Source organism: Coffea arabica, chromosome 2e (assembly GCF_036785885.1).
Source record: "Coffea arabica cultivar ET-39 chromosome 2e, Coffea Arabica ET-39 HiFi, whole genome shotgun sequence".
Classification (NCBI taxonomy): Eukaryota; Viridiplantae; Streptophyta; class Magnoliopsida; order Gentianales; family Rubiaceae; genus Coffea; species Coffea arabica.
In genome coordinates this window covers 35073736-35205567 of record NC_092313.1, presented here as the reverse complement: position 1 = coordinate 35205567, position 131832 = coordinate 35073736, and the positions used below count along the sequence as shown (strand labels likewise).

The 131832-nt window shown below is 34.4% G+C and overlaps 6 protein-coding genes and 1 long non-coding RNA gene across 7 annotated transcripts; 3 read left to right on the top strand and 4 right to left on the bottom strand.

Annotated features, from left to right (window-relative positions):
• Window positions 1-3332: 3332 nt before the first annotated feature.
• LOC140037005 (uncharacterized) lies at window positions 3333-3731 on the bottom strand. The gene is made up of 2 exons (XR_011840782.1): window positions 3597-3731; window positions 3333-3423 (listed from the first exon to the last, which is right to left on the bottom strand). It is a non-coding gene; the product is annotated as an uncharacterized lncRNA (long non-coding RNA).
• A 109-nt stretch (window positions 3732-3840) lies between these two features.
• Window positions 3841-5784, bottom strand: LOC140036253 (cytochrome P450 87A3-like). The gene is made up of 6 exons (XM_072077593.1): window positions 5377-5784; window positions 5119-5268; window positions 4679-4936; window positions 4394-4483; window positions 4219-4297; window positions 3841-3956 (listed from the first exon to the last, which is right to left on the bottom strand). The coding sequence occupies exons 1-6, from the start codon at window positions 5782-5784 to the stop codon at window positions 3841-3843; spliced, it is 1101 nt and encodes a 366-aa protein (XP_071933694.1).
• Window positions 5785-34887: 29103 nt separating this feature from the next.
• LOC140037003 (cytochrome P450 87A3-like) lies at window positions 34888-38213 on the bottom strand. The gene is made up of 9 exons (XM_072080460.1): window positions 37996-38213; window positions 37369-37693; window positions 37111-37260; window positions 36671-36928; window positions 36386-36475; window positions 36211-36289; window positions 35621-35727; window positions 35370-35497; window positions 34888-35196 (listed from the first exon to the last, which is right to left on the bottom strand). The coding sequence occupies exons 1-9, from the start codon at window positions 38190-38192 to the stop codon at window positions 35103-35105; spliced, it is 1428 nt and encodes a 475-aa protein (XP_071936561.1). The 5' UTR covers window positions 38193-38213; the 3' UTR covers window positions 34888-35102.
• Window positions 38214-58328: 20115 nt separating this feature from the next.
• LOC140036252 (cytochrome P450 87A3-like) lies at window positions 58329-60938 on the bottom strand. The gene is made up of 8 exons (XM_072077592.1): window positions 60531-60938; window positions 60273-60422; window positions 59833-60090; window positions 59548-59637; window positions 59373-59451; window positions 59004-59110; window positions 58751-58878; window positions 58329-58577 (listed from the first exon to the last, which is right to left on the bottom strand). The coding sequence occupies exons 1-8, from the start codon at window positions 60936-60938 to the stop codon at window positions 58484-58486; spliced, it is 1314 nt and encodes a 437-aa protein (XP_071933693.1). The 3' UTR covers window positions 58329-58483.
• Window positions 60939-71511: 10573 nt separating this feature from the next.
• On the top strand, window positions 71512-74121 carry LOC140036251 (cytochrome P450 87A3-like). Its single transcript, XM_072077591.1, has 8 exons — window positions 71512-71919; window positions 72028-72177; window positions 72360-72617; window positions 72813-72902; window positions 72999-73077; window positions 73340-73446; window positions 73572-73699; window positions 73873-74121. Exons 1-8 carry the CDS (start codon window positions 71512-71514, stop codon window positions 73964-73966), a joined length of 1314 nt encoding a protein of 437 aa, XP_071933692.1. The 3' UTR covers window positions 73967-74121.
• A 20116-nt stretch (window positions 74122-94237) lies between these two features.
• On the top strand, window positions 94238-97562 carry LOC140037004 (cytochrome P450 87A3-like). Its single transcript, XM_072080461.1, has 9 exons — window positions 94238-94454; window positions 94757-95081; window positions 95190-95339; window positions 95522-95779; window positions 95975-96064; window positions 96161-96239; window positions 96723-96829; window positions 96953-97080; window positions 97254-97562. Exons 1-9 carry the CDS (start codon window positions 94258-94260, stop codon window positions 97345-97347), a joined length of 1428 nt encoding a protein of 475 aa, XP_071936562.1. The 5' UTR covers window positions 94238-94257; the 3' UTR covers window positions 97348-97562.
• Window positions 97563-126661: 29099 nt separating this feature from the next.
• On the top strand, window positions 126662-129271 carry LOC140036250 (cytochrome P450 87A3-like). The gene is made up of 8 exons (XM_072077590.1): window positions 126662-127069; window positions 127178-127327; window positions 127510-127767; window positions 127963-128052; window positions 128149-128227; window positions 128490-128596; window positions 128722-128849; window positions 129023-129271. Exons 1-8 carry the CDS (start codon window positions 126662-126664, stop codon window positions 129114-129116), a joined length of 1314 nt encoding a protein of 437 aa, XP_071933691.1. The 3' UTR covers window positions 129117-129271.
• Window positions 129272-131832: the final 2561 nt, after the last annotated feature.

The following is a 131832-nucleotide window of genomic DNA, read 5'->3' as shown; positions in this document are numbered from 1 at the left end:
AGAGGGGGATAAAAATACAGCTTTTTTCCATGCACGGGTAAAAACTAGGAGGCAAAGGAATAGACTTTCATGTCTGCAAAAGGAAGATGGGAAATGGTGTGAGACGGAACAGGAGATAGAGGAGGAAATATGTAATTTTTATAAGGCAGTTTACACATCCTCTCAACCGCATGCCTTTGAAGCAGTCACTGAAGGTGTCCCTTGTACAGTCACATTGGAGATGAATGCAAAACTGATTAAACCAGTGGATGAAAAGGAAGTGAAGGCTGCTTTATTTTCTATGCACCCGGATAAAGCCCCAGGTCCGGATGGTATGTCCCCTTTGTTCTTTCAAAGATACTGGAATACTTGTAAAAATGATATTGTGATGGCTATTCAAAGTTTTCTTGCTAGGGGACATCTTTTAAAAGCTTTGAATGAAACAATAGTGACCTTGATTCCAAAGGTAGAAGCTCCCATTAACCTGTCCCAGTATAGACCTATATCTTTGTGTAATGTTGTCTATAGAGTTATTGCAAAGGTGTTAGCAAACAGGCTAAAAAGAGTCATTCCAAACTGCATTAGTCCTGCCCAATCTGCTTTTGTCCCGGGTAGGCACATCCTTGATAATGTCATCCTTGCACATGAACTGATGCATTTTTTGAAAAATAAGAGAACAGGCAGAAATGGTTTCATGACCCTTAAACTTGATCTATCAAAGGCCTATGATAGAATAGAGTGGCAGTTTCTTGGGAGAATGATGATGAAGATGGGTTTTTGTCCCACTTGGGTAAGATGGATCCTTAACTGTGTCACCACTGCAGTCTATTCTTTTAATGTAAATGGCAAAAAAGTGGGATATGTGAAACCTTCCAGGGGAATTAGGCAAGGAGATCCCCTCTCCCCGTATTTGTTTCTTATTTGTGCTGAGGGGTTATCAAACTTGATGAATCAGAGACTCAACAATGCAGTCGTAACAGGGGTCAAGGTGGGAAAGGACTGCCCAAAATTGTCTCATCTTTTGTTTGCTGATGACTCTCTTTTTTGTTGTAAAGCTAACGTACAGGAAGCAAAACAAATGAAAGAGATGTTTGCAGTCTATGAACAAGCTTCAGGACAGGCCATTAACTATGAAAAGTCAGCAGTTTTCTTTAGTGCCAACACAAAACATGAGCTAAGGAAGGAAATCTGTGCGGAACTTGGAAATATGAAGGAGGCGGCCAATGGAAGATATCTAGGACTACCTATGCTAGTAGGGAGATCAAAGCAACAAGTGTTCAGCTATATTAGGCACAAGGTGAAAGATAAGCTACAAGGATGGAAGAGGAATTTGCTTAGCCATGCAGGAAAGGAGATTTTGATTAAGTCTGTGGCAATGGCACTGCCCACGTACACCATGTCATGTTTCAAACTCCCAAAAGTGCTATGTAAGGATATCAATAAGATGATAGCAAATTTCTGGTGGGGAGGTGGAGAAAATGAGAGGAAAATACATTGGACTAGTTGGGAAAAAATGTCGCAGGTGAAGGGAAAGGGGGGGCTGGGTTTTAGGGACTTGGAAAAGTTCAATGAAGCACTCTTAGCAAAGCAACTGTGGAGAATACTGTCCTGTCCAGATTTGCTTGTAAGCAAGATTATGAGGGCAAAGTACCTAGCACAACCACAGAACTGGGAGAAAGACATTCCTGGAGCAGCTTCGTGGACATGGAAAAGTATTTTTGGAACAAGACAACTGCTGACAAAAGGACTAGGAAAGATAATAGGTGATGGGAGAACTGTTGATATTTGGCAGGATAACTGGTTGCAAGGGAGTGAGGAGGGGAGGATTAAGACTAGAAGGGAACCACAGTGTACACTAAGAAAAGTGGATGAGCTGATAGTGGATGGAGCTTGGGACCAGCAAACACTGAACCGGTGGTTCATAGCAGAGGATATCCAAAAGATCAAAGCTATTCCACTCAGTTTCACAGGCTGCCAGGATCGTTTGTATTGGAGATACACCAAATCAGGTGCGTTCACGGTAAAATCTGCATATGATGTATCAATGGAAATAAGGAAGCACAAACAAAAGGAAAGAAGGCAAGGAGATAGAGGAAGTACAAGTTATGCTCAACAGAACTCCAAAGTTTGGAAGAATGTATGGGCATTACAACTGAAACACAAACTGAAGCACTTCATATGGAGGTGCCTGCATCATAGCCTGCCAGTGAATGAGCAACTACATAAGCGAACAGGCAAAGGCAGTCCAATATGTAGTAGCTGTGGGGAAGAGGTGGAAACGTTAGAACACATGTTGTTCTTTTGTAACATGGCTGAAACGACCTGGAAACTTGCACCCATACAATGGGATGGGTTGAGGGATATGAGAGGAAATTTTGTAAGATGGTGGGAAGGGATATTAGGAGCAAAAACTAGGGAGCAAGGACACGACCACATAGCGCTGACTGTGAATATCCTTTGGCAAATATGGAAGGCAAGGAACAGGACAGCTTTTGATGTTTATGAGACAGACCCAAGGGAAACAATGCAGAAAGCTGTGGGTGAATGGAATGAGTATATAGAAGCCCAACAAGATATAACAGGAGAGTTCATTCAACAAACAACAATCTCAAGCAGAATTAAGACATGGAGGCCACCATCACGGGGTACGATAAAACTAAATACTGATGCTGCATTCTCACAAAATTTAGAGAGAACAGGTATAGGTGTTGTGGCCAGAAATGCTGAAGGGGAGCTGATGAAAGTCTGGGCAAGAGCTGAAGTAAAATGTAGTGAGCCACGGGTGGAGGAAGCAGCAGCAATTAGGATGGGAATGCAAATGGCCTGGAAAGCAAACTGGAGGGCAGTTGAGCTTCAATCAGACTGCAAAGACGTGGTGGATATGCTAAACAAGAAACAAAAGCAGCAAAACAGCATCGGGGTCATCCTTGAGGATATAGCAAATATGAGAGGTTTGTTTGAACAATGTACTTTCTCTTTTGTGCATAGAGATGGGAATAGATGTGCACATAGTGTAGCAAAATTTGCTGTCAAGCTAACAACAAATGTTGAATGGGATGTATGTTTTCCCATGTGGCTCCAAGAGGAAGCCCAAAGTGACCTCAGAGGAAGCGAATCTGCTGTATCTAAATCTTGTAATATCAAGTTTACAAAATGAAATGAAGTTATGATGTATTCGACAAAAAAAAAAAGAAAGACACCACTTAAAATGTTGTTTATTAGGACACTTGCAATTTTACAATGTAGTGAAACTCAGCTGGAAGGTAAAATTACAATATGACAGTAAATTACTGCATCATAAATACGCTGCTGAAAGTACAAGCTTTATTCGTGCATGCCCGGTTTAAAATCTATTTGTTCTCTGAAATCTCAATATTCAATCCCTTGGGGAAACGAATACCAGTAGGTGTCCGGATTCTCTCTGCTCCGTTGGTAACTCTCCAGCTGAAAATTCAAATTAGACAAGTTTTTTGATCAGTTATCACTTTCTTCTTGCAATCATGCATATTAAAAAACCGAAGAAGTTAAGTGGACATCAATTTATACTATATAGGAATTAGCTTCTTCTATATGTATTTAAGCGAAGATGGTGAGAATTGTGATTTGGAAATCCTTACGTGTATTTTGTGACCAAGTAATGCAGAAAAATTGACATCTGCACCTTTGCATAGTCAGCACCAACGCAAAGCCTCGTACCACCAGCAAATGCCATGAAATTTTTTGATCCCGCGTGTAATTCTTTGCCCTTTTGATTGAAAAAACAGCAGAAAAACCCTGAATCATTTTTACTTCATTTTGTTTAACTTTTGTTTTCTAAGTTTATCTTTCTTGTGTGCATATATTACTCAAATCTGTCGATGATCAAATTACCTCCCATCGCCATGGGTTAAATTCATGGGGGTTTTTATATACATTAGGATCCAAATGAACAGATGATGGACAAACCATTACGGTCCAGCCAGCAGGAATTGTATACCCTGCAAATCATTCGCACTTATTAGTCAAAACTGGAAGTTATAATGGAGGAAAAGAAGAACAAAGGAAACAAATCATTTATTTTCTATATTATTACTCCCATGAAAAAATGCCCGACCCAAGTAGTTACTAAAGAGAGTTTTTCTTTCTTTCTTTTCTTTTTTTTTTCCTTTTTTCTGCAGGAGAAAGGTATCACTGGTCCAAAATAAAGAAAGTGTGACAAATGATTTTCAAGAAGATGCCAAATGACATATTGAAGCATACCTTTTACTTCAACTTCCTTGACAACTTTGCGCAAAATCCCAGGAGTAATATTTGCAAGCCTAAGTGTTTCATTTATAACCTACAGTAGACAACAAAACTTAAGATGTAAATGGTCTAGCTCACTATATGATTCAAATGATAGATACAATGAAATGTCTGGTTAATTGAAACGTACCATGTGCGTGAAAGTCATAGACTTGTACTCTTTCCATGAAATAGCAGAACCTTCTGTTTCTCGCATTTTAAGAATATTTTCATGTTCTCTCTACAAAAATGATTGACTGTTTAAGTATGAAGTAATCTTACATATTTTGTTAGTGTAAACATCTAATCATAACAATATATACCGTCAGTAAATATAAAATATTAATCATTTAAGTATTGAACTTGCACAAGAATTGGAGAATTAAAGGGTAAATACAGATGACAGCGGGCCAAATAGTTTCGGAAAGTCACGGACCTTTAGTTCAGCCATAACACGTGGATGGCCATCTAGATACCTCAAGGCCACAGTCAAAGCTGTTGAAGTCGTTTCATGGGCAGCAAATAGAAACAAAAATACCAGGTCCCTCGCAATTTCTTCATTCAAAAAAGTGTCTTCTTTCTTTATTTGCTCAAGTAAATGGTCCGCAAAGTCATAGTCATTCGTAGCTCCATCATTGCCTGAGCGCTTCTTCTCAAAGATGTCGTGGATGACCTTCATTGCTTTCTTACGTCCCTGGAAAATGAAAATCATAAAAATCATATCGTTCGTTCAATCTGATACAGCATATATGAAAGCATATATATTTTACTTAGTCATATATTTATAATGAATATCTTTTTTTTGAGGTATAATGAACATCGATCTTTCAATATAAAAAGAATTCCAAATGACGAACAACAACAACAATTGATTACTTGTAAGCAAGCGTGGAATGGTGTTCCAGGGATGTTGAGAGGAAATGAGATCAAGCCATCCATGAATGCCTTATAACTGTCTCTCAATTTTTGCTGATCCTTGCTTTCTTCATAGCCAAGCATCTTCTTGGCAGCATATTTAAATACCAACTGGAGAAAATGAGATTGTTAATTACTACTTTTCAGCAATGCTCTGTACGTATAGTCCGAATTCGTCCTGATTAATATAATCAAATAGTAGGATGCTAATGAATTTACCTCTGCAGTTCCATCTTTACCATCTAATTTTCCAAGTTTACTCCAAGATCTTAGAGATTCTTGAGTGCTCTCATCCATTTCATATATTAGCTTCTCTCTTAAGGCTTCGGGGCTAACAAACTTGAACGTTAAGCTCTTGAGGTACTTGTGGAAGCCTCCATGATGGGCAACTACACTTTGTTTCCCAATTATCTGGAAGAGACTCTCAGTATACCAAATTTGGAAAGCATTACCTTCTTGCTGGAAGACGCGGTAGTTGACGTCAGCATCAGTTGATACAACGATTGGCTGCCCAACTATACTCGTGCGAAAAATTGGCCCGTATCTGAAATTGCCCAAAGAGGAAAAAAAAGGAAACAATGAAAAGCTAGTCAAAGATAAAATATTCTTAACTATTACTGCTGTCATATTATTAAAATATATATATATATATATATATATATGTGTGTGTGTGATAGCTGGTTAAGAAGTGGTTAGATAACCACTGGAGTATTGAGTTTTATCCGGAGTCAGTTTTATCCACAGTAGTTGGAAATGAAAAGGGTGTGAAGTAAAATAGGAGGCAAAAAAAAAAAAAAGCGTTAGAAAGGTGGAATATCATCGGATGCATAAGGGGTGAAGTACTCAATTGTTTCTCCTATAATTGGTAATCCCATCGAACCTGGTGGTAATCAATGTTTTTAAACTCGGACCGGCCAGCGAACCGGAGAGGGGTCCGGTTCACGGTCCGACCGGCCGGTTCAACGGTTCAACGTCTTTTTTTTTTTTTTTTTGCAGTTGCAACTTTAATACTGAGTATTTCACAGGTCTTCACTCTATACTCTACACTGAAACTTGACTGCTAATGTACAATTTAACATGATTATTAATAACTTAAGTTCCTAAAATACATTCATCAATATAACTTAAAATTAAATTTAAGTTGAGATAATAATAAATTTTTTAAAAGTTATACATAAAACCTGGAATGATAAATATAACTAAAATATCATAATTCATCGCAAATTTTCATAATTCATTACAAACATAAATAGATATAGTCCAAATGTTCATCAATTATCACAAACAAAAACACAAAAATAAATAAAATAAATGTTGACGTTCTTCCACAATTCAAAAAAAGTTCATAGAAAAGTCCAACTCATAGTCAAGGCAAATAATTTGAATAACAAACTTCCATCATTGGCATGACAAGGCAACAGCACCCATTTCACAATTTCATCAATTTAACCTGAAAAAATTAAAAAGTTTATTATAAAAAATATAAATCTAATTGGTGAAACTAAAGAAAAAGCCAAAAAATTTTGAAAAACAAAGATACAACCAAACAAAAAAAGAATCAACTGCTACTAAACATCACTAATTAACATGTTATATTCCAATCATTATCTTCATCACCATCTTTTACTTGCGTTGCATCCTTTATTTCCTCAAGTATACTCGACTAGAAGAACCAATTTAGACAAATATACATCTCTTACTTTATTTTTATTTATTTCCCTATCAGTTGGTGAAACAAACTATTTTGGATATAATTAAAATGGTTAATCAAAAACATCTTATTGCACATTTCAAATTATTGTCTAGTAAGCATTTCATCGTAGTACGAGAGGAAAGCAAATGAACAATGTAGTACTAGATATTTTCCAATTCCTATTATTCCTGTTCCACTATTCAAACGAAAAATACTTTGCTGTTAGGCATGATCCTTTTGGTTATCTTTAGGCAAGATTTTTTATTTAACTATAAATTAAATCAGGACATATACACAAGTTACGGCAAATATTTATGGACGGAACAAATGTCATGATGTATTGTCACAAAAACTAAATAAGTGCTCTAATCTCTACATAGAAAACAAAAATCAAGAAAAGGCAAAAATCAACTAAACATAATATAGAAAACAAAAATCAAGAAAAGGCAAAAATTAAACTCACAAGATGGAAATGCTCTGGAGTCTTGTCTAAAGATAATAGTGTGATGATCTTGTCATGGGTATTAGGAAGTGGAAGGATTATGAAGAAAAATTAAGAAAAAAAATCAAGAGGAGAACTGGAGATTGGAGAATCTGAGGAGTGGAGGAAGTGAAGCCGAGGCAACTGAAAAGAAATGTGCCGTCTGCACTTTGCTAGGTCTTTTAGGGTTTTTTTTATTTAATCTGATTTTAGTTTTTTAGGTAAGTCAAGTAACATTCTACATATCCTCTGGCTGTGGTTTAGCGGTACGCGCACGTTATTCTGGTCATGGAGACCAAAGTTCGAACCTAATAGCTTTCACTTTTATTGTTTTGAATTTGAGGCATATTTGAAAATTTGAGAACCGCCGGTTTGCGGTTTAGACGGGTTCGTCCGATTCATCCGATTCGTAGCGGTTTTACATTAGGCTCCGGGTTTGATACTGGACCGGACCGGTGACATGGCCGGTTCGCGATCGAACCGGCCGATCCAGTCCGGTTCTGAAAACATTGGTGGTAATACCCCGTTACACTTGGGGTTTCTCCACCTGTATACCCTGTGGCTGAAAAGCACAATAATGAGAGCAATAATAGCACAAGCAAACAACATGGTCCTTGGTTAGTGTACTGGAAATGTAGGGGAAAAATGAGAAGAGAGTAGCTACAATTGATGTTGTTTGCTATGAAGGAATCTTGGTATTTGGAGCTGCTTAAATAGATGGAGAGCTCAAGCTCTGACAAGGACGCGCTGTAAGAATGTTGGCGATAGACATATTACCTTTTCTTTTTTGTTATTGCAACATTAGCGCTTGGTCACGGCGGCTACAGATTCAAAGTCTAAAGACCAATAGCGCTTGATCACGGCGGCTAGAGAGGCCCGAGAAAAAGTCTATCTTGTACAACGTCGGCTACAGATTCAAAGTCTATCTTCCATAAATACCCTTATGCAAAATATTTAATTCGTTGAATGTCAGAATCGGAGGGTAATGCCTATTGGATTTTAAACGGAAATGGCCATGATTTGGCCAAAAATTTTTGTGCGATCCAGATAACTAGTTGTGCATCGATTTTCACATCGTGTGTGAGACTCGCAAAATTTTATATTAAAGTTACACGTTGTGCAAACAAAGTTACGCCGTGTGTAATCAAAGTTACGTGCAATTGAAAATGATCAAAATCGTTGGGCACGATTGTGCCTGCAACCGTCCGTGCCCCTTGTCCATTTTAAACAAACAGCCGTGCCCCGACGTCGTTGTCGGAGTGAAAGAGGAGTTTGACTACAGACTCGCAGAGGAGACCTGCAACTAGATATTTTCTTCCTCTGAAAAGTATTTTTTTGTGTATAATAAATAATTCTTAAAATTCTTCTGTCGCTGACTCATGTTGTTGTTGTTTCTTATTGACTTGTAGACTTGTAGTTGTAACAAAAAGTTGAATTGACATTAAAGTTAGGAACAAAAAGTTGCAGAGGTTTAATTACGAAGTAATTAATCAATTAAGCTGCAAGTGAGGATATATTTGAATGTGGATTAGCTGGAGGGAAAGCTCGCTGCCACTATTTTTGGTAATAATTACGTGTTATACATATGTCTTAGCGACCCTCAAAGCTGAATCTGGATTAGCTGGACGCTTATCAAATTATATTGTCATAGTTCGAGAAGATTAGCAGAAAAAAGAGAGAGAGAGAGAGAGAGAATCAGGAACCTGAATATCTTTTAGTCAAAGGGAATACGTCTATGGTTTTTGGAAGCCAAATTTGACGCTCCTGGTTGAAATAGTGAAAGAATGGACTTCTGATTTGGCCTTTCTCTCTCTTCTTTACTAACAAAAGTCTTTTTTAATTTGTTTATCAATTTTTAGGTAATTTAGTCATTACAATTTGCCGCTTTTTAGTTCACTTAGGTTCCGTTTGATAAAACTGAATCTGAATTCTGAAGTTTGAATTCTGAAATCTGAATACTGAAACAATTAATTTGCTGAATTTTAAGCACTGAAAAAAAATATATGAATGTCTGAATTTTAATGTTAAACCTATTTATACTGTTTGATAAACATTTATAACTGAATGCTTAATAAGTTAAATTTGACAAATTTGCCCTTATATTTTTTCATCCAAAAAAGAAATAGAACCTATGATTTAATTAGCTAAAAATGTTAGGTATGAAAATGATAATATATATTTTAAAATCAAATTAATATAAAAGATGAAATATATTATATGAGGAGTATAGAGAAGATGTGAAAATCATTCAAAAGGGAAAAAAAGAAATAGAAAATCATTAGATAGAGAATATTAGATTGTTTAATTAGATAAGAATTTTGAACATAATTAACAAACAAGGGTAGATTTGGTAGATAAGATAAGGTAATTGAAGTAATTCTAGTAATTCTTATTAGAATTAAACATTCAGTTAGGATTCTTGTTCTGAAAAAAATACACACAAGTTCAGCACTACTTAACAAGTTCAGTAAATGGATTTTCATTTATCAAACACTCAAAACATCTGAATGTCTGAAAAAATTCAAATTCAGCACTTTTTTATGTTATCAAACAAACCCTTAGTTAGATCTTTTGATTATTGTAATATGTTCTTAATTGCTGCTCATATTTTTTTCTTTGAAACAAAAATTTGAAACTAAAACTACAAGGAAAAATAGAAAACACGAATCTCTACTCTCAGGAAAAGTCAAGCGAGGAAGAATGACGAAAAGAAACATATCACCATGCCTGGATGATAGTGCTTCATTTCTTGAAATGGATGATCATTTGTGGTATTAAATAAATAATCAGTCCAAAAGAGTTTTCATAAAGTATATGCTGATCAAGTGGCTGAAGAAAATCTAAGAAATAGACAGGTGAAGCCACAAAAATTGGTGAGAAAATATTCGCAACAAAGAATAGACTTACATGCACGAATAAAATAATTTTGTCAAGGTACCTAAACATACAAGAATAGAATAAACATACAATTTTGCATGGGACGCTCTTCACATTACGTGTCACAAGAATGAAAAATAAACAAAATTATCCTTTTGCTGTTGCATGCTAGAAGCAAATCTCAAAGTGTGTTCAGTTTAAAAGTAGGGGGGTGTGCATCTATAGAGTCAAAGTAAAATATTTATGTATTCAAATAAGATTTCTATTATTACAAATCTCTACCTTGTATATTGTCATATATTTTAATGCTATAATACTTTTTGTGATGTAATATATGTAAGAAAAAAGGTAGTTCAAGAGATAAAAATGTGATTAAAACATATTTATAATGCAACTAAAATTTTTTACAAATAATCCATATCTAAACAAGCCCATTGTGTGCATGGTACCTTCAACTTTATTAGATTTTTTAAGTATTTGAATATGCATTATTGAGTAATTGTCAATATCAACTAAATGAAAGAAGGAAAAATGAGATGTGGAAACAAATAAGGTGGAAAGAAGTCCCATCTTTCGTGTGGATAGTAAACTGTTTGTTAGTTCATCACCTTGCCACATCCTCATCAAATGCAATGGGTTTTTATTGCTTTAAAAATAACTCATTTTATCTACTCCTAAACTATACTATAAATAGACCTAAAAAAGGACATGAACAAATCCAAGATCGACTAAGATAGGAGATAACTAAAGAAAAGAGAAGAAATTAAATCAATCATTCAGTGATTTACCTAATTGGAAAAGCAATTTATGATAAATTACTCACTATACACGTACAATGCATGTGCAGTTTCCTAGTTTGATCACTATAAAGGATAAGGATTTGGCTCATCTCTATTAAATTCTATTTTCATTTCTCATAATACACATCTAGATGCATGACATGCGTTTTTATTTATTAACAAATCTTAAAATTAGTCAAACTTGAAATTATCTTGTCCCCTTTTAATAAATAAAGACACATGTGATTCATTCACATGTGCATTATAGGAAATGGAAAGATAATTTATTAGAGAAGAGCCAGATTATTTGTGAATATTATATTAATAATAAAACACTAGAAAATTTGGTGGTCATTCAAGTTTTCAAGTCTCAAAACTTGAAAAGTAAGATAAGAAGGTAAACTTGCAAATTTGAATATAAAATTGGTAAATTTAGCCAGAAAAATAACACTTAAAAAGTACTTTTATCACATAAAAGTGCTCTTTTACCAAAGGTACGCAACTCCAAATGACACCTAAATATCTAACGAAATTACCTCTTGATTGCAAAAATCGTAATTTTACTACAAAAAAAAAAAAGAAAGTTACCAATTCTTTTTTTCTGAAGGAATAACCATTTCTTTCACTAATTTTACTACCCAAAAAAAGTGTCGGGTACCATCTTAAACCATCTCCTCTTATTCCAAAAGAAAAATGGATAATTTCAAAAACCTCCCGAGATTTTTAACAATTTCACTAGACTCCCTTGAAGTTTGCAAAATTACACAAACCTCCCATGAGGTTAAGGTTTTGTTAACAAAATTAGTTCAATTAGAAATAGTACTATTAAAAAAGTACTTGAAGGAGAGAGATGAAACTTTTATTTTATAAATACCCCTATGCATGTATATAAGTTGTATTAGTAAAAAAATAAAAATAATTAAAAGTTAGAAACAATTAATACACACATTTCACCACTTAAAAGTTCACATTTAATAAATTAGACAATACAAATAAGCAACAAAACTACACTAATAATCATAAGATTCAAAACTACCTTCTTTCGTTTGTGATCATTAGTGTAGTTTTGTTACTTATTTGTGTTGTCTAATTTATTAAATGTGAACTTTTTGAGCGGTGAAATATATATATTGATTGTTTTTAACTTTTAATTTATGGAACAAAAATTTCATCTCTCTACTTAAAGTACTTTTTAATGTTACTTTTTCTAATTGGACTAATTTTGTTATCAAAACCTTAACCTCAAGTAGAGGTGTCAAAATGGGTGACTTGGGCGGGTTTGGGTTGGGTAAAATGGGTAATGGATATAAGCGAGTCAACTCATTTATACCCATTTAATTAGATGGGTATAAATGGGTAAGTCAAAAAATGAATTGGGTAACCCAATTACCCATTTATAACCCATTTATTTTAATTTTTTGTAAATTCATTTAAATTCATTTTTGCAAACTAAGTTATCAATTTATACCGCTCTTTGTACCCATTATTAGTTTTTAATATTTACTTATAATGTTCAATAAGCCTAATTACCAAATTTTTTTCATTTATACTCTATTTCACAAAATTACATATTATTTAATAATTGAATAATAAGAATATAAAAATTTGAACTAAGTACTATAAAAGTTAATATAAAAATTTAATCCAAAAATTTTTAACACCTAACATTTTTTCCATATATAAATTTAAAATTTCATTTTAGAAAGATAAGAAAAGAGGCTCAAATTTATCATAAATTGATAATGCCGACAAATGAGCAAGTTAACAAACTAAGAGAAAACAAAATGATAAAATAAAACCAACAAATAATAATAATAATGAAACAAAAGTAGTTAACATCATGACAAAATGAAAAATTTGAAAAAAAAAATGGGTGGGGGAAAAGAAGAGATTTAGGGGAAGAGAATTTTAAATGGGTTAATTGGGTTTGATGGGTTACCCAATAATACCCATTTAATAAATGGGTATTATTGGGTAACCCATTTATATCCATATACAAAAATTTAAGATACTCATACCCATCTATTCATGGGCGGGTATGGGCAAATTTATTTAAGTGGGTTAATTTGCCACCTCTAACCTCAAGGGAGGTTTGTGTAAGTTTACAAATTTTAGGGGAGGCTAGTGAAATTATCAGAAAGCTCAGGGGAGGTTTCTCAAATTATCCCAAAGAAAAAACAAAAGAAAATCCTCCACGGCTGCTGCAGCCTGCGGCCATCTCCTCAACACTGCTCACCTAAATTGATGATCTTGCTTAATTTTCAATTTGCCTTCAAAGCCCCATCACTCAGAGGGATTCCTTTTGCCCATTTAGGGATTCCATGACTTAGAAAGTTCAACCAATTTCAGTTGAATTTGTAGTACTTTACCTTGATTTCTCTTTTCTCGCTTTCTGTTATGGTACAGAACCAGAGTTGCAGCAATATGAGAATGTTGCAAACTCAAAATATGGATTAATCTCAACAAACAATCAATGGAATAGTGAATTTGGAGATTAAAAGATGAACTCAACTTTCATTAATGAACTTCAATATCAGGTTACAAGAACAGAGAATACGAATTCAGTGAGGAAGGGGAAAGAAATTGAAGGAAAACGAGATTGGTGGCCTAAATCTCTTACAATCAAATCTGGAAAATAATGACAAAAGCTACTCTATACAGCAGACATGCCTGCTTATATCACTATCTATGCTAACAAACTTTCAACTAAACCAATGAGCTTTAAACAGGTGTCCTTTCATAGCTACAAGTTGCAATGGTCCTCAGTTTCGGTTAGAAGCAGATGAAACCCAGCAAAGGCGTGGTTTGTGGGCACGCTTTCAATGACTCACTTAAACAAAACTTCACGCTTTCATCTTCTGACATCACGACTTCTTCATTTCTCCTTCTTAGTTCGTTTCTTCAGTTCCAATCTAACCTTTTAGCTTCATCACAATTTCATGTTTGTTCAGGTTTCGATGGCTCTTTTGAAAATCATGCAGCAGCTTTGATTTTGATCAGCTTTGATTTTCTCCGGGGCACTATTATGATTCACGCTACAACCACAGGCAGCGCAAGTGTGATGGCACATCGACACTCTCGCTGTCTCCATGATTATCATCGGTACTGATCCTAAAGTTACAGTCTTCTTTGTTTTCCTTTTTCCGCCGTCATTTTGTGGCTTTCTTATTATTTTTAATGGGTTTCCATTTTTCAATTTCATCTAGGGTTTAAATTACTGATAAATTTTTTATTATTAAAAGAGTAGGTTGACTGGAATGAATCCATCATCTCATAAATAGTTCCTCTTCAGATTTGGATGCCATACTATATGTAGTTTTCTTCCGGTATCAACCTAAATTTTTTGTTTTTGCTTCTATTTGATCCACGTTTAACTACTTGCTGCTGAGAGTATGAAAATGCAATTTTAATTTAGAGGAATTTATTTTCATTTGGTAATGCAATGATTCTTAGGTATGTGCTATTGGTACATACAATGATGTTAAAGGATCTGATGAAAATCTCTGCACACCTTGTTCCCTTGAGCGCCTTCCTAGTCATGCATTTTTTATCTATGTATGAGGTGATGTAATGCAATGAGCTCTAATTTTCTTTGAAGTCCATTTCTCAATTATCTGCTCCATTATTGGACATGATAGATCTAACTTCATTTTGGGTATGATTTGCTACAGGGGATGTTACCAAATCAGTTTGTCCCTACAAATGTGTATCCAAAAGGTACAGAATGCCCAACTGCTATACCCCTTTTGAAGAGTTGATACATACTCTTGAAGTTCCCTGGCCATTCTCACTTTCATCAGCGTGTCTTGCACTCCTTCTAGCTCTAGTATTGAGCACTTTGAGGATCAAATTGATTGGGTTGGGATGTTCATATATCAATGTGAATTCAACTGAGCTCCAAAATCATCATCATTCTCCTTATCTTCTCACTTTATCTGACGTACGGTCTTCATTAACTTTTTGGTTCTAGGATGCATCTATGTAGTATTGCCAAATTGGCAATTTTTATTTTTACAGTAATTTATTTGCGTAACATCTAGGTCTGTGGTACCAGAGCCGAAGAAACTCAGAGCCATGTCCACATGATGTATTTTTATGGGTCCCAATACTTTTAGATAGTCGTATAATCTTCCCTATTTGCCTCCCAACGCAATTGTTGAGATTGTGTAAACATTCACATGTAATTTGAAGTTTTTGGGCAGTAGGCAAGGGTTTAGAAGAAAAAAACTTGTTCACCTTGGAACCTTATATGTAGGAGTTTAATTTATTAGTTCTTTTGTCATCTTTGATTACGAGACAATTTTGATTGCTGTACATATTTTTCTTTGCCATTTTAAAAGACTCTGCTTAGGTTTATGATTATTTAGTATCTTTTGAGTTTTACACCTGAAAGATATTAGTCTTTCTTCTTATTCATTAATTTTTATTCCACAAAGATACATAAGTTAATCTTTGATCCATTTCACTGAGTCAGAATTTTGACTTCTTTTCCAATGAACTGTACTTGGCTGAGGCTCACTTAGCTTCAACTTCTGGTCTGATACAGCGAGAATATGAGAGATTTTCTAAACAAAATTTTACTTCATTTGCAAAATTTTCAAGGTTACCCATGTGCTAATGGTGATTAACAGCAGGTATGAAGGTGCTTTGAACAGATTTATAGACAAGATCAACTCCGTTGCAGCATATGAACGGTGGGAAGGGTCAGTGCATAGCACATGCTTGCTTAATCTTGTTCCTGGTCCCGGAAACAACGGCGTTGGAGTAATAAAGTTCACCATTGTCAGGAGTATGTTTAGTCTGAGTATGACCATTCTTGTATATGATCCTGCAGATCGCGAGCATTATACCAAGGAATGAAGGTTTGACTTTGTTGCTAAGAGTGAAACTCTTTGGCCCTGTGGAAATCTGATCAAAATTTTGTGGCTCAGGAATTTGCAGCCTAATACTTCTTTTATGCCCTGCAAGACAATGATGCTAGTATGAATTTGGTGTATTTAGTTCAATAGAGTATTTTCTTATGTTGATATGGCCTATTAATTCAGTGTATTGAATTAAAATAGCTTTAAAAAGGTTATTTAAGTAATAAAAGTTGTTTAATTAAGAATTTTATCTGCATATCAGTAGCCAATTGCTTGATTACATATTTGCTATAGTTGTAAATTAACCAATGTCTGGGCATGCTCATGCGTTGCATTAGGTCTCACACAAGTATTCTAGTCCAAAGAACAAAGAATCTGAGATCATCTACAAAGGTGCTGGAATTGGATGAGAAGTTGGCAGAGGAGAATTTGACGATTCTAATATTCAAACAGGGCCAATTCCAACCTTCAAGCCGTAAATTAGCCAACTAAGTCCAGTATCATCTTTCTTTGCCCTTTTTTGATTTCCTTCCTCCTATACTCTGTCTTGCTTAAAGCTGATGTGAAGGAATTGTATGTTTTCAGATGTATTATGCGTTTAGTCATAGATAGTGTTATAAGTTTATACCTAGCAGTGTAATTTCATTTCTTTTTTCTATTCTATTGTTTGCCTTTTTTGGTCACTTTTGCGAACCTTTCCTTGCAAGACACTTGTGTCTGTTAAGCATCTTTGGCACTTTTCTTTTGAGGTATCATGAGCTCTAACAAGTCGCTCTAGCTTTAATCGTAAGACCCTTCTGATCTTTACTCACATGACTGCTGTATAAGCTTGTTTCATGTGTTCACGTGACATGGTGCATATGTCTTTTTGTTTTGTTTTTCTTTTTCAATTATCCTTACAAATTTTTTTTTTTGTCAACACAGAGGTATCTGGTGTCCATGGACTGGTTACCGTACGACCCAACTATTCCTCTGCGGGTCGGGAGACGCTGCCCAACATCACCGACCATTGCACCCAGGATTCGAACCTTTGCGATGATACTCACCTAAACTAGGCTACTACCACCAGCTCTAGCCCTGGGGGGCTCATTATCCTTACTAATGGATGAGTTTTTCTATGTACTCCTCTGTAGAAGATCAAGATGTTTTAGGTTGTCAATTAATCTTTTGTACTTATTCTAATTGCTATGACATCTTTTGTTCAAAGTATGTCGTTACTTTGCCTTATTTGTCCATTTGTGGATTTCCAGCTCTGCAATAGATTGTTTCAAGTTTCTCACTAGATATCTCGCAACATTTTGCGATGAAGATGCATGTGCTATGAATGAAGCAAAGGAAGAAGCAGTCCGTGCTATAGTTGATTTTCTGAAGGCACCTGGCATGTTTCAAGTATCGCTTGTCTGTCTCTTTGAATTGCATATAAAACGGTTGTGAGGAGCCTCAAGGCTTGGTTGAATCTGACTTTATGGAGCATGATTATTCATCTCCAAATGTTACATTAATTTTTTCTTTGCTATAATTTTGAGCTAAAGTGTGACATGTATGCTTTTGTACTTCATTATCAGTATGGTATATTGGAACTTATTTGTGTGATGTGTCATAACGTTGTGGAGTCATTTGTACCTTAGAATGTGAAGAAACCTACAACTCATCAATCAAGTTAGATTTTGTTCTTGGATTGTAGTAGTTGTACTTCTGCTTCCATATTTATTTGAATAGTTGATAGATAGACGAACTTGTGAGATGGTATGTCTTCTTGGAATATAGCTATATGTCGATCTTGTAGGTGGTGAAAAGCTGTATGTATTTTATGAAACCAGGGACCTAATTTACTTTGTGACATCTTGTTTTCAAAGACTGGTACTGGTGCATCTGGAAGTTGCTTATGTTATTATGTTTTTGATAATATTTCACTCTTCCTATATGGATAATGATTCTTTTATGCGTGTTCTTGCTAGTGTGACTACTATGTAAGCCTGCTGTGGCACAGTTAGAGAAGGATGCTAAACATGCATTGGTGTATCGGCTCCTGAAGATCTTCTTGACTCAAGGTTGATGCTTACTTGGATTTCCTTGTTTCATTGCTGCTGAAAAGCCATTGACCACTTAGTTTCCTTGACAAAATTTCTTTCTTTTGTCGTAGTTTATGTCATTTTTTGGGATAGATATTTACAGATGAATCTTAGTAGCGCTAGCTTAATTGATAAAGTACACAAATACAATACTCAATTTTTATTGGGGATACCAGATTGCAATATTTGTTTAGAATTTCTTTACAATGATGCAATGATGCATTGGATTGTAAGTTTTTTTTTCTCTTCTTTTTTTTTTTGGTGTGTTCCTAACTTATCTGGAAAATATCTCAAGTATGAGGGTGTTCCTTATTCTTTTTAGTCCATTTGGTTTTAGATTATTCAAAATTTATAATCAATCTGTCATTATCCTAATATATTTAATCAAATGGCCAAAATAAGAAATTTCAAATATATAGCCTATTTGTTAACGATCTAATCTATTCAATCAAATGGCGAAAACGAGCAATTTGATGTATTCTTGCTCGTTTTTCCATGGCCAAGAATGAAATTGGAAAAAAACTGCCAACTTAGCTGTTAAAAAATGCGATGAATCAATTTGATGAATTCTAAATGGCAAATTTTGATTTGCTAAAGATAAAGGAACTTGATTGCACAGTCGGTTTCCAAGTAATAAGATCTAGATTTAGATCCCTCTAGTTGAAAATGAGAATCAATCAATTTTTGTTACAGCGATGATAAGGTTCATCTTTTAAAGCACTAAGTTCTACTAAAATAAGAAAATATAAAAATAATGTTCTACGACAATAAGCATTGAGACGAATTTAATAACAGTGAAGTTTATGGAATATTAGGTGCAAACAATTGCTAGATGAGTTTCTCTAGCAAATGCATCAACGTGGTTGTTTAGAATAATGACACTAAATTAGTTGAAATAGTTATGAGTTTTTATTGATAGGATATGTTTTCTCTGTAAATGAGGCGCTAACAAGGAGAAATATTTTATTAACGATTTTTTTTTAATTTTTATGTAGTCCTGAATACTATGATAGAGATTAATCTTTCATACAACTACAAGTGCTATTTATGATGATCGGTCTTTTTTTTTTTTTGTGACTTTGAACAAAATTTTCCACATTTTTTTAAAAATTCATGGACATAATATTAAGTTTACTTATAATCAATCATTTATACTGTATATAAAGGGAGAGGACGGAAAGGGTTTGGTATAAATATTTTGTTACCACTTTGTGTACTTTCATTTTTGCCCTTACAAAAAATTTAACTACCCAGATATATATTGTTGAGAACACTACCTATGAGCATCAATTTAATTATTTAAGCATATTTTTTCAACATAACCACTTCTAAGCAATAACTACCAATATAACAATCATTTTGTGAAAACAATTTAAAAATTAGAATTTACTTTAACAATAAAAATTATTATATGAAATTCATTCACAATAAATGTTATGATTTTTTTATTTCATACACATCGTGTGTGCATTTATCACCAGCAGTAAGTATATGTAGATAAATGATAAGTTTTAGTAATAAAACAGATAAAGTTTATTTTATTTCCACACAAAATGATAAATTTTGGATGATCCAAAGTTACTATTTTACTGTACAAAGTTATCGAAAGTTAGAATCAGTAAATTTAATTCAAATAATTGTAAGTTTGGTCCAAAAAAGGTATGTTTCACTAATAAAATGGCAAATTTGGTGAATGGAACAAACTTACTACTTTATTGGACAAACTTATCATTTTACTCAAGAAACTTACCATAGTTGGGATCGGCAAGTTTAATTCAAATTATAGTAAATTTTTGTCGAAAGATGGTAACTTTTACTAATAAAATGATAAATTTGGCAAAGTGTTCAAAGTTGCTGCTCTATTGCACAAACTAACCATTTTACTCGAGAAACTTATCATAGTTGGGATCAGTAAGTTTAATTCAAATTATAATAAGTTTTTGTCAAAAATGGTAACTTCTATTAATAAAATGGTAAATTTGGCGAATTGTTCAAACTTACTACTTTATTAACAAACTTTGTTGCAAGTTTATGTCAAATGATTGTAAGTTTTTGTCAAAAAATAGTAAGTCTTATTAATAAAATAGTAAATTTGGTGAATTGTTCAAACTTACTATACTATTTCACAAACTTACCATTTTACTTAAGAAAGTTACAGCAATTATAATTAGTAAATCTAATTCAAGTAATAATAAGTTTTTGTTTAAAAAAATGGTAAGTTTCGCACATAAAATGGTAAATTTGATGAATGATTTAAGTTACTAGTTTAATGCACAAACTTACCGTTTTAGTTTAAAAACTTAAACATAATTTATAATCATTATTTTAACGAAATCAGAAAAGATGCTAAAGAACCAAAATTGTTGCTAAATGTGGGTAAGTTAGACAACTGCTATAACTATCATTATTTTAGTATTTCGTGAGGTGACCTATCATCCCTGTAGCATGATCCCATATAAAAATGGCCTAGTAGTTGGGAATGTTGTTGGGATTACTTGGTTCATTTCTTGTTAAATGTCCATTATTTTACTTCTTTGATACAGGATTAGTGGATGTCCATCATTTTACTTCATTAAATGTCCATCATCTTAGGAAATAAGTGGATGATGATATTGAAGAATTGACTAATAATAATGAACTAACAATTCATATTAACAAAAGAAAAGGGTCCAACACGCTTCCATACCTTAAATCTGATTTTTGACGGACAAAACTTCGGCTAAAAATTAGTTTTTGGTATTTAAGATTTCCTCTAAGAATACCAAGGGTAGCTTCTTCCCTGTTCTTTATCCGGTTATCAATTATAACAAGAGCTATAGGATTATTTAGTCCCTTTGTTCGGCAGAGATACGACCCCAGCACAAAGAAAATATGAAAGTGAATGGTGGCAAAGAGATGTGAAAAAGGAGCGAAATTTGGGAAACAGGGCTCACAAGTTCCATTTCGCATAAGTTAATGTAAATTAACAATTTATCCTCAACTTACACTAAATGATAATAATCAACTTATACCAAACTATTTTTGATTTATTACAAACAATAACAAATCAACATACACCTAACTACGCCTGATCTACATCTAACTGCACTTGGTTTATATCAAAATCCTACTAATTTAAACTAGAGGTCAACTTGTACAAAATTCTGCGAAACGCAAATTATAATGCCACAGATCACAGAAATTGTTGTATGGATTAGTGTCTTGAAACGTGAAAATAGAGATAGTGACTCAATAATTGAAGGAAATTAAACCAAGTTCTTTTAGTTTAATATTGGCCTTGATAAGTGTATATATTTTACATCTTTTAAGTGTGTTTTATTACTTAGTTTTTAGTGTGTTTTAATCATTATAGGAACTAAATAGCAACGATTCTAGTAGAATTTTGCATTTTGTGGTTAAGTGAGAAAACTTGCATTTCAATGAACTTAAGTGTGAAAATTTCATGTTTTCTTAGGTTTTAATAATTCAATTATCAATTAGAATGACATGAAAAGATATTTGGATGATTGTTGATGATTTGAAGTAGACATCATGTGACATGAAAGGATCAAAAGGTGAAATGCAATCAAGAAACAAGATGAAAAGCATTGGCAGCAATGACACATTTCGGTACTTTGACTATAACTTGAGCTAGAAAGCTTGTATTGAGATGATTCTTGAATTATTTTAAAGATAAGAGAAAGGACTACAATTCTTATGAAGACATCAAAATCTAGTTCTCACGTTTTCATAGTCAAAAGTCCAAATTACTGTAGCACTTGTGCAATGCTCTACTGACCAATTTTCACTTTTTTGAGCATAACTCAGCACCCAGATCTCCAAATGACCCGATTCTTAAGCCATTGGAAATATAACTCAAAGAACTATAACTTTTATGGTTCCATAAGAGCTAATTTTTCTTTCATCATAAAGATATTTTGATATAAATATATGGCCGGATATAAGGCTAGATTGTGGGACGGATTCATGGCAGCATGCAAATTTTTCGAGGAAAAATAAGGGAGCAATCCAACCCATGAACAGAAACCAATCCCTAGCTGAATTCTAGGCTGGATTGTGGTCAGAAATGATGGTTTAACTTGCTCGAATTGCTCAGTTATTTCTGACCTTTTCATGGTACATCAAGGGATAATTTTTCTGCTGAAAAGGAAGCTCTAGAGTGATCTTTTGGAGTCCTTTTTCTCTACAAATACACCATTTTGAGCAAGAATCAAGAAGAGCTTGGAGAGTGTGAAAAATACACCACAAAGATATAGTTCCTACATTTTCTTAATTAAGGTAGTGTAGGATAGTTTAGGTTAGTTTATGGTTTCTTGTGTATTAGCTAGATAAAGATGAAGTTGAAGGATAAAGAAGCCAAGGAGAGAGCTCATGTGACAAGTGTTACTCTATCTTTCCAATTGTTTATCTTTTGTATTGATTCCAAGTTTAGTTATCATACAAGTTTAGATTTTATCTTCAATATGTGTTTCTAAAATTACATGCCTTATATTTTGGTTGAACTATCTATGAGTACTATGTGTTGATTACTTGGCTAATTGATGCTATTATATTGATTGAGTTATTTAGCACTTTCGTTATTATAATTATGATTAATTGGCTGTACTGATCTGGTTCCAGAAAATAGGGAGAAAGGAGAGAATATAGAAAAGAAAGAGGAGTTTGAGAGAGCAGAATCAGAAAATGCAGAGGAAAGAGAAGAGAATCGTATTATTCAGGAAGAGGGAGACTTTTCACAACTCAATTCTTCCCTTCACTATATAGTTCATCCTTTATGTATACAATCAATTGATCCAGCTAGAATCTGATTAACTCGTATTTTAAGTGTCTCTAACTAACTCACTCTTAACTAACTTTTGAGTTGGCAAGTAGTATAACAACTTCTTGATCATCACCCTATTTGCTCAGATGGTTAGCTCCTCCTTGGGTCATAACAATACTCCCCCCTCAAACAATCCTAGTCCATAGGATTGAGCTTCAGCAATTCCATCCTAGCTAACAGCACTTTGCTCCTTGCAACATCCATTTAAAAATAGAGAAACTTGGGAGAGCTGAAGCAGCATGTGCAACGCTTCATCCTTACTTAATACCAATGTTTAATTGTTCTTTTAGATGTATGGTTAACCATGGCTGTAGAAAGAATAGCTGCTACAACCCAATAGTGGCTATAAAGAAAACTTCCAGCTTGAAATTCAGGTGCAACTATTACTGCAATTGCAATCTGTGGTGATACTTGATGTATAATGATATCAATGTTCACTCTCTGTGTTACTTTAATACTGCCAGGGTCCCACGGAAAATATGATTTGCAAGTTTTATAGTGCTGGAATTTTCCAATTGGAATAGTATTAACTGTCCAGATCATTTTCAGCCCATAAACTTCACCCATGTCACCATGCAACTGTTTAGTCAAATACTTGGCAACTCTAAGGCAGAATTATGCAGTGCAATCAGCACTTGAATGACTTGTAAGTTGCTATTTTTCACCCTGAACACAAATATGTGACAACTCAAATCATCCTACAAATTTTGTTCACCCAATCTTCCTCTCAAACTTTTCGAAATCAGCTTTTTAATGGGTGTATCCTATACCATCAAGAAACCACCTACCATGTTCTTGTCTAGCCATGAAACAAATGCATATACTAACTTTTGGTGGATGTCAATTCCTTTATCTCCACTTGAATGATTTTCTTGAAGGCCCTTGATCTCTTGTACCTCCTTCTACAACCCATGGTGACTAAATCTTTCACCCTAACCTTCACCAAATTTAACCCCATAGTTCACGTTCTTGGAGTCAAGAAATTGCTCTTGGAGTTCCTTTTCACAACCATATCTTGCACTGGAATCAATTAATTCAAGAATGAAACTTGTAGCAAATACGTCATCAGAACTATTTTTTCTTCCAGATTTCCCTAAAGGCTTATGAAGAATTACTGTATCCATCTCCCAAATCACAGCTTGGAGAACGTTGCTTGATAAAATTTTGTGTGGGAACTTGCTGTCTTCTTCAACATTAGTGCCACCTTCAAAACCAGATACTATTATGGACCAAGACTTCTTTGCATCTCTGGCTTTCTTGGGGGTAACTTGAATAAACTGTTCTTCGAGTACAACCATATCATTACATGCCATCAAAGAATCAAAGTTAAACACTTGTGGCATAAAATTTCTTCCATGTTTTAATTCAGAGAAGACTTGACTAAACAAATCATCACAGAACATTGTCCCATTTATTTTCCCATGAACCATCTCCAAGGCTTGGAGCCCACCATAGTCACCATTCTCTTATACAGACATTTCATCATTTACCAAAATCTGACTATCAGTTACTTGACAAGCTAGATATGGTTCATCACATTTTCTAGCTTTTCTAGAATTTCCCTTAGAAGACATAACCAAGTCAGTTATGGAAAATTGTTGGAAAGAAATCACACCAACTTGTTCCTCAATCAACCTCTGATTGAAATTATTGATCTCAGTTTCAAGAAGTTGGTTTTTGAATTCTAATTCTCTTTCATTGCTCAACGTTGAACGTTCCAACTCCCCTTGAACTAAAATGGCTGAAGAAGAAAGCTTTGAACTTTTACCAAATAGGTGGTGTTCTTTAATTGCAAAACCATAGTCACCTTCCAAATGTTCTTCCATTTCACCATAAAGGACTTCAAACTTTTCTGTTTCTACCGTTGCCGAATGTACATCAGTCCACTTCTTGATTGGGGTAGATGTTGAAAGATAGAGCTCCTTGGAATTTGATTCCTCCGATTCTTTAAGATTTTGATTCTCGAAAGCCCCTTCAATGCCTATTAGATTCTTCAACTATTTTCCTATCTTGATTGGATGAAGGAGGCTATCCCATTCTTCCAATAATCCTTTGATGCTCTTCTAGTGTGAACCCCTGTTTATGACTGAGTATCCAAAGCATAACGTTGAAAGTACATTTGCATTTGTACATTGACACATCCAATTCGTGATAGCCTTTATTTCCTTCTACATCCAACTGATCTTGGAATCTTTGAGCTTGTAATTCAATTTGTACCTCCAATTCATCCATATTCAGATAACCCTTCTAGATTTGATCTTCCAAGAGTTGACAGATGATGTTATCATCCATTGATAAAATTTGACAAGTCCATAATCTAGAAATCAATTCAATAATATTGGTGGATTAATGGTGTCAGTTGAAGAATTTCACAGAAGGAATCGGAGAAAGAATTAGGAGGATTAGGAGGAAGAATTGAATAGGAGAGAGAAGAAAGAATCAGTAAGGACCAGAGATAGAACAGAGAGAGGGGAAAGGAAGAAAGAAATAGAGATGAAGAAAGATCTTGCAATTGCTGGGTCCCAAAAGCTTCCATCCGAGGATTGGAAGCTGTGATACCAATTTTAATGATTTGGTTCCAGAAAATAGGGAGAAAGGAGAGAATATAGAAAAGAAAGAGGAGTTTCAGAGAATAGAATCAGAAAATGCAGAGGAAAGAGGAGAGAATCGTATTATTTAGGAAGAGGGAGACTTTTCACAACTCAATTCTTCCCTTCACTACATAGGTCATCCTTTATTTATACAATCAATTGATCCAGTTAGAATCTAATTAACTCGTATTTTAAGTGTTTCTAACTAACTCACTCTTAACTAATTTTTGAGTTGACAAGTAGTATAACAACTTATTGATCATCACCCTATTTGCTTAGATGGTCAACTCCTCCTTGGGTCATAACATTAGCCTTTAATTGTGATAATTTTGAGGAGTTATATTTGCAATGAGAATTGAAATTTAACACTAATTTATAAAAGTAATAAACCTAGCGAGTACACTCACAAGAGTAGAAGTGCATTTTTGTAGTTTTGGTGATTTTTTGTTCCATGTAATTTCATAGAACTTCATGAATTTATAAATAGTTTCATAATCATGAGAGTAGGTATGGAATAGTTATACGTATAGTTGATTCACTACGAGAGTAGGTTTTATATGCATTAGGATATTATGGCATGGTTAGCTGAGGTAGTAGTGCCCAATGATCCGAAATTTATACTTGTATGAATAGTTAGGGATATCATAACCTAAAGAGCTTTCATTTGTTATTTTCTTGTGGATTTTAGCGTAGTTTTATTTCTTTCAATTTGTTAATCATCTAAATAATAAAAGAGTTTTAGTAGTACAGTAATTATCTATTTTTCCTTGCAGATTCGAGTCTTAATACCCTATACTCAATTTTGACTCATATACTTGCGAAAAATCACGTGTGAAATATTTAAAATTTTATAAATATAAAACTTGATTGTAGATTGAACGTACGATTGTATGTACACCCCACGCTTGTCAAGTCCAATTAGTATACGGTTGGCTTTTAGTTTATGTCCAAGTCTGTGATTAAAGTTAATTTGGTAGATTCCTTATCCATTATAGGTTTCCAATTAGCAAGTATAGTACTAGTCAAAATTTTTTCATATTTTCCTTCTAATGTTTATTAGCTCTTAGTTTCCCGTAGTGCTCTGGCGATTCCAAAACCGCTCAACCAATCCAAGTCTTAGTCCAAGCATCTACTGGATTATGTATTTAGTTTTGAGATTGTTTTAGCTATTAGGAAACAGACTACTCCATATATACATGTATTAGTCTAGTACACTGTTTCTTAAAGAATTGAGTCGAGTTTTGAAAAATGAGTTGCAAAAAACCTTGAGAGCTTGTTGAGTTGTTGGATAAGTGGAAAAGTCCCTAAGAATTGTACTTAGTGAGTTGTCATAAGTGAGAGGTTATGACTTAATATTGTAATTGTTGAGTTTTGAGATAATAAAATCATTGAGTATTTGTTTGCATGTTTATTTTCCTTCTTTTTCTGCATATTTTTATATATGCTAAAATTGCTTTCGTTGGTGTAATTTCTTGTGTCAACAAGTGGCATCAAAGCTTTGGATTTTGATCTTGGGACTTGTTTACGAAATTAGGACACAAAAATAGAAGATTTGTTGTTGAAAATTAAGACACTAAATTGGTCCTAACTGAGTAGAGATTAAAAAATTTGAAATATGGATTTGTATTATTTATAATATTGTATTGTTTTTAACTTCAATGGTAAAAATGAATTTGAAACTTGGAGTATGATGATGAAGACATTTTCTCAAGCTATTAGAGTTTTGAGATATTGTCCAAATGGGGTTTTCTCAAGAATTGGAGAGAAATATAAAGTTGGATCGCAAAGAATTGTTTCAATACCGAAGTCTACTTGCATGTATTCAAAAAAGTCATACATGTAAAGATGGCAAGGGAGGCTTGAATAGTTTTGGCAAATTCTAATCAGGGTGCACTTGAAGATGAAAAATTTTTGGTTCGAACAGAAATTTCACATGTGATCGAGAAATAAAGTGAATCATTAGTGAAATTACTGATGTGACCAAAGATCCTGATGAGTTAGAAATTTTTAATTGTGTGAGAGTTGATGAATTATTTGAAGAAGAAAATCAAATAGTTGAGTTTGTTAAGAACAATTATGGAGTAGACAATTTAGTTGAAGATTGTGGTTGTACTAAAACTGATGTAGTTGTTAGTATAAACTAAACAGAACAAGATTGTGGTGGTATTAATAACTTTGTTGGTGGAAATTATGATTTTGTGTATACAATTTGAGTTTGAGGAATGCCCCAATCACCCACCTCAAATTGTCTTTCAGTCCAATTTTTGTTAGCAAAGACCTTCATCCTATTTTGAGCCTTAGTTAGATGTTCCTTAATGGTTTGCAACATGAATACTCTGTCTTATACAAATGAATTGGTAACAGGAGTGAATGTGTCAAAGTGAGGTCCCAGAGGCAGAGGTGAAGGCTCATAACCATATAATGCTTCAAAAGGTGACAATTTCAAGCTTGTGTGATAAGAGGAATTGTACCACCATTTTGCTAAATTATGCCACTTACTGATTAGGCATATCTCTTATCATGCACCTTAAAAATGACTCTGAGCATTGATTTAGTCTTTCACTGTGTCTATCCATTTGTGTATGGTAGGATGAACTATAATGCAATTCAATTCCCACTAGTCTAAACATCTCTTGTCAAAACTTACTAGTGAAAACTTTATCTGTTAGTAATAATAGACTCTGGAAGCCCATGTAGTTTGCAAATATTCTCTAGAAACAAGTAAGCCACCTGCAGAGCTGAGAATGGATGGGTTAATGGAATGAAATGGCCAAATTTGGTCAATCTATCAACTACTACTAATACCATGTCAAACCCTTGAGAAATATGAAACCCTTCCACAAAATTCATAATGATGAGAGACAAAGCCTGAGTAGGATTGGGAAGGGGCTGCAATAATCCTGGATGTGGAAGATGCTCAACCTTATTTCTTTGACAAGCATCACAGTGTTGTATAAACTGAATGATATCTTATTTCATTTAAGGCCAGTAAAACAATCCTTTAATCCTTTGCAGACATGCCCTCTGTCCTGAGTGACCTCCAATAGAAGACTCATATAATGCCTTCATCAACCTCTGTCTCACATTATTGCCACTCCTAACATATAGTCTGTTTTTGCATTTAAGTAGGCCTTGCACTAGTTGATACTAATCATCCTGATGTGACGATATTAATGCTAGTTATCTTAGCAATTCTTGGCTTTGTTCATCACCCTCATTACTAGCATGCATTTCCTCTATCCATAATGGTTTCATAGCGGTCGAAGCCATAAGAGATTGAGCATGTTCCTTCCCAACTATCATGCCAGATTCTCTCCCGGATAGCACATCTGCTATAATGTTTTCTGCACCCTTTTTTATACTAGATTTCATAATATAAACCTAGTAGCTTAGTCAACCACTTATATTGGGCAATAGTAGTCAACCTTTGTTCCAACAAATATTTCAAGGGCTGGTGATCAGTCCTGATAATAAAATGACTACCAACCAAATAGTGTCTTCACTTAGTGATTTCTAGAACTAATGCCATCAATTCTTTTTCATACACAAACAGACCCAAGAATTAGGTGGAAACTGCTCTACCAATGAATGCTATTGGATGGCCTTCTTGCAATAACACTGCCCCCATCCCAATTCCCGAAGCATCTGTTTCTACTATGAAAGGAATATTAAAATCTGGTAATCTCAATACTAGAGATTGATTGATTGCCAACTTGAGCAAATCAAATGATTCTCGTGACTCTGTACCCTAAGTAAATGTATCCTTCTGCAATAAGGAAGTCAGTGATTTATATATAGTGCCAGATCCTTTGATAAAACACCGATGATATCTTGTTAATCCCAAAAATTTCCTTAGTTTTTTAGCAGTTTTTGGTGTTCGCCATGTCATTATGCATTCCACTTTACTGCTGTCCATAGTGACCCCTTGATTAGAAATTCCATGCCCTAAATATTCCACTCTCCTTTGTGCAAAAGAGTACTTAGAAAATTTAGCAAACAAGCTGTTTTCTTTAAGAACAATCAATACTTGTCTTAGATGTTCAACATGACCTGGTAGTGTAGGCCTATACACCAAGATATCATAGAAAAATACAAATACAAATTTCCTCCGAAAAGAGCCAAATACCTGGTTCATAAGAGCTTGGAAAGTAGCAGAAGCATTTGTTAGGCCAAAGGGTATGACAAGAAATTCACAGGGTCCTTGGTGTGTTTGAAAAGTAGTTTTGTAAGTATCCACTACTTTGACTCTGATCTGATGACATCTTAATCTCAGATCAATTTTGGTGAAGCACTTTGCTCTATGCAACTCACCCAACAATTTATCAATGTTGGGAATTGGATATCTGTCCTTGAAAGTTATGTCATTTAAGTGTCTATAGTCCACACAAAAGTGCCAAATATTGTCTTTCTTCTTTACCAGTAGCACTGGTGAAGCATATGGGCTACAACTATGTTTAATAAGTTCTGCCTGCAACATTTCAGCTACTTGCTTCTCAATTTCATCCTTATGTGAATGAGGATATCTATAGGGTTTCTTCATCTTAAAATGTTGTGATCCAAGTTTAAGAGGAATTCGGTGATCCAGCTCTTTAGAAGTCGGTAACTATTTGGGATATTCAAAGACTTCATGAAATTGATCCAACATTTCAGTTATTAGCTCTGGTGTCTCCCTTTGCTGTTTAGTTGAGTCATTGAGCTGCAGCAAATTATTATAACATCTCCTCTTGGTTTGTGAAAAACTTCTGAGGTTTTTTTTCCTTACTAGATCCATGTTGGCTTCATTAACTGCACCATGCAAAGTGATAGCTTCACTCTGATGGAATATTGACAGACTGAATTTGACGATTCTACTCTTCAAACGGGGCCAATTCCAACCTTCAAGCAGTAAATTCCATAGACCTACTTGGAACCATTTTTGCTATCTCAATGGAATTTCCATAGAACTTCTTTCTGCAAGAATATGAAATACTTACTTCAAGTGTATTCACATTATATTCACACTTTCGAGTGTATATCCATTTGCACAAATTCAAAGAAAGAATTAAGAAATCCAAAACCATTATACTCAATATCATTTAACATTGCACTTAACTGCAACTTTAAAATTCATGCTCACAAGTTGCAAAAATAACATGGTGCCACATGAAATTCTACACATTCTTTTTTTTCGTTATTCACAATAAAAATCCATATTATTGAGAATCTTCAATAATATATCAGATTCTTTGCATTAATTTTTAGCAAAGGAAAAAAACCCCCACTATTTTAGTGCATTAATGATACACAACTAAACACACATCACATTCAAAGATCAAGTTCTTTGCATATTAGCATAGAAATTACTATGAAACCCCACTATTTGTGACAACTTTATAACATGCAATGGAGTATATATCTATTGCGATTAGAGTAAATGATCCAATTAATCATACCCATTGGAAGTTTACTTTTACTTGTTAAGAAGGCACCTTTAAAAATTTCTTTCAAAGTGCATGGTAGCAACTTGTCTAGTGCAGCAACAAGTTGTAATTGTTCAGCAATTTGAACTCTTTCGGATCTACTTCTCTAGTGCCATATTTTGCTATTAAGCCTTCCAAGACTTTTGGTATTAGGACAAGAAGTTTCATAGAAACTATAAAAGTCATTATAATACTAGTTATGTGTGACAGCCCCACCTTCCCCTAAGGCGAACCAAAGAGGTTAGCGGATTGCCTGCCCAGCTCTCGCCAGGACTAACGGTGCAGTATAGAGCGATCTATTTCGTTCCGGAACTTATAACGCGCGTAAACAAGGCAAAAGGGCAAAATAACCCAAAATAAAAAAAAATGAAATTCGGAGTCGGCCATGAATAGTAACCGACCCGTCCGAACCCAACCAAACATCGAAATACATATACAATATAACATTAAGCATTTACAAGCCAAAATGGCATTTAAAAGTGATACAAAAGTCACTACACATGTGGTTTGCCAAATCAAAAGTGAAAACGGCCCTAATGATACATTTAGGGTCCCATTTCATGTACAATACAAAAGAGACATTCATCTTGTTCATTCGGCAACCATCTATCAAGATATATTCCAAAAAAAGTCATATTCCTGTAAGGAAAACAAAAGGAACGGGGTGAGCTAATTGCCCAGTGAGAATACAACTCAAGCAACCAAGTTCACAGATGCATCAAGCTTAACAGTCCAATTTACCAAAGATAAACAAAGCCACACATCAATAATGAGGATAAAAGGATACGGGTGGCTCTCAGGAGCCCTTTTTCTCGTTTGCATTTCTTGATCAAACGCCATTGACTCTCCGTCAATTTTCAACAATAACCAACCGTAGACTCCACTTTTACCTCCATTCCATTCCACCTAACATTCCCCAACCGGGCCCGCAATCCAAACACATGCATTGTGGTATTACTCGAGTAAACCGGAATCAAGAGTCTATCATACTACAAGATTCCATATAACATTGCCCCAAGGCACATTAATTGGCACGACCAAGCCCTCGCCGGCTCGATTCAATCAATTACCAATGGGGTTGAGTTCATTGATAACATTTGTAGTCGTTGGAGACTCGTCCAAACGACACCAAGCCATGTATTTCATTTCATATAACATTTCATATAACATTCCAATAACTTTCCAATAACATGCGAAACAATAAGTGAGAGTGATAAAGTACACTTTCACTTCAAGCAATTAACATTCAAAGCACCAAGTTCAAGTAGCAAAGCCATATATTAACCCCCAAGTGAGTAGTACACTCACCACGCTAGCAAATGTGGTTTCATGCACTTCCGTCAAAAGAACGTTGTGCACCACCGTCACGCCCTAAAAACATGCAAACAAATACAATGAGACTCGATAACGAGTCATAAACCAAGGCCAAACATGACCCCAATAGGGTTCCATAAACATATACAAACATTAAAGGAAACCAGAATTTTCGGAAATGTAACTAGCTTTGGCCCTGAAAAAAAAACAGTTTTTGTCCTCATTTTGCGGTAATGGCACAAATTTCACTACGTTTATCAGATGAGGGTGTAAGACCCACCATCTCGAAGCTAAAAGACAGGGTTACAACATCACAGAAGGTCACTCAACCCAGTTTTGAGTGAAAACAGGTCAAAAATGCAAGATACTACATCAACAACGTAAAACAGATTCACCAAAACGCATTCTTGCGGAAACATCATAACTCAGGCTCTCTAAGTCCAAATCCAGAAATTCCAAAACCAGCTGAAATCTAAGAAACAGGGATAAATTTAATCAGAAGGCCTCAACAACCAATTCGGAAGCAATTCCAGCCAAAACAACTAATTACAGGCGCAGTTCTCAATTTCGGGTAAAACCAGAACAGCAATAGTAATTTCGACTTATCTCATTCTACACAACTCCGATTGACCTGAAATTTTGTAGGCACCTCTAAAATGTCATTCCCTACAACTTTCATGTTTTGAGATAAGGCCAATTCGGCCTCTATCTAGGACCTAAAAATTCGGACAGAATGCTCCCTTAAGAACCCTAGTTTTTTCAATTTTCTTCCAAACAGAAATTGGTTGCAATTAATCACTTTTCCCACCTCCTTAAGTCATTATAGACCATTTCCAATCATCATAGATAGCCACACAATCATGCTTATATTAAAACAGAAAAATCCCCAAAAATAATAAAATTCCATCATTTCAACCACAAATCAAGAATTAATCAATAATATTGCATCTCTTACTACCACTAAGCATGATTTAAGCATCAATTAAAGGAGGGGGGGTGGTTCTTCACAACTTACCTTTAAAACAAGAGAGAGAGAGCTATGGACCACCTTAACTTGCCAAATAACTTCACACAACAACTCACAAACACTACTTGAAGGTGTTTTATGGAGCAAAATCAAGGTTGGATGGTTGGTTGTGATGATTTGGAACAAGATTGAAGTGTTTTCTTCCTTATGCTTGGAGTAAGAGAGAGAGAAAGAAAGCTTGAGAGGGCCGGCTCTTCTTGAAGATTTTTGGGTCATTTTTGGTTATTTAAGTCAATGGTAAGAAAGTCTTAAGGTAAGCCCAATCACATGGTGACACTTGTCACCTTTTATTAATATTTACCTAACTTTTCTCTCTCATATCAATCCAAATTGCAACCTCTACTTATCTCTTAACACCCGATAAATTAATTCCAGTATTCAAAACTTAACCTAGTTGGCCGAATTTTTCCGAACTTTTCGCACTAGTGGGTCCCACGTCCGGTATACGCTCTTACTTTCTCAAAACCTATTCGATACTAGAAAAAGCATCTAAAACTTATATCTGCTCCTTAAAATGACCTAGAAAATTTTCTAAGCACGAAAATGCAGAAAACAAGCCATGAAAATTCTAAAACCTAGAAAATGAAAATTACGGGTTCTCACATTATGGAATTCAACAACTTCCCTTTTTCTTCATAAGCATTCTTTTATTGTTAACATGTTTCATTAGTTGAGATCTTCTCATTTTTCGTCCATAGGTAGGCTACTCAAGTCAAGTGACTTGTAAGTTGAACTCCATCTTGTTCTGAATCACTTTAAAACTGTTGCTCCGCTAGAACAATTATACAAATGTCAAATAGAAAAATTAACAATGGTTATAATAATAATAATAATAATAACAATAATAAAATTAACTATAATACAATAGTCAAAATAATAATATAATAATGCACAAATGTAATGGGTTGAGGTATGGATATTTCGCTTTCTTTAAGATGATTCAAGCCTCTGCAAAAGAATCAATTTCGGTGTCGTAGAATCTTCTGCTTGTCACTCCCAGGATACAACAGTCTAACCACACATGCTGTTACTCTCAATAGTCTGTACAACTGAGAGAGTATAACTCTACAAACACTTGTTTCTTTTTGCCAATCTATGAGATAGAAAATAACAAAAGAGTAGATATTTTCTCTTATGAATTGTAGCTCAAAAAACATAATTGTTGTAGCTCAAAAAACATATTTTCTCTTATAATACAATAAGTTGTTGTAGCATCTTTTTCTATCTCAACAACGCATATTTATAGATCAAGAAAAATTAGTCAAACATAACCTAAACTAATAATTTGCTAAGTAGATGCTGAAAATTATTGGCTATTCAAGACACATTCTAATTTGAATTGTAGGTTACAAAATTTATTGTAATTGAAAAGCCATAATTTTATATAATAAATCTTTAGTTAAAAATCATTCAAACACCAATAAATTTCAAAAATATTCACCAATTTATTCTCCTTATAACTTACACATCTAATTGAGAATTTAACAATTTTATTAAAATATTCCAACACCTTATGTACATAATCTAGAAAATTTTGTGTTACTTCCATAAAAACATGAAATTATTTCCATAAACTATGGGAGATCTTTTAGCCACAAGCGAGTTATGAATTAACCATATTTTATTTTCAGCTGTAAAGCACATATGTTCAACTTCTAATCGATTACTTAAACTTAACTTCACTTCTATACTTTCACAGATGCTATTCCTATAAAAGACTCTTACACTCATTCAGAGGAGTCCAAAATGCAAGTTGTGAAGCTCAAACTGCAACTATTATAACATCTTCAACAATTACAGTAGTGTCAAGAAAGACACCACTTAAAATGTTGTTTATTAGGACACTTGCAATTTTACAATGTAGTGAAACTCAGCTGGAAGGTAAAATTACAATATGACAGTAAATTACTGCATCATAAATACACTTCTGAAAGTACAAGCTTTATTCGTGCATGCCCGGCTTAAAATCTATTTGTTCTCTGAAATCTCAATATTCAATCCCTTGGGGAAACGAATACCAGTAGGTGTCCGGATTCTCTCTGCTCCGTTGGTAACTCTCCAGCTGAAAATTCAAATTAGACAAGTTTTTTGATCAGTTATCACTTTCTTCTTGCAATCATGCATATTAAAAAACCGAAGAAGTTAAGTGGACATCAATTTATACTATATAGGAATTAGCTTCTTCTATATGCATTTAAGCGAAGATGGTGGGAATTGTGATTTGGAAATCCTTACGTGTATTTTGTGACCAAGTAATGCAGAAAAATTGACATCTGCACCTTTGCATAGTCAGCACCAACACAAAGCCTCGTACCACCAGCAAATGCCATGAAACTTTTTGATCCCGCATGTAATTCTTTGCCCTTTTGATTGGAAAAACAGCAGAAAAAACCTGAATTATTTTTACATGATTTTGTTTAACTTTTGTTCTGTAAGTTTATCTTTCTCGTGCGTAAATTACTCAAATTTGTCGATGATCAAATTACCTCCCATCGCCATGGATTAAATTCAAGGGGGTTTTCATATAGATTAGGATCCAAATGAACAGATGGTGGACAAACCATTATCGTCCAGCCAGCAGGAATTGTATAACCTGCAAATCATTCGCACTTATTAGTCGGAACTGTAAGTTATAATGGAGGAAAAGAAGAACAAAGGAAACATATAATTTATTTTCTGTATATTTACTCCCATGAAAAAATGCCCAACCCATGTAGTTACTAAAGAGATTTTTTCTTTTTTCTTTTTCCTGCAGGAGAAAGGCATCATCGGTCCAAATAAAGAAAGTGTGACAAATGATTTTCAAGAAGATGCCAAGTGACAGATTGAAGTATACCTTTTACTTCAACTTCCTTGACAACTTTGCGCAAAATCCCAGGGGCAATATTTGCAAGCCTAACTGTTATAATTTATTTTCTGTATATTTACTCCCATGAAAAAATGCCCAACCCATGTAGTTACTAAAGAGATTTTTTCTTTTTTCTTTTTCCTGCAGGAGAAAGGCATCATCGGTCCAAATAAAGAAAGTGTGACAAATGATTTTCAAGAAGATGCCAAGTGACAGATTGAAGTATACCTTTTACTTCAACTTCCTTGACAACTTTGCGCAAAATCCCAGGGGCAATATTTGCAAGCCTAACTGTTTCATTTATAACCTACAGTAGACAACAAAACTTAAGATGTAAATGGCCTAGCTCACTATATGATTCAAATGATAGATACAATGAAATGTCTAGTTAATTGAAATGTACCATGTGCGTGAAAGTCATAGACTTGTACTCTTTCCATGAAACAGCAGAACCTTCTGTTTCTCGGATTTTAAGAATATTTTCATGCTCTCTCTACAAAAACGATTGACTGTTTAAGTATGAAGTAATCTTACATATTTTGTTAGTGTAAACATCCAATCATAACAATGTATACTGTCAGTATATATAGAATATTAATCATTTAAGTATTGAACTTGCACAAGAATTGGAGAATTAAAGGGTAAATACAGATGACAACGGGAGAAATTGCTTCGGAAAGTCACGGACCTTTAGTTCAGCCATAGCACGTGGATGGCCATCTAGATACCTCAAGGCCACAGTCAAAGCTGTTGAAGTCGTTTCATGGGCAGCAAATAGAAACAAAAATACCAGGTCCCTCGCAATTTCTTCATTCAAAAAAGTGTCTTCTTTCTTTATTTCCTCGAGTAAATGGTCCGCAAAGTCATAGTCATTCGTAGCGCCATTAATGCCTGAGCGCTTCTTCTCAAAGATGTCGTGGATGACCTTCATTGCTTTCTTACGTCCCTGGAAAATGAAAATCATAAAAATCATATCGTTCGTTCAATCTGATACAGCATATATGAAAGCATATATATTTTACTTAGTCATATATTTATAATGAATATCTTTTTTTTGAGGTATAATGAACATCGATCTTTGAATATAAAAAGAATTCCAAATGACGAACAACAACAACAATTGATTACTTGTAAGCAAGCATGGAATGGTGTTCCAGGGATGTTGAGAGGAAATGAGATCAAGCCATCCATGAATGCCTTATAACTGTCTCTCAATTTTTGCTGATCCTTGCTTTCTTCATAGCCAAGCATCTTCTTGGCAGCATATTTAAATACCAGCTGGAGAAAATGAGATTGTTAATTACTACTTTTCAGCAATGCTCTGTACGTATAGTCCGAATTCGTCCTGATTAATATAATCAAATAGTAGGATGCTAATGAATTTACCTCTGCAGTTCCATCTTTACCATCTAATTTTCCAAGTTTACTCCAAGATCTTAGAGATTCTTGAGTGCTCTCATCCATTTCATATATTAGCTTCTCTCTTAAGGCTTCGGGGCTAACAAACTTGAACGTTAAGCTCTTGAGGTACTTGTGGAAGCCTCCATGATGGGCAACGACACTTTGTTTCCCAATTATCTGGAAGAGACTCTCAGTATACCAAATTTGGAAAGCATTACCTTCTTGCTGGAAGACGCGGTAGTTGACGTCAGCATCAGTTGATACAACGATTGGCTGCCCAACTATACTCGTGCGAAAAATTGGCCCGTACCTGAAATTTCCCAAAGAGAAAAAAAAAAAAAGGAAACAATGAAAAGCTAGTTAAGATAAAATATTCTTAACTATTACTGCTGTCATATTATTAAAATATATATATATGTGTGTGTGTGTTAGCTGGTTAAGAAGTGGTTAGATAACCACTGGAGTATTGAGGTTGGCCTAATGATTAGGAGAGGGTGTTAGACTTTTATCCACAGTCTAGTTTAAGATTCAAATTCTGTATCGGATAGTAGGAAATGAGAAGGGTGCGAAGAGAAATAGGAGGCAAAAAAAAAAAAAAAAGGTTAGACATACCTAGCCGCTCTTTTTTGTACGAAAGGTGGAATATCATCGGATGCATAAGGGGTGAAGTACTCAATTGTTTCTCCTATAATTGGTAATCCCATCGAACCTGGTGGTAATACCCCGTTACACTTGGGGTTTCTCCACCGATATACCCAGTGGCTGAAAAGCACAATAATGAGAGCAATAATAGCACAAGCAAACAACATGGTCCTTGGTTAGTGATGGAAATGTAGGGGAAAAATGAGAAGAGAGGAGCTACAATTGATGTTGTTTGCTATGAAGGAATCTTGGAAGTTGGAGCTGCTTAAATAGGCAAAAGGCAAAATGGGCTCCGGTGGACAGTCAATGTAAAGACCAATAGCGCTTGGTCACGACGGCTAGAGAGGCCCAAGAAAAAGTCTATCTTGTACACCGCCGGCTTGGGGGGGTTTGGGGGGTTTAGTAGTTAAGTGCTGCGGAGCACTTCAAAAGTTGCCGGCTTTTGAAGTGTCTTCGCAGAGTCCATTTATCGAAACACTCATACAAAAAACTGTGAGTTATGAAAGGGTACACCGCCGGCTACAGATTCAAGCCACTTGCGACGAAGAAAGATTGTGATATTAGGAAAGCTCTGCCACTATTTTTGGTAATAACGATTTTAAATCTCACTGAGGATACAGAGTGCCTTAGCGACCCTCAAAGCTCGTCCGGAACTTGACATTGCATCCTCACTTGTAGCCTAATTGAGTCATTACCTTGATAAATAAATCTTATCTACAACTTTTTGTTCGACACTTGTAGTTGTAATTTCTAAAACTTAAGGGAAGTTTTGTGCAATTATTGGAAACCATGCGGGAGGTATGTGGAATTAACCCAATTTTCGAGTTTGCCAAATTGTTCTTTGGGATAATTTCGAAAACCTGCTCTGAGGTTTCTGACAAATTCACTGAGCTCTTATAAGGCTTAAAAAATTACACTTACCTCCTTTGATTTGATAGTTTTAGTAACAAAATCTTAAAATAATATTAATTTGGACAATTTTTTAAATGAATACCCAAAATGTCCTTGTGGAATGAGTCTTAATTTATTTTTCTATATAATTATAAGATTATTTAGTATAATTATAAGGAAAAATGCCAAATTTTTCATGTCTATATCTGCTATTTGATAAACGACTATAATAATAATTTTACTACTATAATATGATATTTTTTATAGTATTTTATTATGAATTTAGATTTATAAGATAGAAAAGAAAATGTTGAAATAATTCATTTAGAATCTATAAATTTTTTGGAGTAGTGGGATTATCATAATTTAGTAGTGCTTTTGGGCCATTTCTTTTTGATTTATTGTTAATTTTAATACTAAAAAAATAGAAAACAAAGATCAGTAAAAACATTGGATTACAAATAAAATTAACTTGTCAAAAAAAATCATTAGTTCGACATTTGGTTATAATTGAAACCTAGATGCAATAGTGGTAGTTCTATAGAAAGAATGAAAAAATAATTTTAAAACTCATTCTAAGTATAAGCATACCAAATAAAAGAATTTTATTAAAATATTTAAGGATAAAATTGCCATTTTAAATGAAAAGGAAGATATGTGTAATTTTTTAAAGTTCAGGAGAACTCAGTAAAATTGTCAGAAATCTCAGGGGAGGATAATGCCGGTTGGATTTTAATAATTTATATATATCTTTTTAATAATTTATTTTTTTTATTTTGACAAAAAATATTTAATTAGTTGAATGTCAGAATCGGGGGGTAATGCCTATTGGATTTTAAACAAACAGCCGTGCCCCGACGTCGTTGTCGGAGTGAAAGAGGAGTTTGACTACAGAGTTGCAGAGGAGACCTGCAGCTAGATATTTTCTTCCTCTGAAAAGTATTTTTTTGTGTATAATAAATACTATTCTTAAAATTCTTCCGTCGCTGACTCTTCCTGTTGTTGTTTCTTATTGACTTGTGGTAGTAACAAAAAGTTGAATTGACATTAAAGTTAGGAACAAGCGGTTGAAATACGTGTCAAGGTACATGCACGAATAAAATAATTTTTTCAAGGTACCTAAACATACAAGAATGGAATAAAACAATTTTGCATGAGACGTTCTTCACATTACGTGTCACAAGAATGAAAAATAAACAAAATTATCCTTTTGCTGTTGCATTCTAGAAGCAAATCTCAAAGTGTGTTCAGTTTAAAAGTAGGGGGGGCGTGTGCATCTATAGAGTCAAAGTAAAATATTTATTTATTCAAATAAGATTTCTATTATTACAAATCTCTACCCTGTATATTGTCATATATTTTAATGCTATAATACTTTTTAATGCCCTGGTGGTCATTGAAGTTTTCAAGTCTCAGAAACTTGAAAAGTAAGAAGGTAAAGTAGTAAATTTGAATATAAAATTGGTAAATTTAGCCACAAAAACAACAATTTAAAGTGCTTTTAGCACCTATGAACTGAGTCAGAATTTTGACTTCTTTTCCAATGAACTGTACTTGGTTGAGCCTCACTTAGCTTCAACTTTCTGGTCTGATGCATCTAGAGTATGAGAGATTTTCTAAACAAAATTTTACTTCATTTGCAAAATTTTCAAATGTTACTCATGTGCTAATGGTGATTAACAGCAGGTATGAAGGTGCTTTGAACAGATTTATAGACGAGATCAACTCCATTGCAGCATACGAACGGTGGGAAGGGTCAGTGCATAGCACATGCTTGCTTAATCTTGTTCCTGGTCCCGGAAACAATGGCGTTGGAGTAATAAAGTTCACCTAAAATTTTGGATAGTGTATTATTTAGAATAATTACTGTAACACTTTTTGTGATGTGATGTATGTGAGATAAAAAGTAGTTGAAAATATAAAAAGATAATTTGGAAATGTGTTTGTGATGCAAGTAAAATATTATTTGAAATAATTTTGGTATCCAAACACTCCCAGTACGTGAACTCATAAAAAGATTCATGCATTGAACTTTTAGGAGTGTCTCAGGAGTAAATGAGTAAATGGAGAAATTAAATAGAAATATATCATCTAATTTATATAAATCACAAATAATTTGCAACAATCCAACAAAGAAAGTATGGCGATATCAATGGGACGGAGCGGATTTTTCTATGGCCTGACCCTCTTTATCATTGAATTGTATATGGTAAGAATGGTATGGGCCTTCCCATCGGAGGAACGTGAATCTGGTGCCATTTTAGCACGACACGTAGCTTCAACGCATGTGCTGCTCCCGAAACTGACATTATTGTTTTTTCTTCTCTCTTTCCCCACAAATTCCAAAGCAATCTCGTGTACGGGATTCCGGCAAGTTGATATCAACAAATAAAAGAATAAAAAAATTCTCTTGGGCCACACCTCATAATTTGATTTTCATGGACACGACGCTGGGGATAGTCATAATTTACCGCACTAAAATTTTGCCGCTTTAGTTGTTCTAATCAAGGCTCACAAATTACGAAAACAACATTTCTTTTAAGTATCGTTTCGTGATTAAGACAATCAATCATATGATATAATATGGCATCGCTTTTGTAATATAATTTATACTCCTTCCGTTCAATCATTTTAAAATATTTCCAAATATTTATCATATTTTAATCTTTCTTTTTAATATAAGTTTTCTCTTTAATCACATACATGTTACTATTCAAACTAGTATGAATACTCGTGCTATGCATGGTGCTGACATTATTGAAAAAAATGAAAATAAAAGGGTGAATAAAAAAAAGTTAAAAAATTGTGCCAATATAATTAAAATATAACATCTATCTAACAATAGTTTGAAATATGATAGAATGTGTATTATTCAAGAACTGCCTTTTTTCAGAAGATGGATCCTGAAAAAATAATAGAAATTTATATTAGAAAATGAATGATATATGAATAAAAATGAATGTAATTGAATGTTGTTAAAATGAAATACTTACAAATATTATGCATTCGATTTGATAATCTTGCATGAAGATGCGAACACTCTTCACACAAATCAACTTTTAGTACGAAAGCCAAAATTGGTGATTTAATTAATTCTGTTGAATTTTGTGGAGTGCGTACTACAAATGAAAATGCACGATCTTTGCATGAATTGATTCGTTGGTTGAACAATCTATCACCATTTTCTTGAGAATTAAGTACGCACGAAATTCAAAATTAACGTATTTTTTTACATAGCATATAAATAGCATTATAAAAAATAAATATATATAAAAAAATTCTACCTTCCTTTGTAATTCTCTGAGATAAGAATCATCACAACCAAATACGAATCGTGCATGTCTGTCTTGTAGATTAAGATACATGTTACCACTGGAATCTCTGATTTGTATGTTAACATTATATCTGTTTCACAAATAAAATGTTATATACAATACAAAAAATATGTTGAAATTAAAGATACACGAAATTAATTACCTAACAACAGTGTCGACCACGTCATTACAATGCATACATACTGTTTTTGAACAATGACCTTCACATAGTTGTCCACAATTTTTGCATAGCCTATAAAACATGTACGTTTCGTTTTCTAAACAAATGTTTTCTCCTTTGTTATCTTGCGAGTTTAAAATTTAGCTGACGTTGAAACGTTTGTAGGCGGGCATGTTCCATAGTGGTATTAGGTTAAAGGCTAAGATGAATACCATAAAAAAGTTGAAGGAGGTAATAAGTTCTTGGGGAAAACGCAAGAAAGATCTCCTAATTGGAGTGAGCACGCAAGAAAGTTGAATGAGGATACTATGTTTTGGAGAACTTTTAATTGGAGTGGAATTCTTAAATTGGAGGACTCTTAATTGGAGTGGAAAAGTGGGGGAAATGTAGAGAAAACGTGAGCATGATTATAGGATTTTTAGAAGCGGTTATAGGATTAGTTAAAAGATAAACATTTTTTAAATTAGAGAACTCTTAACTGGAGTGGGAAACGTGGGGGAAATGTGGAGCATTGCAAGTTACGGCAACGTGCCAGTGGCATCTAGTCCTAATTTTTTTGAATCAAAATCTAGTCCTAATTGGTTCTGCTGTTTCTTGATCATATTGTATGCTTCCGAATTCTACTTAGCGTTTAATAATTGATAATGGCTTATTATATTCTTTCATGGTATTGGACAGGCAAAAACCACACCAGAAGTATGGTAAATTTACTATAAACTCCTAATATTATCTCCCCTAATTTTTGTATACTTTTTAAAAAATTTAAACTTTTGTCAACAATAGGCTGGTCATGCAAATTAAAAAAAAAAGGACTGGTCACACATCTCATTCTTTGCCCTAAAAAACTCAATTCAACAAATTTCTTAGAATAATTGTGAAAAAATCATAACAATGGAGGAACTTGGGTTTGTTTCTTTTTTTTTTTTAGGATCTGAAACAACCCTGTTCATTTTGAAAAAATAAATAAATTGGCCATCTTACGTTCATTAAGAGAGGGAAAATTTTTTGGTCACTGCACATGGATGTCCAGCCATCCTAAAGGGAAAAAAATCAATGGTTCCGTTCTTGCGATTTTTTTTAGGGTTTAATATAGTAAGCCCCTTAACTTTACATTTAGTTGCACTTTACCCCCTCAACTTTGCATTTAGTTGCACATTTGTGAAGTAGATAGTGGGAAAGTTTTAAATTTTAAATTTGACTGGTGATAGAGTTGGTTATAACGTTACATTTAGTTGCACATTTATGATTTTTTTGAAACATGATTGTAATTTGTAAAGCTCATTTGTAGGGATGGTTATAGGATTAGTTTAGTGATAAATATTTCTTAATTATAAAAATATAAAATTGTATTAAAATAGCATACAAATGAGCATTTGTCTTTAATTAAGGAGTAAAAAGGATTTAAAGTATAAATAACAAACTATAAACGGTTTATGAAATAGATAGTGGGAAAGTTTTAAATTTTAAATTTGTCTGGTGATAGGGTTGGTTATAACCCACTACTTTTTATATATTAAAATAAATACAAAAATCTATAAAAAAGAATGAAAAATTTGGAAACGATTGAAAGGGTCTCTCCTAAAAACCCACTCTGCAATATATATTGATATAGATTTAAAATTTTAATTTGTCTATAAACATCACAATTAAACTACTATTTTTAAAATATTGGATTCTCCGAATATGACTAAATAATTGAGATGAATGAAGTATATATATAAATATATAAATAATTTAAAATATAAAAAAATAATTAAAAAACGTATTCATAACGCAAATCAAATAATATTTCAAATAATTTTATATTCAAACACAGCTATCTATTAATTATGATTGCTTTTATAAAGATAAGGAAAATAAAAAAGTAGGCCCGTGCATTCGTAAATCTTATCAAAGCAACTTTGGAGTAAACTGCCAAAGGTACACGCAGCACCACTACGTGATGTTCACATTTGTATTATATGATTTGAAGGAAGACAGCAACATGGCAGGAAGGGATTGGCAGGTTTGTCACACCTTTCCAACGACTAGTCTTAGGCATCTGTTTAGGAAAGCTGACGAAAGAAGACTTTTATATTAAACATTTCTAAATTTGTTGAAAATGATTGCAAGGACGTCTCTAGAAAGTCTGCTTAATCTATATAGAATATATAATATCTAAATATATAAAAGAGAGAGTTGGAGAATGAACAGTAGCTTTTTGGTCAAGCGGTTATGCCGTGATTTTTGTGATTTTGAGGGGCGCTTTGGTCTTTTGGATCTTTTATATGCATCTTTTACTACTGCTACATGTTGTACCAATGAAAATGGCAGTAAGATATCCGGCAAATTACTCAAGTGCTGAGCTCAACATTTTTTGTCAGTATATCCAACTAGATTTTTACTGCAACGGTATCCAAAATTCTTTGTGCAAATAAGCGACGAGTCAGATACACAAATTGCCACTATTATAAACCCCATCTATATAAATTCTATCAACAACTAAATCACTAAATATTATTCACTTATTTTTGCCTACCATACAACATCACCAATCAAAAACTTTTTGATGTACTTTAGTAGAGAAGAAACAGAGCATATGGTAAGATCAATATTTTCAACAAAATATATTGCAAATCAAAATCCACTTTAATTTTTTCTTACTTTTGCTACTAATTTTCAGGTCATACCAGCCAAATTTTTGCCGCATATAGGATGCCATATGCGAAGAACAGCAATACTAAAAAATGGAAACAAATTTTGGTTTATTAGATTACATGAAAGTCCCGCAAATTCTAGCTGGAAAGAATTTCTATGCGATCACCAAATACAAGAAAATTTCATGATCCAATTCTTTCACGTAGGTGTAATGGCCTTTCGAGTGCAGATATTTGCTCCAAATCGTTGCTCAACTTTCTATGAATGGAACATTTTACCAGCCCAAGACTATGGCCAAACGAATACGGTATGGTACAAAATTATTACTCTCTAATTAAACACAATTTATCAACCTAATTGTTATCCAAAAAAACTGCAGGAACATTCTGCCCAATAGAAGGACTACTAACAAAGTTTCAATTCTATGTGACAATACAACCATATGATATAGACTACTTGGTAATTTTCATATTACACAAAATATTTAGCATATCAGTGTATCAATATTCTTACAAAAATTTCACATCTTTTTATGACAGGAATTACATCCAGATGATGCCTTCCATATTCTACCAAATAAAGATAGCATAATTGTGCTCTATTGTCAACAAAAGACTTGGGACATAAAAGTTGAGGAAAATTATTTAACAAATGGATGGAAAAAGTTGACAAATTTTCATTTAATTAAAGTAGATTATACTATCGTATTTACTCACTTAGGATTGAACAAATATGCACTTCAGATATTTGACGATGAACTTTTTCAAGTGTATCCAATATAATCTAAATACAATTAAAATGTTCACAAACTCAACGCAGTTATTTAACATTGTTACTCTAATAAACATAGTCCAATGAAATCCACTGAATAACATTGTTCACAAACTCAACGCAATTATTTAACATTGCTACTCTAATGACATCAATTCCGGATGCACTTTTGTTCCACTATCATGTAACTATCAACCCAACTATGCATGTAATATCTTATGGACTGACTTCCATCCATGTAACTGCACTTCCTGCACTTTGTAACCATCTTTTTGTTCTACTTTCATGTAACTATCAGTCCAACTATGCATGTATGTGAGAATCCGTATTTTTTTTTCCATTTTCTAGGTTTTATTAAATTCAATGGCTTGTTTTCTGCATTTTCGTGATTAGAAAAATTTCTAGATACTTTTAAGGAGCAGATATAGTTTTTAAATGATTTTTCTAGTATCGCATAGTTTTTAAGAAATTAAGAGCGTATACCGGACGTGGGACCCACTAGGACGAAAAGTTCGGAAAAATTCGGCCAGTTAGGTTAAGTTTTGGATACTGGATTTAATTTACCGGGTGTTAAGAGATAATTAGAGGTTGCTATTTGGATTGGTGTGAGAGGAAACAAAAAGATAGAGATGCATTAAATAAAGTGACAAGTGTCACTTGGCTATTGGGTTGACCTTTTGACTACTATTCCATGTTTTACCATTTGACTAAATAAACTAAAAACTTACCAAAATTTGCTTCATTTCCAAGCTCTTGTGGCCGGCCAACCTCAAGGAAAAAAGAAAGAAAACCTCTTCAACTTCTTGATTCCCTCTTGCTCAAATCCACTAACTCAACCATCTATTCTTGTTTTTGTTCCATAGAAAACCTTAAGTGAGTGATTGTGAGGTGTTTAGTGGAGTTGTTTGGAAGGCTAAGGTGATTAATTGCTCTCTCTCTTGTATTGCTAAGGTGAGTAGTGAAGGACCCCTCTCCTTCATCTAACGATGTTTAATTCATGATTGGTGGTGGTATAAGATGCAATTTTATGGATTATATCTTGATTTTTGGTTGAATTGGTGAAGTTTTATAATTATTGGTGATTTTTCTGTTTTCATATGAATATGATTATGTGGTCATGTATGATGATTGGAAATGATATTTAAGGAAGATAGAAGGTGGAAAAAGTGGTTAATTGCAAGCAATTTCTGTTTTGAAAAGAAAATTGGAAAGTTAGGGTTTCATTGTTCTTCATTCTGTCTGGCACTGTAGCTCATAGTTAGAGGCCGAATTGGCTTTGGGTTAAAACATGAAAGTTATAGGGAATGATATTGTAGAGATGCTTGTAAAATTTCAGGTCAATCGGAGTAGTGTACCTTGAGAAAAGATGGAATTACCCTTGCTGCCCTGGTTTTACCCGAATTTGATAGTTGCGTCTGTAATTGGTTATTTTGGTTGAGAATACTTCGGAATTGGTTGTTGAGGTCTTCTGATGAATTGTATCCCTGTTTCTTAGCTTTCGGATGGCTTTGGAATTACTGGATTTGGACTTAGGTAAGCCTGATTTATGATGTTTGCACCAGAATGCGATTTGTGAACCTGTTTTTGCGGTTCTAGTGTAGTATATTGCATTTTTGACCTGGTTACACTCGAAACTGGGCTGAGTGACCTTCTGCAACATTGTAGCCCTATCTCTTAGCTTCGAAACGGTGTATCTTGCACCTTCATCCGAACCTTCATCCGATAATCGTAGTGCCTTTGGTGCCAAAACCGCAAAATGATATCAAAAACTATTTTTTTTGGGTTAGCGCTTAACTCCATTTCCGGATTTTTCTGGTTTCCTCTAATACTTATGTATGCTTATGGAACCCTATTTTGGTAATATTTGGCATTGGTTTATGACTCGTTATCGAGTCTCATTGTACTTGTTTGCATATTTTAGGGCGTGACGGTGGTTCACGACGCTCCTTTGACGGAGGTGCATGAAATATCATTTTCAAGTTTGGTGAGTGTACTACTCACTTGTGTGTTACTCTATGGCTTTGATATTTGAACTGGATGTGTTGAATGTTTACTGCACCTTCGATATTGATTTAAGTGAGGGTGTACTTGATCACTCTCACTTATATGCCTTATATCATTGTTTATCATGTTATTGGAATGTTACATGAAATGAAAGTACTTGACTTGGTATCGTTTGGACGAGTATCCAACGACCATGATTGTTACCATTGAGCTCAACCCCATTGGTAGTTGATTGAATCGAGCCGGCGAGGGCTTGGTCGTGCCAATTAATGAACCTTGGGGACTGTTATATGGAATCTTGTAGTATGAGAGACTCTCGATTCCGGTATACTCGAGTAATACCACATTGCAAGTGTTTGGAGTTCGGGCTCGGTAGGGGTATGTTGGGTGGAAGGAATGGAAGTAAAGTGGAGTCTACGGTTGGTTACTTTGAAACATTGACGGAGAGTCAATGAGGTTCGATCAAGAATGCAAACGAGGAAAAGGGCTCTTGAGAGCCGCCCGTATCCTTTTATCACCACTTTTTATGTGTGACTTTGCTTACTTTTGATGAATTGGAATGAAAAGCTTTATGCTTATGTAAACTTTGCTGCTTGAGTGGTATTATCTCACTGGGCGTAAACTCACCCTATTCCTTTTGTTTTCCTTACAGGAAAAATAAATACTTTTGGACTGGATTTGATAGTTGGTTGCCGAATTGAGCTAGATGGATATATCTTTTGTATAGCTCTTTGATTGAAACCCTAAATGTACTTTTGGGTCCGTTTCTCTTTTGATTTGGCAAACCATACATGTATCCACTTTTGAATACTTTTGTATGCCACTTTGGATTGTAAATGCTAAATGTCAAGATGTGAATGTTTGCTTGATATTTGGTTGGGTTCTGACGGGTCGGTTACTATTCATGGCCGGCTCCGATTTCATTTTTTTTTATTTTGGGATTTTGACTTGTTTACGCGCGTTTGTAAGTTCCGGAACGTATTAGATTGCTCTAAACTGCTCGTTAGTCCTGGCGAGAGCTGGGCAGGCGGTCCGCTAACCTCTTTGGTTCGCCTTAGGGGAAGGTGGGGCTGTCACAATGTAACTATCTTGTGGAGTGAATTCCATAAATGTAACAACACTTCCTTCGCTTTGTAATTTCAACTATACTTTTTCCCACCTTTATAATCACTTAACCCACACCACATAATTTATATTAATCATATAATTCTCTACACTACAACAAATACACAATAACTAAAAATTGTGCAACTTAACACGGGAAATATTAGCTCTCCTGCGCATCGTGCAGGCCATCCCACTAGTAATATAATAAAAGCGGGAGTTGGCAAATGAATAGTGACATTTTGGTCAAGCGGTTATGCTGTTATTTTTGTGACTTCGAGGGGCGTTTTGGTCTTTTGGAATTGGATGGCAATGGCTATGCTGGAAATTGATCTTTGGTCAAGCAGTTATTCGGTAATTATGGACAACTTTGTTGGCTTTTGTATTTGTCCTTCAGGTGTGTGTTTGGTTTCTCCAAGTGAGCCGCACAAAGCTCCTACTTTTCCTCCTAAGTCGCACCTGTTCCCACTTGAAACTCCTAAACGGAGTTGCTTCGGTCTTTTATCTTCTTCAACTGGATTAAGTATACACGGATTCTTTCTTTTAATCTTCTATTTATTTTCTTTATTAGAAAATTTTTAGTGCCCTTATTTTTATTATTATAGTTTTCATTCTATTTATATGTGCGTGCTAAGCCATGAACTTATTTTCTCTTTATAAAAGATAATATCTAACAATATAAAAGGGGAGAGTTGGGTTATGAATAGTACTTTTTGGTCAAGCGATTATGCTGCAATTATTGTTGGATGTGGAGGCTATTTTTGTCAATTGACTATTTTGGTTATTTCCCGTTGGTGGTTTACTTTGTGAGGCGGTAAATAAAAGCTCTGTGTGTGCCTCTCTTTCTATGCAATTTATTACTCATTGCATTGGGTGGAGTAGTTGTCTACCATGTTGACAAGAAACTTCTAATTGCATGATTCCCAAAAATTGAACTGAAAAAAAAATTGAAGTCCAACATTGTCATCACAGGTAACGAAAATTGGCTAACGTGTCAAGATTTGGAATTAAAAATGGTTTATAATCCTTCTACTATTTAAGACGCACAATTATAAAAAAAAAAATATTAGTCTATATATCCAAATTAAATGTATATAATTATTACAAATTTTTTTATGCCCTTATCTTTATTGTTATTTTTCCATTCTATAAACATAAAATTATTTCCGCCCTGTATGTGAGTTAGATGGTTAACTTACTTCCTTTTTAAAAGAATTAATTTCTTATTTTACTAACATATTCGTATTTAATATATATAATTATTATAAACTTTTATAACACATTCATTTTTCCTAATGACTCTAAACTGAAAAGCAATATGGTGTGCTATTTTTTTTTTATTATTTTAGTCAAACATGTAACATTAATTAGATTGTTTCTTACATTAAAAAACTAAAGTACTCTAAATTTAAAAAAAAAATAATATAATTATATATATAATACAAAAGAGAGAGTTGCCCTATGAATGGTATTTTTGGTCAAGTGGTTATCCTGCAATTATCTAACAATATAAAAGGGAGAGTTGCCCTATGAGTAGTGTTTTTTTGTCAAGTGGTTATCCTGCAATTGTTATTGGATGTCGGGGCTGTTTTCATCAAATTGCCTGTTCTATTTGTTTAAAGCAGGTATAGTTTTGGTGCATTTACGAGATCACAAGTATTCTTATTGTCGTATTTTCTAGTGCAGACAAAATAACTCTTTCCTGATATCCCATTGTCAGGAAAGATACCAAAGAGAAATTAAAGAACTCTCTCAAGGATTGGCAAATATGTGTTGACCTGGAAGGTCTCCCCAATATCTTCAGGGATTCAAGCACTAGTTTGTCAACATAAATCAAGGTATGCTTCCGCAATTTTTCTGTTAATTTATTTCTTAATAATCGCCATATAGATTTTGATAGGTGATGGTTTTCACCAAAAGTTAAATATAAACATTCACCCTAACAGTCATGCATTTTTTTTATCTGTGTATGAGGTGATGTAATGCAATGAGCTCTAATTTTCTTAGAAGTCCATTTCTCAATTATCTGCTCCATTATTGGACATGATAGATCTAACTTCATTTTGGGTATGATTTGCTACAGGGGATGTTGCCAAATCAGTTTGTCCCTACAAATGTATATCTAAAAGGTACAGAATGCCCAACTGCCATACCCCTTTTGAAGAGTTGATACATACTCTTGAAGTTCCCTAGCCATTCTCACTCTTATCAGCGTGTCTTGCACTCCTTCTAGCTCTAGTATTGAGCACTTTGAGGATCAAATTGGTTGGGTTGGGATGTTCATATATCAATGTGAATTCAACTGGGCTCCAAAATCATCATCATTCTCCTTATCTTCTCACTTTATCTGACGTACGGTCTTCATTTACTTTTTGGTTCTAGGATGCATCTATGTAGTATTGCCAAATTGGCAATTTTTATTTTTATAGTAATTTATTTGCGTAACATCTAGGTCTGTGGTACCAGAGCCGAAGAAACTCAGAGCCATGTCCACATGATGTACTTTTATGGGTTCCAATACTTTTAGATAACCGTATAATCTCCCTATTTGCCCCCCAATGCAATTGTCGAGATTGTGTAAACATTCACATGTAATCTGAAGTTTTTGGGCAATAGGCAAGGGTTTAGAAGAAAAAACCTTGTTCACCTTATATCTAGGAGTTTAATTTATTAGTTCTTTTGTCATTTTTTATTACGAGAAAATTTTGATTGTTGTACATATTTTTCTTTGCCATTTTAAAAGACTGTGCTTAAGTTTATGATTATTTAGTGTCTTTTGAGTTTTACACCTGAAAGATATTAGTCTTTCTTCTTATTCATTAATCTTTATTCCACAAAGATACATAAGTTAATCTTTACTGAGTCAGAATTTTGACTTCTTTTCCAATGCACTGTACTTGGTTGAGGCTCACTTAGCTTCAACTTTCTGGTCTGATACAGCGAGAATATGAGAGATTTTCTAAACAAAATTTTACTTCATTTGCAAAATTTTCAAATGTTACTCATGTGCTAATGGTGATTAACAGCAGGTATGAAGGTGCTTTGAACAGATTTATAGACGAGATCAACTCCATTGCAGCATACGAACGGTGGGAAGGGTCAGTGCATAGCACATGCTTGCTTAATCTTGTTCCTGGTCGCGGAAACAATGGCGTTGGAGTAATAAAGTTCACCGTTGTTAGGAGTATGTTTAGTCTAAGTATGACCATTCTTGTATATGATCCTGCACATCGCAAGCATTATACAAAGGAATTCGGTGTATTGAATTATAATAGCTTTAAAAAGTTTATTTAAGCAATAAAAGTTATTTAATTGAGAATTTTATCTGCATATCAGTATCCAATTGCTTGATTACATATTTGCTAAAGTTGTAAATTAACCAAAGTCTGGGCATCCTCATGCGTTGCATTAGGGCTCACACAGATATTCTAGTCCAAAGAACAAAGAACCTGAGATCATCTACAAAGGTGTTGGAATTGGAATAGAAGTTGGAAGATGAAAATTTGACGATTCTACTCTTCAAACAGGGCCAATTCCAATCTTCAAGCAGTAAATTCCATAGACCTACTTGGAACCATTTTTGCTATCTCAATGGAATTTCCATAGAACTTCTTCCTGCAAGAATATGAAATACTTACTTCAAGTGTATTCACATTATATTCACACTTTCGAGTGTATATCCATTTGCACAAATTCAAAGAAAGAATTTAGAAATCCAAAACCATTATACTCAATGTCATTTAACATTGCACTTAATTGCAACTTTAAAATTCATACTCACAAGTTGCAAAAATAACATGGTACCACATGAAATTCTACACATTCTTTTTTTTCGTTATTCACAATAAAAATCCATATTATTGAGAATCTTCAATAATATATCAGATTCTTTGCATTAATTTTTAGCAAAGGAAAAAAACCCCCACTATTTTAGTGCATTAATGATACACAACTAAACACACATCACATTCAAAGATCAAGTTCTTTGCATATTAGCATAGAAATTACTATGAAACCCCACTATTTTTCACAACTTTATAACATGCAATGGAGTATATATCTATTGCGATTAGAGTAAATGACCCAATTAATCATACCCATTGGAAGTTTACTTTTACTTGTTAAGAAGGCACCTTTAAAAATTTCTTTCAAAATGCATGGCAGCAACTTGTCTAGTGCAGCAACAAGTTGTAATTGTTCAGCAATTTGAACTCTTTCGGATCTACTTCTCTAGTGCCATATTTTCCTATTAAGCCTTGCAAGACTTTTGGTATTAGGACAAGAAGTTTCATAGAAACTATAAAAGTCATTATAATACTAGTAATGGAATTCAACAACTTCCCTTTTTCTTCATAAGCATTCTTTTATTGTTAACATGTTTCATTAGTTGAGATCTTCTCATTTTTCGTCCATAGGTAGGCTATTCAAGTCAAGTGACTTGTAAGTTGAACTCCATCTTGTTCTGAATCACTTTAAAATTGTTGCTCCGCTGGAACAATTATACAAATGTCAAATAGAAAAATTAACAATGGTTATAATAATAATAATAATAATAATAACAATAATAAAATTAACTATAATAAAATAGTCAAAATAATAATATAATAATGCACAAATGTAATGGGTTGAGGTATGGATATTTCGCTCTCTTTAAAATGATGCAAGCCTCTGCAAAAGAATCAATTTCGGTGTCGTAGAATCTTCGGCTTGTCACTCCCAGGATATAACAGTCTAACCACACATGCTGTTACTCTCATTAGTCTGTACAACTGAGAGAGTATTACTCTACAAACACTTTTTTTTTTCTGCCAGTCTATGAGATAGAAAATAACAAAAGAGTAGATATTTTCTCTTATGAATTGTAGCTCAAAAAACATAAGTTGTTGTAGTATGTAGCAGTTATCAAGTAATTAAGACCACAACAACAATCTAAGATTTGGTAAAACTTTCAAATATCTAAGATTTTCAACAAACCTAGGATTAAACAAATATCATGGCCCCACAATTCTTTACGAGCCAGAAACTACAAATGAAGTTTCAAATTCTATCCACTATTAATAAAAATTGCAATTCTTCAAGTATTGTTTTACCTTATAAGATGGAAGGAGCAATACTTACTGCATAATTATACTTGTATTGTTTCTTGGCTTGATTTTGGTGAAGAAAAACAATTAGTCGAAGCTCAAACTGCAACTATTATAACATCTTCAACAATTACAATAGACATCTTCAACAATTAAGGAGGTAATACACCTTCACTCTCCAGGAGTTTTATTTTTGAGTGAAACAAAAAACCAAAAAAAGTTTATGGAAAAGGTAAAAAAGAGGTTGAATTTTGACGACAGTGCTGTTGTAGATTCGGTAGGGAAGGCTGGAGGTCTGGCTTTATTTTGGAAACACTGGATTAAAATGATAGAAGTGGAGGTCTCTAGTTTTTACATCACTGCTCGCATGATGGATATGGAGGCAAGATGTGAATGGGCCTTTATTGGAGTATATGCTAGTACGGATGATAGACAGAGACGAAGCCAATGGAGGGAGTTAGAAGGAAAAATGAATCAGTGGGGGGAGAGGTGGATCATGGCGGGAGATTTTAATGATATCTTGACAAATGGGGAGAAATGGGGGGGAAGACAAAGACCAGAGTGGAGCTTCACTGATTTTAGGGGGTTAGTGAATCGAAATGATTTAGTGGATATAGGTTATGAAGGAAAGCCTTGGACATGGGTCTCTCATTGGGAGGGAAAGGAGATAAGAGAACGGCTAGATCGTGCATTAGCAAATCAGAACTGGGCTATGCATTTTGAATCAGTAAAGTGTGTTCATATTCAAAATGAGGCCTCTGACCACAGTTTGCTTATGATTGACACTATACCAAAAAAAAGCCAACAAGGGAGAAGGTTCTATTTCGATAAACGCTGGGCTCAAAATCACCAAATCCAGGGAGAAATTGATAGAGCATGGGAAGAACCACAACAAGGCTCCAAGATGTTCAGTCTGACCAGGAAGATAAAGAACTGCAAAAGAAGTCTAGTACAATGGGATAAGAAAAATAAGACAAATTTTGGAAAAAAGATAAAGGAGTTGAAGAAAATGATCCTGGAAGCAAAGGCAGGAAATTATGAGGAGAAGAATGGGCAGATTGCTGAGTTGAAATTGCAGCTGAGTCAGGCGTACAAACAAGAGGAGACATACTGGGCACAAAAGGCAAGGTGCAGGTGGCTGAGAGAGGGGGATAAAAATACAGCTTTTTTCCATGCACGGGTAAAAACTAGGAGGCAAAGGAATAGACTTTCATGTCTGCAAAAGGAAGATGGGAAATGGTGTGAGACGGAACAGGAGATAGAGGAGGAAATATGTAATTTTTATAAGGCAGTTTACACATCCTCTCAACCGCATGCCTTTGAAGCAGTCACTGAAGGTGTCCCTTGTACAGTCACATTGGAGATGAATGCAAAACTGATTAAACCAGTGGATGAAAAGGAAGTGAAGGCTGCTTTATTTTCTATGCACCCGGATAAAGCCCCAGGTCCGGATGGTATGTCCCCTTTGTTCTTTCAAAGATACTGGAATACTTGTAAAAATGATATTGTGATGGCTATTCAAAGTTTTCTTGCTAGGGGACATCTTTTAAAAGCTTTGAATGAAACAATAGTGACCTTGATTCCAAAGGTAGAAGCTCCCATTAACCTGTCCCAGTATAGACCTATATCTTTGTGTAATGTTGTCTATAGAGTTATTGCAAAGGTGTTAGCAAACAGGCTAAAAAGAGTCATTCCAAACTGCATTAGTCCTGCCCAATCTGCTTTTGTCCCGGGTAGGCACATCCTTGATAATGTCATCCTTGCACATGAACTGATGCATTTTTTGAAAAATAAGAGAACAGGCAGAAATGGTTTCATGACCCTTAAACTTGATCTATCAAAGGCCTATGATAGAATAGAGTGGCAGTTTCTTGGGAGAATGATGATGAAGATGGGTTTTTGTCCCACTTGGGTAAGATGGATCCTTAACTGTGTCACCACTGCAGTCTATTCTTTTAATGTAAATGGCAAAAAAGTGGGATATGTGAAACCTTCCAGGGGAATTAGGCAAGGAGATCCCCTCTCCCCGTATTTGTTTCTTATTTGTGCTGAGGGGTTATCAAACTTGATGAATCAGAGACTCAACAATGCAGTCGTAACAGGGGTCAAGGTGGGAAAGGACTGCCCAAAATTGTCTCATCTTTTGTTTGCTGATGACTCTCTTTTTTGTTGTAAAGCTAACGTACAGGAAGCAAAACAAATGAAAGAGATGTTTGCAGTCTATGAACAAGCTTCAGGACAGGCCATTAACTATGAAAAGTCAGCAGTTTTCTTTAGTGCCAACACAAAACATGAGCTAAGGAAGGAAATCTGTGCGGAACTTGGAAATATGAAGGAGGCGGCCAATGGAAGATATCTAGGACTACCTATGCTAGTAGGGAGATCAAAGCAACAAGTGTTCAGCTATATTAGGCACAAGGTGAAAGATAAGCTACAAGGATGGAAGAGGAATTTGCTTAGCCATGCAGGAAAGGAGATTTTGATTAAGTCTGTGGCAATGGCACTGCCCACGTACACCATGTCATGTTTCAAACTCCCAAAAGTGCTATGTAAGGATATCAATAAGATGATAGCAAATTTCTGGTGGGGAGGTGGAGAAAATGAGAGGAAAATACATTGGACTAGTTGGGAAAAAATGTCGCAGGTGAAGGGAAAGGGGGGGCTGGGTTTTAGGGACTTGGAAAAGTTCAATGAAGCACTCTTAGCAAAGCAACTGTGGAGAATACTGTCCTGTCCAGATTTGCTTGTAAGCAAGATTATGAGGGCAAAGTACCTAGCACAACCACAGAACTGGGAGAAAGACATTCCTGGAGCAGCTTCGTGGACATGGAAAAGTATTTTTGGAACAAGACAACTGCTGACAAAAGGACTAGGAAAGATAATAGGTGATGGGAGAACTGTTGATATTTGGCAGGATAACTGGTTGCAAGGGAGTGAGGAGGGGAGGATTAAGACTAGAAGGGAACCACAGTGTACACTAAGAAAAGTGGATGAGCTGATAGTGGATGGAGCTTGGGACCAGCAAACACTGAACCGGTGGTTCATAGCAGAGGATATCCAAAAGATCAAAGCTATTCCACTCAGTTTCACAGGCTGCCAGGATCGTTTGTATTGGAGATACACCAAATCAGGTGCGTTCACGGTAAAATCTGCATATGATGTATCAATGGAAATAAGGAAGCACAAACAAAAGGAAAGAAGGCAAGGAGATAGAGGAAGTACAAGTTATGCTCAACAGAACTCCAAAGTTTGGAAGAATGTATGGGCATTACAACTGAAACACAAACTGAAGCACTTCATATGGAGGTGCCTGCATCATAGCCTGCCAGTGAATGAGCAACTACATAAGCGAACAGGCAAAGGCAGTCCAATATGTAGTAGCTGTGGGGAAGAGGTGGAAACGTTAGAACACATGTTGTTCTTTTGTAACATGGCTGAAACGACCTGGAAACTTGCACCCATACAATGGGATGGGTTGAGGGATATGAGAGGAAATTTTGTAAGATGGTGGGAAGGGATATTAGGAGCAAAAACTAGGGAGCAAGGACACGACCACATAGCGCTGACTGTGAATATCCTTTGGCAAATATGGAAGGCAAGGAACAGGACAGCTTTTGATGTTTATGAGACAGACCCAAGGGAAACAATGCAGAAAGCTGTGGGTGAATGGAATGAGTATATAGAAGCCCAACAAGATATAACAGGAGAGTTCATTCAACAAACAACAATCTCAAGCAGAATTAAGACATGGAGGCCACCATCACGGGGTACGATAAAACTAAATACTGATGCTGCATTCTCACAAAATTTAGAGAGAACAGGTATAGGTGTTGTGGCCAGAAATGCTGAAGGGGAGCTGATGAAAGTCTGGGCAAGAGCTGAAGTAAAATGTAGTGAGCCACGGGTGGAGGAAGCAGCAGCAATTAGGATGGGAATGCAAATGGCCTGGAAAGCAAACTGGAGGGCAGTTGAGCTTCAATCAGACTGCAAAGACGTGGTGGATATGCTAAACAAGAAACAAAAGCAGCAAAACAGCATCGGGGTCATCCTTGAGGATATAGCAAATATGAGAGGTTTGTTTGAACAATGTACTTTCTCTTTTGTGCATAGAGATGGGAATAGATGTGCACATAGTGTAGCAAAATTTGCTGTCAAGCTAACAACAAATGTTGAATGGGATGTATGTTTTCCCATGTGGCTCCAAGAGGAAGCCCAAAGTGACCTCAGAGGAAGCGAATCTGCTGTATCTAAATCTTGTAATATCAAGTTTACAAAATGAAATGAAGTTATGATGTATTCGACAAAAAAAAAAAGAAAGACACCACTTAAAATGTTGTTTATTAGGACACTTGCAATTTTACAATGTAGTGAAACTCAGCTGGAAGGTAAAATTACAATATGACAGTAAATTACTGCATCATAAATACGCTGCTGAAAGTACAAGCTTTATTCGTGCATGCCCGGTTTAAAATCTATTTGTTCTCTGAAATCTCAATATTCAATCCCTTGGGGAAACGAATACCAGTAGGTGTCCGGATTCTCTCTGCTCCGTTGGTAACTCTCCAGCTGAAAATTCAAATTAGACAAGTTTTTTGATCAGTTATCACTTTCTTCTTGCAATCATGCATATTAAAAAACCGAAGAAGTTAAGTGGACATCAATTTATACTATATAGGAATTAGCTTCTTCTATATGTATTTAAGCGAAGATGGTGAGAATTGTGATTTGGAAATCCTTACGTGTATTTTGTGACCAAGTAATGCAGAAAAATTGACATCTGCACCTTTGCATAGTCAGCACCAACGCAAAGCCTCGTACCACCAGCAAATGCCATGAAATTTTTTGATCCCGCGTGTAATTCTTTGCCCTTTTGATTGAAAAAACAGCAGAAAAACCCTGAATCATTTTTACTTCATTTTGTTTAACTTTTGTTTTCTAAGTTTATCTTTCTTGTGTGCATATATTACTCAAATCTGTCGATGATCAAATTACCTCCCATCGCCATGGGTTAAATTCATGGGGGTTTTTATATACATTAGGATCCAAATGAACAGATGATGGACAAACCATTACGGTCCAGCCAGCAGGAATTGTATACCCTGCAAATCATTCGCACTTATTAGTCAAAACTGGAAGTTATAATGGAGGAAAAGAAGAACAAAGGAAACAAATCATTTATTTTCTATATTATTACTCCCATGAAAAAATGCCCGACCCAAGTAGTTACTAAAGAGAGTTTTTCTTTCTTTCTTTTCTTTTTTTTTTCCTTTTTTCTGCAGGAGAAAGGTATCACTGGTCCAAAATAAAGAAAGTGTGACAAATGATTTTCAAGAAGATGCCAAATGACATATTGAAGCATACCTTTTACTTCAACTTCCTTGACAACTTTGCGCAAAATCCCAGGAGTAATATTTGCAAGCCTAAGTGTTTCATTTATAACCTACAGTAGACAACAAAACTTAAGATGTAAATGGTCTAGCTCACTATATGATTCAAATGATAGATACAATGAAATGTCTGGTTAATTGAAACGTACCATGTGCGTGAAAGTCATAGACTTGTACTCTTTCCATGAAATAGCAGAACCTTCTGTTTCTCGCATTTTAAGAATATTTTCATGTTCTCTCTACAAAAATGATTGACTGTTTAAGTATGAAGTAATCTTACATATTTTGTTAGTGTAAACATCTAATCATAACAATATATACCGTCAGTAAATATAAAATATTAATCATTTAAGTATTGAACTTGCACAAGAATTGGAGAATTAAAGGGTAAATACAGATGACAGCGGGCCAAATAGTTTCGGAAAGTCACGGACCTTTAGTTCAGCCATAACACGTGGATGGCCATCTAGATACCTCAAGGCCACAGTCAAAGCTGTTGAAGTCGTTTCATGGGCAGCAAATAGAAACAAAAATACCAGGTCCCTCGCAATTTCTTCATTCAAAAAAGTGTCTTCTTTCTTTATTTGCTCAAGTAAATGGTCCGCAAAGTCATAGTCATTCGTAGCTCCATCATTGCCTGAGCGCTTCTTCTCAAAGATGTCGTGGATGACCTTCATTGCTTTCTTACGTCCCTGGAAAATGAAAATCATAAAAATCATATCGTTCGTTCAATCTGATACAGCATATATGAAAGCATATATATTTTACTTAGTCATATATTTATAATGAATATCTTTTTTTTGAGGTATAATGAACATCGATCTTTCAATATAAAAAGAATTCCAAATGACGAACAACAACAACAATTGATTACTTGTAAGCAAGCGTGGAATGGTGTTCCAGGGATGTTGAGAGGAAATGAGATCAAGCCATCCATGAATGCCTTATAACTGTCTCTCAATTTTTGCTGATCCTTGCTTTCTTCATAGCCAAGCATCTTCTTGGCAGCATATTTAAATACCAACTGGAGAAAATGAGATTGTTAATTACTACTTTTCAGCAATGCTCTGTACGTATAGTCCGAATTCGTCCTGATTAATATAATCAAATAGTAGGATGCTAATGAATTTACCTCTGCAGTTCCATCTTTACCATCTAATTTTCCAAGTTTACTCCAAGATCTTAGAGATTCTTGAGTGCTCTCATCCATTTCATATATTAGCTTCTCTCTTAAGGCTTCGGGGCTAACAAACTTGAACGTTAAGCTCTTGAGGTACTTGTGGAAGCCTCCATGATGGGCAACTACACTTTGTTTCCCAATTATCTGGAAGAGACTCTCAGTATACCAAATTTGGAAAGCATTACCTTCTTGCTGGAAGACGCGGTAGTTGACGTCAGCATCAGTTGATACAACGATTGGCTGCCCAACTATACTCGTGCGAAAAATTGGCCCGTATCTGAAATTGCCCAAAGAGGAAAAAAAAGGAAACAATGAAAAGCTAGTCAAAGATAAAATATTCTTAACTATTACTGCTGTCATATTATTAAAATATATATATATATATATATATATGTGTGTGTGATAGCTGGTTAAGAAGTGGTTAGATAACCACTGGAGTATTGAGTTTTATCCGGAGTCAGTTTTATCCACAGTAGTTGGAAATGAAAAGGGTGTGAAGTAAAATAGGAGGCAAAAAAAAAAAAAAGCGTTAGAAAGGTGGAATATCATCGGATGCATAAGGGGTGAAGTACTCAATTGTTTCTCCTATAATTGGTAATCCCATCGAACCTGGTGGTAATCAATGTTTTTAAACTCGGACCGGCCAGCGAACCGGAGAGGGGTCCGGTTCACGGTCCGACCGGCCGGTTCAACGGTTCAACGTCTTTTTTTTTTTTTTTTTGCAGTTGCAACTTTAATACTGAGTATTTCACAGGTCTTCACTCTATACTCTACACTGAAACTTGACTGCTAATGTACAATTTAACATGATTATTAATAACTTAAGTTCCTAAAATACATTCATCAATATAACTTAAAATTAAATTTAAGTTGAGATAATAATAAATTTTTTAAAAGTTATACATAAAACCTGGAATGATAAATATAACTAAAATATCATAATTCATCGCAAATTTTCATAATTCATTACAAACATAAATAGATATAGTCCAAATGTTCATCAATTATCACAAACAAAAACACAAAAATAAATAAAATAAATGTTGACGTTCTTCCACAATTCAAAAAAAGTTCATAGAAAAGTCCAACTCATAGTCAAGGCAAATAATTTGAATAACAAACTTCCATCATTGGCATGACAAGGCAACAGCACCCATTTCACAATTTCATCAATTTAACCTGAAAAAATTAAAAAGTTTATTATAAAAAATATAAATCTAATTGGTGAAACTAAAGAAAAAGCCAAAAAATTTTGAAAAACAAAGATACAACCAAACAAAAAAAGAATCAACTGCTACTAAACATCACTAATTAACATGTTATATTCCAATCATTATCTTCATCACCATCTTTTACTTGCGTTGCATCCTTTATTTCCTCAAGTATACTCGACTAGAAGAACCAATTTAGACAAATATACATCTCTTACTTTATTTTTATTTATTTCCCTATCAGTTGGTGAAACAAACTATTTTGGATATAATTAAAATGGTTAATCAAAAACATCTTATTGCACATTTCAAATTATTGTCTAGTAAGCATTTCATCGTAGTACGAGAGGAAAGCAAATGAACAATGTAGTACTAGATATTTTCCAATTCCTATTATTCCTGTTCCACTATTCAAACGAAAAATACTTTGCTGTTAGGCATGATCCTTTTGGTTATCTTTAGGCAAGATTTTTTATTTAACTATAAATTAAATCAGGACATATACACAAGTTACGGCAAATATTTATGGACGGAACAAATGTCATGATGTATTGTCACAAAAACTAAATAAGTGCTCTAATCTCTACATAGAAAACAAAAATCAAGAAAAGGCAAAAATCAACTAAACATAATATAGAAAACAAAAATCAAGAAAAGGCAAAAATTAAACTCACAAGATGGAAATGCTCTGGAGTCTTGTCTAAAGATAATAGTGTGATGATCTTGTCATGGGTATTAGGAAGTGGAAGGATTATGAAGAAAAATTAAGAAAAAAAATCAAGAGGAGAACTGGAGATTGGAGAATCTGAGGAGTGGAGGAAGTGAAGCCGAGGCAACTGAAAAGAAATGTGCCGTCTGCACTTTGCTAGGTCTTTTAGGGTTTTTTTTATTTAATCTGATTTTAGTTTTTTAGGTAAGTCAAGTAACATTCTACATATCCTCTGGCTGTGGTTTAGCGGTACGCGCACGTTATTCTGGTCATGGAGACCAAAGTTCGAACCTAATAGCTTTCACTTTTATTGTTTTGAATTTGAGGCATATTTGAAAATTTGAGAACCGCCGGTTTGCGGTTTAGACGGGTTCGTCCGATTCATCCGATTCGTAGCGGTTTTACATTAGGCTCCGGGTTTGATACTGGACCGGACCGGTGACATGGCCGGTTCGCGATCGAACCGGCCGATCCAGTCCGGTTCTGAAAACATTGGTGGTAATACCCCGTTACACTTGGGGTTTCTCCACCTGTATACCCTGTGGCTGAAAAGCACAATAATGAGAGCAATAATAGCACAAGCAAACAACATGGTCCTTGGTTAGTGTACTGGAAATGTAGGGGAAAAATGAGAAGAGAGTAGCTACAATTGATGTTGTTTGCTATGAAGGAATCTTGGTATTTGGAGCTGCTTAAATAGATGGAGAGCTCAAGCTCTGACAAGGACGCGCTGTAAGAATGTTGGCGATAGACATATTACCTTTTCTTTTTTGTTATTGCAACATTAGCGCTTGGTCACGGCGGCTACAGATTCAAAGTCTAAAGACCAATAGCGCTTGATCACGGCGGCTAGAGAGGCCCGAGAAAAAGTCTATCTTGTACAACGTCGGCTACAGATTCAAAGTCTATCTTCCATAAATACCCTTATGCAAAATATTTAATTCGTTGAATGTCAGAATCGGAGGGTAATGCCTATTGGATTTTAAACGGAAATGGCCATGATTTGGCCAAAAATTTTTGTGCGATCCAGATAACTAGTTGTGCATCGATTTTCACATCGTGTGTGAGACTCGCAAAATTTTATATTAAAGTTACACGTTGTGCAAACAAAGTTACGCCGTGTGTAATCAAAGTTACGTGCAATTGAAAATGATCAAAATCGTTGGGCACGATTGTGCCTGCAACCGTCCGTGCCCCTTGTCCATTTTAAACAAACAGCCGTGCCCCGACGTCGTTGTCGGAGTGAAAGAGGAGTTTGACTACAGACTCGCAGAGGAGACCTGCAACTAGATATTTTCTTCCTCTGAAAAGTATTTTTTTGTGTATAATAAATAATTCTTAAAATTCTTCTGTCGCTGACTCATGTTGTTGTTGTTTCTTATTGACTTGTAGACTTGTAGTTGTAACAAAAAGTTGAATTGACATTAAAGTTAGGAACAAAAAGTTGCAGAGGTTTAATTACGAAGTAATTAATCAATTAAGCTGCAAGTGAGGATATATTTGAATGTGGATTAGCTGGAGGGAAAGCTCGCTGCCACTATTTTTGGTAATAATTACGTGTTATACATATGTCTTAGCGACCCTCAAAGCTGAATCTGGATTAGCTGGACGCTTATCAAATTATATTGTCATAGTTCGAGAAGATTAGCAGAAAAAAGAGAGAGAGAGAGAGAGAGAATCAGGAACCTGAATATCTTTTAGTCAAAGGGAATACGTCTATGGTTTTTGGAAGCCAAATTTGACGCTCCTGGTTGAAATAGTGAAAGAATGGACTTCTGATTTGGCCTTTCTCTCTCTTCTTTACTAACAAAAGTCTTTTTTAATTTGTTTATCAATTTTTAGGTAATTTAGTCATTACAATTTGCCGCTTTTTAGTTCACTTAGGTTCCGTTTGATAAAACTGAATCTGAATTCTGAAGTTTGAATTCTGAAATCTGAATACTGAAACAATTAATTTGCTGAATTTTAAGCACTGAAAAAAAATATATGAATGTCTGAATTTTAATGTTAAACCTATTTATACTGTTTGATAAACATTTATAACTGAATGCTTAATAAGTTAAATTTGACAAATTTGCCCTTATATTTTTTCATCCAAAAAAGAAATAGAACCTATGATTTAATTAGCTAAAAATGTTAGGTATGAAAATGATAATATATATTTTAAAATCAAATTAATATAAAAGATGAAATATATTATATGAGGAGTATAGAGAAGATGTGAAAATCATTCAAAAGGGAAAAAAAGAAATAGAAAATCATTAGATAGAGAATATTAGATTGTTTAATTAGATAAGAATTTTGAACATAATTAACAAACAAGGGTAGATTTGGTAGATAAGATAAGGTAATTGAAGTAATTCTAGTAATTCTTATTAGAATTAAACATTCAGTTAGGATTCTTGTTCTGAAAAAAATACACACAAGTTCAGCACTACTTAACAAGTTCAGTAAATGGATTTTCATTTATCAAACACTCAAAACATCTGAATGTCTGAAAAAATTCAAATTCAGCACTTTTTTATGTTATCAAACAAACCCTTAGTTAGATCTTTTGATTATTGTAATATGTTCTTAATTGCTGCTCATATTTTTTTCTTTGAAACAAAAATTTGAAACTAAAACTACAAGGAAAAATAGAAAACACGAATCTCTACTCTCAGGAAAAGTCAAGCGAGGAAGAATGACGAAAAGAAACATATCACCATGCCTGGATGATAGTGCTTCATTTCTTGAAATGGATGATCATTTGTGGTATTAAATAAATAATCAGTCCAAAAGAGTTTTCATAAAGTATATGCTGATCAAGTGGCTGAAGAAAATCTAAGAAATAGACAGGTGAAGCCACAAAAATTGGTGAGAAAATATTCGCAACAAAGAATAGACTTACATGCACGAATAAAATAATTTTGTCAAGGTACCTAAACATACAAGAATAGAATAAACATACAATTTTGCATGGGACGCTCTTCACATTACGTGTCACAAGAATGAAAAATAAACAAAATTATCCTTTTGCTGTTGCATGCTAGAAGCAAATCTCAAAGTGTGTTCAGTTTAAAAGTAGGGGGGTGTGCATCTATAGAGTCAAAGTAAAATATTTATGTATTCAAATAAGATTTCTATTATTACAAATCTCTACCTTGTATATTGTCATATATTTTAATGCTATAATACTTTTTGTGATGTAATATATGTAAGAAAAAAGGTAGTTCAAGAGATAAAAATGTGATTAAAACATATTTATAATGCAACTAAAATTTTTTACAAATAATCCATATCTAAACAAGCCCATTGTGTGCATGGTACCTTCAACTTTATTAGATTTTTTAAGTATTTGAATATGCATTATTGAGTAATTGTCAATATCAACTAAATGAAAGAAGGAAAAATGAGATGTGGAAACAAATAAGGTGGAAAGAAGTCCCATCTTTCGTGTGGATAGTAAACTGTTTGTTAGTTCATCACCTTGCCACATCCTCATCAAATGCAATGGGTTTTTATTGCTTTAAAAATAACTCATTTTATCTACTCCTAAACTATACTATAAATAGACCTAAAAAAGGACATGAACAAATCCAAGATCGACTAAGATAGGAGATAACTAAAGAAAAGAGAAGAAATTAAATCAATCATTCAGTGATTTACCTAATTGGAAAAGCAATTTATGATAAATTACTCACTATACACGTACAATGCATGTGCAGTTTCCTAGTTTGATCACTATAAAGGATAAGGATTTGGCTCATCTCTATTAAATTCTATTTTCATTTCTCATAATACACATCTAGATGCATGACATGCGTTTTTATTTATTAACAAATCTTAAAATTAGTCAAACTTGAAATTATCTTGTCCCCTTTTAATAAATAAAGACACATGTGATTCATTCACATGTGCATTATAGGAAATGGAAAGATAATTTATTAGAGAAGAGCCAGATTATTTGTGAATATTATATTAATAATAAAACACTAGAAAATTTGGTGGTCATTCAAGTTTTCAAGTCTCAAAACTTGAAAAGTAAGATAAGAAGGTAAACTTGCAAATTTGAATATAAAATTGGTAAATTTAGCCAGAAAAATAACACTTAAAAAGTACTTTTATCACATAAAAGTGCTCTTTTACCAAAGGTACGCAACTCCAAATGACACCTAAATATCTAACGAAATTACCTCTTGATTGCAAAAATCGTAATTTTACTACAAAAAAAAAAAAGAAAGTTACCAATTCTTTTTTTCTGAAGGAATAACCATTTCTTTCACTAATTTTACTACCCAAAAAAAGTGTCGGGTACCATCTTAAACCATCTCCTCTTATTCCAAAAGAAAAATGGATAATTTCAAAAACCTCCCGAGATTTTTAACAATTTCACTAGACTCCCTTGAAGTTTGCAAAATTACACAAACCTCCCATGAGGTTAAGGTTTTGTTAACAAAATTAGTTCAATTAGAAATAGTACTATTAAAAAAGTACTTGAAGGAGAGAGATGAAACTTTTATTTTATAAATACCCCTATGCATGTATATAAGTTGTATTAGTAAAAAAATAAAAATAATTAAAAGTTAGAAACAATTAATACACACATTTCACCACTTAAAAGTTCACATTTAATAAATTAGACAATACAAATAAGCAACAAAACTACACTAATAATCATAAGATTCAAAACTACCTTCTTTCGTTTGTGATCATTAGTGTAGTTTTGTTACTTATTTGTGTTGTCTAATTTATTAAATGTGAACTTTTTGAGCGGTGAAATATATATATTGATTGTTTTTAACTTTTAATTTATGGAACAAAAATTTCATCTCTCTACTTAAAGTACTTTTTAATGTTACTTTTTCTAATTGGACTAATTATGAGCAGCAATTAAGAACATATTACAATAATCAAAAGATCTAACTAAGGGTTTGTTTGATAACATAAAAAAGTGCTGAATTTGAATTTTTTCAGACATTCAGATGTTTTGAGTGTTTGATAAATGAAAATCCATTTACTGAACTTGTTAAGTAGTGCTGAACTTGTGTGTATTTTTTTCAGAACAAGAATCCTAACTGAATGTTTAATTCTAATAAGAATTACTAGAATTACTTCAATTACCTTATCTTATCTACCAAATCTACCCTTGTTTGTTAATTATGTTCAAAATTCTTATCTAATTAAACAATCTAATATTCTCTATCTAATGATTTTCTATTTCTTTTTTTCCCTTTTGAATGATTTTCACATCTTCTCTATACTCCTCATATAATATATTTCATCTTTTATATTAATTTGATTTTAAAATATATATTATCATTTTCATACCTAACATTTTTAGCTAATTAAATCATAGGTTCTATTTCTTTTTTGGATGAAAAAATATAAGGGCAAATTTGTCAAATTTAACTTATTAAGCATTCAGTTATAAATGTTTATCAAACAGTATAAATAGGTTTAACATTAAAATTCAGACATTCATATATTTTTTTTCAGTGCTTAAAATTCAGCAAATTAATTGTTTCAGTATTCAGATTTCAGAATTCAAACTTCAGAATTCAGATTCAGTTTTATCAAACGGAACCTAAGTGAACTAAAAAGCGGCAAATTGTAATGACTAAATTACCTAAAAATTGATAAACAAATTAAAAAAGACTTTTGTTAGTAAAGAAGAGAGAGAAAGGCCAAATCAGAAGTCCATTCTTTCACTATTTCAACCAGGAGCGTCAAATTTGGCTTCCAAAAACCATAGACGTATTCCCTTTGACTAAAAGATATTCAGGTTCCTGATTCTCTCTCTCTCTCTCTCTCTTTTTTCTGCTAATCTTCTCGAACTATGACAATATAATTTGATAAGCGTCCAGCTAATCCAGATTCAGCTTTGAGGGTCGCTAAGACATATGTATAACACGTAATTATTACCAAAAATAGTGGCAGCGAGCTTTCCCTCCAGCTAATCCACATTCAAATATATCCTCACTTGCAGCTTAATTGATTAATTACTTCGTAATTAAACCTCTGCAACTTTTTGTTCCTAACTTTAATGTCAATTCAACTTTTTGTTACAACTACAAGTCTACAAGTCAATAAGAAACAACAACAACATGAGTCAGCGACAGAAGAATTTTAAGAATTATTTATTATACACAAAAAAATACTTTTCAGAGGAAGAAAATATCTAGTTGCAGGTCTCCTCTGCGAGTCTGTAGTCAAACTCCTCTTTCACTCCGACAACGACGTCGGGGCACGGCTGTTTGTTTAAAATGGACAAGGGGCACGGACGGTTGCAGGCACAATCGTGCCCAACGATTTTGATCATTTTCAATTGCACGTAACTTTGATTACACACGGCGTAACTTTGTTTGCACAACGTGTAACTTTAATATAAAATTTTGCGAGTCTCACACACGATGTGAAAATCGATGCACAACTAGTTATCTGGATCGCACAAAAATTTTTGGCCAAATCATGGCCATTTCCGTTTAAAATCCAATAGGCATTACCCTCCGATTCTGACATTCAACGAATTAAATATTTTGCATAAGGGTATTTATGGAAGATAGACTTTGAATCTGTAGCCGACGTTGTACAAGATAGACTTTTTCTCGGGCCTCTCTAGCCGCCGTGATCAAGCGCTATTGGTCTTTAGACTTTGAATCTGTAGCCGCCGTGACCAAGCGCTAATGTTGCAATAACAAAAAAGAAAAGGTAATATGTCTATCGCCAACATTCTTACAGCGCGTCCTTGTCAGAGCTTGAGCTCTCCATCTATTTAAGCAGCTCCAAATACCAAGATTCCTTCATAGCAAACAACATCAATTGTAGCTACTCTCTTCTCATTTTTCCCCTACATTTCCAGTACACTAACCAAGGACCATGTTGTTTGCTTGTGCTATTATTGCTCTCATTATTGTGCTTTTCAGCCACAGGGTATACAGGTGGAGAAACCCCAAGTGTAACGGGGTATTACCACCAATGTTTTCAGAACCGGACTGGATCGGCCGGTTCGATCGCGAACCGGCCATGTCACCGGTCCGGTCCAGTATCAAACCCGGAGCCTAATGTAAAACCGCTACGAATCGGATGAATCGGACGAACCCGTCTAAACCGCAAACCGGCGGTTCTCAAATTTTCAAATATGCCTCAAATTCAAAACAATAAAAGTGAAAGCTATTAGGTTCGAACTTTGGTCTCCATGACCAGAATAACGTGCGCGTACCGCTAAACCACAGCCAGAGGATATGTAGAATGTTACTTGACTTACCTAAAAAACTAAAATCAGATTAAATAAAAAAAACCCTAAAAGACCTAGCAAAGTGCAGACGGCACATTTCTTTTCAGTTGCCTCGGCTTCACTTCCTCCACTCCTCAGATTCTCCAATCTCCAGTTCTCCTCTTGATTTTTTTTCTTAATTTTTCTTCATAATCCTTCCACTTCCTAATACCCATGACAAGATCATCACACTATTATCTTTAGACAAGACTCCAGAGCATTTCCATCTTGTGAGTTTAATTTTTGCCTTTTCTTGATTTTTGTTTTCTATATTATGTTTAGTTGATTTTTGCCTTTTCTTGATTTTTGTTTTCTATGTAGAGATTAGAGCACTTATTTAGTTTTTGTGACAATACATCATGACATTTGTTCCGTCCATAAATATTTGCCGTAACTTGTGTATATGTCCTGATTTAATTTATAGTTAAATAAAAAATCTTGCCTAAAGATAACCAAAAGGATCATGCCTAACAGCAAAGTATTTTTCGTTTGAATAGTGGAACAGGAATAATAGGAATTGGAAAATATCTAGTACTACATTGTTCATTTGCTTTCCTCTCGTACTACGATGAAATGCTTACTAGACAATAATTTGAAATGTGCAATAAGATGTTTTTGATTAACCATTTTAATTATATCCAAAATAGTTTGTTTCACCAACTGATAGGGAAATAAATAAAAATAAAGTAAGAGATGTATATTTGTCTAAATTGGTTCTTCTAGTCGAGTATACTTGAGGAAATAAAGGATGCAACGCAAGTAAAAGATGGTGATGAAGATAATGATTGGAATATAACATGTTAATTAGTGATGTTTAGTAGCAGTTGATTCTTTTTTTGTTTGGTTGTATCTTTGTTTTTCAAAATTTTTTGGCTTTTTCTTTAGTTTCACCAATTAGATTTATATTTTTTATAATAAACTTTTTAATTTTTTCAGGTTAAATTGATGAAATTGTGAAATGGGTGCTGTTGCCTTGTCATGCCAATGATGGAAGTTTGTTATTCAAATTATTTGCCTTGACTATGAGTTGGACTTTTCTATGAACTTTTTTTGAATTGTGGAAGAACGTCAACATTTATTTTATTTATTTTTGTGTTTTTGTTTGTGATAATTGATGAACATTTGGACTATATCTATTTATGTTTGTAATGAATTATGAAAATTTGCGATGAATTATGATATTTTAGTTATATTTATCATTCCAGGTTTTATGTATAACTTTTAAAAAATTTATTATTATCTCAACTTAAATTTAATTTTAAGTTATATTGATGAATGTATTTTAGGAACTTAAGTTATTAATAATCATGTTAAATTGTACATTAGCAGTCAAGTTTCAGTGTAGAGTATAGAGTGAAGACCTGTGAAATACTCAGTATTAAAGTTGCAACTGCAAAAAAAAAAAAAAAAAGACGTTGAACCGTTGAACCGGCCGGTCGGACCGTGAACCGGACCCCTCTCCGGTTCGCTGGCCGGTCCGAGTTTAAAAACATTGATTACCACCAGGTTCGATGGGATTACCAATTATAGGAGAAACAATTGAGTACTTCACCCCTTATGCATCCGATGATATTCCACCTTTCTAACGCTTTTTTTTTTTTTTGCCTCCTATTTTACTTCACACCCTTTTCATTTCCAACTACTGTGGATAAAACTGACTCCGGATAAAACTCAATACTCCAGTGGTTATCTAACCACTTCTTAACCAGCTATCACACACACACATATATATATATATATATATATATTTTTAATAATATGACAGCAGTAATAGTTAAGAATATTTTATCTTTGACTAGCTTTTCATTGTTTCCTTTTTTTTCCTCTTTGGGCAATTTCAGATACGGGCCAATTTTTCGCACGAGTATAGTTGGGCAGCCAATCGTTGTATCAACTGATGCTGACGTCAACTACCGCGTCTTCCAGCAAGAAGGTAATGCTTTCCAAATTTGGTATACTGAGAGTCTCTTCCAGATAATTGGGAAACAAAGTGTAGTTGCCCATCATGGAGGCTTCCACAAGTACCTCAAGAGCTTAACGTTCAAGTTTGTTAGCCCCGAAGCCTTAAGAGAGAAGCTAATATATGAAATGGATGAGAGCACTCAAGAATCTCTAAGATCTTGGAGTAAACTTGGAAAATTAGATGGTAAAGATGGAACTGCAGAGGTAAATTCATTAGCATCCTACTATTTGATTATATTAATCAGGACGAATTCGGACTATACGTACAGAGCATTGCTGAAAAGTAGTAATTAACAATCTCATTTTCTCCAGTTGGTATTTAAATATGCTGCCAAGAAGATGCTTGGCTATGAAGAAAGCAAGGATCAGCAAAAATTGAGAGACAGTTATAAGGCATTCATGGATGGCTTGATCTCATTTCCTCTCAACATCCCTGGAACACCATTCCACGCTTGCTTACAAGTAATCAATTGTTGTTGTTGTTCGTCATTTGGAATTCTTTTTATATTGAAAGATCGATGTTCATTATACCTCAAAAAAAAGATATTCATTATAAATATATGACTAAGTAAAATATATATGCTTTCATATATGCTGTATCAGATTGAACGAACGATATGATTTTTATGATTTTCATTTTCCAGGGACGTAAGAAAGCAATGAAGGTCATCCACGACATCTTTGAGAAGAAGCGCTCAGGCAATGATGGAGCTACGAATGACTATGACTTTGCGGACCATTTACTTGAGCAAATAAAGAAAGAAGACACTTTTTTGAATGAAGAAATTGCGAGGGACCTGGTATTTTTGTTTCTATTTGCTGCCCATGAAACGACTTCAACAGCTTTGACTGTGGCCTTGAGGTATCTAGATGGCCATCCACGTGTTATGGCTGAACTAAAGGTCCGTGACTTTCCGAAACTATTTGGCCCGCTGTCATCTGTATTTACCCTTTAATTCTCCAATTCTTGTGCAAGTTCAATACTTAAATGATTAATATTTTATATTTACTGACGGTATATATTGTTATGATTAGATGTTTACACTAACAAAATATGTAAGATTACTTCATACTTAAACAGTCAATCATTTTTGTAGAGAGAACATGAAAATATTCTTAAAATGCGAGAAACAGAAGGTTCTGCTATTTCATGGAAAGAGTACAAGTCTATGACTTTCACGCACATGGTACGTTTCAATTAACCAGACATTTCATTGTATCTATCATTTGAATCATATAGTGAGCTAGACCATTTACATCTTAAGTTTTGTTGTCTACTGTAGGTTATAAATGAAACACTTAGGCTTGCAAATATTACTCCTGGGATTTTGCGCAAAGTTGTCAAGGAAGTTGAAGTAAAAGGTATGCTTCAATATGTCATTTGGCATCTTCTTGAAAATCATTTGTCACACTTTCTTTATTTTGGACCAGTGATACCTTTCTCCTGCAGAAAAAAGGAAAAAAAAAAGAAAAGAAAGAAAGAAAAACTCTCTTTAGTAACTACTTGGGTCGGGCATTTTTTCATGGGAGTAATAATATAGAAAATAAATGATTTGTTTCCTTTGTTCTTCTTTTCCTCCATTATAACTTCCAGTTTTGACTAATAAGTGCGAATGATTTGCAGGGTATACAATTCCTGCTGGCTGGACCGTAATGGTTTGTCCATCATCTGTTCATTTGGATCCTAATGTATATAAAAACCCCCATGAATTTAACCCATGGCGATGGGAGGTAATTTGATCATCGACAGATTTGAGTAATATATGCACACAAGAAAGATAAACTTAGAAAACAAAAGTTAAACAAAATGAAGTAAAAATGATTCAGGGTTTTTCTGCTGTTTTTTCAATCAAAAGGGCAAAGAATTACACGCGGGATCAAAAAATTTCATGGCATTTGCTGGTGGTACGAGGCTTTGCGTTGGTGCTGACTATGCAAAGGTGCAGATGTCAATTTTTCTGCATTACTTGGTCACAAAATACACGTAAGGATTTCCAAATCACAATTCTCACCATCTTCGCTTAAATACATATAGAAGAAGCTAATTCCTATATAGTATAAATTGATGTCCACTTAACTTCTTCGGTTTTTTAATATGCATGATTGCAAGAAGAAAGTGATAACTGATCAAAAAACTTGTCTAATTTGAATTTTCAGCTGGAGAGTTACCAACGGAGCAGAGAGAATCCGGACACCTACTGGTATTCGTTTCCCCAAGGGATTGAATATTGAGATTTCAGAGAACAAATAGATTTTAAACCGGGCATGCACGAATAAAGCTTGTACTTTCAGCAGCGTATTTATGATGCAGTAATTTACTGTCATATTGTAATTTTACCTTCCAGCTGAGTTTCACTACATTGTAAAATTGCAAGTGTCCTAATAAACAACATTTTAAGTGGTGTCTTTCTTTTTTTTTTTGTCGAATACATCATAACTTCATTTCATTTTGTAAACTTGATATTACAAGATTTAGATACAGCAGATTCGCTTCCTCTGAGGTCACTTTGGGCTTCCTCTTGGAGCCACATGGGAAAACATACATCCCATTCAACATTTGTTGTTAGCTTGACAGCAAATTTTGCTACACTATGTGCACATCTATTCCCATCTCTATGCACAAAAGAGAAAGTACATTGTTCAAACAAACCTCTCATATTTGCTATATCCTCAAGGATGACCCCGATGCTGTTTTGCTGCTTTTGTTTCTTGTTTAGCATATCCACCACGTCTTTGCAGTCTGATTGAAGCTCAACTGCCCTCCAGTTTGCTTTCCAGGCCATTTGCATTCCCATCCTAATTGCTGCTGCTTCCTCCACCCGTGGCTCACTACATTTTACTTCAGCTCTTGCCCAGACTTTCATCAGCTCCCCTTCAGCATTTCTGGCCACAACACCTATACCTGTTCTCTCTAAATTTTGTGAGAATGCAGCATCAGTATTTAGTTTTATCGTACCCCGTGATGGTGGCCTCCATGTCTTAATTCTGCTTGAGATTGTTGTTTGTTGAATGAACTCTCCTGTTATATCTTGTTGGGCTTCTATATACTCATTCCATTCACCCACAGCTTTCTGCATTGTTTCCCTTGGGTCTGTCTCATAAACATCAAAAGCTGTCCTGTTCCTTGCCTTCCATATTTGCCAAAGGATATTCACAGTCAGCGCTATGTGGTCGTGTCCTTGCTCCCTAGTTTTTGCTCCTAATATCCCTTCCCACCATCTTACAAAATTTCCTCTCATATCCCTCAACCCATCCCATTGTATGGGTGCAAGTTTCCAGGTCGTTTCAGCCATGTTACAAAAGAACAACATGTGTTCTAACGTTTCCACCTCTTCCCCACAGCTACTACATATTGGACTGCCTTTGCCTGTTCGCTTATGTAGTTGCTCATTCACTGGCAGGCTATGATGCAGGCACCTCCATATGAAGTGCTTCAGTTTGTGTTTCAGTTGTAATGCCCATACATTCTTCCAAACTTTGGAGTTCTGTTGAGCATAACTTGTACTTCCTCTATCTCCTTGCCTTCTTTCCTTTTGTTTGTGCTTCCTTATTTCCATTGATACATCATATGCAGATTTTACCGTGAACGCACCTGATTTGGTGTATCTCCAATACAAACGATCCTGGCAGCCTGTGAAACTGAGTGGAATAGCTTTGATCTTTTGGATATCCTCTGCTATGAACCACCGGTTCAGTGTTTGCTGGTCCCAAGCTCCATCCACTATCAGCTCATCCACTTTTCTTAGTGTACACTGTGGTTCCCTTCTAGTCTTAATCCTCCCCTCCTCACTCCCTTGCAACCAGTTATCCTGCCAAATATCAACAGTTCTCCCATCACCTATTATCTTTCCTAGTCCTTTTGTCAGCAGTTGTCTTGTTCCAAAAATACTTTTCCATGTCCACGAAGCTGCTCCAGGAATGTCTTTCTCCCAGTTCTGTGGTTGTGCTAGGTACTTTGCCCTCATAATCTTGCTTACAAGCAAATCTGGACAGGACAGTATTCTCCACAGTTGCTTTGCTAAGAGTGCTTCATTGAACTTTTCCAAGTCCCTAAAACCCAGCCCCCCCTTTCCCTTCACCTGCGACATTTTTTCCCAACTAGTCCAATGTATTTTCCTCTCATTTTCTCCACCTCCCCACCAGAAATTTGCTATCATCTTATTGATATCCTTACATAGCACTTTTGGGAGTTTGAAACATGACATGGTGTACGTGGGCAGTGCCATTGCCACAGACTTAATCAAAATCTCCTTTCCTGCATGGCTAAGCAAATTCCTCTTCCATCCTTGTAGCTTATCTTTCACCTTGTGCCTAATATAGCTGAACACTTGTTGCTTTGATCTCCCTACTAGCATAGGTAGTCCTAGATATCTTCCATTGGCCGCCTCCTTCATATTTCCAAGTTCCGCACAGATTTCCTTCCTTAGCTCATGTTTTGTGTTGGCACTAAAGAAAACTGCTGACTTTTCATAGTTAATGGCCTGTCCTGAAGCTTGTTCATAGACTGCAAACATCTCTTTCATTTGTTTTGCTTCCTGTACGTTAGCTTTACAACAAAAAAGAGAGTCATCAGCAAACAAAAGATGAGACAATTTTGGGCAGTCCTTTCCCACCTTGACCCCTGTTACGACTGCATTGTTGAGTCTCTGATTCATCAAGTTTGATAACCCCTCAGCACAAATAAGAAACAAATACGGGGAGAGGGGATCTCCTTGCCTAATTCCCCTGGAAGGTTTCACATATCCCACTTTTTTGCCATTTACATTAAAAGAATAGACTGCAGTGGTGACACAGTTAAGGATCCATCTTACCCAAGTGGGACAAAAACCCATCTTCATCATCATTCTCCCAAGAAACTGCCACTCTATTCTATCATAGGCCTTTGATAGATCAAGTTTAAGGGTCATGAAACCATTTCTGCCTGTTCTCTTATTTTTCAAAAAATGCATCAGTTCATGTGCAAGGATGACATTATCAAGGATGTGCCTACCCGGGACAAAAGCAGATTGGGCAGGACTAATGCAGTTTGGAATGACTCTTTTTAGCCTGTTTGCTAACACCTTTGCAATAACTCTATAGACAACATTACACAAAGATATAGGTCTATACTGGGACAGGTTAATGGGAGCTTCTACCTTTGGAATCAAGGTCACTATTGTTTCATTCAAAGCTTTTAAAAGATGTCCCCTAGCAAGAAAACTTTGAATAGCCATCACAATATCATTTTTACAAGTATTCCAGTATCTTTGAAAGAACAAAGGGGACATACCATCCGGACCTGGGGCTTTATCCGGGTGCATAGAAAATAAAGCAGCCTTCACTTCCTTTTCATCCACTGGTTTAATCAGTTTTGCATTCATCTCCAATGTGACTGTACAAGGGACACCTTCAGTGACTGCTTCAAAGGCATGCGGTTGAGAGGATGTGTAAACTGCCTTATAAAAATTACATATTTCCTCCTCTATCTCCTGTTCCGTCTCACACCATTTCCCATCTTCCTTTTGCAGACATGAAAGTCTATTCCTTTGCCTCCTAGTTTTTACCCGTGCATGGAAAAAAGCTGTATTTTTATCCCCCTCTCTCAGCCACCTGCACCTTGCCTTTTGTGCCCAGTATGTCTCCTCTTGTTTGTACGCCTGACTCAGCTGCAATTTCAACTCAGCAATCTGCCCATTCTTCTCCTCATAATTTCCTGCCTTTGCTTCCAGGATCATTTTCTTCAACTCCTTTATCTTTTTTCCAAAATTTGTCTTATTTTTCTTATCCCATTGTACTAGACTTCTTTTGCAGTTCTTTATCTTCCTGGTCAGACTGAACATCTTGGAGCCTTGTTGTGGTTCTTCCCATGCTCTATCAATTTCTCCCTGGATTTGGTGATTTTGAGCCCAGCGTTTATCGAAATAGAACCTTCTCCCTTGTTGGCTTTTTTTTGGTATAGTGTCAATCATAAGCAAACTGTGGTCAGAGGCCTCATTTTGAATATGAACACACTTTACTGATTCAAAATGCATAGCCCAGTTCTGATTTGCTAATGCACGATCTAGCCGTTCTCTTATCTCCTTTCCCTCCCAATGAGAGACCCATGTCCAAGGCTTTCCTTCATAACCTATATCCACTAAATCATTTCGATTCACTAACCCCCTAAAATCAGTGAAGCTCCACTCTGGTCTTTGTCTTCCCCCCCATTTCTCCCCATTTGTCAAGATATCATTAAAATCTCCCGCCATGATCCACCTCTCCCCCCACTGATTCATTTTTCCTTCTAACTCCCTCCATTGGCTTCGTCTCTGTCTATCATCCGTACTAGCATATACTCCAATAAAGGCCCATTCACATCTTGCCTCCATATCCATCATGCGAGCAGTGATGTAAAAACTAGAGACCTCCACTTCTATCATTTTAATCCAGTGTTTCCAAAATAAAGCCAGACCTCCAGCCTTCCCTACCGAATCTACAACAGCACTGTCGTCAAAATTCAACCTCTTTTTTACCTTTTCCATAAACTTTTTTTGGTTTTTTGTTTCACTCAAAAATAAAACTCCTGGAGAGTGAAGGTGTATTACCTCCTTAATTGTTGAAGATGTCTATTGTAATTGTTGAAGATGTTATAATAGTTGCAGTTTGAGCTTCGACTAATTGTTTTTCTTCACCAAAATCAAGCCAAGAAACAATACAAGTATAATTATGCAGTAAGTATTGCTCCTTCCATCTTATAAGGTAAAACAATACTTGAAGAATTGCAATTTTTATTAATAGTGGATAGAATTTGAAACTTCATTTGTAGTTTCTGGCTCGTAAAGAATTGTGGGGCCATGATATTTGTTTAATCCTAGGTTTGTTGAAAATCTTAGATATTTGAAAGTTTTACCAAATCTTAGATTGTTGTTGTGGTCTTAATTACTTGATAACTGCTACATACTACAACAACTTATGTTTTTTGAGCTACAATTCATAAGAGAAAATATCTACTCTTTTGTTATTTTCTATCTCATAGACTGGCAGAAAAAAAAAAGTGTTTGTAGAGTAATACTCTCTCAGTTGTACAGACTAATGAGAGTAACAGCATGTGTGGTTAGACTGTTATATCCTGGGAGTGACAAGCCGAAGATTCTACGACACCGAAATTGATTCTTTTGCAGAGGCTTGCATCATTTTAAAGAGAGCGAAATATCCATACCTCAACCCATTACATTTGTGCATTATTATATTATTATTTTGACTATTTTATTATAGTTAATTTTATTATTGTTATTATTATTATTATTATTATTATAACCATTGTTAATTTTTCTATTTGACATTTGTATAATTGTTCCAGCGGAGCAACAATTTTAAAGTGATTCAGAACAAGATGGAGTTCAACTTACAAGTCACTTGACTTGAATAGCCTACCTATGGACGAAAAATGAGAAGATCTCAACTAATGAAACATGTTAACAATAAAAGAATGCTTATGAAGAAAAAGGGAAGTTGTTGAATTCCATTACTAGTATTATAATGACTTTTATAGTTTCTATGAAACTTCTTGTCCTAATACCAAAAGTCTTGCAAGGCTTAATAGGAAAATATGGCACTAGAGAAGTAGATCCGAAAGAGTTCAAATTGCTGAACAATTACAACTTGTTGCTGCACTAGACAAGTTGCTGCCATGCATTTTGAAAGAAATTTTTAAAGGTGCCTTCTTAACAAGTAAAAGTAAACTTCCAATGGGTATGATTAATTGGGTCATTTACTCTAATCGCAATAGATATATACTCCATTGCATGTTATAAAGTTGTGAAAAATAGTGGGGTTTCATAGTAATTTCTATGCTAATATGCAAAGAACTTGATCTTTGAATGTGATGTGTGTTTAGTTGTGTATCATTAATGCACTAAAATAGTGGGGGTTTTTTTCCTTTGCTAAAAATTAATGCAAAGAATCTGATATATTATTGAAGATTCTCAATAATATGGATTTTTATTGTGAATAACGAAAAAAAAGAATGTGTAGAATTTCATGTGGTACCATGTTATTTTTGCAACTTGTGAGTATGAATTTTAAAGTTGCAATTAAGTGCAATGTTAAATGACATTGAGTATAATGGTTTTGGATTTCTAAATTCTTTCTTTGAATTTGTGCAAATGGATATACACTCGAAAGTGTGAATATAATGTGAATACACTTGAAGTAAGTATTTCATATTCTTGCAGGAAGAAGTTCTATGGAAATTCCATTGAGATAGCAAAAATGGTTCCAAGTAGGTCTATGGAATTTACTGCTTGAAGATTGGAATTGGCCCTGTTTGAAGAGTAGAATCGTCAAATTTTCATCTTCCAACTTCTATTCCAATTCCAACACCTTTGTAGATGATCTCAGGTTCTTTGTTCTTTGGACTAGAATATCTGTGTGAGCCCTAATGCAACGCATGAGGATGCCCAGACTTTGGTTAATTTACAACTTTAGCAAATATGTAATCAAGCAATTGGATACTGATATGCAGATAAAATTCTCAATTAAATAACTTTTATTGCTTAAATAAACTTTTTAAAGCTATTATAATTCAATACACCGAATTCCTTTGTATAATGCTTGCGATGTGCAGGATCATATACAAGAATGGTCATACTTAGACTAAACATACTCCTAACAACGGTGAACTTTATTACTCCAACGCCATTGTTTCCGCGACCAGGAACAAGATTAAGCAAGCATGTGCTATGCACTGACCCTTCCCACCGTTCGTATGCTGCAATGGAGTTGATCTCGTCTATAAATCTGTTCAAAGCACCTTCATACCTGCTGTTAATCACCATTAGCACATGAGTAACATTTGAAAATTTTGCAAATGAAGTAAAATTTTGTTTAGAAAATCTCTCATATTCTCGCTGTATCAGACCAGAAAGTTGAAGCTAAGTGAGCCTCAACCAAGTACAGTGCATTGGAAAAGAAGTCAAAATTCTGACTCAGTAAAGATTAACTTATGTATCTTTGTGGAATAAAGATTAATGAATAAGAAGAAAGACTAATATCTTTCAGGTGTAAAACTCAAAAGACACTAAATAATCATAAACTTAAGCACAGTCTTTTAAAATGGCAAAGAAAAATATGTACAACAATCAAAATTTTCTCGTAATAAAAAATGACAAAAGAACTAATAAATTAAACTCCTAGATATAAGGTGAACAAGGTTTTTTCTTCTAAACCCTTGCCTATTGCCCAAAAACTTCAGATTACATGTGAATGTTTACACAATCTCGACAATTGCATTGGGGGGCAAATAGGGAGATTATACGGTTATCTAAAAGTATTGGAACCCATAAAAGTACATCATGTGGACATGGCTCTGAGTTTCTTCGGCTCTGGTACCACAGACCTAGATGTTACGCAAATAAATTACTATAAAAATAAAAATTGCCAATTTGGCAATACTACATAGATGCATCCTAGAACCAAAAAGTAAATGAAGACCGTACGTCAGATAAAGTGAGAAGATAAGGAGAATGATGATGATTTTGGAGCCCAGTTGAATTCACATTGATATATGAACATCCCAACCCAACCAATTTGATCCTCAAAGTGCTCAATACTAGAGCTAGAAGGAGTGCAAGACACGCTGATAAGAGTGAGAATGGCTAGGGAACTTCAAGAGTATGTATCAACTCTTCAAAAGGGGTATGGCAGTTGGGCATTCTGTACCTTTTAGATATACATTTGTAGGGACAAACTGATTTGGCAACATCCCCTGTAGCAAATCATACCCAAAATGAAGTTAGATCTATCATGTCCAATAATGGAGCAGATAATTGAGAAATGGACTTCTAAGAAAATTAGAGCTCATTGCATTACATCACCTCATACACAGATAAAAAAAATGCATGACTGTTAGGGTGAATGTTTATATTTAACTTTTGGTGAAAACCATCACCTATCAAAATCTATATGGCGATTATTAAGAAATAAATTAACAGAAAAATTGCGGAAGCATACCTTGATTTATGTTGACAAACTAGTGCTTGAATCCCTGAAGATATTGGGGAGACCTTCCAGGTCAACACATATTTGCCAATCCTTGAGAGAGTTCTTTAATTTCTCTTTGGTATCTTTCCTGACAATGGGATATCAGGAAAGAGTTATTTTGTCTGCACTAGAAAATACGACAATAAGAATACTTGTGATCTCGTAAATGCACCAAAACTATACCTGCTTTAAACAAATAGAACAGGCAATTTGATGAAAACAGCCCCGACATCCAATAACAATTGCAGGATAACCACTTGACAAAAAAACACTACTCATAGGGCAACTCTCCCTTTTATATTGTTAGATAATTGCAGGATAACCACTTGACCAAAAATACCATTCATAGGGCAACTCTCTCTTTTGTATTATATATATAATTATATTATTTTTTTTTTAAATTTAGAGTACTTTAGTTTTTTAATGTAAGAAACAATCTAATTAATGTTACATGTTTGACTAAAATAATAAAAAAAAAATAGCACACCATATTGCTTTTCAGTTTAGAGTCATTAGGAAAAATGAATGTGTTATAAAAGTTTATAATAATTATATATATTAAATACGAATATGTTAGTAAAATAAGAAATTAATTCTTTTAAAAAGGAAGTAAGTTAACCATCTAACTCACATACAGGGCGGAAATAATTTTATGTTTATAGAATGGAAAAATAACAATAAAGATAAGGGCATAAAAAAATTTGTAATAATTATATACATTTAATTTGGATATATAGACTAATATTTTTTTTTTTATAATTGTGCGTCTTAAATAGTAGAAGGATTATAAACCATTTTTAATTCCAAATCTTGACACGTTAGCCAATTTTCGTTACCTGTGATGACAATGTTGGACTTCAATTTTTTTTTCAGTTCAATTTTTGGGAATCATGCAATTAGAAGTTTCTTGTCAACATGGTAGACAACTACTCCACCCAATGCAATGAGTAATAAATTGCATAGAAAGAGAGGCACACACAGAGCTTTTATTTACCGCCTCACAAAGTAAACCACCAACGGGAAATAACCAAAATAGTCAATTGACAAAAATAGCCTCCACATCCAACAATAATTGCAGCATAATCGCTTGACCAAAAAGTACTATTCATAACCCAACTCTCCCCTTTTATATTGTTAGATATTATCTTTTATAAAGAGAAAATAAGTTCATGGCTTAGCACGCACATATAAATAGAATGAAAACTATAATAATAAAAATAAGGGCACTAAAAATTTTCTAATAAAGAAAATAAATAGAAGATTAAAAGAAAGAATCCGTGTATACTTAATCCAGTTGAAGAAGATAAAAGACCGAAGCAACTCCGTTTAGGAGTTTCAAGTGGGAACAGGTGCGACTTAGGAGGAAAAGTAGGAGCTTTGTGCGGCTCACTTGGAGAAACCAAACACACACCTGAAGGACAAATACAAAAGCCAACAAAGTTGTCCATAATTACCGAATAACTGCTTGACCAAAGATCAATTTCCAGCATAGCCATTGCCATCCAATTCCAAAAGACCAAAACGCCCCTCGAAGTCACAAAAATAACAGCATAACCGCTTGACCAAAATGTCACTATTCATTTGCCAACTCCCGCTTTTATTATATTACTAGTGGGATGGCCTGCACGATGCGCAGGAGAGCTAATATTTCCCGTGTTAAGTTGCACAATTTTTAGTTATTGTGTATTTGTTGTAGTGTAGAGAATTATATGATTAATATAAATTATGTGGTGTGGGTTAAGTGATTATAAAGGTGGGAAAAAGTATAGTTGAAATTACAAAGCGAAGGAAGTGTTGTTACATTTATGGAATTCACTCCACAAGATAGTTACATTGTGACAGCCCCACCTTCCCCTAAGGCGAACCAAAGAGGTTAGCGGACCGCCTGCCCAGCTCTCGCCAGGACTAACGAGCAGTTTAGAGCAATCTAATACGTTCCGGAACTTACAAACGCGCGTAAACAAGTCAAAATCCCAAAATAAAAAAAAATGAAATCGGAGCCGGCCATGAATAGTAACCGACCCGTCAGAACCCAACCAAATATCAAGCAAACATTCACATCTTGACATTTAGCATTTACAATCCAAAGTGGCATACAAAAGTATTCAAAAGTGGATACATGTATGGTTTGCCAAATCAAAAGAGAAACGGACCCAAAAGTACATTTAGGGTTTCAATCAAAGAGCTATACAAAAGATATATCCATCTAGCTCAATTCGGCAACCAACTATCAAATCCAGTCCAAAAGTATTTATTTTTCCTGTAAGGAAAACAAAAGGAATAGGGTGAGTTTACGCCCAGTGAGATAATACCACTCAAGCAGCAAAGTTTACATAAGCATAAAGCTTTTCATTCCAATTCATCAAAAGTAAGCAAAGTCACACATAAAAAGTGGTGATAAAAGGATACGGGCGGCTCTCAAGAGCCCTTTTCCTCGTTTGCATTCTTGATCGAACCTCATTGACTCTCCGTCAATGTTTCAAAGTAACCAACCGTAGACTCCACTTTACTTCCATTCCTTCCACCCAACATACCCCTACCGAGCCCGAACTCCAAACACTTGCAATGTGGTATTACTCGAGTATACCGGAATCGAGAGTCTCTCATACTACAAGATTCCATATAACAGTCCCCAAGGTTCATTAATTGGCACGACCAAGCCCTCGCCGGCTCGATTCAATCAACTACCAATGGGGTTGAGCTCAATGGTAACAATCATGGTCGTTGGATACTCGTCCAAACGATACCAAGTCAAGTACTTTCATTTCATGTAACATTCCAATAACATGATAAACAATGATATAAGGCATATAAGTGAGAGTGATCAAGTACACCCTCACTTAAATCAATATCGAAGGTGCAGTAAACATTCAACACATCCAGTTCAAATATCAAAGCCATAGAGTAACACACAAGTGAGTAGTACACTCACCAAACTTGAAAATGATATTTCATGCACCTCCGTCAAAGGAGCGTCGTGAACCACCGTCACGCCCTAAAATATGCAAACAAGTACAATGAGACTCGATAACGAGTCATAAACCAATGCCAAATATTACCAAAATAGGGTTCCATAAGCATACATAAGTATTAGAGGAAACCAGAAAAATCCGGAAATGGAGTTAAGCGCTAACCCAAAAAAAATAGTTTTTGATATCATTTTGCGGTTTTGGCACCAAAGGCACTACGATTATCGGATGAAGGTTCGGATGAAGGTGCAAGATACACCGTTTCGAAGCTAAGAGATAGGGCTACAATGTTGCAGAAGGTCACTCAGCCCAGTTTCGAGTGTAACCAGGTCAAAAATGCAATATACTACACTAGAACCGCAAAAACAGGTTCACAAATCGCATTCTGGTGCAAACATCATAAATCAGGCTTACCTAAGTCCAAATCCAGTAATTCCAAAGCCATCCGAAAGCTAAGAAACAGGGATACAATTCATCAGAAGACCTCAACAACCAATTCCGAAGTATTCTCAACCAAAATAACCAATTACAGACGCAACTATCAAATTCGGGTAAAACCAGGGCAGCAAGGGTAATTCCATCTTTTCTCAAGGTACACTACTCCGATTGACCTGAAATTTTACAAGCATCTCTACAATATCATTCCCTATAACTTTCATGTTTTAACCCAAAGCCAATTCGGCCTCTAACTATGAGCTACAGTGCCAGACAGAATGAAGAACAATGAAACCCTAACTTTCCAATTTTCTTTTCAAAACAGAAATTGCTTGCAATTAACCACTTTTTCCACCTTCTATCTTCCTTAAATATCATTTCCAATCATCATACATGACCACATAATCATATTCATATGAAAACAGAAAAATCACCAATAATTATAAAACTTCACCAATTCAACCAAAAATCAAGATATAATCCATAAAATTGCATCTTATACCACCACCAATCATGAATTAAACATCGTTAGATGAAGGAGAGGGGTCCTTCACTACTCACCTTAGCAATACAAGAGAGAGAGCAATTAATCACCTTAGCCTTCCAAACAACTCCACTAAACACCTCACAATCACTCACTTAAGGTTTTCTATGGAACAAAAACAAGAATAGATGGTTGAGTTAGTGGATTTGAGCAAGAGGGAATCAAGAAGTTGAAGAGGTTTTCTTTCTTTTTTCCTTGAGGTTGGCCGGCCACAAGAGCTTGGAAATGAAGCAAATTTTGGTAAGTTTTTAGTTTATTTAGTCAAATGGTAAAACATGGAATAGTAGTCAAAAGGTCAACCCAATAGCCAAGTGACACTTGTCACTTTATTTAATGCATCTCTATCTTTTTGTTTCCTCTCACACCAATCCAAATAGCAACCTCTAATTATCTCTTAACACCCGGTAAATTAAATCCAGTATCCAAAACTTAACCTAACTGGCCGAATTTTTCCGAACTTTTCGTCCTAGTGGGTCCCACGTCCGGTATACGCTCTTAATTTCTTAAAAACTATGCGATACTAGAAAAATCATTTAAAAACTATATCTGCTCCTTAAAAGTATCTAGAAATTTTTCTAATCACGAAAATGCAGAAAACAAGCCATTGAATTTAATAAAACCTAGAAAATGGAAAAAAAAATACGGATTCTCACATACATGCATAGTTGGACTGATAGTTACATGAAAGTAGAACAAAAAGATGGTTACAAAGTGCAGGAAGTGCAGTTACATGGATGGAAGTCAGTCCATAAGATATTACATGCATAGTTGGGTTGATAGTTACATGATAGTGGAACAAAAGTGCATCCGGAATTGATGTCATTAGAGTAGCAATGTTAAATAATTGCGTTGAGTTTGTGAACAATGTTATTCAGTGGATTTCATTGGACTATGTTTATTAGAGTAACAATGTTAAATAACTGCGTTGAGTTTGTGAACATTTTAATTGTATTTAGATTATATTGGATACACTTGAAAAAGTTCATCGTCAAATATCTGAAGTGCATATTTGTTCAATCCTAAGTGAGTAAATACGATAGTATAATCTACTTTAATTAAATGAAAATTTGTCAACTTTTTCCATCCATTTGTTAAATAATTTTCCTCAACTTTTATGTCCCAAGTCTTTTGTTGACAATAGAGCACAATTATGCTATCTTTATTTGGTAGAATATGGAAGGCATCATCTGGATGTAATTCCTGTCATAAAAAGATGTGAAATTTTTGTAAGAATATTGATACACTGATATGCTAAATATTTTGTGTAATATGAAAATTACCAAGTAGTCTATATCATATGGTTGTATTGTCACATAGAATTGAAACTTTGTTAGTAGTCCTTCTATTGGGCAGAATGTTCCTGCAGTTTTTTTGGATAACAATTAGGTTGATAAATTGTGTTTAATTAGAGAGTAATAATTTTGTACCATACCGTATTCGTTTGGCCATAGTCTTGGGCTGGTAAAATGTTCCATTCATAGAAAGTTGAGCAACGATTTGGAGCAAATATCTGCACTCGAAAGGCCATTACACCTACGTGAAAGAATTGGATCATGAAATTTTCTTGTATTTGGTGATCGCATAGAAATTCTTTCCAGCTAGAATTTGCGGGACTTTCATGTAATCTAATAAACCAAAATTTGTTTCCATTTTTTAGTATTGCTGTTCTTCGCATATGGCATCCTATATGCGGCAAAAATTTGGCTGGTATGACCTGAAAATTAGTAGCAAAAGTAAGAAAAAATTAAAGTGGATTTTGATTTGCAATATATTTTGTTGAAAATATTGATCTTACCATATGCTCTGTTTCTTCTCTACTAAAGTACATCAAAAAGTTTTTGATTGGTGATGTTGTATGGTAGGCAAAAATAAGTGAATAATATTTAGTGATTTAGTTGTTGATAGAATTTATATAGATGGGGTTTATAATAGTGGCAATTTGTGTATCTGACTCGTCGCTTATTTGCACAAAGAATTTTGGATACCGTTGCAGTAAAAATCTAGTTGGATATACTGACAAAAAATGTTGAGCTCAGCACTTGAGTAATTTGCCGGATATCTTACTGCCATTTTCATTGGTACAACATGTAGCAGTAGTAAAAGATGCATATAAAAGATCCAAAAGACCAAAGCGCCCCTCAAAATCACAAAAATCACGGCATAACCGCTTGACCAAAAAGCTACTGTTCATTCTCCAACTCTCTCTTTTATATATTTAGATATTATATATTCTATATAGATTAAGCAGACTTTCTAGAGACGTCCTTGCAATCATTTTCAACAAATTTAGAAATGTTTAATATAAAAGTCTTCTTTCGTCAGCTTTCCTAAACAGATGCCTAAGACTAGTCGTTGGAAAGGTGTGACAAACCTGCCAATCCCTTCCTGCCATGTTGCTGTCTTCCTTCAAATCATATAATACAAATGTGAACATCACGTAGTGGTGCTGCGTGTACCTTTGGCAGTTTACTCCAAAGTTGCTTTGATAAGATTTACGAATGCACGGGCCTACTTTTTTATTTTCCTTATCTTTATAAAAGCAATCATAATTAATAGATAGCTGTGTTTGAATATAAAATTATTTGAAATATTATTTGATTTGCGTTATGAATACGTTTTTTAATTATTTTTTTATATTTTAAATTATTTATATATTTATATATATACTTCATTCATCTCAATTATTTAGTCATATTCGGAGAATCCAATATTTTAAAAATAGTAGTTTAATTGTGATGTTTATAGACAAATTAAAATTTTAAATCTATATCAATATATATTGCAGAGTGGGTTTTTAGGAGAGACCCTTTCAATCGTTTCCAAATTTTTCATTCTTTTTTATAGATTTTTGTATTTATTTTAATATATAAAAAGTAGTGGGTTATAACCAACCCTATCACCAGACAAATTTAAAATTTAAAACTTTCCCACTATCTATTTCATAAACCGTTTATAGTTTGTTATTTATACTTTAAATCCTTTTTACTCCTTAATTAAAGACAAATGCTCATTTGTATGCTATTTTAATACAATTTTATATTTTTATAATTAAGAAATATTTATCACTAAACTAATCCTATAACCATCCCTACAAATGAGCTTTACAAATTACAATCATGTTTCAAAAAAATCATAAATGTGCAACTAAATGTAACGTTATAACCAACTCTATCACCAGTCAAATTTAAAATTTAAAACTTTCCCACTATCTACTTCACAAATGTGCAACTAAATGCAAAGTTGAGGGGGTAAAGTGCAACTAAATGTAAAGTTAAGGGGCTTACTATATTAAACCCTAAAAAAAATCGCAAGAACGGAACCATTGATTTTTTTCCCTTTAGGATGGCTGGACATCCATGTGCAGTGACCAAAAAATTTTCCCTCTCTTAATGAACGTAAGATGGCCAATTTATTTATTTTTTCAAAATGAACAGGGTTGTTTCAGATCCTAAAAAAAAAAAAGAAACAAACCCAAGTTCCTCCATTGTTATGATTTTTTCACAATTATTCTAAGAAATTTGTTGAATTGAGTTTTTTAGGGCAAAGAATGAGATGTGTGACCAGTCCTTTTTTTTTTAATTTGCATGACCAGCCTATTGTTGACAAAAGTTTAAATTTTTTAAAAAGTATACAAAAATTAGGGGAGATAATATTAGGAGTTTATAGTAAATTTACCATACTTCTGGTGTGGTTTTTGCCTGTCCAATACCATGAAAGAATATAATAAGCCATTATCAATTATTAAACGCTAAGTAGAATTCGGAAGCATACAATATGATCAAGAAACAGCAGAACCAATTAGGACTAGATTTTGATTCAAAAAAATTAGGACTAGATGCCACTGGCACGTTGCCGTAACTTGCAATGCTCCACATTTCCCCCACGTTTCCCACTCCAGTTAAGAGTTCTCTAATTTAAAAAATGTTTATCTTTTAACTAATCCTATAACCGCTTCTAAAAATCCTATAATCATGCTCACGTTTTCTCTACATTTCCCCCACTTTTCCACTCCAATTAAGAGTCCTCCAATTTAAGAATTCCACTCCAATTAAAAGTTCTCCAAAACATAGTATCCTCATTCAACTTTCTTGCGTGCTCACTCCAATTAGGAGATCTTTCTTGCGTTTTCCCCAAGAACTTATTACCTCCTTCAACTTTTTTATGGTATTCATCTTAGCCTTTAACCTAATACCACTATGGAACATGCCCGCCTACAAACGTTTCAACGTCAGCTAAATTTTAAACTCGCAAGATAACAAAGGAGAAAACATTTGTTTAGAAAACGAAACGTACATGTTTTATAGGCTATGCAAAAATTGTGGACAACTATGTGAAGGTCATTGTTCAAAAACAGTATGTATGCATTGTAATGACGTGGTCGACACTGTTGTTAGGTAATTAATTTCGTGTATCTTTAATTTCAACATATTTTTTGTATTGTATATAACATTTTATTTGTGAAACAGATATAATGTTAACATACAAATCAGAGATTCCAGTGGTAACATGTATCTTAATCTACAAGACAGACATGCACGATTCGTATTTGGTTGTGATGATTCTTATCTCAGAGAATTACAAAGGAAGGTAGAATTTTTTTATATATATTTATTTTTTATAATGCTATTTATATGCTATGTAAAAAAATACGTTAATTTTGAATTTCGTGCGTACTTAATTCTCAAGAAAATGGTGATAGATTGTTCAACCAACGAATCAATTCATGCAAAGATCGTGCATTTTCATTTGTAGTACGCACTCCACAAAATTCAACAGAATTAATTAAATCACCAATTTTGGCTTTCGTACTAAAAGTTGATTTGTGTGAAGAGTGTTCGCATCTTCATGCAAGATTATCAAATCGAATGCATAATATTTGTAAGTATTTCATTTTAACAACATTCAATTACATTCATTTTTATTCATATATCATTCATTTTCTAATATAAATTTCTATTATTTTTTCAGGATCCATCTTCTGAAAAAAGGCAGTTCTTGAATAATACACATTCTATCATATTTCAAACTATTGTTAGATAGATGTTATATTTTAATTATATTGGCACAATTTTTTAACTTTTTTTTATTCACCCTTTTATTTTCATTTTTTTCAATAATGTCAGCACCATGCATAGCACGAGTATTCATACTAGTTTGAATAGTAACATGTATGTGATTAAAGAGAAAACTTATATTAAAAAGAAAGATTAAAATATGATAAATATTTGGAAATATTTTAAAATGATTGAACGGAAGGAGTATAAATTATATTACAAAAGCGATGCCATATTATATCATATGATTGATTGTCTTAATCACGAAACGATACTTAAAAGAAATGTTGTTTTCGTAATTTGTGAGCCTTGATTAGAACAACTAAAGCGGCAAAATTTTAGTGCGGTAAATTATGACTATCCCCAGCGTCGTGTCCATGAAAATCAAATTATGAGGTGTGGCCCAAGAGAATTTTTTTATTCTTTTATTTGTTGATATCAACTTGCCGGAATCCCGTACACGAGATTGCTTTGGAATTTGTGGGGAAAGAGAGAAGAAAAAACAATAATGTCAGTTTCGGGAGCAGCACATGCGTTGAAGCTACGTGTCGTGCTAAAATGGCACCAGATTCACGTTCCTCCGATGGGAAGGCCCATACCATTCTTACCATATACAATTCAATGATAAAGAGGGTCAGGCCATAGAAAAATCCGCTCCGTCCCATTGATATCGCCATACTTTCTTTGTTGGATTGTTGCAAATTATTTGTGATTTATATAAATTAGATGATATATTTCTATTTAATTTCTCCATTTACTCATTTACTCCTGAGACACTCCTAAAAGTTCAATGCATGAATCTTTTTATGAGTTCACGTACTGGGAGTGTTTGGATACCAAAATTATTTCAAATAATATTTTACTTGCATCACAAACACATTTCCAAATTATCTTTTTATATTTTCAACTACTTTTTATCTCACATACATCACATCACAAAAAGTGTTACAGTAATTATTCTAAATAATACACTATCCAAAATTTTAGGTGAACTTTATTACTCCAACGCCATTGTTTCCGGGACCAGGAACAAGATTAAGCAAGCATGTGCTATGCACTGACCCTTCCCACCGTTCGTATGCTGCAATGGAGTTGATCTCGTCTATAAATCTGTTCAAAGCACCTTCATACCTGCTGTTAATCACCATTAGCACATGAGTAACATTTGAAAATTTTGCAAATGAAGTAAAATTTTGTTTAGAAAATCTCTCATACTCTAGATGCATCAGACCAGAAAGTTGAAGCTAAGTGAGGCTCAACCAAGTACAGTTCATTGGAAAAGAAGTCAAAATTCTGACTCAGTTCATAGGTGCTAAAAGCACTTTAAATTGTTGTTTTTGTGGCTAAATTTACCAATTTTATATTCAAATTTACTACTTTACCTTCTTACTTTTCAAGTTTCTGAGACTTGAAAACTTCAATGACCACCAGGGCATTAAAAAGTATTATAGCATTAAAATATATGACAATATACAGGGTAGAGATTTGTAATAATAGAAATCTTATTTGAATAAATAAATATTTTACTTTGACTCTATAGATGCACACGCCCCCCCTACTTTTAAACTGAACACACTTTGAGATTTGCTTCTAGAATGCAACAGCAAAAGGATAATTTTGTTTATTTTTCATTCTTGTGACACGTAATGTGAAGAACGTCTCATGCAAAATTGTTTTATTCCATTCTTGTATGTTTAGGTACCTTGAAAAAATTATTTTATTCGTGCATGTACCTTGACACGTATTTCAACCGCTTGTTCCTAACTTTAATGTCAATTCAACTTTTTGTTACTACCACAAGTCAATAAGAAACAACAACAGGAAGAGTCAGCGACGGAAGAATTTTAAGAATAGTATTTATTATACACAAAAAAATACTTTTCAGAGGAAGAAAATATCTAGCTGCAGGTCTCCTCTGCAACTCTGTAGTCAAACTCCTCTTTCACTCCGACAACGACGTCGGGGCACGGCTGTTTGTTTAAAATCCAATAGGCATTACCCCCCGATTCTGACATTCAACTAATTAAATATTTTTTGTCAAAATAAAAAAAATAAATTATTAAAAAGATATATATAAATTATTAAAATCCAACCGGCATTATCCTCCCCTGAGATTTCTGACAATTTTACTGAGTTCTCCTGAACTTTAAAAAATTACACATATCTTCCTTTTCATTTAAAATGGCAATTTTATCCTTAAATATTTTAATAAAATTCTTTTATTTGGTATGCTTATACTTAGAATGAGTTTTAAAATTATTTTTTCATTCTTTCTATAGAACTACCACTATTGCATCTAGGTTTCAATTATAACCAAATGTCGAACTAATGATTTTTTTTGACAAGTTAATTTTATTTGTAATCCAATGTTTTTACTGATCTTTGTTTTCTATTTTTTTAGTATTAAAATTAACAATAAATCAAAAAGAAATGGCCCAAAAGCACTACTAAATTATGATAATCCCACTACTCCAAAAAATTTATAGATTCTAAATGAATTATTTCAACATTTTCTTTTCTATCTTATAAATCTAAATTCATAATAAAATACTATAAAAAATATCATATTATAGTAGTAAAATTATTATTATAGTCGTTTATCAAATAGCAGATATAGACATGAAAAATTTGGCATTTTTCCTTATAATTATACTAAATAATCTTATAATTATATAGAAAAATAAATTAAGACTCATTCCACAAGGACATTTTGGGTATTCATTTAAAAAATTGTCCAAATTAATATTATTTTAAGATTTTGTTACTAAAACTATCAAATCAAAGGAGGTAAGTGTAATTTTTTAAGCCTTATAAGAGCTCAGTGAATTTGTCAGAAACCTCAGAGCAGGTTTTCGAAATTATCCCAAAGAACAATTTGGCAAACTCGAAAATTGGGTTAATTCCACATACCTCCCGCATGGTTTCCAATAATTGCACAAAACTTCCCTTAAGTTTTAGAAATTACAACTACAAGTGTCGAACAAAAAGTTGTAGATAAGATTTATTTATCAAGGTAATGACTCAATTAGGCTACAAGTGAGGATGCAATGTCAAGTTCCGGACGAGCTTTGAGGGTCGCTAAGGCACTCTGTATCCTCAGTGAGATTTAAAATCGTTATTACCAAAAATAGTGGCAGAGCTTTCCTAATATCACAATCTTTCTTCGTCGCAAGTGGCTTGAATCTGTAGCCGGCGGTGTACCCTTTCATAACTCACAGTTTTTTGTATGAGTGTTTCGATAAATGGACTCTGCGAAGACACTTCAAAAGCCGGCAACTTTTGAAGTGCTCCGCAGCACTTAACTACTAAACCCCCCAAACCCCCCCAAGCCGGCGGTGTACAAGATAGACTTTTTCTTGGGCCTCTCTAGCCGTCGTGACCAAGCGCTATTGGTCTTTACATTGACTGTCCACCGGAGCCCATTTTGCCTTTTGCCTATTTAAGCAGCTCCAACTTCCAAGATTCCTTCATAGCAAACAACATCAATTGTAGCTCCTCTCTTCTCATTTTTCCCCTACATTTCCATCACTAACCAAGGACCATGTTGTTTGCTTGTGCTATTATTGCTCTCATTATTGTGCTTTTCAGCCACTGGGTATATCGGTGGAGAAACCCCAAGTGTAACGGGGTATTACCACCAGGTTCGATGGGATTACCAATTATAGGAGAAACAATTGAGTACTTCACCCCTTATGCATCCGATGATATTCCACCTTTCGTACAAAAAAGAGCGGCTAGGTATGTCTAACCTTTTTTTTTTTTTTTTGCCTCCTATTTCTCTTCGCACCCTTCTCATTTCCTACTATCCGATACAGAATTTGAATCTTAAACTAGACTGTGGATAAAAGTCTAACACCCTCTCCTAATCATTAGGCCAACCTCAATACTCCAGTGGTTATCTAACCACTTCTTAACCAGCTAACACACACACACATATATATATATTTTAATAATATGACAGCAGTAATAGTTAAGAATATTTTATCTTAACTAGCTTTTCATTGTTTCCTTTTTTTTTTTTTCTCTTTGGGAAATTTCAGGTACGGGCCAATTTTTCGCACGAGTATAGTTGGGCAGCCAATCGTTGTATCAACTGATGCTGACGTCAACTACCGCGTCTTCCAGCAAGAAGGTAATGCTTTCCAAATTTGGTATACTGAGAGTCTCTTCCAGATAATTGGGAAACAAAGTGTCGTTGCCCATCATGGAGGCTTCCACAAGTACCTCAAGAGCTTAACGTTCAAGTTTGTTAGCCCCGAAGCCTTAAGAGAGAAGCTAATATATGAAATGGATGAGAGCACTCAAGAATCTCTAAGATCTTGGAGTAAACTTGGAAAATTAGATGGTAAAGATGGAACTGCAGAGGTAAATTCATTAGCATCCTACTATTTGATTATATTAATCAGGACGAATTCGGACTATACGTACAGAGCATTGCTGAAAAGTAGTAATTAACAATCTCATTTTCTCCAGCTGGTATTTAAATATGCTGCCAAGAAGATGCTTGGCTATGAAGAAAGCAAGGATCAGCAAAAATTGAGAGACAGTTATAAGGCATTCATGGATGGCTTGATCTCATTTCCTCTCAACATCCCTGGAACACCATTCCATGCTTGCTTACAAGTAATCAATTGTTGTTGTTGTTCGTCATTTGGAATTCTTTTTATATTCAAAGATCGATGTTCATTATACCTCAAAAAAAAGATATTCATTATAAATATATGACTAAGTAAAATATATATGCTTTCATATATGCTGTATCAGATTGAACGAACGATATGATTTTTATGATTTTCATTTTCCAGGGACGTAAGAAAGCAATGAAGGTCATCCACGACATCTTTGAGAAGAAGCGCTCAGGCATTAATGGCGCTACGAATGACTATGACTTTGCGGACCATTTACTCGAGGAAATAAAGAAAGAAGACACTTTTTTGAATGAAGAAATTGCGAGGGACCTGGTATTTTTGTTTCTATTTGCTGCCCATGAAACGACTTCAACAGCTTTGACTGTGGCCTTGAGGTATCTAGATGGCCATCCACGTGCTATGGCTGAACTAAAGGTCCGTGACTTTCCGAAGCAATTTCTCCCGTTGTCATCTGTATTTACCCTTTAATTCTCCAATTCTTGTGCAAGTTCAATACTTAAATGATTAATATTCTATATATACTGACAGTATACATTGTTATGATTGGATGTTTACACTAACAAAATATGTAAGATTACTTCATACTTAAACAGTCAATCGTTTTTGTAGAGAGAGCATGAAAATATTCTTAAAATCCGAGAAACAGAAGGTTCTGCTGTTTCATGGAAAGAGTACAAGTCTATGACTTTCACGCACATGGTACATTTCAATTAACTAGACATTTCATTGTATCTATCATTTGAATCATATAGTGAGCTAGGCCATTTACATCTTAAGTTTTGTTGTCTACTGTAGGTTATAAATGAAACAGTTAGGCTTGCAAATATTGCCCCTGGGATTTTGCGCAAAGTTGTCAAGGAAGTTGAAGTAAAAGGTATACTTCAATCTGTCACTTGGCATCTTCTTGAAAATCATTTGTCACACTTTCTTTATTTGGACCGATGATGCCTTTCTCCTGCAGGAAAAAGAAAAAAGAAAAAATCTCTTTAGTAACTACATGGGTTGGGCATTTTTTCATGGGAGTAAATATACAGAAAATAAATTATAACAGTTAGGCTTGCAAATATTGCCCCTGGGATTTTGCGCAAAGTTGTCAAGGAAGTTGAAGTAAAAGGTATACTTCAATCTGTCACTTGGCATCTTCTTGAAAATCATTTGTCACACTTTCTTTATTTGGACCGATGATGCCTTTCTCCTGCAGGAAAAAGAAAAAAGAAAAAATCTCTTTAGTAACTACATGGGTTGGGCATTTTTTCATGGGAGTAAATATACAGAAAATAAATTATATGTTTCCTTTGTTCTTCTTTTCCTCCATTATAACTTACAGTTCCGACTAATAAGTGCGAATGATTTGCAGGTTATACAATTCCTGCTGGCTGGACGATAATGGTTTGTCCACCATCTGTTCATTTGGATCCTAATCTATATGAAAACCCCCTTGAATTTAATCCATGGCGATGGGAGGTAATTTGATCATCGACAAATTTGAGTAATTTACGCACGAGAAAGATAAACTTACAGAACAAAAGTTAAACAAAATCATGTAAAAATAATTCAGGTTTTTTCTGCTGTTTTTCCAATCAAAAGGGCAAAGAATTACATGCGGGATCAAAAAGTTTCATGGCATTTGCTGGTGGTACGAGGCTTTGTGTTGGTGCTGACTATGCAAAGGTGCAGATGTCAATTTTTCTGCATTACTTGGTCACAAAATACACGTAAGGATTTCCAAATCACAATTCCCACCATCTTCGCTTAAATGCATATAGAAGAAGCTAATTCCTATATAGTATAAATTGATGTCCACTTAACTTCTTCGGTTTTTTAATATGCATGATTGCAAGAAGAAAGTGATAACTGATCAAAAAACTTGTCTAATTTGAATTTTCAGCTGGAGAGTTACCAACGGAGCAGAGAGAATCCGGACACCTACTGGTATTCGTTTCCCCAAGGGATTGAATATTGAGATTTCAGAGAACAAATAGATTTTAAGCCGGGCATGCACGAATAAAGCTTGTACTTTCAGAAGTGTATTTATGATGCAGTAATTTACTGTCATATTGTAATTTTACCTTCCAGCTGAGTTTCACTACATTGTAAAATTGCAAGTGTCCTAATAAACAACATTTTAAGTGGTGTCTTTCTTGACACTACTGTAATTGTTGAAGATGTTATAATAGTTGCAGTTTGAGCTTCACAACTTGCATTTTGGACTCCTCTGAATGAGTGTAAGAGTCTTTTATAGGAATAGCATCTGTGAAAGTATAGAAGTGAAGTTAAGTTTAAGTAATCGATTAGAAGTTGAACATATGTGCTTTACAGCTGAAAATAAAATATGGTTAATTCATAACTCGCTTGTGGCTAAAAGATCTCCCATAGTTTATGGAAATAATTTCATGTTTTTATGGAAGTAACACAAAATTTTCTAGATTATGTACATAAGGTGTTGGAATATTTTAATAAAATTGTTAAATTCTCAATTAGATGTGTAAGTTATAAGGAGAATAAATTGGTGAATATTTTTGAAATTTATTGGTGTTTGAATGATTTTTAACTAAAGATTTATTATATAAAATTATGGCTTTTCAATTACAATAAATTTTGTAACCTACAATTCAAATTAGAATGTGTCTTGAATAGCCAATAATTTTCAGCATCTACTTAGCAAATTATTAGTTTAGGTTATGTTTGACTAATTTTTCTTGATCTATAAATATGCGTTGTTGAGATAGAAAAAGATGCTACAACAACTTATTGTATTATAAGAGAAAATATGTTTTTTGAGCTACAACAATTATGTTTTTTGAGCTACAATTCATAAGAGAAAATATCTACTCTTTTGTTATTTTCTATCTCATAGATTGGCAAAAAGAAACAAGTGTTTGTAGAGTTATACTCTCTCAGTTGTACAGACTATTGAGAGTAACAGCATGTGTGGTTAGACTGTTGTATCCTGGGAGTGACAAGCAGAAGATTCTACGACACCGAAATTGATTCTTTTGCAGAGGCTTGAATCATCTTAAAGAAAGCGAAATATCCATACCTCAACCCATTACATTTGTGCATTATTATATTATTATTTTGACTATTGTATTATAGTTAATTTTATTATTGTTATTATTATTATTATTATTATAACCATTGTTAATTTTTCTATTTGACATTTGTATAATTGTTCTAGCGGAGCAACAGTTTTAAAGTGATTCAGAACAAGATGGAGTTCAACTTACAAGTCACTTGACTTGAGTAGCCTACCTATGGACGAAAAATGAGAAGATCTCAACTAATGAAACATGTTAACAATAAAAGAATGCTTATGAAGAAAAAGGGAAGTTGTTGAATTCCATAATGTGAGAACCCGTAATTTTCATTTTCTAGGTTTTAGAATTTTCATGGCTTGTTTTCTGCATTTTCGTGCTTAGAAAATTTTCTAGGTCATTTTAAGGAGCAGATATAAGTTTTAGATGCTTTTTCTAGTATCGAATAGGTTTTGAGAAAGTAAGAGCGTATACCGGACGTGGGACCCACTAGTGCGAAAAGTTCGGAAAAATTCGGCCAACTAGGTTAAGTTTTGAATACTGGAATTAATTTATCGGGTGTTAAGAGATAAGTAGAGGTTGCAATTTGGATTGATATGAGAGAGAAAAGTTAGGTAAATATTAATAAAAGGTGACAAGTGTCACCATGTGATTGGGCTTACCTTAAGACTTTCTTACCATTGACTTAAATAACCAAAAATGACCCAAAAATCTTCAAGAAGAGCCGGCCCTCTCAAGCTTTCTTTCTCTCTCTCTTACTCCAAGCATAAGGAAGAAAACACTTCAATCTTGTTCCAAATCATCACAACCAACCATCCAACCTTGATTTTGCTCCATAAAACACCTTCAAGTAGTGTTTGTGAGTTGTTGTGTGAAGTTATTTGGCAAGTTAAGGTGGTCCATAGCTCTCTCTCTCTTGTTTTAAAGGTAAGTTGTGAAGAACCACCCCCCCTCCTTTAATTGATGCTTAAATCATGCTTAGTGGTAGTAAGAGATGCAATATTATTGATTAATTCTTGATTTGTGGTTGAAATGATGGAATTTTATTATTTTTGGGGATTTTTCTGTTTTAATATAAGCATGATTGTGTGGCTATCTATGATGATTGGAAATGGTCTATAATGACTTAAGGAGGTGGGAAAAGTGATTAATTGCAACCAATTTCTGTTTGGAAGAAAATTGAAAAAACTAGGGTTCTTAAGGGAGCATTCTGTCCGAATTTTTAGGTCCTAGATAGAGGCCGAATTGGCCTTATCTCAAAACATGAAAGTTGTAGGGAATGACATTTTAGAGGTGCCTACAAAATTTCAGGTCAATCGGAGTTGTGTAGAATGAGATAAGTCGAAATTACTATTGCTGTTCTGGTTTTACCCGAAATTGAGAACTGCGCCTGTAATTAGTTGTTTTGGCTGGAATTGCTTCCGAATTGGTTGTTGAGGCCTTCTGATTAAATTTATCCCTGTTTCTTAGATTTCAGCTGGTTTTGGAATTTCTGGATTTGGACTTAGAGAGCCTGAGTTATGATGTTTCCGCAAGAATGCGTTTTGGTGAATCTGTTTTACGTTGTTGATGTAGTATCTTGCATTTTTGACCTGTTTTCACTCAAAACTGGGTTGAGTGACCTTCTGTGATGTTGTAACCCTGTCTTTTAGCTTCGAGATGGTGGGTCTTACACCCTCATCTGATAAACGTAGTGAAATTTGTGCCATTACCGCAAAATGAGGACAAAAACTGTTTTTTTTTCAGGGCCAAAGCTAGTTACATTTCCGAAAATTCTGGTTTCCTTTAATGTTTGTATATGTTTATGGAACCCTATTGGGGTCATGTTTGGCCTTGGTTTATGACTCGTTATCGAGTCTCATTGTATTTGTTTGCATGTTTTTAGGGCGTGACGGTGGTGCACAACGTTCTTTTGACGGAAGTGCATGAAACCACATTTGCTAGCGTGGTGAGTGTACTACTCACTTGGGGGTTAATATATGGCTTTGCTACTTGAACTTGGTGCTTTGAATGTTAATTGCTTGAAGTGAAAGTGTACTTTATCACTCTCACTTATTGTTTCGCATGTTATTGGAAAGTTATTGGAATGTTATATGAAATGTTATATGAAATGAAATACATGGCTTGGTGTCGTTTGGACGAGTCTCCAACGACTACAAATGTTATCAATGAACTCAACCCCATTGGTAATTGATTGAATCGAGCCGGCGAGGGCTTGGTCGTGCCAATTAATGTGCCTTGGGGCAATGTTATATGGAATCTTGTAGTATGATAGACTCTTGATTCCGGTTTACTCGAGTAATACCACAATGCATGTGTTTGGATTGCGGGCCCGGTTGGGGAATGTTAGGTGGAATGGAATGGAGGTAAAAGTGGAGTCTACGGTTGGTTATTGTTGAAAATTGACGGAGAGTCAATGGCGTTTGATCAAGAAATGCAAACGAGAAAAAGGGCTCCTGAGAGCCACCCGTATCCTTTTATCCTCATTATTGATGTGTGGCTTTGTTTATCTTTGGTAAATTGGACTGTTAAGCTTGATGCATCTGTGAACTTGGTTGCTTGAGTTGTATTCTCACTGGGCAATTAGCTCACCCCGTTCCTTTTGTTTTCCTTACAGGAATATGACTTTTTTTGGAATATATCTTGATAGATGGTTGCCGAATGAACAAGATGAATGTCTCTTTTGTATTGTACATGAAATGGGACCCTAAATGTATCATTAGGGCCGTTTTCACTTTTGATTTGGCAAACCACATGTGTAGTGACTTTTGTATCACTTTTAAATGCCATTTTGGCTTGTAAATGCTTAATGTTATATTGTATATGTATTTCGATGTTTGGTTGGGTTCGGACGGGTCGGTTACTATTCATGGCCGACTCCGAATTTCATTTTTTTTTATTTTGGGTTATTTTGCCCTTTTGCCTTGTTTACGCGCGTTATAAGTTCCGGAACGAAATAGATCGCTCTATACTGCACCGTTAGTCCTGGCGAGAGCTGGGCAGGCAATCCGCTAACCTCTTTGGTTCGCCTTAGGGGAAGGTGGGGCTGTCACACATAACTAGTATTATAATGACTTTTATAGTTTCTATGAAACTTCTTGTCCTAATACCAAAAGTCTTGGAAGGCTTAATAGCAAAATATGGCACTAGAGAAGTAGATCCGAAAGAGTTCAAATTGCTGAACAATTACAACTTGTTGCTGCACTAGACAAGTTGCTACCATGCACTTTGAAAGAAATTTTTAAAGGTGCCTTCTTAACAAGTAAAAGTAAACTTCCAATGGGTATGATTAATTGGATCATTTACTCTAATCGCAATAGATATATACTCCATTGCATGTTATAAAGTTGTCACAAATAGTGGGGTTTCATAGTAATTTCTATGCTAATATGCAAAGAACTTGATCTTTGAATGTGATGTGTGTTTAGTTGTGTATCATTAATGCACTAAAATAGTGGGGGTTTTTTTCCTTTGCTAAAAATTAATGCAAAGAATCTGATATATTATTGAAGATTCTCAATAATATGGATTTTTATTGTGAATAACGAAAAAAAAGAATGTGTAGAATTTCATGTGGCACCATGTTATTTTTGCAACTTGTGAGCATGAATTTTAAAGTTGCAGTTAAGTGCAATGTTAAATGATATTGAGTATAATGGTTTTGGATTTCTTAATTCTTTCTTTGAATTTGTGCAAATGGATATACACTCGAAAGTGTGAATATAATGTGAATACACTTGAAGTAAGTATTTCATATTCTTGCAGAAAGAAGTTCTATGGAAATTCCATTGAGATAGCAAAAATGGTTCCAAGTAGGTCTATGGAATTTACTGCTTGAAGGTTGGAATTGGCCCCGTTTGAAGAGTAGAATCGTCAAATTCAGTCTGTCAATATTCCATCAGAGTGAAGCTATCACTTTGCATGGTGCAGTTAATGAAGCCAACATGGATCTAGTAAGGAAAAAAAACCTCAGAAGTTTTTCACAAACCAAGAGGAGATGTTATAATAATTTGCTGCAGCTCAATGACTCAACTAAACAGCAAAGGGAGACACCAGAGCTAATAACTGAAATGTTGGATCAATTTCATGAAGTCTTTGAATATCCCAAATAGTTACCGACTTCTAAAGAGCTGGATCACCGAATTCCTCTTAAACTTGGATCACAACATTTTAAGATGAAGAAACCCTATAGATATCCTCATTCACATAAGGATGAAATTGAGAAGCAAGTAGCTGAAATGTTGCAGGCAGAACTTATTAAACATAGTTGTAGCCCATATGCTTCACCAGTGCTACTGGTAAAGAAGAAAGACAATATTTGGCACTTTTGTGTGGACTATAGACACTTAAATGACATAACTTTCAAGGACAGATATCCAATTCCCAACATTGATAAATTGTTGGGTGAGTTGCATAGAGCAAAGTGCTTCACCAAAATTGATCTGAGATTAAGATGTCATCAGATCAGAGTCAAAGTAGTGGATACTTACAAAACTACTTTTCAAACACACCAAGGACCCTGTGAATTTCTTGTCATACCCTTTGGCCTAACAAATGCTTCTGCTACTTTCCAAGCTCTTATGAACCAGGTATTTGGCTCTTTTCGGAGGAAATTTGTATTTGTATTTTTCTATGATATCTTGGTGTATAGGCCTACACTACCAGGTCATGTTGAACATCTAAGACAAGTATTGATTGTTCTTAAAGAAAACAGCTTGTTTGCTAAATTTTCTAAGTACTCTTTTGCACAAAGGAGAGTGGAATATTTAGGGCATGGAATTTCTAATCAAGGGGTCACTATGGACAGCAGTAAAGTGGAATGCATAATGACATGGCGAACACCAAAAACTGCTAAAAAACTAAGGAAATTTTTGGGATTAACAAGATATCATCGGTGTTTTATCAAAGGATCTGGCACTATATATAAATCACTGACTTCCTTATTGCAGAAGGATACATTTACTTAGGGTACAGAGTCACGAGAATCATTTGATTTGCTCAAGTTGGCAATCAATCAATCTCTAGTATTGAGATTACCAGATTTTAATATTCCTTTCATAGTAGAAACAGATGCTTCGGGAATTGGGATGGGGGCAGTGTTATTGCAAGAAGGCCATCCAATAGCATTCATTGGTAGAGCAGTTTCCACCTAATTCTTGGGTCTGTTTGTGTATGAAAAAGAATTGATGGCATTAGTTCTAGAAATCACTAAGTGAAGACACTATTTGGTTGGTAGTCATTTTATTATCAGGACTGATCACCAGCCCTTGAAATATTTGTTGGAACAAAGGTTGACTACTATTGCCCAATATAAGTGGTTGACTAAGCTACTAGGTTTATATTATGAAATCTAGTATAAAAAAGGGTGCAGAAAACATTATAGCAGATGTGCTATCCGGGAGAGAATCTGGCATGATAGTTGGGAAGGAACATGCTCAATCTCTTATGGCTTCGACCGCTATGAAACCATTATGGATAGAGGAAATGCATGCTAGTAATGAGGGTGATGAACAAAGCCAAGAATTGCTAAGATAACTAGCATTAATATCGTCACATCAGGATGATTAGTATCAACTAGTGCAAGGCCTACTTAAATGCAAAAACAGACTATATGTTAGGAGTGGCAATAATGTGAGACAGAGGTTGATGAAGGCATTATATGAGTCTTCTATTGGAGGTCACTCAGGACAGAGGGCATGTCTGCAAAGGATTAAAGGATTGTTTTACTGGCCTTAAATGAAATAAGATATCATTCAGTTTATACAACACTGTGATGCTTGTCAAAGAAATAAGGTTGAGCATCTTCCACATCCAGGATTATTGCAGCCCCTTCCCAATCCTACTCAGGCTTTGTCTCTCATCATTATGAATTTTGTGGAAGGGTTTCATATTTCTCAAGGGTTTGACATGGTATTAGTAGTAGTTGATAGATTGACCAAATTTGGCCATTTCATTCCATTAACCCATCCATTCTCAGCTCTGCAGGTGGCTTACTTGTTTCTAGAGAATATTTGCAAACTACATGGGCTTCCAGAGTCTATTATTACTAACAGATAAAGTTTTCACTAGTAAGTTTTGACAAGAGATGTTTAGACTAGTGGGAATTGAATTGCATTATAGTTCATCCTACCATACACAAATGGATAGACACAGTGAAAGACTAAATCAATGCTCAGAGTCATTTTTAAGGTGCATGATAAGAGATATGCCTAATCAGTAAGTGGCATAATTTAGCAAAATGGTGGTACAATTCCTCTTATCACACAAGCTTGAAATTGTCACCTTTTGAAGCATTATATGGTTATGAGCCTTCACCTCTGCCTCTGGGACCTCACTTTGACACATTCACTCCTGTTACCAATTCATTTGTATAAGACAGAGTATTCATGTTGCAAACCATTAAGGAACATCTAACTAAGGCTCAAAATAGGATGAAGGTCTTTGCTAACAAAAATTGGACTGAAAGACAATTTGAGGTGGGTGATTGGGGCATTCCTCAAACTCAAATTGTATACACAAAATCATAATTTCCACCAACAAAGTTATTAATACCACCACAATCTTGTTCTGTTTAGTTTATACTAACAACTACATCAGTTTTAGTACAACCACAATCTTCAACTAAATTGTCTACTCCATAATTGTTCTTAACAAACTCAACTATTTGATTTTCTTCTTCAAATAATTCATCAACTCTCACACAATTAAAAATTTCTAACTCATCAGGATCTTTGGTCACATCAGTAATTTCACTAATGATTCACTTTATTTCTCGATCACATGTGAAATTTCTGTTCGAACCAAAAATTTTTCATCTTCAAGTGCACCCTGATTAGAATTTGCCAAAACTATTCAAGCCTCCCTTGCCATCTTTACATGTATGACTTTTTTGAATACATGCAAGTAGACTTCGGTATTGAAACAATTCTTTGCGATCCAACTTTATATTTCTCTCCAATTCTTGAGAAAACCCCATTTGGACAATATCTCAAAACTCTAATAGCTTGAGAAAATGTCTTCATCATCATACTCCAAGTTTCAAATTCATTTTTACCATTGAAGTTAAAAACAATACAATATTATAAATAATACAAATCCATATTTCAAATTTTTTAATCTCTACTCAGTTAGGACCAATTTAGTGTCTTAATTTTCAACAACAAATCTTCTATTTTTGTGTCCTAATTTCGTAAACAAGTCCCAAGATCAAAATCCAAAGCTTTGATGCCACTTGTTGACACAAGAAATTACACCAACGAAAGCAATTTTAGCATATATAAAAATATGCAGAAAAAGAAGGAAAATAAACATGCAAACAAATACTCAATGATTTTATTATCTCAAAACTCAACAATTACAATATTAAGTCATAACCTCTCACTTATGACAACTCACTAAGTACAATTCTTAGGGACTTTTCCACTTATCCAACAACTCAACAAGCTCTCAAGGTTTTTTGCAACTCATTTTTCAAAACTCGACTCAATTCTTTAAGAAACAGTGTACTAGACTAATACATGTATATATGGAGTAGTCTGTTTCCTAATAGCTAAAACAATCTCAAAACTAAATACATAATCCAGTAGATGCTTGGACTAAGACTTGGATTGGTTGAGCGGTTTTGGAATCGCCAGAGCACTACGGGAAACTAAGAGCTAATAAACATTAGAAGGAAAATATGAAAAAATTTTGACTAGTACTATACTTGCTAATTGGAAACCTATAATGGATAAGGAATCTACCAAATTAACTTTAATCACAGACTTGGACATAAACTAAAAGCCAACCGTATACTAATTGGACTTGACAAGCGTGGGGTGTACATACAATCGTACGTTCAATCTACAATCAAGTTTTATATTTATAAAATTTTAAATATTTCACACGTGATTTTTCGCAAGTATATGAGTCAAAATTGAGTATAGGGTATTAAGACTCGAATCTGCAAGGAAAAATAGATAATTACTGTACTACTAAAACTCTTTTATTATTTAGATGATTAACAAATTGAAAGAAATAAAACTACGCTAAAATCCACAAGAAAATAACAAATGAAAGCTCTTTAGGTTATGATATCCCTAACTATTCATACAAGTATAAATTTCGGATCATTGGGCACTACTACCTCAGCTAACCATGCCATAATATCCTAATGCATATAAAACCTACTCTCGTAGTGAATCAACTATACGTATAACTATTCCATACCTACTCTCATGATTATGAAACTATTTATAAATTCATGAAGTTCTATGAAATTACATGGAACAAAAAATCACCAAAACTACAAAAATGCACTTCTACTCTTGTGAGTGTACTCGCTAGGTTTATTACTTTTATAAATTAGTGTTAAATTTCAATTCTCATTGCAAATATAACTCCTCAAAATTATCACAATTAAAGGCTAATGTTATGACCCAAGGAGGAGTTGACCATCTAAGCAAATAGGGTGATGATCAATAAGTTGTTATACTACTTGTCAACTCAAAAATTAGTTAAGAGTGAGTTAGTTAGAAACACTTAAAATACGAGTTAATTAGATTCTAACTGGATCAATTGATTGTATAAATAAAGGATGACCTATGTAGTGAAGGGAAGAATTGAGTTGTGAAAAGTCTCCCTCTTCCTAAATAATACGATTCTCTCCTCTTTCCTCTGCATTTTCTGATTCTATTCTCTGAAACTCCTCTTTCTTTTCTATATTCTCTCCTTTCTCCCTATTTTCTGGAACCAAATCATTAAAATTGGTATCACAGCTTCCAATCCTCGGATGGAAGCTTTTGGGACCCAGCAATTGCAAGATCTTTCTTCATCTCTATTTCTTTCTTCCTTTCCCCTCTCTCTGTTCTATCTCTGGTCCTTACTGATTCTTTCTTCTCTCTCCTATTCAATTCTTCCTCCTAATCCTCCTAATTCTTTCTCCGATTCCTTCTGTGAAATTCTTCAACTGACACCATTAATCCACCAATATTATTGAATTGATTTCTAGATTATGGACTTGTCAAATTTTATCAATGGATGATAACATCATCTGTCAACTCTTGGAAGATCAAATCTAGAAGGGTTATCTGAATATGGATGAATTGGAGGTACAAATTGAATTACAAGCTCAAAGATTCCAAGATCAGTTGGATGTAGAAGGAAATAAAGGCTATCACGAATTGGATGTGTCAATGTACAAATGCAAATGTACTTTCAACGTTATGCTTTGGATACTCAGTCATAAACAGGGGTTCACACTAGAAGAGCATCAAAGGATTATTGGAAGAATGGGATAGCCTCCTTCATCCAATCAAGATAGGAAAATAGTTGAAGAATCTAATAGGCATTGAAGGGGCTTTCGAGAATCAAAATCTTAAAGAATCGGAGGAATCAAATTCCAAGGAGCTCTATCTTTCAACATCTACCCCAATCAAGAAGTGGACTGATGTACATTCGGCAACGGTAGAAACAGAAAAGTTTGAAGTCCTTTATGGTGAAATGGAAGAACATTTGGAAGGTGACTATGGTTTTGCAATTAAAGAACACCACCTATTTGGTAAAAGTTCAAAGCTTTCTTCTTCAGCCATTTTAGTTCAAGGGGAGTTGGAACGTTCAACGTTGAGCAATGAAAGAGAATTAGAATTCAAAAACCAACTTCTTGAAACTGAGATCAATAATTTCAATCAGAGGTTGATTGAGGAACAAGTTGGTGTGATTTCTTTCCAACAATTTTCCATAACTGACTTGGTTATGTCTTCTAAGGGAAATTCTAGAAAAGCTAGAAAATGTGATGAACCATATCTAGCTTGTCAAGTAACTGATAGTCAGATTTTGGTAAATGATGAAATGTCTGTATAAGAGAATGGTGACTATGGTGGGCTCCAAGCCTTGGAGATGGTTCATGGGAAAATAAATGGGACAATGTTCTGTGATGATTTGTTTAGTCAAGTCTTCTCTGAATTAAAACATGGAAGAAATTTTATGCCACAAGTGTTTAACTTTGATTCTTTGATGGCATGTAATGATATGGTTGTACTCGAAGAACAGTTTATTCAAGTTACCCCCAAGAAAGCCAGAGATGCAAAGAAGTCTTGGTCCATAATAGTATCTGGTTTTGAAGGTGGCACTAATGTTGAAGAAGACAGCAAGTTCCCACACAAAATTTTATCAAGCAACGTTCTCCAAGCTGTGATTTGGGAGATGGATACAGTAATTCTTCATAAGCCTTTAGGGAAATCTGGAAGAAAAAATAGTTCTGATGACGTATTTGCTACAAGTTTCATTCTTGAATTAATTGATTCCAGTGCAAGATATGGTTGTGAAAAGGAACTCCAAGAGCAATTTCTTGACTCCAAGAACGTGAACTATGGGGTTAAATTTGGTGAAGGTTAGGGTGAAAGATTTAGTCACCATGGGTTGTAGAAGGAGGTACAAGAGATCAAGGGCCTTCAAGAAAATCATTCAAGTGGAGATAAAGGAATTGACATCCACCAAAAGTTAGTATATGCATTTGTTTCATGGCTAGACAAGAACATGGTAGGTGGTTTCTTGATGGTATAGGATACACCCATTAAAAAGCTGATTTCGAAAAGTTTGAGAGGAAGATTGGGTGAACAAAATTTGTAGGATGATTTGAGTTGTCACATATTTGTGTTCAGGGTGAAAAATAGCAACTTACAAGTCATTCAAGTGCTGATTGCACTGCATAATTCTGCCTTAGAGTTGCCAAGTATTTGACTAAACAGTTGCATGGTGACATGGGTGAAGTTTATGGGCTGAAAATGATCTGGACAGTTAATACTATTCCAATTGGAAAATTCCAGCACTATAAAACTTGCAAATCATATTTTCCGTGGGACCCTGGCAGTATTAAAGTAACACAGAGAGTGAACATTGATATCATTATACATCAAGTATCACCACAGATTGCAATTGCAGTAATAGTTGCACCTGAATTTCAAGCTGGAAGTTTTCTTTATAGCCACTATTGGGTTGTAGCAGCTATTCTTTCTACAGCCATGGTTAACCATACATCTAAAAGAACAATTAAACATTGGTATTAAGTAAGGATGAAGCGTTGCACATGCTGCTTCAGCTCTCCCAAGTTTCTCTATTTTTAAATGGATGTTGCAAGGAGCAAAGTGCTGTTAGCTAGGATGGAATTGCTGAAGCTCAATCCTATGGACTAGGATTGTTTGAGGGGGGAGTATTGTTATGACCCAAGGAGGAGCTAACCATCTGAGCAAATAGGGTGATGATCAAGAAGTTGTTATACTACTTGCCAACTCAAAAGTTAGTTAAGAGTGAGTTAGTTAGAGACACTTAAAATACGAGTTAATCAGATTCTAGCTGGATCAATTGATTGTATACATAAAGGATGAACTATATAGTGAAGGGAAGAATTGAGTTGTGAAAAGTCTCCCTCTTCCTGAATAATACGATTCTCTTCTCTTTCCTCTGCATTTTCTGATTCTGCTCTCTCAAACTCCTCTTTCTTTTCTATATTCTCTCCTTTCTCCCTATTTTCTGGAACCAGATCAGTACAGCCAATTAATCATAATTATAATAACGAAAGTGCTAAATAACTCAATCAATATAATAGCATCAATTAGCCAAGTAATCAACACATAGTACTCATAGATAGTTCAACCAAAATATAAGGCATGTAATTTTAGAAACACATATTGAAGATAAAATCTAAACTTGTATGATAACTAAACTTGGAATCAATACAAAAGATAAACAATTGGAAAGATAGAGTAACACTTGTCACATGAGCTCTCTCCTTGGCTTCTTTATCCTTCAACTTCATCTTTATCTAGCTAATACACAAGAAACCATAAACTAACCTAAACTATCCTACACTACCTTAATTAAGAAAATGTAGGAACTATATCTTTGTGGTGTATTTTTCACACTCTCCAAGCTCTTCTTGATTCTTGCTCAAAATGGTGTATTTGTAGAGAAAAAGGACTCCAAAAGATCACTCTAGAGCTTCCTTTTCAGCAGAAAAATTATCCCTTGATGTACCATGAAAAGGTCAGAAATAACTGAGCAATTCGAGCAAGTTAAACCATCATTTCTGACCACAATCCAGCCTAGAATTCAGCTAGGGATTGGTTTCTGTTCATGGGTTGGATTGCTCCCTTATTTTTCCTCGAAAAATTTGCATGCTGCCATGAATCCGTCCCACAATCTAGCCTTATATCCGGCCATATATTTATATCAAAATATCTTTATGATGAAAGAAAAATTAGCTCTTATGGAACCATAAAAGTTATAGTTCTTTGAGTTATATTTCCAATGGCTTAAGAATCGGGTCATTTGGAGATCTGGGTGCTGAGTTATGCTCAAAAAAGTGAAAATTGGTCAGTAGAGCATTGCACAAGTGCTACAGTAATTTGGACTTTTGACTATGAAAACGTGAGAACTAGATTTTGATGTCTTCATAAGAATTGTAGTCCTTTCTCTTATCTTTAAAATAATTCAAGAATCATCTCAATACAAGCTTTCTAGCTCAAGTTATAGTCAAAGTACCGAAATGTGTCATTGCTGCCAATGCTTTTCATCTTGTTTCTTGATTGCATTTCACCTTTTGATCCTTTCATGTCACATGATGTCTACTTCAAATCATCAACAATCATCCAAATATCTTTTCATGTCATTCTAATTGATAATTGAATTATTAAAACCTAAGAAAACATGAAATTTTCACACTTAAGTTCATTGAAATGCAAGTTTTCTCACTTAACCACAAAATGCAAAATTCTACTAGAATCGTTGCTATTTAGTTCCTATAATGATTAAAACACACTAAAAACTAAGTAATAAAACACACTTAAAAGATGTAAAATATATACACTTATCAAGGCCAATATTAAACTAAAAGAACTTGGTTTAATTTCCTTCAATTATTGAGTCACTATCTCTATTTTCACGTTTCAAGACACTAATCCATACAACAATTTCTGTGATCTGTGGCATTATAATTTGCGTTTCGCAGAATTTTGTACAAGTTGACCTCTAGTTTAAATTAGTAGGATTTTGATATAAACCAAGTGCAGTTAGATGTAGATCAGGCGTAGTTAGGTGTATGTTGATTTGTTATTGTTTGTAATAAATCAAAAATAGTTTGGTATAAGTTGATTATTATCATTTAGTGTAAGTTGAGGATAAATTGTTAATTTACATTAACTTATGCGAAATGGAACTTGTGAGCCCTGTTTCCCAAATTTCGCTCCTTTTTCACATCTCTTTGCCACCATTCACTTTCATATTTTCTTTGTGCTGGGGTCGTATCTCTGCCGAACAAAGGGACTAAATAATCCTATAGCTCTTGTTATAATTGATAACCGGATAAAGAACAGGGAAGAAGCTACCCTTGGTATTCTTAGAGGAAATCTTAAATACCAAAAACTAATTTTTAGCCGAAGTTTTGTCCGTCAAAAATCAGATTTAAGGTATGGAAGCGTGTTGGACCCTTTTCTTTTGTTAATATGAATTGTTAGTTCATTATTATTAGTCAATTCTTCAATATCATCATCCACTTATTTCCTAAGATGATGGACATTTAATGAAGTAAAATGATGGACATCCACTAATCCTGTATCAAAGAAGTAAAATAATGGACATTTAACAAGAAATGAACCAAGTAATCCCAACAACATTCCCAACTACTAGGCCATTTTTATATGGGATCATGCTACAGGGATGATAGGTCACCTCACGAAATACTAAAATAATGATAGTTATAGCAGTTGTCTAACTTACCCACATTTAGCAACAATTTTGGTTCTTTAGCATCTTTTCTGATTTCGTTAAAATAATGATTATAAATTATGTTTAAGTTTTTAAACTAAAACGGTAAGTTTGTGCATTAAACTAGTAACTTAAATCATTCATCAAATTTACCATTTTATGTGCGAAACTTACCATTTTTTTAAACAAAAACTTATTATTACTTGAATTAGATTTACTAATTATAATTGCTGTAACTTTCTTAAGTAAAATGGTAAGTTTGTGAAATAGTATAGTAAGTTTGAACAATTCACCAAATTTACTATTTTATTAATAAGACTTACTATTTTTTGACAAAAACTTACAATCATTTGACATAAACTTGCAACAAAGTTTGTTAATAAAGTAGTAAGTTTGAACAATTCGCCAAATTTACCATTTTATTAATAGAAGTTACCATTTTTGACAAAAACTTATTATAATTTGAATTAAACTTACTGATCCCAACTATGATAAGTTTCTCGAGTAAAATGGTTAGTTTGTGCAATAGAGCAGCAACTTTGAACACTTTGCCAAATTTATCATTTTATTAGTAAAAGTTACCATCTTTCGACAAAAATTTACTATAATTTGAATTAAACTTGCCGATCCCAACTATGGTAAGTTTCTTGAGTAAAATGATAAGTTTGTCCAATAAAGTAGTAAGTTTGTTCCATTCACCAAATTTGCCATTTTATTAGTGAAACATACCTTTTTTGGACCAAACTTACAATTATTTGAATTAAATTTACTGATTCTAACTTTCGATAACTTTGTACAGTAAAATAGTAACTTTGGATCATCCAAAATTTATCATTTTGTGTGGAAATAAAATAAACTTTATCTGTTTTATTACTAAAACTTATCATTTATCTACATATACTTACTGCTGGTGATAAATGCACACACGATGTGTATGAAATAAAAAAATCATAACATTTATTGTGAATGAATTTCATATAATAATTTTTATTGTTAAAGTAAATTCTAATTTTTAAATTGTTTTCACAAAATGATTGTTATATTGGTAGTTATTGCTTAGAAGTGGTTATGTTGAAAAAATATGCTTAAATAATTAAATTGATGCTCATAGGTAGTGTTCTCAACAATATATATCTGGGTAGTTAAATTTTTTGTAAGGGCAAAAATGAAAGTACACAAAGTGGTAACAAAATATTTATACCAAACCCTTTCCGTCCTCTCCCTTTATATACAGTATAAATGATTGATTATAAGTAAACTTAATATTATGTCCATGAATTTTTAAAAAAATGTGGAAAATTTTGTTCAAAGTCACAAAAAAAAAAAAAGACCGATCATCATAAATAGCACTTGTAGTTGTATGAAAGATTAATCTCTATCATAGTATTCAGGACTACATAAAAATTAAAAAAAAATCGTTAATAAAATATTTCTCCTTGTTAGCGCCTCATTTACAGAGAAAACATATCCTATCAATAAAAACTCATAACTATTTCAACTAATTTAGTGTCATTATTCTAAACAACCACGTTGATGCATTTGCTAGAGAAACTCATCTAGCAATTGTTTGCACCTAATATTCCATAAACTTCACTGTTATTAAATTCGTCTCAATGCTTATTGTCGTAGAACATTATTTTTATATTTTCTTATTTTAGTAGAACTTAGTGCTTTAAAAGATGAACCTTATCATCGCTGTAACAAAAATTGATTGATTCTCATTTTCAACTAGAGGGATCTAAATCTAGATCTTATTACTTGGAAACCGACTGTGCAATCAAGTTCCTTTATCTTTAGCAAATCAAAATTTGCCATTTAGAATTCATCAAATTGATTCATCGCATTTTTTAACAGCTAAGTTGGCAGTTTTTTTCCAATTTCATTCTTGGCCATGGAAAAACGAGCAAGAATACATCAAATTGCTCGTTTTCGCCATTTGATTGAATAGATTAGATCGTTAACAAATAGGCTATATATTTGAAATTTCTTATTTTGGCCATTTGATTAAATATATTAGGATAATGACAGATTGATTATAAATTTTGAATAATCTAAAACCAAATGGACTAAAAAGAATAAGGAACACCCTCATACTTGAGATATTTTCCAGATAAGTTAGGAACACACCAAAAAAAAAAAGAAGAGAAAAAAAAACTTACAATCCAATGCATCATTGCATCATTGTAAAGAAATTCTAAACAAATATTGCAATCTGGTATCCCCAATAAAAATTGAGTATTGTATTTGTGTACTTTATCAATTAAGCTAGCGCTACTAAGATTCATCTGTAAATATCTATCCCAAAAAATGACATAAACTACGACAAAAGAAAGAAATTTTGTCAAGGAAACTAAGTGGTCAATGGCTTTTCAGCAGCAATGAAACAAGGAAATCCAAGTAAGCATCAACCTTGAGTCAAGAAGATCTTCAGGAGCCGATACACCAATGCATGTTTAGCATCCTTCTCTAACTGTGCCACAGCAGGCTTACATAGTAGTCACACTAGCAAGAACACGCATAAAAGAATCATTATCCATATAGGAAGAGTGAAATATTATCAAAAACATAATAACATAAGCAACTTCCAGATGCACCAGTACCAGTCTTTGAAAACAAGATGTCACAAAGTAAATTAGGTCCCTGGTTTCATAAAATACATACAGCTTTTCACCACCTACAAGATCGACATATAGCTATATTCCAAGAAGACATACCATCTCACAAGTTCGTCTATCTATCAACTATTCAAATAAATATGGAAGCAGAAGTACAACTACTACAATCCAAGAACAAAATCTAACTTGATTGATGAGTTGTAGGTTTCTTCACATTCTAAGGTACAAATGACTCCACAACGTTATGACACATCACACAAATAAGTTCCAATATACCATACTGATAATGAAGTACAAAAGCATACATGTCACACTTTAGCTCAAAATTATAGCAAAGAAAAAATTAATGTAACATTTGGAGATGAATAATCATGCTCCATAAAGTCAGATTCAACCAAGCCTTGAGGCTCCTCACAACCGTTTTATATGCAATTCAAAGAGACAGACAAGCGATACTTGAAACATGCCAGGTGCCTTCAGAAAATCAACTATAGCACGGACTGCTTCTTCCTTTGCTTCATTCATAGCACATGCATCTTCATCGCAAAATGTTGCGAGATATCTAGTGAGAAACTTGAAACAATCTATTGCAGAGCTGGAAATCCACAAATGGACAAATAAGGCAAAGTAACGACATACTTTGAACAAAAGATGTCATAGCAATTAGAATAAGTACAAAAGATTAATTGACAACCTAAAACATCTTGATCTTCTACAGAGGAGTACATAGAAAAACTCATCCATTAGTAAGGATAATGAGCCCCCCAGGGCTAGAGCTGGTGGTAGTAGCCTAGTTTAGGTGAGTATCATCGCAAAGGTTCGAATCCTGGGTGCAATGGTCGGTGATGTTGGGCAGCGTCTCCCGACCCGCAGAGGAATAGTTGGGTCGTACGGTAACCAGTCCATGGACACCAGATACCTCTGTGTTGACAAAAAAAAAAATTTGTAAGGATAATTGAAAAAGAAAAACAAAACAAAAAGACATATGCACCATGTCACGTGAACACATGAAACAAGCTTATACAGCAGTCATGTGAGTAAAGATCAGAAGGGTCTTACGATTAAAGCTAGAGCGACTTGTTAGAGCTCATGATACCTCAAAAGAAAAGTGCCAAAGATGCTTAACAGACACAAGTGTCTTGCAAGGAAAGGTTCGCAAAAGTGACCAAAAAAGGCAAACAATAGAATAGAAAAAAGAAATGAAATTACACTGCTAGGTATAAACTTATAACACTATCTATGACTAAACGCATAATACATCTGAAAACATACAATTCCTTCACATCAGCTTTAAGCAAGACAGAGTATAGGAGGAAGGAAATCAAAAAAGGGCAAAGAAAGATGATACTGGACTTAGTTGGCTAATTTACGGCTTGAAGGTTGGAATTGGCCCTGTTTGAATATTAGAATCGTCAAATTCTCCTCTGCCAACTTCTCATCCAATTCCAGCACCTTTGTAGATGATCTCAGATTCTTTGTTCTTTGGACTAGAATACTTGTGTGAGACCTAATGCAACGCATGAGCATGCCCAGACATTGGTTAATTTACAACTATAGCAAATATGTAATCAAGCAATTGGCTACTGATATGCAGATAAAATTCTTAATTAAACAACTTTTATTACTTAAATAACCTTTTTAAAGCTATTTTAATTCAATACACTGAATTAATAGGCCATATCAACATAAGAAAATACTCTATTGAACTAAATACACCAAATTCATACTAGCATCATTGTCTTGCAGGGCATAAAAGAAGTATTAGGCTGCAAATTCCTGAGCCACAAAATTTTGATCAGATTTCCACAGGGCCAAAGAGTTTCACTCTTAGCAACAAAGTCAAACCTTCATTCCTTGGTATAATGCTCGCGATCTGCAGGATCATATACAAGAATGGTCATACTCAGACTAAACATACTCCTGACAATGGTGAACTTTATTACTCCAACGCCGTTGTTTCCGGGACCAGGAACAAGATTAAGCAAGCATGTGCTATGCACTGACCCTTCCCACCGTTCATATGCTGCAACGGAGTTGATCTTGTCTATAAATCTGTTCAAAGCACCTTCATACCTGCTGTTAATCACCATTAGCACATGGGTAACCTTGAAAATTTTGCAAATGAAGTAAAATTTTGTTTAGAAAATCTCTCATATTCTCGCTGTATCAGACCAGAAGTTGAAGCTAAGTGAGCCTCAGCCAAGTACAGTTCATTGGAAAAGAAGTCAAAATTCTGACTCAGTGAAATGGATCAAAGATTAACTTATGTATCTTTGTGGAATAAAAATTAATGAATAAGAAGAAAGACTAATATCTTTCAGGTGTAAAACTCAAAAGATACTAAATAATCATAAACCTAAGCAGAGTCTTTTAAAATGGCAAAGAAAAATATGTACAGCAATCAAAATTGTCTCGTAATCAAAGATGACAAAAGAACTAATAAATTAAACTCCTACATATAAGGTTCCAAGGTGAACAAGTTTTTTTCTTCTAAACCCTTGCCTACTGCCCAAAAACTTCAAATTACATGTGAATGTTTACACAATCTCAACAATTGCGTTGGGAGGCAAATAGGGAAGATTATACGACTATCTAAAAGTATTGGGACCCATAAAAATACATCATGTGGACATGGCTCTGAGTTTCTTCGGCTCTGGTACCACAGACCTAGATGTTACGCAAATAAATTACTGTAAAAATAAAAATTGCCAATTTGGCAATACTACATAGATGCATCCTAGAACCAAAAAGTTAATGAAGACCGTACGTCAGATAAAGTGAGAAGATAAGGAGAATGATGATGATTTTGGAGCTCAGTTGAATTCACATTGATATATGAACATCCCAACCCAATCAATTTGATCCTCAAAGTGCTCAATACTAGAGCTAGAAGGAGTGCAAGACACGCTGATGAAAGTGAGAATGGCCAGGGAACTTCAAGAGTATGTATCAACTCTTCAAAAGGGGTATAGCAGTTGGGCATTCTGTACCTTTTGGATACACATTTGTAGGGACAAACTGATTTGGTAACATCCCCTGTAGCAAATCATACCCAAAATGAAGTTAGATCTATCATGTCCAATAATGGAGCAGATAATTGAGAAATGGACTTCAAAGAAAATTAGAGCTCATTGCATTACATCACCTCATACATAGATAAAAAATGCATGACTAGGAAGGCGCTCAAGGGAACAAGGTGTGCAGAGATTTTCATCAGATCCTTTAACATCATTGTATGTACCAATAGCACATACCTAAGAATCATTGCATTACCAAATGAAAATAAATTCCTCTAAATTAAAATTGCATTTTCATACTCTCAGCAGCAAGTAGTTAAACGTGGATCAAATAGAAGCAAAAACAAAAAATTTAGGTTGATACCGGAAGAAAACTACATATAGTATGGCATCCAAATCTGAAGAGGAACTATTTATGAGATGATGGATTCATTCCAGTCAACCTACTCTTTTAATAATAAAAAATTTATCAGTAATTTAAACCCTAGATGAAATTGAAAAATGGAAACCCATTAAAAATAATAAGAAAGCCACAAAATGACGGCGGAAAAAGGAAAACAAAGAAGACTGTAACTTTAGGATCAGTACCGATGATAATCATGGAGACAGCGAGAGTGTCGATGTGCCATCACACTTGCGCTGCCTGTGGTTGTAGCGTGAATCATAATAGTGCCCCGGAGAAAATCAAAGCTGATCAAAATCAAAGCTGCTGCATGATTTTCAAAAGAGCCATCGAAACCTGAACAAACATGAAATTGTGATGAAGCTAAAAGGTTAGATTGGAACTGAAGAAACGAACTAAGAAGGAGAAATGAAGAAGTCGTGATGTCAGAAGATGAAAGCGTGAAGTTTTGTTTAAGTGAGTCATTGAAAGCGTGCCCACAAACCACGCCTTTGCTGGGTTTCATCTGCTTCTAACCGAAACTGAGGACCATTGCAACTTGTAGCTATGAAAGGACACCTGTTTAAAGCTCATTGGTTTAGTTGAAAGTTTGTTAGCATAGATAGTGATATAAGCAGGCATGTCTGCTGTATAGAGTAGCTTTTGTCATTATTTTCCAGATTTGATTGTAAGAGATTTAGGCCACCAATCTCGTTTTCCTTCAATTTCTTTCCCCTTCCTCACTGAATTCGTATTCTCTGTTCTTGTAACCTGATATTGAAGTTCATTAATGAAAGTTGAGTTCATCTTTTAATCTCCAAATTCACTATTCCATTGATTGTTTGTTGAGATTAATCCATATTTTGAGTTTGCAACATTCTCATATTGCTGCAACTCTGGTTCTGTACCATAACAGAAAGCGAGAAAAGAGAAATCAAGGTAAAGTACTACAAATTCAACTGAAATTGGTTGAACTTTCTAAGTCATGGAATCCCTAAATGGGCAAAAGGAATCCCTCTGAGTGATGGGGCTTTGAAGGCAAATTGAAAATTAAGCAAGATCATCAATTTAGGTGAGCAGTGTTGAGGAGATGGCCGCAGGCTGCAGCAGCCGTGGAGGATTTTCTTTTGTTTTTTCTTTGGGATAATTTGAGAAACCTCCCCTGAGCTTTCTGATAATTTCACTAGCCTCCCCTAAAATTTGTAAACTTACACAAACCTCCCTTGAGGTTAGAGGTGGCAAATTAACCCACTTAAATAAATTTGCCCATACCCGCCCATGAATAGATGGGTATGAGTATCTTAAATTTTTGTATATGGATATAAATGGGTTACCCAATAATACCCATTTATTAAATGGGTATTATTGGGTAACCCATCAAACCCAATTAACCCATTTAAAATTCTCTTCCCCTAAATCTCTTCTTTTCCCCCACCCATTTTTTTTTTCAAATTTTTCATTTTGTCATGATGTTAACTACTTTTGTTTCATTATTATTATTATTTGTTGGTTTTATTTTATCATTTTGTTTTCTCTTAGTTTGTTAACTTGCTCATTTGTCGGCATTATCAATTTATGATAAATTTGAGCCTCTTTTCTTATCTTTCTAAAATGAAATTTTAAATTTATATATGGAAAAAATGTTAGGTGTTAAAAATTTTTGGATTAAATTTTTATATTAACTTTTATAGTACTTAGTTCAAATTTTTATATTCTTATTATTCAATTATTAAATAATATGTAATTTTGTGAAATAGAGTATAAATGAAAAAAATTTGGTAATTAGGCTTATTGAACATTATAAGTAAATATTAAAAACTAATAATGGGTACAAAGAGCGGTATAAATTGATAACTTAGTTTGCAAAAATGAATTTAAATGAATTTACAAAAAATTAAAATAAATGGGTTATAAATGGGTAATTGGGTTACCCAATTCATTTTTTGACTTACCCATTTATACCCATCTAATTAAATGGGTATAAATGAGTTGACTCGCTTATATCCATTACCCATTTTACCCAACCCAAACCCGCCCAAGTCACCCATTTTGACACCTCTACTTGAGGTTAAGGTTTTGATAACAAAATTAGTCCAATTAGAAAAAGTAACATTAAAAAGTACTTTAAGTAGAGAGATGAAATTTTTGTTCCATAAATTAAAAGTTAAAAACAATCAATATATATATTTCACCGCTCAAAAAGTTCACATTTAATAAATTAGACAACACAAATAAGTAACAAAACTACACTAATGATCACAAACGAAAGAAGGTAGTTTTGAATCTTATGATTATTAGTGTAGTTTTGTTGCTTATTTGTATTGTCTAATTTATTAAATGTGAACTTTTAAGTGGTGAAATGTGTGTATTAATTGTTTCTAACTTTTAATTATTTTTATTTTTTTACTAATACAACTTATATACATGCATAGGGGTATTTATAAAATAAAAGTTTCATCTCTCTCCTTCAAGTACTTTTTTAATAGTACTATTTCTAATTGAACTAATTTTGTTAACAAAACCTTAACCTCATGGGAGGTTTGTGTAATTTTGCAAACTTCAAGGGAGTCTAGTGAAATTGTTAAAAATCTCGGGAGGTTTTTGAAATTATCCATTTTTCTTTTGGAATAAGAGGAGATGGTTTAAGATGGTACCCGACACTTTTTTTGGGTAGTAAAATTAGTGAAAGAAATGGTTATTCCTTCAGAAAAAAAGAATTGGTAACTTTCTTTTTTTTTTTTGTAGTAAAATTACGATTTTTGCAATCAAGAGGTAATTTCGTTAGATATTTAGGTGTCATTTGGAGTTGCGTACCTTTGGTAAAAGAGCACTTTTATGTGATAAAAGTACTTTTTAAGTGTTATTTTTCTGGCTAAATTTACCAATTTTATATTCAAATTTGCAAGTTTACCTTCTTATCTTACTTTTCAAGTTTTGAGACTTGAAAACTTGAATGACCACCAAATTTTCTAGTGTTTTATTATTAATATAATATTCACAAATAATCTGGCTCTTCTCTAATAAATTATCTTTCCATTTCCTATAATGCACATGTGAATGAATCACATGTGTCTTTATTTATTAAAAGGGGACAAGATAATTTCAAGTTTGACTAATTTTAAGATTTGTTAATAAATAAAAACGCATGTCATGCATCTAGATGTGTATTATGAGAAATGAAAATAGAATTTAATAGAGATGAGCCAAATCCTTATCCTTTATAGTGATCAAACTAGGAAACTGCACATGCATTGTACGTGTATAGTGAGTAATTTATCATAAATTGCTTTTCCAATTAGGTAAATCACTGAATGATTGATTTAATTTCTTCTCTTTTCTTTAGTTATCTCCTATCTTAGTCGATCTTGGATTTGTTCATGTCCTTTTTTAGGTCTATTTATAGTATAGTTTAGGAGTAGATAAAATGAGTTATTTTTAAAGCAATAAAAACCCATTGCATTTGATGAGGATGTGGCAAGGTGATGAACTAACAAACAGTTTACTATCCACACGAAAGATGGGACTTCTTTCCACCTTATTTGTTTCCACATCTCATTTTTCCTTCTTTCATTTAGTTGATATTGACAATTACTCAATAATGCATATTCAAATACTTAAAAAATCTAATAAAGTTGAAGGTACCATGCACACAATGGGCTTGTTTAGATATGGATTATTTGTAAAAAATTTTAGTTGCATTATAAATATGTTTTAATCACATTTTTATCTCTTGAACTACCTTTTTTCTTACATATATTACATCACAAAAAGTATTATAGCATTAAAATATATGACAATATACAAGGTAGAGATTTGTAATAATAGAAATCTTATTTGAATACATAAATATTTTACTTTGACTCTATAGATGCACACCCCCCTACTTTTAAACTGAACACACTTTGAGATTTGCTTCTAGCATGCAACAGCAAAAGGATAATTTTGTTTATTTTTCATTCTTGTGACACGTAATGTGAAGAGCGTCCCATGCAAAATTGTATGTTTATTCTATTCTTGTATGTTTAGGTACCTTGACAAAATTATTTTATTCGTGCATGTAAGTCTATTCTTTGTTGCGAATATTTTCTCACCAATTTTTGTGGCTTCACCTGTCTATTTCTTAGATTTTCTTCAGCCACTTGATCAGCATATACTTTATGAAAACTCTTTTGGACTGATTATTTATTTAATACCACAAATGATCATCCATTTCAAGAAATGAAGCACTATCATCCAGGCATGGTGATATGTTTCTTTTCGTCATTCTTCCTCGCTTGACTTTTCCTGAGAGTAGAGATTCGTGTTTTCTATTTTTCCTTGTAGTTTTAGTTTCAAATTTTTGTTTCAAAGAAAAAAATATGAGCAGCAATTAAGAACATATTACAATAATCAAAAGATCTAACTAAGGGTTTGTTTGATAACATAAAAAAGTGCTGAATTTGAATTTTTTCAGACATTCAGATGTTTTGAGTGTTTGATAAATGAAAATCCATTTACTGAACTTGTTAAGTAGTGCTGAACTTGTGTGTATTTTTTTCAGAACAAGAATCCTAACTGAATGTTTAATTCTAATAAGAATTACTAGAATTACTTCAATTACCTTATCTTATCTACCAAATCTACCCTTGTTTGTTAATTATGTTCAAAATTCTTATCTAATTAAACAATCTAATATTCTCTATCTAATGATTTTCTATTTCTTTTTTTCCCTTTTGAATGATTTTCACATCTTCTCTATACTCCTCATATAATATATTTCATCTTTTATATTAATTTGATTTTAAAATATATATTATCATTTTCATACCTAACATTTTTAGCTAATTAAATCATAGGTTCTATTTCTTTTTTGGATGAAAAAATATAAGGGCAAATTTGTCAAATTTAACTTATTAAGCATTCAGTTATAAATGTTTATCAAACAGTATAAATAGGTTTAACATTAAAATTCAGACATTCATATATTTTTTTTCAGTGCTTAAAATTCAGCAAATTAATTGTTTCAGTATTCAGATTTCAGAATTCAAACTTCAGAATTCAGATTCAGTTTTATCAAACGGAACCTAAGTGAACTAAAAAGCGGCAAATTGTAATGACTAAATTACCTAAAAATTGATAAACAAATTAAAAAAGACTTTTGTTAGTAAAGAAGAGAGAGAAAGGCCAAATCAGAAGTCCATTCTTTCACTATTTCAACCAGGAGCGTCAAATTTGGCTTCCAAAAACCATAGACGTATTCCCTTTGACTAAAAGATATTCAGGTTCCTGATTCTCTCTCTCTCTCTCTCTCTTTTTTCTGCTAATCTTCTCGAACTATGACAATATAATTTGATAAGCGTCCAGCTAATCCAGATTCAGCTTTGAGGGTCGCTAAGACATATGTATAACACGTAATTATTACCAAAAATAGTGGCAGCGAGCTTTCCCTCCAGCTAATCCACATTCAAATATATCCTCACTTGCAGCTTAATTGATTAATTACTTCGTAATTAAACCTCTGCAACTTTTTGTTCCTAACTTTAATGTCAATTCAACTTTTTGTTACAACTACAAGTCTACAAGTCAATAAGAAACAACAACAACATGAGTCAGCGACAGAAGAATTTTAAGAATTATTTATTATACACAAAAAAATACTTTTCAGAGGAAGAAAATATCTAGTTGCAGGTCTCCTCTGCGAGTCTGTAGTCAAACTCCTCTTTCACTCCGACAACGACGTCGGGGCACGGCTGTTTGTTTAAAATGGACAAGGGGCACGGACGGTTGCAGGCACAATCGTGCCCAACGATTTTGATCATTTTCAATTGCACGTAACTTTGATTACACACGGCGTAACTTTGTTTGCACAACGTGTAACTTTAATATAAAATTTTGCGAGTCTCACACACGATGTGAAAATCGATGCACAACTAGTTATCTGGATCGCACAAAAATTTTTGGCCAAATCATGGCCATTTCCGTTTAAAATCCAATAGGCATTACCCTCCGATTCTGACATTCAACGAATTAAATATTTTGCATAAGGGTATTTATGGAAGATAGACTTTGAATCTGTAGCCGACGTTGTACAAGATAGACTTTTTCTCGGGCCTCTCTAGCCGCCGTGATCAAGCGCTATTGGTCTTTAGACTTTGAATCTGTAGCCGCCGTGACCAAGCGCTAATGTTGCAATAACAAAAAAGAAAAGGTAATATGTCTATCGCCAACATTCTTACAGCGCGTCCTTGTCAGAGCTTGAGCTCTCCATCTATTTAAGCAGCTCCAAATACCAAGATTCCTTCATAGCAAACAACATCAATTGTAGCTACTCTCTTCTCATTTTTCCCCTACATTTCCAGTACACTAACCAAGGACCATGTTGTTTGCTTGTGCTATTATTGCTCTCATTATTGTGCTTTTCAGCCACAGGGTATACAGGTGGAGAAACCCCAAGTGTAACGGGGTATTACCACCAATGTTTTCAGAACCGGACTGGATCGGCCGGTTCGATCGCGAACCGGCCATGTCACCGGTCCGGTCCAGTATCAAACCCGGAGCCTAATGTAAAACCGCTACGAATCGGATGAATCGGACGAACCCGTCTAAACCGCAAACCGGCGGTTCTCAAATTTTCAAATATGCCTCAAATTCAAAACAATAAAAGTGAAAGCTATTAGGTTCGAACTTTGGTCTCCATGACCAGAATAACGTGCGCGTACCGCTAAACCACAGCCAGAGGATATGTAGAATGTTACTTGACTTACCTAAAAAACTAAAATCAGATTAAATAAAAAAAACCCTAAAAGACCTAGCAAAGTGCAGACGGCACATTTCTTTTCAGTTGCCTCGGCTTCACTTCCTCCACTCCTCAGATTCTCCAATCTCCAGTTCTCCTCTTGATTTTTTTTCTTAATTTTTCTTCATAATCCTTCCACTTCCTAATACCCATGACAAGATCATCACACTATTATCTTTAGACAAGACTCCAGAGCATTTCCATCTTGTGAGTTTAATTTTTGCCTTTTCTTGATTTTTGTTTTCTATATTATGTTTAGTTGATTTTTGCCTTTTCTTGATTTTTGTTTTCTATGTAGAGATTAGAGCACTTATTTAGTTTTTGTGACAATACATCATGACATTTGTTCCGTCCATAAATATTTGCCGTAACTTGTGTATATGTCCTGATTTAATTTATAGTTAAATAAAAAATCTTGCCTAAAGATAACCAAAAGGATCATGCCTAACAGCAAAGTATTTTTCGTTTGAATAGTGGAACAGGAATAATAGGAATTGGAAAATATCTAGTACTACATTGTTCATTTGCTTTCCTCTCGTACTACGATGAAATGCTTACTAGACAATAATTTGAAATGTGCAATAAGATGTTTTTGATTAACCATTTTAATTATATCCAAAATAGTTTGTTTCACCAACTGATAGGGAAATAAATAAAAATAAAGTAAGAGATGTATATTTGTCTAAATTGGTTCTTCTAGTCGAGTATACTTGAGGAAATAAAGGATGCAACGCAAGTAAAAGATGGTGATGAAGATAATGATTGGAATATAACATGTTAATTAGTGATGTTTAGTAGCAGTTGATTCTTTTTTTGTTTGGTTGTATCTTTGTTTTTCAAAATTTTTTGGCTTTTTCTTTAGTTTCACCAATTAGATTTATATTTTTTATAATAAACTTTTTAATTTTTTCAGGTTAAATTGATGAAATTGTGAAATGGGTGCTGTTGCCTTGTCATGCCAATGATGGAAGTTTGTTATTCAAATTATTTGCCTTGACTATGAGTTGGACTTTTCTATGAACTTTTTTTGAATTGTGGAAGAACGTCAACATTTATTTTATTTATTTTTGTGTTTTTGTTTGTGATAATTGATGAACATTTGGACTATATCTATTTATGTTTGTAATGAATTATGAAAATTTGCGATGAATTATGATATTTTAGTTATATTTATCATTCCAGGTTTTATGTATAACTTTTAAAAAATTTATTATTATCTCAACTTAAATTTAATTTTAAGTTATATTGATGAATGTATTTTAGGAACTTAAGTTATTAATAATCATGTTAAATTGTACATTAGCAGTCAAGTTTCAGTGTAGAGTATAGAGTGAAGACCTGTGAAATACTCAGTATTAAAGTTGCAACTGCAAAAAAAAAAAAAAAAAGACGTTGAACCGTTGAACCGGCCGGTCGGACCGTGAACCGGACCCCTCTCCGGTTCGCTGGCCGGTCCGAGTTTAAAAACATTGATTACCACCAGGTTCGATGGGATTACCAATTATAGGAGAAACAATTGAGTACTTCACCCCTTATGCATCCGATGATATTCCACCTTTCTAACGCTTTTTTTTTTTTTTGCCTCCTATTTTACTTCACACCCTTTTCATTTCCAACTACTGTGGATAAAACTGACTCCGGATAAAACTCAATACTCCAGTGGTTATCTAACCACTTCTTAACCAGCTATCACACACACATATATATATATATATATATATATTTTAATAATATGACAGCAGTAATAGTTAAGAATATTTTATCTTTGACTAGCTTTTCATTGTTTCCTTTTTTTTCCTCTTTGGGCAATTTCAGATACGGGCCAATTTTTCGCACGAGTATAGTTGGGCAGCCAATCGTTGTATCAACTGATGCTGACGTCAACTACCGCGTCTTCCAGCAAGAAGGTAATGCTTTCCAAATTTGGTATACTGAGAGTCTCTTCCAGATAATTGGGAAACAAAGTGTAGTTGCCCATCATGGAGGCTTCCACAAGTACCTCAAGAGCTTAACGTTCAAGTTTGTTAGCCCCGAAGCCTTAAGAGAGAAGCTAATATATGAAATGGATGAGAGCACTCAAGAATCTCTAAGATCTTGGAGTAAACTTGGAAAATTAGATGGTAAAGATGGAACTGCAGAGGTAAATTCATTAGCATCCTACTATTTGATTATATTAATCAGGACGAATTCGGACTATACGTACAGAGCATTGCTGAAAAGTAGTAATTAACAATCTCATTTTCTCCAGTTGGTATTTAAATATGCTGCCAAGAAGATGCTTGGCTATGAAGAAAGCAAGGATCAGCAAAAATTGAGAGACAGTTATAAGGCATTCATGGATGGCTTGATCTCATTTCCTCTCAACATCCCTGGAACACCATTCCACGCTTGCTTACAAGTAATCAATTGTTGTTGTTGTTCGTCATTTGGAATTCTTTTTATATTGAAAGATCGATGTTCATTATACCTCAAAAAAAAGATATTCATTATAAATATATGACTAAGTAAAATATATATGCTTTCATATATGCTGTATCAGATTGAACGAACGATATGATTTTTATGATTTTCATTTTCCAGGGACGTAAGAAAGCAATGAAGGTCATCCACGACATCTTTGAGAAGAAGCGCTCAGGCAATGATGGAGCTACGAATGACTATGACTTTGCGGACCATTTACTTGAGCAAATAAAGAAAGAAGACACTTTTTTGAATGAAGAAATTGCGAGGGACCTGGTATTTTTGTTTCTATTTGCTGCCCATGAAACGACTTCAACAGCTTTGACTGTGGCCTTGAGGTATCTAGATGGCCATCCACGTGTTATGGCTGAACTAAAGGTCCGTGACTTTCCGAAACTATTTGGCCCGCTGTCATCTGTATTTACCCTTTAATTCTCCAATTCTTGTGCAAGTTCAATACTTAAATGATTAATATTTTATATTTACTGACGGTATATATTGTTATGATTAGATGTTTACACTAACAAAATATGTAAGATTACTTCATACTTAAACAGTCAATCATTTTTGTAGAGAGAACATGAAAATATTCTTAAAATGCGAGAAACAGAAGGTTCTGCTATTTCATGGAAAGAGTACAAGTCTATGACTTTCACGCACATGGTACGTTTCAATTAACCAGACATTTCATTGTATCTATCATTTGAATCATATAGTGAGCTAGACCATTTACATCTTAAGTTTTGTTGTCTACTGTAGGTTATAAATGAAACACTTAGGCTTGCAAATATTACTCCTGGGATTTTGCGCAAAGTTGTCAAGGAAGTTGAAGTAAAAGGTATGCTTCAATATGTCATTTGGCATCTTCTTGAAAATCATTTGTCACACTTTCTTTATTTTGGACCAGTGATACCTTTCTCCTGCAGAAAAAAGGAAAAAAAAAAGAAAAGAAAGAAAGAAAAACTCTCTTTAGTAACTACTTGGGTCGGGCATTTTTTCATGGGAGTAATAATATAGAAAATAAATGATTTGTTTCCTTTGTTCTTCTTTTCCTCCATTATAACTTCCAGTTTTGACTAATAAGTGCGAATGATTTGCAGGGTATACAATTCCTGCTGGCTGGACCGTAATGGTTTGTCCATCATCTGTTCATTTGGATCCTAATGTATATAAAAACCCCCATGAATTTAACCCATGGCGATGGGAGGTAATTTGATCATCGACAGATTTGAGTAATATATGCACACAAGAAAGATAAACTTAGAAAACAAAAGTTAAACAAAATGAAGTAAAAATGATTCAGGGTTTTTCTGCTGTTTTTTCAATCAAAAGGGCAAAGAATTACACGCGGGATCAAAAAATTTCATGGCATTTGCTGGTGGTACGAGGCTTTGCGTTGGTGCTGACTATGCAAAGGTGCAGATGTCAATTTTTCTGCATTACTTGGTCACAAAATACACGTAAGGATTTCCAAATCACAATTCTCACCATCTTCGCTTAAATACATATAGAAGAAGCTAATTCCTATATAGTATAAATTGATGTCCACTTAACTTCTTCGGTTTTTTAATATGCATGATTGCAAGAAGAAAGTGATAACTGATCAAAAAACTTGTCTAATTTGAATTTTCAGCTGGAGAGTTACCAACGGAGCAGAGAGAATCCGGACACCTACTGGTATTCGTTTCCCCAAGGGATTGAATATTGAGATTTCAGAGAACAAATAGATTTTAAACCGGGCATGCACGAATAAAGCTTGTACTTTCAGCAGCGTATTTATGATGCAGTAATTTACTGTCATATTGTAATTTTACCTTCCAGCTGAGTTTCACTACATTGTAAAATTGCAAGTGTCCTAATAAACAACATTTTAAGTGGTGTCTTTCTTTTTTTTTTTGTCGAATACATCATAACTTCATTTCATTTTGTAAACTTGATATTACAAGATTTAGATACAGCAGATTCGCTTCCTCTGAGGTCACTTTGGGCTTCCTCTTGGAGCCACATGGGAAAACATACATCCCATTCAACATTTGTTGTTAGCTTGACAGCAAATTTTGCTACACTATGTGCACATCTATTCCCATCTCTATGCACAAAAGAGAAAGTACATTGTTCAAACAAACCTCTCATATTTGCTATATCCTCAAGGATGACCCCGATGCTGTTTTGCTGCTTTTGTTTCTTGTTTAGCATATCCACCACGTCTTTGCAGTCTGATTGAAGCTCAACTGCCCTCCAGTTTGCTTTCCAGGCCATTTGCATTCCCATCCTAATTGCTGCTGCTTCCTCCACCCGTGGCTCACTACATTTTACTTCAGCTCTTGCCCAGACTTTCATCAGCTCCCCTTCAGCATTTCTGGCCACAACACCTATACCTGTTCTCTCTAAATTTTGTGAGAATGCAGCATCAGTATTTAGTTTTATCGTACCCCGTGATGGTGGCCTCCATGTCTTAATTCTGCTTGAGATTGTTGTTTGTTGAATGAACTCTCCTGTTATATCTTGTTGGGCTTCTATATACTCATTCCATTCACCCACAGCTTTCTGCATTGTTTCCCTTGGGTCTGTCTCATAAACATCAAAAGCTGTCCTGTTCCTTGCCTTCCATATTTGCCAAAGGATATTCACAGTCAGCGCTATGTGGTCGTGTCCTTGCTCCCTAGTTTTTGCTCCTAATATCCCTTCCCACCATCTTACAAAATTTCCTCTCATATCCCTCAACCCATCCCATTGTATGGGTGCAAGTTTCCAGGTCGTTTCAGCCATGTTACAAAAGAACAACATGTGTTCTAACGTTTCCACCTCTTCCCCACAGCTACTACATATTGGACTGCCTTTGCCTGTTCGCTTATGTAGTTGCTCATTCACTGGCAGGCTATGATGCAGGCACCTCCATATGAAGTGCTTCAGTTTGTGTTTCAGTTGTAATGCCCATACATTCTTCCAAACTTTGGAGTTCTGTTGAGCATAACTTGTACTTCCTCTATCTCCTTGCCTTCTTTCCTTTTGTTTGTGCTTCCTTATTTCCATTGATACATCATATGCAGATTTTACCGTGAACGCACCTGATTTGGTGTATCTCCAATACAAACGATCCTGGCAGCCTGTGAAACTGAGTGGAATAGCTTTGATCTTTTGGATATCCTCTGCTATGAACCACCGGTTCAGTGTTTGCTGGTCCCAAGCTCCATCCACTATCAGCTCATCCACTTTTCTTAGTGTACACTGTGGTTCCCTTCTAGTCTTAATCCTCCCCTCCTCACTCCCTTGCAACCAGTTATCCTGCCAAATATCAACAGTTCTCCCATCACCTATTATCTTTCCTAGTCCTTTTGTCAGCAGTTGTCTTGTTCCAAAAATACTTTTCCATGTCCACGAAGCTGCTCCAGGAATGTCTTTCTCCCAGTTCTGTGGTTGTGCTAGGTACTTTGCCCTCATAATCTTGCTTACAAGCAAATCTGGACAGGACAGTATTCTCCACAGTTGCTTTGCTAAGAGTGCTTCATTGAACTTTTCCAAGTCCCTAAAACCCAGCCCCCCCTTTCCCTTCACCTGCGACATTTTTTCCCAACTAGTCCAATGTATTTTCCTCTCATTTTCTCCACCTCCCCACCAGAAATTTGCTATCATCTTATTGATATCCTTACATAGCACTTTTGGGAGTTTGAAACATGACATGGTGTACGTGGGCAGTGCCATTGCCACAGACTTAATCAAAATCTCCTTTCCTGCATGGCTAAGCAAATTCCTCTTCCATCCTTGTAGCTTATCTTTCACCTTGTGCCTAATATAGCTGAACACTTGTTGCTTTGATCTCCCTACTAGCATAGGTAGTCCTAGATATCTTCCATTGGCCGCCTCCTTCATATTTCCAAGTTCCGCACAGATTTCCTTCCTTAGCTCATGTTTTGTGTTGGCACTAAAGAAAACTGCTGACTTTTCATAGTTAATGGCCTGTCCTGAAGCTTGTTCATAGACTGCAAACATCTCTTTCATTTGTTTTGCTTCCTGTACGTTAGCTTTACAACAAAAAAGAGAGTCATCAGCAAACAAAAGATGAGACAATTTTGGGCAGTCCTTTCCCACCTTGACCCCTGTTACGACTGCATTGTTGAGTCTCTGATTCATCAAGTTTGATAACCCCTCAGCACAAATAAGAAACAAATACGGGGAGAGGGGATCTCCTTGCCTAATTCCCCTGGAAGGTTTCACATATCCCACTTTTTTGCCATTTACATTAAAAGAATAGACTGCAGTGGTGACACAGTTAAGGATCCATCTTACCCAAGTGGGACAAAAACCCATCTTCATCATCATTCTCCCAAGAAACTGCCACTCTATTCTATCATAGGCCTTTGATAGATCAAGTTTAAGGGTCATGAAACCATTTCTGCCTGTTCTCTTATTTTTCAAAAAATGCATCAGTTCATGTGCAAGGAT

What these genes read in the sequence shown, in the direction of transcription:
- LOC140037004 (XM_072080461.1), top strand. Translation starts at nt 94,258, where the DNA reads ATGTTGTTTGCTTGTGCTATTATTGCTCTCATTATTGTGCTTTTCAGC. An exon ending in GTAAAGATGGAACTGCAGAG is followed by an intron (nt 95,082 to 95,189) that starts GTAAATTCATTA and finishes CATTTTCTCCAG; the next exon opens with CTGGTATTTAAATATGCTGC. An exon ending in GTGCTATGGCTGAACTAAAG is followed by an intron (nt 95,780 to 95,974) that starts GTCCGTGACTTT and finishes TCGTTTTTGTAG; the next exon opens with AGAGAGCATGAAAATATTCT.
- LOC140036252 (XM_072077592.1), bottom strand. Translation starts at nt 60,938, where the DNA reads ATGACAGCAGTAATAGTTAAGAATATTTTATCTTTGACTAGCTTTTCA. An exon ending in TTAACCCATGGCGATGGGAG is followed by an intron (nt 58,879 to 59,003) that starts GTAATTTGATCA and finishes TTCAATCAAAAG; the next exon opens with GGCAAAGAATTACACGCGGG. An exon ending in TACTTGGTCACAAAATACAC is followed by an intron (nt 58,578 to 58,750) that starts GTAAGGATTTCC and finishes TTGAATTTTCAG; the next exon opens with CTGGAGAGTTACCAACGGAG.
- LOC140036251 (XM_072077591.1), top strand. Translation starts at nt 71,512, where the DNA reads ATGACAGCAGTAATAGTTAAGAATATTTTATCTTTGACTAGCTTTTCA. An exon ending in GTAAAGATGGAACTGCAGAG is followed by an intron (nt 71,920 to 72,027) that starts GTAAATTCATTA and finishes CATTTTCTCCAG; the next exon opens with TTGGTATTTAAATATGCTGC. An exon ending in CAAGGAAGTTGAAGTAAAAG is followed by an intron (nt 73,078 to 73,339) that starts GTATGCTTCAAT and finishes AATGATTTGCAG; the next exon opens with GGTATACAATTCCTGCTGGC.
- LOC140037003 (XM_072080460.1), bottom strand. Translation starts at nt 38,192, where the DNA reads ATGTTGTTTGCTTGTGCTATTATTGCTCTCATTATTGTGCTTTTCAGC. An exon ending in GTAAAGATGGAACTGCAGAG is followed by an intron (nt 37,261 to 37,368) that starts GTAAATTCATTA and finishes CATTTTCTCCAG; the next exon opens with CTGGTATTTAAATATGCTGC. An exon ending in TTAATCCATGGCGATGGGAG is followed by an intron (nt 35,498 to 35,620) that starts GTAATTTGATCA and finishes TCCAATCAAAAG; the next exon opens with GGCAAAGAATTACATGCGGG.
- LOC140036253 (XM_072077593.1), bottom strand. Translation starts at nt 5,784, where the DNA reads ATGACAGCAGTAATAGTTAAGAATATTTTATCTTTGACTAGCTTTTCA. An exon ending in CATTCCACGCTTGCTTACAA is followed by an intron (nt 4,937 to 5,118) that starts GTAATCAATTGT and finishes TTCATTTTCCAG; the next exon opens with GGACGTAAGAAAGCAATGAA. An exon ending in CAAGGAAGTTGAAGTAAAAG is followed by an intron (nt 3,957 to 4,218) that starts GTATGCTTCAAT and finishes AATGATTTGCAG; the next exon opens with GGTATACAATTCCTGCTGGC.
- LOC140036250 (XM_072077590.1), top strand. Translation starts at nt 126,662, where the DNA reads ATGACAGCAGTAATAGTTAAGAATATTTTATCTTTGACTAGCTTTTCA. An exon ending in GTAAAGATGGAACTGCAGAG is followed by an intron (nt 127,070 to 127,177) that starts GTAAATTCATTA and finishes CATTTTCTCCAG; the next exon opens with TTGGTATTTAAATATGCTGC. An exon ending in TACTTGGTCACAAAATACAC is followed by an intron (nt 128,850 to 129,022) that starts GTAAGGATTTCC and finishes TTGAATTTTCAG; the next exon opens with CTGGAGAGTTACCAACGGAG.